At 40.4% G+C, this 144,179-nt stretch overlaps 3 protein-coding genes across 6 annotated transcripts; all 3 read left to right on the top strand.

The window, feature by feature from the left end:
• The first annotated feature begins 48,744 nt into the window (after positions 1-48,744).
• On the top strand, positions 48,745-80,288 carry LOC109698890 (T-cell-interacting, activating receptor on myeloid cells protein 1-like). 2 transcript variants are annotated; one of them, XM_020183319.2, is made up of 8 exons: positions 71,860-71,996; positions 72,310-72,606; positions 75,715-75,774; positions 76,070-76,159; positions 76,266-76,293; positions 76,701-76,738; positions 77,656-77,693; positions 79,642-80,288. In XM_020183319.2, the coding sequence occupies exons 2-8, from the start codon at positions 72,372-72,374 to the stop codon at positions 79,801-79,803; spliced, it is 651 nt and encodes a 216-aa protein (XP_020038908.2). In that variant the 5' UTR covers positions 71,860-71,996; positions 72,310-72,371; the 3' UTR covers positions 79,804-80,288. The 2 variants fall into 2 exon arrangements, with proteins under 2 accessions (XP_073913518.1, XP_020038908.2); XM_074057417.1 differs by lacking the exons at positions 75,715-75,774; positions 76,070-76,159; positions 76,266-76,293; ... (1 more) ...; positions 77,656-77,693; positions 79,642-80,288 and adding exons at positions 48,745-48,912; positions 58,346-58,381; positions 58,513-58,800 and having other exon boundaries at positions 71,706-71,996; positions 72,310-72,480.
• A 3,447-nt stretch (positions 80,289-83,735) lies between these two features.
• Positions 83,736-99,298, top strand: LOC109698889 (T-cell-interacting, activating receptor on myeloid cells protein 1). 3 transcript variants are annotated; one of them, XM_020183317.2, is made up of 6 exons: positions 83,736-83,867; positions 93,534-93,569; positions 93,695-93,994; positions 94,299-94,595; positions 96,116-96,254; positions 97,132-97,305. In XM_020183317.2, the coding sequence occupies exons 1-6, from the start codon at positions 83,834-83,836 to the stop codon at positions 97,157-97,159; spliced, it is 834 nt and encodes a 277-aa protein (XP_020038906.1). In that variant the 5' UTR covers positions 83,736-83,833; the 3' UTR covers positions 97,160-97,305. The 3 variants fall into 3 exon arrangements, with proteins under 3 accessions (XP_020038906.1, XP_020038907.1, XP_020038905.1); XM_020183318.2 differs by lacking the exon at positions 96,116-96,254 and having other exon boundaries at positions 94,326-94,595; positions 97,132-99,298; XM_020183316.2 differs by lacking the exon at positions 96,116-96,254 and having other exon boundaries at positions 97,132-99,298.
• A 27,635-nt stretch (positions 99,299-126,933) lies between these two features.
• On the top strand, positions 126,934-136,892 carry LOC109693146 (T-cell-interacting, activating receptor on myeloid cells protein 1). The gene is made up of 4 exons (XM_074057369.1): positions 126,934-126,967; positions 132,543-132,827; positions 133,444-133,737; positions 136,767-136,892. Exons 1-4 carry the CDS (start codon positions 126,934-126,936, stop codon positions 136,880-136,882), a joined length of 729 nt encoding a protein of 242 aa, XP_073913470.1. The 3' UTR covers positions 136,883-136,892.
• Positions 136,893-144,179: the final 7,287 nt, after the last annotated feature.

The raw sequence follows: 144,179 nt of genomic DNA, 5'->3' as shown, positions 1-144,179 counted from the left end.
TTCCCAGAAACAGTGTCACAGCCTAGCAATGTCCTTCTCCTATTGATCACAGGTGAGCAGGGGCTGTCTCAGAATGGCCTATGGTGATCCTCAAGCAGGGTATGAGAGAGGGACCAGAGGTATAAAGGGAGGGAGAAAAGGGGTCTCATCTCCCAAGCAGTTGTGGGGGTGGGGGTGGTGACAGGGACAGCACTTGTGAGAGGGAACATCTTTGTCCTTGAGTCAGAGTAGAAAGTAAGAGAAATCAGGCAGCATGAGACATTCCTGTCAGGGGAACGAGGGTGAGTGGGGGGCCCATAGATTCTCCACTTGTCCTCAGACTCTCCTTCTCTTATAGGTGCTTTATCTAAACCTTCCCTCCAAAGCCATCAACAGGGTAAGGTGGCCTCAAGAAGAAAGGTGACTCTGCAGTGCCAGATGCCAGTCAATAGGACTGAGTATAAAACACTTGCTCTACTGAAGGAGGGAGCTTCATTACCCACACAGCTTCAGAGTTCAGAAAATGACAGTGTGGAGTTCATCCTTCCTAATGTGACAGTCAGTGACACAGGGAGCTACAGCTGTGTGTACCACCAGGCAACAGCCCCTTTCTGGGCCTCACACCCCAGTGATCATCTTGATATCTTGGTGACAGGTATTCATTTGCATGATTTTGAGGATGCATGTTTGATTTTTCTCTTTCCCACATCATCTCTACTTTTATCTCTCTTGTAAGGATTCTATTTCATAATTTTCACCCCTTTGCCTCTACTGACTCTGATCCCTGAATAATTTCTGGTTTGTTCTTCAAATTTATGAATGAGTGTGTCCTTTTATTACTCTCTGCATCTCTGTTTTGTTGTTCTAGTTTTATACAAGTGTACTAAGTACATTGACCATATTCACCATCTTTTGCCCTCTCCATTCACCCCTCCTTCTCCCATTAGTACTCACCCCCAAAGGGATCTGTTTTACATTAAATGCTGTTCATTTTTTAAAGCATAATCTCATTGTTCAAATAGGTTTCACCATGGCATTTCACACAACTCTGCATCTCTTAATGCTTTCATTTTTCTTACCATTGGTGACTTTATTCTCAGCAACTCTTTCTGTTCCCAGGAGATATTTTTCTAGTCTCCTGTTTCTGTGTTGCGGATGTAGTCTCTACTCAGTTCTCACCATGCTTACCATTAGAATTCTGCTAAAATTATCTTATGCTTCCTGCCACAGTGCTACCTAATTAGATACTTTGCACTGTACTTGCAAATTCATATTTATGCTCATATAGAGCATGACTATGGGATAGTTAGAAACAAAGGTCTGTATGTTCAGTGTAAGCCCAGGAGAGAGCTGGGCTATCTCTATGTGGCCCATAGTCTTAGCCACAACATCACTGCTGATGAATTGAGATGAGCCTTTCTCACTCTGGGATGGACTGATGCCAGTGCTGGCTTCTCTCTGAACCAGAGCCAATTCCAAGCTACAGGTGTTCTTGAGTGAAGCTGAGATACACAGCAATTGAGGTTCTCAGCTGCTAGGCTCAAACTCTGCAAAGCTCACTGACTGTGTGTCATGTCATGCTGTTAGGAAGTGTGCCGACCTGCCACCGAAGTCTGTGCTCTGTGGGACTCCTTTTGTTTTATGTTTTCCCCTAAATGTGGAGAAAGGAGGGAAAAGGGAAGGATGAGAATTTGGTAATGTGATAAATAGCAAATAAATAAAAGTATGAAGGATAAAGAGCAAATAAATAATGATACAGTGATGAGGCAGAGTGGACACAATGAAAAGAAGATAGAGGAAAAATTCACCACAGCTCACATATTTTGGTCTTCGAAGGTTCAAACTTTACTGAAAGTACAGCTTGCCACTGTGAATAAAGGAGATTCAGATTTGGTAGATCCATTTGAAGAAGAGGGATAATATTTATGACCAGTGATGATCCTCCTCTCTATTTCAGTTTCCCCTAATACCACATCAGTTTTTACCAAGAGGAATCTCATCCGACTGGGAATGGCTTCTGTAATTATGCTTATTATGGGGGCCTTCCTGGTTGAAGCCTGGCATAGCCAGAGGGAGTCTCCAGGTGAACCTAGGTAAAATAACTGAGTCCTTCTCCTTTATATATGATGTGTGTAGATATGAGGGGTTTTTACCTGCCAGGTTCATTGAGGTATACTGACAAACAGCAATTGAGTATTTACTGTGCACAATGTGAGGATTTGATATACTTAGTGTTTGCTTGTTATACCTCAATCAACCTGGGAAAAAGAATTAAGTATTTGTCTACACAATAATTTCACTCCTTGTGAAATGGTTATCCCAAAGTAGCTAATGAAACTATTCAGTTAAGGTCATCATTGTAGAAAATTTCAATTTCCTTGTTACCTATAGTCACCTTGCTGTAAGTTAGACGAATATGGGGTTCTATAAACTGCAGATTCTATAGTGGGGACTTCTCATGTTTCCTCACATGGGCACAGATGTACATTAGGTGAGATATTCTCTCACCATGTGGTGTTGTTCTTGTTCATTTTAGATGCATCTATCAACTCGAAACTGCTAAAATTTCCTTTCCCAATAAAACACTATCTGTAGTCTCAGCCAGTGTGCAACAAGAAGAAAGAGTAATTACTATCAACCGAGTGTTTTGACCCTCCTGAGATGGGGAGGGAAGTGGATGGGGGTTCTTCCTGTGTAGGAAGATAATTAATATTCTTCTTCTAAATTCAGGTCTCTTTTTCTACCTATAGGTTCCACAGCACCTCAGGGCCACTGTGAATCCTTGGCCAAGTTGCCTTATCTGATCTTCAAGAGTTTACTCTGCAACCTCCACTCCCATTTCTTTGAAACCCACTCAGGGATAGGTTACTAGCTGCCTTTTCCTGGGCTCATACCTGGAATAGAGGACAGATTGGTCACATTGATCCAATACATTATCATTTTTATAGTTATTATAATATGAAGTATAATCCATCTCTTCTTTACTTTCTGGTATGGTATACCACCTTGAGCATAAACCAAAGTTTATGGTGTTCTTAATTCTACTGATTTGGTCAATGTTGCTTAATTTTGAATTTTCTTCAGAATGTATCTTATTGAGCATCTTGCTAGATACTGTTTAGCATATATAAAATTTCAATTATGTATGTATATATATGTATCTGTATATAATACATATGATATCTCATATACAGCATATACTGATGTGCCTGATAATTACTGATTGGATACTTAGTTCATTTTTAGATGGGTTGTTTAGCTTCTTAATTTTATGTTGTAAGCATGTACAATCTTGGTGCTGGTGGCTCATGCTTGTAATCCTAGATACTCAGAGGCAGAGATAAGGAGGATCAAGGTTCTAAGTCAGCCTGAGCAAATAGCTCACAAGACCCTACCTCAAAAAACCTTTCACAAAAAAAGGCTGGTGGAGCGGCTTAAGGTGTAGGCCCTGAGTCCACCCAGTACCACAAAAAAAGAATGTACAGTCTTGACACTGGTCCATTAGCAGACACATTATTGCAAATATTAATGTCACTCGATAACCAATCTTCATTTTTAAAAAAATGGTCTTAAAAACAAAAGGTCTGAATTTTTGTGAAACCAAGGAGTCAGAAGTACCAGAAGTGCTAATTCTTTTATGGTTAAAAATTTTGTATCCTACCTAAGAAATTATTACCTGAGAGGAGGCAAGATAGTAGGTGAGAGATACCCAGACTTCCCTAAATCTTCATGAATCTGAAATAAAAAATCAATGCATGAGTTCAGGGATAGGTTTGTGGTAAAACTGGTAGAGGACCAAAATAAAGAGACAGGGAAACTCAGAAATTTAGATTGTGTTTTTTGTGGGACTGGGGGGTTTGAACACAGGGTGCCAAACTCCATTACTCCAGTCCATTTTGTTCTGTTTATTTTGAAGATAGGGTCTCTCAAGCTATTTGCCTGGGCTGGCCTTGTACTGTGATCCTCCTGATCTCAGCCTCCCAAGTAGCCAGGATTAGAGGTGTGAGCTACCAGTGCTGGTCACTATTATTTCTTATACCTTCATTCCATATACTTACTTCCTTTCTCCTCTTCTTTTTCTTGTCCCAATCTCCCCTTCTTTTGTTACTTAATTATTAATTCCTTTACCTTTAATAATTTTTAAACTCCTAGTTTATCCCGTAAGTATCCTAATTCATTTCTTTTCTAATCTTATTGGAGGTCTAGTTGACTTTTCCAACTTTTTTTTATTACTTTAAATATCTGATTTAAAATAATTATTTTTCTTACTACTGTCTGTTGTCTCTTTTCTGAGTGGTAGTGGGGATCATAATCCAACAGAAAGTTGCCCACTAAGAAGATTTCATAAAATAAAAACTGAAGGAGATATCCATCCCAACACATGTGCAAGCCACAATGGAGAAACACAGAAATATGAAAAACAAAGCAATATAACTCCTCCAAATGATCATAACTCCTGAATAATTGAATCCAAAGACACTGAAATGGTTAAAATTCTGGACAAAAAAATCACAAATCTAGTTTTTAAAAATATCGGTGACCTCAAAGAGCATTCAAATAAGCAGATGAATGAAATAAAGAAGTCAATTCAAGAACTGGATGAGAGAGTAACGTGGATGAGAAATCCATCAAGAAAATAGGTTCTGAAAAAACTGAATGGACATGTGGGAAGTGAAAAAACTCAATAAATCAAATGAAAAAACACAGTGGGAAGCACTATTGATGGACCCCATCAAAGAGGAGAAAAAAATAGCAGGGATTGAAGACAAGGTCAAGGAAATATTATATTCAGACTATAAAAAAAATTAACCAATATGATTCCAACTTTCAAGAACTCTGGGATATGGACATGGACAGATCTGAAAACTGATGGGGAAGAAATTGAGCTGAGACCTAAACTAAAGTCATACAAAACTCACAATCCTCCTGTCTCAGCTTCTCTAGTGCTAGATCTACAGGTAGATACCACCACACTCAGCTCTCTCCTTCTGCAGGCCATAATAATCTTGGTTGGTAGTTATTTCAGTCTTTCTGCTGATAGTCTGCTGTTACTCTGATAGGTTTGCCTTTGTAAGGAATTTGAAGCTTTCTGTATTCTTTGTTTTCTACTCTTGGCATTTTAATTAAAAAATGATACAGAAAGGTTTTTTTTTCTGATCATAACCATTTGTGTTCTAAATGGCTTCTATACTTGGATGTCAATGCCTTTCCCTGGATTTTTGAAATTTCTTTTTTTTATTATTTATTTATTCACATATGCATACATTGTTTGGGTCATTTCTCCCCTCTGCCCCCACCCTCTCCCCCTCTCCTCCTCCCCCCTCGCTTTCAGGCAGAATCTGTTCTGCCCTTGTCTCTAATTTTGTTACAGAGAAAACAAAAGCAATAATAAGAGAGACAAAGCATTTTTGCTAGTTGAGATAAGGACAGCTATACAGAGAGATTCCTAGCATTGCTTTCATGTACAAATGTGTTACAACCCAGGTTGGTTCATCTCTAACTGATCTTTACACTGGTTCCTTATCCCCTTCTCATGTTGACCTCTGTCACTTTAAGGTTTCTGTATTAGCTCCTCTGGAGTGGGGACATCAAATGCTTTCATGTTTTGGCTTTTCTACCTATCCCCATACCTCCCGTATGTGTTCTCCCCTTGTCATGTAACCCAAGCCCAACAACATTGCTGTATTTGCCCTCCATCTAAAGACCACGTATGAGGGAGAACATATGATTTTTGGTCTTCTGAGTCTGGCTAACCTCGCTCAGAATGATGTTCTCCAGTTCCATCCATTTACTTGCAAATGATAAGATTTCATTCTTCTTCATGGCTGAGTAAAATTCCATTGTGAATAAATACTACATTTTCTTGATTCATTTGTCAGTAGTGGGGCATCTTGGTTGTTTACATAACTTGGCTATTGTGAATAGTGTTGTAATAAACATGGGTGTGCAGATGCCGTTGGAGTAACCTGTGTCGCATTCCTTTGGGTATATCCCCAAGAGAGGGATTGCTGAATCATATGGCAGATCTATGTTTAAATTTTTAAGAAGCCTCCAAATTTTTTTTCCAGAGTGGTTGCACCAGCTTGTATTCCCACCAGCAGTGTACGAGGGTTCCTTTTCCCCCACATCCTTGCCAATTTTCTATGCCTTTATTCTATATCTTGATTCCTCTTCTATACCAATGATTTGGTCTCTTAATTGTGTACCAGAGGTCTCCAATATTCTGGTCAAGATTTCTTTTCTCTCTATAGCTATGAATTTAACAATTCCTCAACCTTGTCTTCAATCACCAACATTCTTTCTTCTGCCTTGTCTAGTCTACTAGCGATACCCTCCACTGAATTTTTTATTTAATTTATTGAGCTTTTTCTTTCCAAGTTTTCCATTTTTTCAGATTCTCTATCTCTTTGCTAAACTTCTCATCCCACTTTTTAAATTCTTTACTTCATTCATCTACTTTGAAAACTAGACCTTTGAATTCCTTGTCCAGCATTTCAGCCATTTCAGTATCTTTGGATTCCGTTAATATAGTTATAAACTTTTGGAGGAGTCATCCTGCATTGTTTTTTCATATATCTTGTGTTCTTACATTGTGATTCACACATACGTTGGGATGGATGTCTCCTTTGTTTTTATATGGTGGTCTCCTCACTGAACAGCCTTCTTTTGAGAGCTCAATCCTCACTATGACTGAGAGAGGAGAAAACAAACTACTGTGACATTCATAACACCAAAACAAACCAGATACAGAAATACAAAAACAATCAATTAAAGACAACTGCTGCAATGCCAATAACTATAGTAAAGAAAGTGGCAGCCATGCCAGGTGGCTCATACCTATAATCCTAGCTACCTAGGAGGAAGAGATCAGGAGGATTGGGGTTTGAAGGCAACCCTAGGCAAATAGTTTGTGAGATCCTATCTCACAAGAAACCGATCACAAAAAAGGGCTGGTGGAGTGGCTCATGGTGTAGGTCCTGAGTTTAAACCCCAGTACTGCAAAAAGAAAAAAGGAAGGAAAGTGGCAAAGTCATGTAGAATAAGCTACAAGGCTACACAGAAGGGTAAAATAATAATGAAAGAATTAAGTAAACTAGGGCTAAGGGAAGCAAAAAAAAGAAGATGCAAGGTTTAACAGAAGAAAAGGAGAAAAGGGAAAAGAATGCTAGGATTAGGAAGGGGAAAGAAGAAAAGATTAAAAGTCTGGTTACAAAATAAAGGAAAAATACAGAAATAAAATCAGATATAGGTAAGAAGGGGAATAAGAACATTTTTAAAAAATTTAAACAGTAAACGATAGTAAGAGCAGTACTAAAAATGTAGTTAAATTAATACAAAAAATGGAGAAGTTTCTTTCCAGCTTCTTTAATATTAAATCTGTCAGCTCAAGGGTGGGGTGATGAGTTGTTGCTGGAGTTTATTGTAGTTCCTTCCTTTTATCACTGTACCTGTCAGGGCTGATGCAGGCGAGGGCATGGTCAGTCAAGGGTACATTGTCAATATCATGGTTGCATTCACATTAGAAGTTTCACATCTTTGTGTACCAGGAGCTGCTGTTGGCTCAAGGAGCTTTGCAGCCTGTGACCTGGGAAGGTTTCCACTACTCCTGAGGCCCCCCAGTTATGTCACCAGGGAAAGCAAACAGTCAAGTCAAGAGGTGTCCCTCTGAGTCCATCAGTGAGGGAGGGAAAATAACAGCACTGAGTTCTGCCCTGGATGAAGAAAGCTGAGGGCACTGGGAACCGTGCCTGCCGGCAACAGTACTTTCAGACCCTACCCAACAGTTAACCACCCTGTGCAAGGGAGGAGGCTGTAAAGATCAAGCAATCTGTCAGACTGGGCTCAGAGCTGTCAGTACTCCACAGTGGGAAACTACTCAGGCCAGTGAGGCAGCTCTGGAGGCCAAGCAAACCACTGGTTATGGGATTGGAGATCTCATTCACCATAGTTATCTTCCACAGTAGGGGACAGGGCTCAATCCTCACCACAAGGGTGGGGCCACTGATCTCCATGCTCTGTACAACCCAAGCGCCCTGATACTTAAACTTCTCAGCAGACCCAGTGTTACCTTCTCTCTCTCCACATCTGCCTCTTGTGGGCCATCTCCCACACAGACTCTGTGGCAGTTTATCCCCAGTCTCTTAAACTTATGGTTGTTCCCTCTTTACAGGTCTCCAGAGTAGCTCAGTCTCAGATAATAGGCCCCTTCTCAAGACAGAAGCTGGCTGTAGCTCTCTGAGATATGGAGAGAAATGCAATGTATTTCTCTTTGCCAATGCTAGCCTACCATGTAGGCCAACCACTGTCACAACAAATCCCATTATTGCTAGTGAGAATTGTGGGGTCTTCTGCAGTCTCCACTACCAGTCATTGTCACCAGGGATACCTTTCTTACCTTGTGGTTGTGGCTTCAGATTCCCCTGTCCCCCTGGGGAGCAAGTGTTAGAGCTTCAAACTGCTCACTACTTTTCACTGCATCATCTTTCTGTTTCTCTGTGCTTTTTAGCTGTCCTGTTACATCTTTCCTGGTTCCTGATACTCTTCTCCTCTTTCTCTCTTTGGAATATAGTCTCTTCTTTGTTACCTTGACTTTTCTTATTCATGCCTGCTAATCCTCCATCTTACCCTAGAACACTCACCTTAGCAAGACTTATTTTTCTTTTTTGTTCATTTGTCATTTGGATACAGGGTCTCACTGTGTAGCCTAGGCTGGCTGCGAACTTGTGATCCCCCTGCCTCAGGTTCCCGTGATAAATTACAGTCATGTATACCATGTCTTACTCCAGCTTAGCAATTCTAAGTACAATTCAAAGTCAATAAGCATACTCACATTGTCATTTAACCATCACCACCATGCAACACAAGAAAATTTTTATCAAACCACACTGAAAGTCTGCACTTATTAAAGAAAAGATCCTCCATTCTTCCCCTCTACAGTTCCCCAAAACCACCACTATGCACTTACTTGAGAGAACTTAAAAGTTTTTATCTTTGTTATCAGTTATGTCCCAAGATGAGACAGAAGTTGTACATATCAGTTCCATTTACATCTCATCAACCAGAGCAGCTAGCAGTGAAGACAGGGTGCATCAACATCATTCTGGATTCCTATTGGTCCAGCTATATTTTGCCACCACATGGAAGGGGACATTGTTTATTGTCATTTGATAAGACATTTCTTGCAATCTCTGTGAGGATTCATGAATATGCCTGAGAAATGGGTGGTCTTAATCCTTTCTGTGTGATAGAAGGGCTCTGTAAGTCAAGCCCATGTGAAGTGGCTGAGAGTGTTGAAATAAGTAGGTATCATTTCTTGATTGTGATTATGAAACAGAAGCTATGGGTAAATTCAGAGAATTAAAAATCTGAAGCAAAGCTGTTACTGCTAATCCTGGAGTTCAGCGAACACTGACTTAACAACAACAACAACAACAACAAAAACCCAGCAGAACTGAAAAATTTTTGGAAGAGACATAAGAGGTCACCATGAGCCCCACATTCCTATTTTTGTTCTGCTTTGGTAAATGTTGGGGGAGAGCAGGCCATTTTGGGTGAGTGTGTGAGCTGAAGTTCCCGAGACCTGTCAGGTAGGTAATGGGGTCAAAAGAATAAGTGAACAAGTTTCCATCTTATGAGTACCTATTCTGTGTGAGAAATGCTTTGGTTGGTTTACAAATATTTCCCCCTTTCCCCAAATTCAGTCATTTATGAATTTCCCAATGATTTTGTGCCATATGTATGTGACTCTCATGTTCTCCCCTACCTGATATATTTCTTAAACTTGGCCCAGGTTTTTATGACTTAACTCTATTTAAAAATGGATCTGGACAAACAAGTAGATTTAAATTTGTTGGTAAGATAAGAGTAAAATTGTCTTTAAAATTTTTAACATATGAGGACTGATAGAATAGCTCAAGAGGTAGAGTGCCTGCCTAGTAAGCATGAGTTCAACCTGCTTCAAACCCCAGAACCACCAAAAAAAATTAACATGTTTCTGCCTAGCCTAGACCGCCAGCCAATCAGAATCATATTTGTCTCTGATAAATGTTCACTGATTTCTATGTTTCAAATGTATCAAACTTTTGGGAGTTTTATTTAGCAAAGAAATAATATAATGCTAATAATATTCTCTATTCCATACATACTTGTCACAAATGGCAAGTTTTCTTTCTTTTTAAATGGTGAAAAGTATTCCATTGTGTAAATATACCACATCTTCTTTACTCATTCGTTTGTTGATAGGCACTTAGTTTGTACCCATTATTGCTGATTTTGATTATTGCTGTAATAAATGTAGGAATCCAGCTATCTCTTCAATATACTGATTTGAAATTGGATGGCTTGTCATAACTTAATTGTGTCTCTAAAGACCCTCATGGGGGAAGGGGTTAATTTGATAAAAGTACAATATATACAAACCTGGAGTACCAATACAAAATTCCATTGGATTATCAATATACCCTTAATTTTTAAAAATGAAGGGCAGGAGGGAAAAATAAATCTTTTCCCTGGGTGAGTACCAGTGGAAGAGGAGTGGGCACAAGGAAAAGGGGAATGAGGGTATATATGGTGGATGTATTTTGTATCCATATATGAAAATAGAAGAATGAAACCTGTTGAAATTGTTCTAAGAAGGGAGGAAAGGGGGAAGAGGGAGAATGATGGAGGGGGTAAATCTAACTAAGATATGTCATAAGCTCATATGTAAATATTGCAATGTATCACCCTGTGCAACTATTATATGCTAATAAAATCATTTTTAAAAAGGAAAAAGAAAAGAACCCCATGTATTTGCTTTTAAAAATACAGCAGCATTTTGAGGAACAGAAGATCAGGACACAGTATATGAGCTTGAGGGACACTGTTCAGCCCACAACAACACCCGCAATTTTTCTTCTTTTTTGAATAGAATGAATCTGGGATAGATAGCCAAACCAACTCTCCAAGACCACTCTGTTAGTAAAAGGGGAAGTTAAATTCTAATTTGAAGACTCAAAGACCATCCTTCTTCCATTAAGCCACACTATTCTCAAACTTTGGTGGCTTTTGGGGGGTGCGTGGAGAGTTTATTGCTTCTGGACTTTGTTACTATAGCAAAATAGCCAAGGAAAAGACACTTATTTGGCACAGAGTTTTGAAGACAGAAAGTCCAAGATTGGTGGCCCCATTGTTTCAGATTCTGGTAAAGGCCTTATGGAAGATGGCGTCAGAGTGGAAGCTGTGTGAGGAGAGATTATATCACAACACAGGAAACCCAAGAGCTGGGTTCCTACAATATGTTTCTAGGGCATGCCCTCCACTGACATAAGGGCCTCCACTAGGCCCCATTCTTCCAGACCCCATCACCTCCAAGTCACTAAATGAGGACCAAGCCTCCAACACATGAACCCTTGAGGAGAAAATGCAAATCAAGCCTAAACCATAGCAGAGGGTAGATGAAGGGATTCACAGGTGGGAAGATAAGTGAACTGTGACTCTGAAGATCTTAGTATGTTGTCAAAACTTACATAAACTGCCAGATAGTTAAACAGGCTCCTCAGGTCACATGTTCCCTAAGCAATGACTCAATTCTGCCATTACAGCACCAAAGCAGCCACAGATTGTGTGTAAATGAAAGAATGTGACTGTATTCCAATAAAAGTTTATAAGCAAAACAAATGGAAGGCCAAGTTTGGCTGACAGGGTGTTATCTGAAGATCCCTTATGTTAAGTACTGGGTTGTGATATGACAGGGGGTTTCTGCTGCTGCAAAATATTCCAGAAATTGCTATTTCCAGAGTGACAGCAACATCTCTTCTCAGGTGTGAAACTCTTTTCATGTAGAATGGAGAACAGTAGGGTGCTTTGGAACCAAAGCAAAAGTCTGGAATCTGCATCCTCCCTTGTGTAGCTGTGCGACCTTGGGAAAAACAACTTTGATTGTCATGGCTCAATCTTTAGCATTGTCACTAGAATTAGAGATTATGGATGTGGTGTTGGCTTTGTTTAAAATGAACTCTTAGGAAAAGATATATCTATTGATCAGGTTTTTCTATCCCCAAAGGCCACATAGAAAATGGTTAAGAACTCAGATTTCTGGAGCCAGTTGTGCCTGTTTTGAATCCTTCTTCTACAACTGAGAGCCCATTTCTGTATCTGTAAAAGAGGAACAGCAATGATGTCTACATCATTAAGTTGTTGTGGAGATTAAATCCTTTAACTACATAGTGCACTTAAGGTCCTGACTGTGTGAAAAAGGCATTCTTTGTGTTTCTGGTATTTGTTTCTAGTATGGGGATTACAACAGTATTTCCCAGGGTTGCAGTAAGAGTAAGTAAACAATTTCTTATCGTGTACTTGGTATTATAGTGCCTGACACTATAAAGTACATGGACTTCTTGTGAAACTCAGTAGTCAGGGCCAGGCATACAATAAGTGGTATAAAATTGCCAGATATTATTATTACTCCACTTTGTTGAAGTTCTTGAAATTCCTTCTGGTGGTAATCCATCATGTACCCAATGGTCACATCAGTCTTTCCATCTCACTTGACTTCAGAAAAGTGTGATGCAACAGATATCTGTAGATTGGTATCCTGTAATGTGTGCAGATGTGACTCAGAGTAGAGATAAGGTCCAGAGATGAGATGAGATCTGAGAACTGGAGGTGCCTGATAGTCACAGGGTTTGCCTGCTGCTAACCAATTGTTTTATCTGTCTCACTTTCTGATGGACAGACTCTGTCAAATAGTGGTTCTGACTGGGGGTGCTTGTGTCTTCAGGAGTCACTGTGTTCATTAATAGTTAATTTAGTTTCTGTACCTGGGGGAGGTGTGCTAGAAGCATCTGGTCAGTAGAAGCCAGGGAAGCTGCTGCCTGCTCCACAATACACAGGCCAGTTCCACAGTGAAGTCTTCTGAGCCAAATATCTGTAGTGCTGAGTTTGAGACACTGAAGTATAGATAATTAAAGGTGTTAGATTGGACTCTGCATATCTCAAATGGCACTCTGTTAGTTTCTCTGGCTTGCTGTAAGTTTTCTATGACTACTGTAAGAAAGTACTAACAACTGAGTGGCTCAAACAAGAGAAATTTATTGTCTCAGGGTTCTGGAAGCAGCAAGTCCAATATCAGGAGGTTGGTGCAGGCCTGAACTCTCTGAAAGGACTGGTGAAAGATATTTCTCAGGTCTCTCTCTTAAAAGAGCCCATGTGAGCCAATCACCTCTTAAAGATCCCACCTATTCCCCCCTTTTATTCACCAGGAGGATTAAACTTCAACATGAGTTTTGCTCATCACTTAACAAAACTTGACTTTAAAAAAAATTCTGGCAACTATATTATCAACCCAAGAACACCAGGAATAACAGGTGTTAATAAACTCTCATCTAATGGTCTTTGTCATCACTGATTGCCCCCCAACACACTCTAAGAGGCAGGACAGTGGGAAAGGGAGAGCCCTTCTCTCTAACAGATCTAACAGCTTCAGGAATCACCTGGGTGCACTCAAGATGACAGAGACATCAGAGGTGAACCACTGTGTCCTCCAATACACCATAGGATGGGATTTCAGAATAATGTATCAAGGATGGATGATGGAGAAATGAGTAGGTGCTGGAAAAAATGGTGGGACCATCAAAAATCCTGAGGGCACCTTGAGGGGAGAGGAATCTGAATGGTGAAGTGGGGTACTGTGAGAAATGAGAGTCTTTGTGGTAAGAAAAATAATGCCCCTTACTCAAATGTCCACTTTTCAATCTCCAGAAGCTGTAACAAATGTGTAGAGTTTTCCCCAATACCAACCAGTTGAGTGTCCTGGAACCCAATTCTGACACCATCTCTGTAGGGTTAGTGCAGATTCTCTATGTTAAAGACTCAGTCCCACAAAATTGTACCCACAGGGATTAAACTTCAGTATAAATTTTGCTCATACCAAATGCAAGTCCAGGTTACCAACCTGTGCTTTTGACAAGCCACCTATAAATTGGAGGGCCCTGTGACCTCTTTATACAGGTTCAACAATTTGCTAGACTACCTCAAAAAATTCAAGAAAACACATTACTTGCTGGATTCCTGGTTTACTATAGAAACACAACTCAAGAACAGTCATATGGAAGTGGTGCATAGGATAAGGTGTAAAGAAGGGTCATGGAAAATCCATGCTGTCTCTAGGAATTCCAGTTCCCCACAACTACAGATGTTCACCAATCTGGAAGCTCTCCAGACCCATTCCTTTGGAGATTTATGGTGGATGTAGGTCGACATGACTGATTACATCATTGACCATTGATGGTTGAACTCAATTTCCAGTTCAGCTCTTCTCCCAGAGTTCAGAATTTGAGGGTGAAAGTTCCAATCCTATAATCATGGAATTGGTTCCTCTGGCTTCTAATCCCCTATTTCAGGATCTCCAGGAGTCTCTGGAGATCATTCAACTCTTTATCATACAAAAGACACCACTTTGGGGATTTCAAGGGTTTGGGGAATTTGGGACAGGATAAGAAGGAAAACTAACTGCATATTTTTTATTATATGATAGTCTCTTATGACAAAGGGGAATTATATTTACAAGCAGAATTAAGGTTGTGAATCACCTAACCATAAAATAGGAACATTATCTTGGATTATCTGAATGGCTCAATGTTGTCACAAGTGGCCTAAAAAGAGAAAAGAAGAGGCCAGGTACTGTGGTTCATGCCTATAATCCTAGCTACTTAGGAGGCTGAGATCTGGAAAATCTTGGCTTGAGATCACACTAGGCAAATAGTTTCCAAGACCCCATCTCCAAAATAACCAGAACAAAATGGATTGGAGGTGTGGCTTAAGCAGTAGAGTGCCTGATTTGCAAGTGCAAAGCCCTGAGTACAAACCATGGCTCCACAGAGAGAGAGAGAGAGAGAGAGAGAGAGAGAGAGAGAGAGAGAGAGAGAGAGAAGGGGAAGAGAGGGGAGGAGAGGGGATGGAGGAAAGGAAAGAGAGAGGGAGAAGAGAGGAGACAGTTGCTGAGACTGGACTAGCTGTTACTGCCTCCAAATACTGAGGAAGGGGCCAGAGCTAAGCAAGGCAGGTGACCACTAGGAGCTGGGAAGGAGGAAAGAAACAGATCCTTCCCTGAAGCCTCCAGAAAAGGACCAGCAATGTAGACACCTTGATTTTAGCCAGTGAAAGTGAGTTGCTGGAGTTCTCTGACCTGTTGAGTGGCAAGATAGTAAATGTGTGCTGCTTGAAACTCTCAGGTTAGTGGTAATCTGTTACTGCAATTCTATAAAACTATATGAGTGACAAACAGCTCCTAATAGGTTCAGAGGAGGAGGCTGGGGCTTCTAGTGGGCAGGAAACAAGGTCTGATCTCAGCAGAAGGTCCTAGGAAGCCTGTTAGGACCAGGGAGGTTGACAAGGTGACTCCAGGCAGGCACTTGTATCTAATAACTGATTCTTTTACAGAGCTGTGTGTTGGCCAGCCAGACATAAGCAGAGATGGTGAATGACTCTCTTGCCAAACCTCCTTGATCCTTCATCCCAGTTGTCTCTTTATCCTTCCCCTTTCTTTAAATGGTGTTACTGAGATCAGGTGAGTATGTCAGATCCATCCATGTGCTCTGCATTCTTCCAGAGTCCCTTCAAAAACCTGGCCTTGGAGATTCCAAGATAGCAACTAGAGGGAGGAAGCAGAAAGTGTGCTTCCTAAAGTAAAATCTTGGAGAGACGCTGGAGGACACTTTTTTTTTTATTTTTTATTTTTTTTATTTTTTTTTCTTTTATTATTCATATGTGCATACAAGGCTTGGTTCATTTCTCCCCCCTGCCCCCACCCCCTCCCTTACCACCCACTCCACCCCGTCCCGCTCCCCCCCCCTCAATACCCAGCAGAAACTATTTTCCCCTTATCTCTAATTTTGTTGTAGAGACAGTATAAGCATTAATAGGAAGGAACAAGGGGTTTTGCTGGTTGAGATAAGGATAGCTATACAGGGCATTGACTCACATTGATTTCCTGTGCGTGGGTGTTACCTTCTAGGTTAATTCTTTTTAATCTAACCTTTTCTCTAGTACCTGTTCCCCTTTTCCTATTGGCCTCAGTTACTTTTAAGGTATCTGCTTTAGTTTCTCTGCATTAAGGGCAACAAATGCTAGCTAGTTTTTTAGGTGTCTTACCTATCCTCACCCCTCCCTTGTGTGCTCTCGCGTTTATCATGTGCTCATAGTCCAATCCACTTGTTGTGTTTGCCCTTGATCTAATGTCCACATATGAGGGAGAACATACGATTTTTGGTCTTTTGGGCCAGGCTAACCTCACTCAGAATGATGTTCTCCAGTTCCATCCATTTACCAGCGAATAATAACATTTTGTTCTTCTTCATGGCTGCATAGAATTTCATTGTGTATAGATACCACATTTTCTTAATCCATTCGTCTGTGCTGGGGCATCTTGGCTGTTTCCATAACTTGGCTATTGTGAATAGTGCCGCAATAAACATGGATGTGCAGGTGCCTCTGGAGTAACAGTCTTTTGGGTATATCCCCAAGAGTGGTATTGCTGGATCAAATGGTAGATCGATGTCCAGCTTTTTAAGTAGCCTCCAAATTTTTTTCCAGAGTGGTTGTACTAGTTTACATTCCCACCAACAGTGTAAGAGGGTTCCTTTTTCCCCGCAGCTGGAGGACACTTTGCAGGAAAAACCACCAAGAAGAGGCAAAACTCCGACTCCTCCACACCACCATCCCCACTCCACATTAAATGGAGAAACCAGGAGGGATCCCACACTGCCAGACACCAGCTCCTACCAGCTCAAGAGAAGTAGACCACCAGCTAAGCTAAGCAGCATGCAGTACTCCTACAAACAAACCTGGGCCAGATCAGCATAGCCCCCTGGAAAGACTGACCCCCACACAGGGAAAAAAGAGAAAAAAAACAAACTGAATAAACAACAGCAACAACAAAAGACACGTAGCAAGAGGGTGGTGCACCCTGGGCATCGAAGAAGGGGGGAGGGGCAAGCCCTCACAGAACTGTAAATAAACAAGCCTGCTGGAGAAGCAGGAGTGGCAGCCCCTGCCCAGCAACCTTGGAGTGGGAAAGTTTATAACAGTGGCTGTGTGAGGAAAGCTCCACTGGAAAGTGGGGAAGGGACACTTCCTATGTGAACTATAAATAAACAAGCTGACCAGAGAAGGTGGGTGAAGCACCACCTCCCCCAGTGTGCTTGGGAGGGGAAAGCTTGTAATAGTGGCTGTTGTGCCCAGGAGAACTCTAAATAAGCAAGGCCTGCGGGGCTAGGTGAGTGTTAAGCTCATTCCTGAGATCTGCAATCAATAAAGCCTCCAGCAACAGCTGGCTGACAGTAGTGGGCAGGTGAGCCTCAGCCTCAGATAGACATTCACAGAACTGTCTCCAAGCCTTTTTTCTTTTTTTTTTCTTCCTTTGATGAGACAACAACTGAACTAGAACTGCATGCTGAACATCTAACTGAAACTGTATTGCATTTGAACGTGGGATTTTTGTTTTCTTTTTGTTTTTTGTAGGTTTTGCTTTTTGTTTGTTTTCCCCTTTGATGAGACAACAACAGAACTACATCTGAGACACAGTCTCCAGGATTGGAGGCCGAGGGACTAACACCAAAACTATTAAGACTGAAACTTTATTGAATTTGAACTTGGGGATTTTTTTTAATCCTCTCTCTGTCTCTCTAATGCCTGTTTAGCTTACTGTTGATTAGTACACTATCTCTCCCTGTTTATTTCTTTGGCACTGTTTTTTTTTTTGTTGTTGTTGTTTGTTTGTTTCTTTGTTTAGTTGTTTGTTTTTCCTTTTTCTTTACCTTCTTCGCTTTCCCTCTCCACTCACCCTGCCATTCTAGATATCACTATTGTTATTATTACAAGTTAGACAATACTTAATTGCACACAGTACAGGGACAGTAACAATAGCAAGGGCAATGATGAGAAGATGGAAAAAAGAGGGAAACAAGTTTCCCCCCAGTAATAAATTAGTACAGGAACCAAAGGGAAATGAAGAGAACAGATACTCAGATCCAGACTCCAACAAAATGAAGAGAAACTATGCCAAAGAACCCAATGAAGACCACAAGAACAACCAGAAAGAAGAAATACTGCAAGTAATCAATGAGAATTTTATAGAGATGATACTGGATATAATCAACCAAAATGTACAGGAGACACTCAAGAATTTCCAAGACAATAAAGATAGAGAATTTGAGAAAGCACAAGAACAAATAAAAGAAACTATAGTAGCGCTGTATAATCACCAAAGTGAAACAAAGAGCAAAATAAATAAGAGATAAATGAACTCAGGATGAAAATAGACAATACTAAAGAGGAAGGGACAGAGGATATGGAAAACCTCAGAAAAAAGAAGGAAACAGAAATGCAAAACAAAATGGAATGCCAATACAGCAGAATAGAAAAACAGAAGACAGAATCCCAGAACTTGAAGATGAAATGGTAATTAATGGAAAAACCAAAGAACTATTAGTTCAACAAATCTAGACCTGTGAAAATAAAATGTAAGAACTTACTAACTCCATCAATAGACCAAACCTGAGAATCATGGTCATTGAAGCAGGAGAAGAGGTGCAAGCAAAGGGAATGCACAATATATTCAACAAAATCATTACAGAAAATTTCACAAATCTAGAAAAATCTATGCCCATACAGGTGCAGAAAGTCTACAGAACACCAAAAAGAACTGACCAAAATAGAACTACCCCACAGCATATTATCATTGAGACAATAAGTACAGAGACTAGAGAAAGAATATTGAAGGCTGTAAGAGAGGAAAAAAATAACATACAAAGGTAAACCCATCAAATCACAGCAGACTTCTCAACAGAAACATTAAAGGCAAGAAGAACCTGGGGTGAGATCTTCCAGGCACTGAATGAAAATAACTTCAACCCTAGGATACACTACCCAGAAAAACTATCAATCAAAATAGATGGAGCAATAAAAGTCTTCCATGATAAGAAGAAACTACAACAATATATGAACACAAAGCCACCACTACAAAAGATTCTTCAAGGGATTCTGCACACAGAAAGTGAAATCCAACAAACCATGAAACGGCAGGCAGTACCAAACTACAGGTAAAGAAAAAGCAAGAAAGTAGAGAGTAGCATTGATTTAGGTACACACAATCAAACCTTCAAACAACTAAGAAAACTAAATGACAGGGATCACCACATACCTATCAGTACTAACACTTAATGGACTTAATTCCCCCATCAAAGGCACCATTTGAGGAACTGGATTAAAAAGGAAGATCCAACAATTTGTTGCTTACAGGAGACCCATCTCACTGATGGAAATAAGCATAGGCTTAGGATGAAAGGCTGGAAGAAGATTTACCAAGTCAATGGCTCCCGAAAACAAGCAGGAGTAGAAATACTTATCTCTGACAAAGTAGACTTCAAACCTACATTGATCAAATGAGATAAAGAAGGACATTCCATACTAATAAAAGGGGAAATAGATCAAAAGGAAATAACAATTATCAACCTATATGCACCCAATGTCAACACACCCAATTTCACCAAACATACCCTGAAGGACCTAAAAGTATATATTAACTCCAAAGTGTAGTCGTGGGAGACTTAAACACCCCATTATCATCAATAGATAGGTCATCCAAACAAAAAAGTAGACAAAAAGCATGCAAACAGCTGGAAACTGAATAATTCATTGCTTAATGAAATAAAAGAGGAAATTAAAAAGTTCCTGGAAGTCAATGAAAATGAAAACACAACCTACTGGAACCTATGGGACACAGCAAAGGCAGTCCTGAGAGGAAAGTTTATAGCCATGAGTGCATATATTAAAAAGACTGAAAGATCTCAAATCAAAGACCTAATGATACATCTCAAACTCCTAGAAAAACAAGAACAAGAAAATCCCAAAACAAATAGAAGGAGAGAAATAATAAAAATAAGAGCTGAAATCAATGAAATAGAAACCAAAAAAATGATACAAACAATTAATGAAACAAAAAGTTGGTTCTATGAAAAAATAAACAAGATTAACAGACCCCTGGCAAACCTGACTAAAATGAGGAGAGAAAAAACCCAAATTAGTAGAATCAGGATTGCAAAGGGGAGATAAAAACAAACACCATGGAAGTCCAAGAAATCATTAGAGACTACTTTGAGAAACTGTATTCAACTAAATTCGAAAATCTTAAAGAAATGGACAGATTTCTAGATACATATGATCATCCAAAACTGAACCAAGAGGAAATTAATCACCTGAATAGATCTATAACACAAAATGAAATTGAAGCAGAAATCAAGAGTCTCATCAAAAAGAAAAGTCCAGGACCTGATGGATTCTCTGCTGACTTCCATCAGACCTTTAAAGAAGAACTAATATGAACCCTCCTTAAACTGTTCCACAAAATAGAAAGGGAAGGAAAACTGCCTAACACATTTTATGAAGACAGTATTACACTTATCCCAAAACCAGGCAAAGAAACCTCCAAAGGAGAACTGTAGGCCAATCTCCTTAATGAACATTGACGCAAAAATCCTCAACAAAATAATGGCAAACCGAATTCAACAACACATCAAAAAGATCATTCACCACGACCAAGCAGGCTTCATCCCAGGAATGCAGGGGTGGTTCAACATACGAAAATCAACAAATGTAATAAACCACATTAACAGACGCAAAGACAAAAACCACTTGATCATCTCAATAGATGCAGAAAAAGCCTTTGATAAGATCCAACACTATTTCATGATAAAAGCTCTAAGAAAACTAGGAATAGAAGGAACGTACCTCAACATTGTAAAAGCTATATATGACAAATCTATAGCCAGCATTATACTTAATGGTGAAAAAAATGAAACCGTTCCCTCTAAAATCAGGAATGAGACAAGGATGCCCATTATCTCCACTTCTATTCAACACAGTACTTGAATTCCTAGCCAAAGCAGTTAGGCAAGAAGAAGGAATAAAAGGAATACAAATAGTTAAAGAAACTGTCAAAATATCCCTATTTCCAGATGATATGATCCTATACCTTAAAGACCCAAAAAACTCTACTCAAAAACTCCTAGACACCATCAATAGCTATAGCAAGGTAGAAGGATATAAAATGAACATAGAAAAATCATTAGCATTTATATACACTAATAATGAACAAACTGAGAAAGAGTATATGAAAACAATTCCATTTACAATAGCCTCAAAAAAATCAAATGCTGAGGTGTAAACCTAACAAAGGATGTGAGCAACCTCTACAGGGAAAACTATGAACTTGTGAAGAAAGAGATTGAGGAAGGCTATAGAGAGTGGAGAGATTTCCCATGCTCATGGATTGGTAGAATCAACATAGTAAAAATGTCTATACTCCCAAAAGTAATCTACATGTTTAATGCAATTCCCACCAAAATTCCAATGACATTCATCAAAGAGATTGAAAAATCTACCATTAAATTTATATAGAAATACAAGAGGCCACAAATAGCCAAGACAATGCTCAGTCAAAAGAACAATGCTGGAGGCATCACAATACCTGACCTCAAACTATATTACAAAGCAATAACAATAAAAACAGCATGGTACTGGCACAAAAACAGACATGAAGACCAGTGGAACAGAATAGAGGGCCCGGCTATAAAGTCACACAACTATAACCAACTTGTCTTTGACAAAGGTGCTAAAAATATATGATGGAGAAAAGATAGCCTCTTCAACAAAAACTGCTGGGAAAACTGGTTAACAATCTGCAAAAAAACTGAAACTAGATCCATGTATATCACCCTATACCAATATTAACTCAAAATGGATCAAGGATCCTAATATTTGACCCCAAACTCTAGTTGGTACAGGAAAGAGTAGGAAATACTCTGGAACTAATAGGTATAGGCAAGAACTTTCTCAACGAAACCCCAGCAGCACAGCAACTAAGAGATAGCATAGATAAATGGGACCTCATAAAACTAAAAAGCTTCTGCTCAACAAAAGAAATGGTCTCTAAACTGAAGAAAACACTCACAGAGTGGGAGAAAATATTTGCCAGCTACACATCAGACAAAGGACTGATAACCAGAATATACAGGGAACTGAAAAAACTAAATTCTCCCAAAATTAATGTACCAATAAAGAAATGGGCAAGTGAACTAAACAGAGCTTTCTCAAAAGAAGAAATTCAAATGGCAAAAAAACCAGATGAAAAAATGCTCACCATCACTAGCAATAAAGGAAATGCAAATTAAGCCACACTAAGATTCCACCTCACCCCTGTTAGAATAGCCATCATTAGCAACACCACTAACAATAGGTGTTGGCGAGGATGCGGGGAGAAAGGAACCCTCTTACACTGCTGATGGGAATGTAAACTAGTACAACCACTCTGGAAAAAATTTGGAGGCTACTTAAAAATCTAAACATTGACCTACCATTTGATCCAGCAATACTACTCTTGGGGATATACCCTAAAGAATGTAACACAGGTTATTCCAGAGGCACCTGCACACCCATGTTTATTGCAGCACTATTCACAATAGCCAAGTTATGGAAACAGCCAAGATGCCCCACTACTGACAAATGGATTAAGAAAATGTGGTATTTATACACAATGGAATTTTATGCAGCCATGAAGAAGAACAAAATATTATCATTCCCTGGTAAATCGATGGAATTGGAGAACAACATTTTGATGTTAGCCTGGCCCAAAAGACCAAAAATCTCATGTTCTCCCTCATATGCAGACATTAGATCAAAGGCGAACACAACAAGGGGATTGGACTTTGATCACATGATAAAGCGAGAGCACACAAGGGAGGTGTGAGGATAGGTAAGATACCTAAAAAGCTAGATAGCATTTGTTGCCCTCAATGCAGAGAAACTAAAGCAGATACTTTAAAGCAACTGAGGCCAATAGGGGAAGGGAACCAGGAATTAGAGAAAAGGTTAGTTCAAGAAGAATTAATTTAGAAGGTAACACACATGCACAGGAAATCAATGCAAGTCAACTCCCTGTATAGCTATCCTTATCTCAACTAGCAAAAACCCTTGTTCCTTCCTATTATTGCTTATACACTCTCTTCAACAAAATTAGAGATAAGGGCAAAATAGTTTCTGCCCGGTAGCGCGTGGGTTTAGGGTGAGAGGGAGGTGGCGGGGGAAGGGAAGGAGGGAGAAATGACCCAAACATTGTATGCACATAGGAATAAAATAAAATTTGTTTTAAAAAATAAAATAAAACTAGATTTTTAAATATTTTGTTTGGCATATCAACCTTTTCATTATTTTTAAATTGGTTCTTTAGGCATGACAAACTTTCAAATGAATTCTAATGTCTTTTTTCATATTTCTTGTGTTTTCTTTTTGTGATTTTTATATCTATTGGAGTGGGTATCTGTTTTAGTTTTTTTATAGTGGCCTTCTTAGTGAGTAGTTTTCCCATCTATCACACAAAGGAGAGAAAACAGAGCAAAATGACAAAAATAATTAAAAAATGAATCAGATGTACAACCCAGTCTTTTAGAAAAGAAAGGAACTACAATACTTATTTGATAAACTAAGAGTTTAAAATTATAAAAGCTGAAGCTTAATAGTTAAGTATTAATAAGAAGGGTGGATGAGGAAGGGAAAAATAGAGACAAAACCATATAGCAAAGAGAGGAAAAGTAAATGGTACAAAGGCATAATGAGTAATAGAGAGAACACAAGTATAGAGACGGAAGGGAGACTGGGGGGGGTAGACTTGAGATGGGACTCATACTTCAGATATTTCAATGTGCTCCAGGTGTCATGAGTATGCAGCCAAAGTAGAAAGTAACAACTCTAAATGACCCTGACAAACCCTTCTCAAGACTGCAACATAGGTATTCAACACCAATGCATGTGGAAAGAGCCTTCCAAGTGGAAGAGATTTTGGTGATGGTAGGAGATGGCAGATTAGTGACATTTAGCACTTTCCTGTGTTTCCATGAATCTGAAACAATGAGACATGTGGCTGAAGAGAGTGGTGGGTGGAGTGCAAAAGCAAGGAAGGACAACAATCAACAGTAGACAGAGACTGAGTGAAATCCAGAAATATTGAAGTTCATACTTATAAAAGAAACAACAGACCCAACTATAGAGTGATAAGCAAAATGGTAGGGAAGGGGTAACTCCCCCCACCCCACTCCAGTAGGGATGCAATCAAAGAAAAATGGAAATCTTGGGAAAGTTGATAAGCACAAAAGCTGGAAAAATAAGATCTGGGTCTAGTATAGCAAACAGATGCCATAGAAGGGGCCTCTTGTACTTCCTGGCTTGCTCACTGGTTTCATGAAGGGGAATCTTCTTAGGTGAGAGCTTATAGCCATACCTTTCAGATAAGAAGAGAAGAGTCTGCACTTTTATATCTTCAAATCCCAAAAGCCTCTCCCCTCCACTGGCTAAGTGAGGGACCACCCAAGAATTGTTGTGGACCACCTCAAGAATCTGGTTATGACTTGTACTCAGATTTATGGACACAGATCTACTTGAGTGGGAGGAGGCCAAGAGTGAATACATCAAGGAAGATGCAGCCCAAACTCTGGTAAGAGGAGAAAGACAGCTGTGTGAAGATATGAGCAGGCGTACTAGGACAGAGAATGGTAAGGCCAGGGCACACAGGGTCCATCAGAGCCCTTTCCCTTGCCCAGCTGACTGCTTTGGTTGACTGCTTTTTACACTTTCATATGGCTGGAAAGATTTGGGGGATAGCAGTCATGGTAGGAATTATCTATTCCAAACCCACATAGGCAGAACAACTCTGGTGTGAGGCAGCATCCCAAGGGGGCAGAGCATGGATCCTCAGGCTCAGCTGTAGGGATCAATGTGAGGGCAGCTTCTGCCCAGGAATTTCCAGCAGGGAAGATAAGAAGAAAAGATGGGGCTTAGCTTCCAAAAAAGCTCTTTCTCATCTTACATGTTTGGATTTCAGAGAGAAAAATAGCTGCCCCTCAAACAAAGTAAACTTGCAAAACATAAACTTAGGGGGAGAAAATCTGTCCTCTCCTCAGAAAGGAAGAAATATTGAGTGGTGTTTTCTTTTCTTTTTTTCCTGGTGGGACTGGGGTTTGAACTTAGGGCTTTACATTTGTAAAGCAGGCACTCTACTGCTTGAGGCACACCTCTGGCAACTTCTTTTCTTTGTAAAGGCACAGTCCCAGATATCTTGTCATAGCACCACAAAATTGACTAAGACACTCAAAGAGATTTTACAAGGATGTCAAAAGTTACTTACAACCTTACCTTAACTCCCCATACTCCTTACACCAGTGCAACTTGGCTTCCGATACCTCCTGATAATCACCAACATCCATTTACTGTGGATAGGATTGGGTTTAAGGATGTAACAAGACCTTACCATGGGGGACAGCTAGATAAGCTAATTTTAACTTTTAACCTGAAAGGTTTGTGATACAATCTTTGCTATTATCTTTTCATACCTTAGGCCTGGTCATATCATCACCCAGTCCATATGCATTTGTTGATGACTTACTCTATGCCAGGGCAGGGGTAGACAGAAGAGTCATCCCAGAGTACCTGGTTTACAGATGCTTACAGTGATGACATCCTGTGTCTCTCACGGCATGAATTACAGGCACTTTTATAAACTCTCTTTTTTTTTTTTCTCATTTTATTTTATTTTATTTTATTTTCATTTTTCTTTTATTATTCATATGTGCATACAAGGCTTGGTTTATTTCTCCCCCCTGCCCCCACCCCCTCCCTTACCACCCACTCCACTCCCTCCCGCTCCCCCCCTCAATACCCAGCAGAAACTATTTTGCCCTTATCTCTAATTTTGTTGTAGAGAGAGTATAAGCAATAATAGGAAGGAACAAGGGGTTTTGCTGGTTGAGATAAGGATAGCTATACAGAGCATTGACTCACATTGATTTCCTGTGCGTGGGTGTTACCTTCTAGGTTAATTCTTTTTAATCTAACCTTTTCTCTAGTTCCTGGTCCCCTTTTCCTATTGGCCTCAGTTGCTTTAAGGTATCTGCTTTAGTTTCTCTGCATTAAGGGCAACAAATGCTAGCTAGTTTTTTAGGTGTCTTACCTATCCTCACCCCTCCCTTGTGTGCTCTCGCTTTTATCATGTGCTCATAGTCCAATCCACTTGTTCTGTTTGCCCTTGATCTAATGTCCACATATGAGGGAGAACATACGATTTTTGGTCTTTTGAGCCAGGCTAACCTCACTCAGAATGATGTTCTCCAATTCCATCCATTTACCAGCGAATGATAACATTTCGTTCTTCTTCATGGCTGCATAAAATTCCATTGTGTATAGATACCACATTTTCTTAATCCATTCGTCAGTGCTGGGGCATCTTGGCTGTTTCCATAACTTGGCTACTGTGAATAGTGCCGCAATAAACATGGATGTGCAGGTGCCTCTGGAGTAACAGTCTTTTGGGTATATTCCCAAGAGTGGTATTGCTGGATCAAATGGTAGATCGATGTCCAGCTTTTTAAGTAGCCTCCAAATTTTTTTCCAGAGTGGTTGTACTAGTCTACATTCCCACCAACAGTGTAAGAGGGTTCCTTTTTCCCGCATCCTCACCAACACCTGTTGTTGGTGGTGTTGCTGATGATGGCTATTCTAACAGGGGTGAGGTGGAATCTTAGTGTGGTTTTAATTTGCATTTCCTTTATTGCTAGAGATGGTGAGCATTTTTTCATGTGTTTTCTGGCCATTTGAATTTCTTCTTTTGAGAAAGTTCTGTTTAGTTCACCTGCCCATTTCTTTATTGGTTCATTAGTTTTGGGAGAATTTAGTTTTTTAAGTTCCCTGTATATTCTGGTTATCAGTCCTTTGTCTGATGTATAGTTGGCAAATATTTTCTCCCACTCTGTGGGTGTTCTCTTCAGTTTAGAGACCATTTCTTTTGATGAACAGAAGCTTTTTAGTTTTATGAGGTCCCATTTATCTATGCTATCTCTTAGTTGCTGTGCTGCTGGGGTTTCATTGAGAAAGTTCTTACCTATACCTACTAACTCCAGAGTATTTCCTACTCTTTCTTGTATCAACTTAAGAGTTTGGGGTCTGATATTAAGATCCTTGATCCATTTTGAGTTAATCTTGGTATAGGGTGATATACATGGATCTAGTTTCAGTTTTTTGCAGACTGCTAACCAGTTTTCCCAGCAGTTTTTGTTGAAGAGGCTGCTATTTCTCCATCGTATATTTTTAGCTCCTTTGTCAAAGATAAGTTGCTTATAGTTGTGTGGCTTTATATCTGGATCCTCTATTCTGTTCCACTGGTCTTCATGTCTGTTTTTGTGCCAGTACCATGCTGTTTTTATTATTATTGCTTTGTAATATAGTTTGACGTCAGGTATTGTGATACCTCCTGCATTGTTCTTTTGACTGAGTATTGCCTTGGCTATTCGTGGCCTCTTGTGTTTCCATATAAATTTAACAGTAGATTTTTCAATCTCTTTGATGAATGTCATTGGAATTTTGATGGGAATTGCATTAAACATGTAGATTACTTTTGGGAGTATAGACATTTTTACTATGTTGATTCTACCAATCCATGAGCATGGGAGATCTCTCCACTTTCTATAGTCTTCCTCAATCTCTTTCTTCAGAAGTGTATAGTTTTCCTTGTAGAGGTCTTTCACATCTTTTGTTAGGTTTACACCTAGGTATTTGATTTTTTTTGAGGCTATTGTAAATGGAATTGTTTTCATACATTCTTTTTCCGTTTGCTCATTGTTAGTGTATAGAAATGCTAATGATTTTTCTATGTTGATTTTATATCCTGCTACCTTGCTATAGCTATTGATGATGTCTAGAAGCTTCTGAGTAGAGTTTTTTGGGTCTTTAAGGTATAGGATCATGTCGTCTGCAAATAGGGATATTTTGACAGTTTCTTTACCTATTTGTATTCCTTTTATTCCTTCTTCTTGCCTAATTGCTCTGGCTAGGAATTCCAGTACTATGTTGAATAGGAGTGGAGATAGTGGGCATCCTTGTCTGGTTCCTGATTTTAGAGGGAATGGTTTTAATTTTTCTCCGTTAAGTATAATGCTGGCTGTAGGTTTGTCATATATAGCTTTTATAATGTTGAGGAACTTTCCTTCTATTCCTAGTTTTCTTAGAGCTTTTATCATGAAATGATGTTGGATCTTATCAAAGGCTTTTTCTGCATCTATTGAGATGATCAAGTGGTTTTTGTCTTTGCTTCTCTTAATGTGGTTTATTACGTTTATTGATTTTCGTATGTTGAACCACCCCTGCATCCCTGGGATGAAGCCTACCTGGTCGTGGTGAATAATCTTTTTGATGTGTTGCTGAATTCGATTTGCCATTATTTTGTTGAGGATTTTTGCATCAATGTTCATTAAGGAGATTGGCCTATAGTTCTCCTTTTTGGAGGTGTCTTTGCCTGGTTTTGGGATAAGTGTAATACTGGCTTCATAAAATGTGTTTGGCAGTTTTCCTTCCCTTTCTATTTCATGGAACAGTTTAAGGAGGGTTGGTATCAGTTCTTCTTTAAAGGTCTGATAGAATTCAGCAGAGAATCCATCAGGTCCTGGACTTTTCTTTTTGGGGAGACTCTTGATTGCTGCTTCAATTTCATTTTGTGTTATAGGTCTATTCAGGTGATTAATTTCCTCTTGGTTTAGTTTTGGATGATCATATGTATCTAGAAATCTGTCCATTTCTTTTAGATTTTCAAATTTATTTGAATATAGGTTCTCAAAGTAGTCTCTGGTGATTTCCTGGACTTCCATGGTGTTTGTTGTTATCTCCCCTTTTGCATTCCTGATTCTACTAATTTGGGTTTTTTCTCTCCTCATTTTAGTCGGGTTTCCCAGGGGTCTATCGATCTTGTTTATTTTTTCAAAGAACCAACTTTTTGTTTCATTAATTCTTTGTATGGTTTTTTTGGTTTCTATTTCATTGATTTCAGCTCTTATTTTTATTATTTCTCTCCTTCTATTTGTTTTGGGATTTGCTTGTTCTTGTTTTTCTAGGAGTTTGAGATGTATCATTAGGTCATTGATTTGGGATCTTTCAATCTTTTTAATATATGCACTCATGGCTATAAACTTTCCTCTCAAGACTGCCTTAGCTGTGTCCCATAGGTTCTGGTAGGTTGTGTTTTCATTTTCATTGACTTCTAGGAACTTTTTAATTTCCTCTTTTATTGCATCGATGATCCATTCTTCATTAAGTAATGAGTTATTTAGTTTCCAGCTGTTTGCATGTTTTTTGTCTTTACTTTTGTTGTTGAGTTCTACTTTTACTGCATTGTGGTCAGATAGTATGCATGGTATTATTTCTATTTTCTTCTATTTGCTGAGGCTTGCTTTGTGCCCTAGGATATGATCTATTTTGGAGAAGGTTCCATGGGCTGCTGAGAAGAATGTATATTGTGTAGAGGTTGGATGAAATGTTCTGTAGACATCTACTAGGTCCACTTGATCTATTGCATATTTTAGATCTTGGATTTCTTTATTGAGTTTTTGTTTGGATGACCTATCTATTGATGATAATGGAGTGTTAAAGTCTCCCACAACCACTGTGTTGGCGTTTATATATGCTTTTAGGTCTTTCAGGGTATGTTTGATGAAATTGGGTGCGTTGACATTGGGTGCGTACAGATTGATGATTATTATTTCCTTTTGGTCTATTTCCCCTTTTATTAGTATGGAATGTCCTTCTTTATCTCGTTTGATCAATGTAGGTTTGAAGTCTACTTTGTCAGAGATAAGTATTGCTACTCCTGCTTGTTTTCGGGGGCCATTGGCTTGGTAAATCTTCTTCCAGCCTTTCATCCTAAGCATATGCTTATTTCTGTCGGTGAGATGAGTCTCCTGTAAGCAACAAATTGTTGGATCTTCTTTTTTAATCCATTTTGTCAAACGGTGTCTTTTGATGGGTGAATTAAGTCCATTAACATTAAGTGTTAGTACTGATAGGTATGTGGTGATTCCTGCCATTTAGTTATCTTAGTTGTTTGAAGGTTTGATTGTGTGTACCTAACTTGATGTTACTCTCTACTGTCTTGCTTTTTCTTATCCTGTGGTTTGGTGCTGCCTGCCTTTTCATGGTTAAGTTGGGTGTCACTTTCTGTGTGCAGGATCCCTTGCAGAATCTTTTGTAATGGTGGCTTTGTGGTCACATATTGTTTTAGTTTCTGCTTATCATGGAAGACTTTTATTGCTCCATCTATTTTGAATGATAGCTTTGCTGGGTAGAGTATCCTGGGGTTGAAGTTATTTTCATTCAGTGCCCGGAAGATCTCACCCCACGCTCTTCTTGCTTTTAATGTTTCTGTTGAGAAGTCTGCTGTGATTTTGATGGGTTTACCTTTGTATGTTACTTGTTTTTTCTCTCTTGCAGCCTTCAATATTCTTTCCTTAGTTTCTGAACTTGTTGTTTTAATGATGATATGTCGTGGAGTAGTTCTATTTTGATCTGGTCTGTTTGGTGTCCTGGAGGCCTCTTGCATTTGTATGGGAATATCTTTCTCTAGATTTGGGAAATTTTCTGTTATTATTTTGTTGAATATATTACGCATTCCCTTCGCTTGCACCTCTTCTCCTTCTTCGATGCCCATGATTCTCAAGTTTGGTCTTTTGATGGAGTCGGTGAGTTCTTGCATTTTCTTTTCACAGGTCTTGAGTTGTTTAATTAGTAGTTCTTCAGTTTTTCCTTTAATTACCATTTCATCTTCATGTTCTGAGATTCTGTATTCTGTTTGTTCTATTCTGCTGGATTGGCCTTCCGTTTTGTTTTGCAATTCTGTTTCGTTCTTTTTTCTGAGGTTTTCCATATCCTGGCTGTTTTCTTCTTTATTGTTGTCTATTTTTGTCCTGAGTTCATTTATCCATTTATTCATTGTGTTCTCTCTTTCACTTTGGTGTTTATACAGTGCTTCTATGGTTTCCTTTATTTCGTCTTTTGCTTTTTCAAATTCTCTATTTTTATTGTCTTGGAATTTCTTGAGTGTCTCCTGTACATTTTGGTTGACCCTATCCAGTATCATCTCTATAAAATTCTCATTGAGTACTTGTAGTATGTCTTCTTTTAAATTATTCTTGTAGGCTTCATTGGGTCCTTTGGCATAGTTTATCTTCATTTTGTTGGAGTCTGGCTCTGAGTTTCTGTTCTCTTCATTCCCCTCTGGTTCCTGTACTAATTTTTTGCTGTGGGGAAACTGGTTTCCTTGTTTTTTCTGTCTTCCTGTCATTGTCCTTGGTGTTGTTACTGTCCCTGTACTGTGTGTAATTAAGTATTTTCTAGCTTGTAATAATAACAATGGTAATATTGAGAATGGAAGAGTGAGCTGAGATGGAAAGCAAGAAGTTAAAGAAAAGGGGAAAACAAATATACAGACAAGAGGGAGAAAGCAGAACGAGGTATCAGACAAGAGAGTTTCAAAGATATAAACAGGGAGTGTTAGTGTACTAATCGACAGTAAGCTGAACAGACAATAGAGTGACAGAGAGAGGATTGAAAATCAAAGATAAAAAAAATAAAAAATAAGTATTTGAAAGTAATATCTATTTATAAAAATGAATTAAAATAAAATGGAAAATAGAAAATTAAAAAAAACAAAAAAAAAACAAAACAACCAAAAAACTTCCAAGTTTATATGCAATGCAATTTCAGTCTTAATAATTTGGATGTCCATCTCAATCTCCAGTCCTGGAGTTGGTGCCTCAGATGTTGTTCTGTAGTTGTCTCATCAAAGGGGATGCATAAAGTAGAACAAAACTACACTCACACACACACAGAAGAAAAAAAAAAAGCTCCACCAAGTGTCCCCAGTTCAAATGCAATACAGTTTCAGTAAGTTTTTCGGCTTGCAGGTGTAATTCGGTTGTTCTCTCATCAAAGGTAGGGAGAAAAAGAAAAAAAAAGCGTCTGGAGGCAGTTCTGAGAGTGGTATCTGCAACTGTGGCTTGCCTGCCTGCTGCTCTCAGCCTGTAGCTGGCGGCGTTATTTATGCAGATCTCTGGGGTGAGCTAGCACTCACCTGATCCCACAGGCTTTGTTTGCTCAGAGTTCTCCTGTGCGGGGGAGGGGGGCCTCTGCTACAGGCTTTTCCCTTTCCAAGCACTGGGAAAGGCGACACTGCCCCGCGTTGTCAGGCCTGCGTGTTCATTTACAGTTCACGTGGGAAGTGGGTCTTCCCTCCTCTCACAAGCGTCCCCGCTCCTGGTTGCTGGCGCACCCCGCTCCCACCAGAGCCTCTCCGGCCCGCCCGGCTCGTTTATTTACAGTCCCGGGAAGGATTCCCTTCCCCCAATCTTCAGCGCTCAGGGCGCCCCACCCTCTTTCCAGCGTGTCTTAACTGTTCTTATTGCTTAGTACTCAGTTTCTCTTTTTTTCCCGGGTGGAGGTCAGTCTGTCCAGGGGGCTATGCTGCTCTGGCCCAGGCTTGTCTGTGGGGGAACCGCGGTACCACGAAGCTCACCTGGTCCGCGTCTTCCCAAGCCGTATGGGCGCCTGCCACTGGCGGCCCGGGGGCCTCCTCGGTTCTCCGTTTAACGTGAAGTGGAGATTCTCTGCGCCGGCTGGAGATGTGGAGGAGTCAAAGTTATGCCTTTTCTCAGTGATTATGCCTGCAAAGTGTGTCTCCAGCGTCTCTCCAAGATTTCACTATAGGAGGGTCGCTTTCTGCTTCCTACCTCTAGCCGCCATCTTGGAATTCCCATCTTATAAACTCTCTTAAGATGTCATCGGTGATACCAAGCAGCCATTACTATGAGTGTAACTCTGTTCCACGAGGCTTTCAAGGGGAATTTCAGGTCTACATAAGGTCATAATGTCATCAGGAGATAGCTCGGGTCACACCCAGTGCTAGAGCTACCCCAGTGTCCTTCATGGCTGGTGCCTCCTTCCTGATGTGGAGATGGGGGACCAGACACTGTAACCCAGTCTTTAATAGAAATAAATAAGTGCAGCTTGGGGATAGAAGGCAAGAATAGAAAGTTTTGATGAATTTTATGGAACTAACCAGGGAACATTGGGAGTGAAATCAGTGAGATGGTAGAGTCTCTGAAAAGGGTGAAGTAGCTGAATAGAGCTGGAGTCACAAATCCTGCATGGGGCATATGTGAACTCCTGATGTGTGAACCCACAGCAGTCTCTGTGACCTCCTTAAGGTTCAAGAAGGGTGACAAGGTGGTTCCACGCAAGCATTTGTATCTCATGGGTTATTTTTCTGAAGAGACACACGCTCAGTGAAGGTGGTGACTCTTCAGAAAATCCTCCTCGATCCTTCATCTCAAATGCCACCTTTCCCTGCATTTTCTTTAAATGGGATTCCTATAAGCAGTTGAGTATTTCAGACCCAGCTTAAAGCTTTGCTTCCTTCTAATTCTCATTCCCAAGCCCAGACTCAGGACCTGGTCCAGCTGGTTCGTTTCTGCCAGGAGAAACTTGACACTGCAATGCACAAGTCCCATCCCAGGTGTAGCCATTGTCCTCAGAAAGGAAGGAATTGTTTTGAGTTCCAAATGAACAACTCATATGACAAAGAGAACAGCTGATTTTCACCTCACTGAGCGGCAGCACAGTGATGCTGCATGCTACACCCATGAATACTACAAACAACTGTTCCCTGACACAGTGTCACAGCCCAGTAATGTCTTTCTTCTTTTGGTTAACAGATGAGGAGGGGCTGCTGCAGAATGACCTGTGGTGATCCTCAGACAGGGGATGAAGGAGGGAGGAAGAAAAGGAGTCTCATCCCCATTCCCTTGGTGAAGAGATGGCATAATGGGGACAGAACTGAGTATCATGGTTTTATCCAGGACTTGTAGAGGGAAATCCTCTATCGTGGAGTCCTAGTAGAAAATGGGAGGGAGCAGGCATCCATGAAACTTCCTGCCACAAAAGCAAGGGTGAGTGGGGAACCCAAGGCTTACCTGTTGACCTCAGAGCCTTGTTCTCTTACAGGTGTTTTACCCCAACCTTCTCCCCAAGTCAACCAAATAAGTAACCTTGTCACAGGGGGAAATGTGAAGAAGGAACGGCATTACCTACCCAGCTTCAGAGTTCGGAAAATGACAGTGTGGAGTTCCCTCTTCACAGTCTGACAGTCAGTGACATGGGGAACTACAGCTGTGTGTACTATCAAGCAGAAGCCCCTTTCTGGGCCTCAGACCCCAGTGATCATCTTGAGATTTTGGTGACAGGTAATGGTTTGCATGATTTCGAAGACATGTTGCTTTCTTTATTATTATTTTTTTAAGATAGAGTCTTGTTATGTAGCCTGGGCTAACTTCAAATTCATGATCTTCCCGCCTCAGCTTCCCAAGTGCTACCTATGTTTCTTCTTTTTATTGGATATTTTTGTTATTATTCTGTGATTCTCATTCTTTTATCACTTGCACTATTATCCCTTCTAAACATTTTCCCTTTCATTATTCTCACTCCTTTGCCTCTATTGGTTTGTATACTGAGTAATTTCTGTTGTTCTTCAAAATTATGAATCCCACCCCAGAAAGAATTCCACTGACCATTGTATGCATTGCCAAATGGTTTGATTTTGTGGGGGGATTGGTGATTTTATTGTCAACAACTCTTTCTGTTTGGGGACATGGTTTGCCACAGCCTCTTGTTTCTGTGTTGTGAATGAAATACCTTCTCATGTGTCATCAAGGTTATAGTTAGAATTCTCTGATAATTACCTTTTGTTTCCTGCCCAAATGCTGCCTCATTAGTGCATAGAAATACACTGTACTTTGTAAATTCTCTTTTATGCTGCTAGGACGTTCTATCAAGGGTGATGGTTTTTAATGGTCAGAAAAGTGAGGTGGTGGTTTTCCTCGTGTGGTAGTAATATGCCCTATTTCCCTGTATGGACTTTGCCTGCAGGGAGCTTTGTGGAGTTAGAGATATTCTTTGCACTGTTTGGAATAGGCTGATTGAAATGCAAGCCTCTCTTAGGAAAAAGGCCAATGTCAAGCTGCAACTTTATTTATTTATTTATTTATATTTTTTTATTATTCATATGTGCATACAATGCTTGGGTTATTTCTCCCCCCTGCCCCACCCCATCCCTTACCACCCACCCTGCCCCCTCCCTCCCCCCCCACCTCCTTGATACTCTGCAGAAACTATTTTGCCCTTATCTCTAATTTTGTTGAAGAGAGAGTATAAGCAATAATAGGAAGGAACAAGGGTTTTTGCTAGTTGAGATAAGGATAGCTATACAGGGAGTTGACTCACATTAATTTCCTGTGTATGTGTGTTACCTACTAGGTTAATTCTTCTTGATCTAACCTTTTCTCTAGTTCCTGGTCCCCTTCTCCTGTTGGCCTCAGTTGCTTTTAAGGTATATGCTTTAGTTTCTCTGCTTTGAGGGCAACAAATGCTAACTAATTTTTTAGGTGTCTTACCTATCTTCATATCTCCCTTGTGTGCTCTTGCTTTTATCATGTGATCAAAGTCCAATCCCCTTGTTGTGTTTGCCCTTGATCTAATGTCTGCATATGAGGGAGAACATACGATTTTTGGTCTTTTGGGCCAGGCTAACCTCACTCAGAATGATGTTCTCCAATTCCATCCATTTACCAGCGAATGATAACATTTTGTTCTTCTTCATGGCTGCATAAAATTCCATTGTGTATAGATAACCACATTTTCTTGATCCATTCTTCAGTGTGGGGCATCTTGGCTATTTCCATAACTTGGCTATTGTGAATAGTGCCTGCAGCTTTTCTTAAGGGAAGCTGAGATACACAATGATTCAAGTGTTCACATACTTCTAAGCTCACTCCTGCATGATATTTTATGCTATGGGCAGGCACTCTAATAGAAACTGTAAGTTAATACCATTAATAAAAACAGGTGTTAGAAAGAAGATAACTGTATAACGGAATTGCATTGTGATGATTTTGTAGATGTGTGCAGTGTCCTTTAAACAAGTTCACTCCCTCCATTGTATTTCCCGAACCTACTTCCTCCCTGTTTTTGATGGAACTGAGGTTTGAACTCAGGGCTTCAAGTTTGCAAAACAGGCTCTGTACCATAAGCCACACCTTCAGTCCATTTTGCTCTGTTATTTTGGAGATGGGATCTCGTGAACTATTTGTCTGGCCTGGCTTTGAACTTAGTTCTCCCAATCTCAGCTTCCCATGTAGCTAGGATTACAGGGGTGAGCCACCAGTGCCCAGCTTCTTCCCCCTTTTTAAACAGTATTTGGTGAGTTTCATAATGCTATCTTCATAAATATGCATGCAATATACTTCAGACCTCTCATTATCTCACTGATAATGCTTGACTTCTCATCCAGGTCTTGAATTGAATTCTTCACTTGATTTATCTGTTTGTTTGAATCCTCTTTGTAGTCGCTGATCATTTTCAAAACTGATATTGTGTCTGACATTTCAATCATTTCTGTACCATTAGATTCACTTATTTATGTGTTACAAGCTGACAGAAGAGTCATACTTCTTGGATTTCTACATTATGTTTACACATCTGTTGTGAACAATATCACTTTATTATTTTTATTTTATGAAGGTCTTCTTAGTAGGCAGCCTGATCCCACAGTCATCCAGAGGAGCAAAAGCAGATGCCAGTAGTAAAAACAAAGCAAGTTGAAATGTAGTTTTAAGAAGTGGTACAGATATTTCTATACACTTTGTTAAAATATTATGACCAAGTGGTATCTGTCTTAATTTATGTCACCTAAAGCAGTCTTTACTACAAGGGTTACTCTGTTACATGAGACTTTCAGGGGACTCCCAGGTTTATGTGGGGTCTTGATGCTATCAGGAGCTAGCTAGGGTCATAGCTGGTGCTAGAGTATCCTGCAAGTCAGGTGCCCCCTACCTGGTGTGGAGATGGGGGGTCCACACACTGTAACCCAAGTTCCCACAGAAATTATGAGATAAGTGCATCTTGGAGATATCATGTGAGAATGGAAGAATGTGAAAGATTTTATGGAACAAAGAAGGGAGCACTGAGGGTGAATGCAGGAAGGTGTTAGAGTTTCTGAGAAAGGATGGGGTAGCTGAGTAGAGCTGAAGTCACATTGCAGAATGGGAAACATGTGAACTCATGATGTGTGAACCTAGTGTCTGAGCTCAGTAGGAGCCTCTGGACACTACTCTGAGTGATGAGGCGACTCCAGGCCAGCACTTATATCTTAAAGATGATTCTTTTGGAGATTATGACCAAACAGACAAAAGTAAAGATGGTAAGTAACTGCAGTCAAAGTCTCCTTTCTGTTAGCATATTATAGTTGTACAGGGGAATACATTGTGACATTACATAAGTGCTTGCAATATATCTTAATTAGATTCACCTCATCCATCTTTCTCCTTTATCTCCCCTCCCCCCTTCTTGGAACAATTTCAACAGGTTTCATTGTTAGACTCTCCTTCTTCCTTCATCCCAAATGTCCCTCACTCCCTCTACTTTCTTAAATTGGCTTCCTGGGAGCAGGTGTGTGTGTGTACCAGCCCTGAACCCTGCTTTCTTCTAGGGCCTCTTCCCAAGCCCATCCTTAGTGCCAGGCCTAGCTCAGTGGTTCCTGCTAGGAGCAGCATGACCCTGCAATGCATGAGTCCTACCCCAGGTGTATACCTTCTTCTCAGAAAGGGAGCAGTAATTTTTTATTCCAGGCTGCCAAATCATTTGACTGAGGGGACAGCTGTGTTTCATCTCACTGAACATCGCTACAGTCTAGCGATGCTGGACACTACACCTGTGAATACTACCAAGAAGCATTCCCAGACATAATGTCAGTCTAGCGATGTCCTTCTGCTATTGGTCACAGGTGAGGAGGGGCTGCCTCAGAGTGATCCTCAGACAGAGCATGAGGGAGGGACCAGAGAAAGAGAGTAAGGAAGAAAATGAAGTCTCATTCTCTGAGCATTTGAAGACAGGATGGGAGTGACAGATACAGAATAGAATAACTAGGTTTTTCCAGGACTTCTCAGAGGGGAAATTGCTGTCTAAGAGTCAGAATAGAAAGTGGGAGAGGTGAGTAGGGGACCCATGTCTTCCCCCCTTGTAAGAGAAGGAGCCTCCTTCTCTTACAGGCATTTTACCTAAACCTTCTCTTCAAAACCCCCAATTGGGGTAAGGTGGCCACAGGACAGAAAGTGACTCTGCAGTTCCAGAAGCTTGACAATATGCTTAATTATAAAATGTTTGCTTTACTGAAAGAGGGAACTTCATTAACCATACAGCATCAGAGTTCAGAAAATGATATGGTGGTGTTCACCCTTCACAATGTGACAGTCGGTGACACAGGGAAGAAGACCCTTTCTTGGCCTCAGACCTCTGTGATCATCTTCAGATCTTGGTGACAAGTGAAGTTTGCATGATCTTAAGGATGCATTGTTTTAATTGAGTATATTTTGTTGTAATTCTCTGACTCTCATTCCTTCATAACTTACTTTTTCATCTCTCTTAAAACTCTTCCCTGTCATAATTTCCATTCCTTTGCCTCTATGGATTCTTCACCCTAGATAATTTCTGCATTGTTCTTCAAAATTATGAATTCTATCATGGTAAGAATTACCCTTACAAGTCTCTGCTTCTCTTAATGTTTTCATTTTTACTGCAGTTAGTGATTTTATTCCCAACAATGCTCAGTTCTCAAGATGAGTTTTTCCAGTCTCCTGTTTCTATGTCATGGATGTTCCATCTTTTTTGGATCACTGTTGAAATTTTCCTAAAGTTATGTTTAACCCCATTCTCTTTTCTCTTTCAGTTCCCCCTAGTGCAAGAGTCACAAAGTGTAACCTCATCCAGCTGGGAATGGCTGCTGTGATTCTGGTGTTTTGGGGGTCTTCCTTGTTGAATCCTGACACAGTCAGAGGAAGTCCCCAAATGGACCCAGGTAAAATAACTCAGCTCTTCTCTTTTTCGTGGGCTGTAGTGAAGTTACAAGGTATAACTGACAAAAATTGAATACACCTTAGATCCCTTCTTACGGTGATTTTAACAGGTTTTAAAATTCCATATTAATTCTTGTATAGAAAATACACCAACCATATCCACCTTCTTAATTTCCTTCTCTTACCCTATCCTCTCAAATGTGACCTCCCCTTAGCATAACCTGTTTTTCATAATATTGCTGTATTTTTTTAGGTCTAAAATCTGCATATGAGAGAAAACATGTGGCTTTTGGCCATCTGAGGCTGGGTAACTTTACATAGATTATGGTCTCCAGTTCCATCCATTACTTGCAAAAGAAAAAATTTCGAGGATTCCAAGATGGCAGCTAGAGGGAGGAAGCAGAAACTTTGATTCCTCCACACCTCCAGCCTGCGCATAGCATCTCCACTTCACGTTAAATGGAGAAACCAGGAGGGCTCCCATGCCGTTGCCAGATGGCTGTGCCCAGACAGCTTGGGAAGACGTGAACCACAAGGTGAGCTAAGCAGCACTCAGTACTCCTACAGACATCCTGGGCCAGATCAGCTTAGCCCCCTGAACAGACAGACCCCCACCCAGGACAAAAAAGAAAAAAAACCTGAATAATAAGCAATAACAACAAAAAAGACACATAGCAAAGAGGGCAGGGTGCCCTGAGCACTGAAGGGTGGGGAGGGGAAATCCCTCACAACAAGCCAGCTAGAGAAGGCAGGAGCAGCAGCACATGCCAGGCAATCAGGAGCAGGAAAGCTTGTAAAAGTGGCAGTGGGAGGAAAACTCACAGGAGAAGGGGGAAGGCCCACTTCCCATGAGAACTGTAAATAAACACACAGGCCTGAGAAAGCAGGTGCACTGTCACCTCCCCCAGTGTGCTTGGAAAGGGGAAAGCTTGCAGCAATGGCGGTCATGCCCAGGAGAACTCTAAGTAAACAAAGCCTGAGGGGCTAGGTGAGTGTTAAGCTCACTCCTGAGATCTGCATAAATAAAGCCCCCAGCAACAGCAGGCTGACAGCAGTGGGCAGGTGAGCCACAGCCTCAGATAGCCATTCACAGAACTGTCTCCAGACTCTTTTTTTTTCTCCCTACCTTTGATGAGACAACAACCAAACTACACCTGCATGCTGAAAAACTTACTGAAACTGTATTGCATTTGAACTTGGGAGACTGTGGGGGTTTTTTTGTTTTGTGTTGTTTTGTTTTGTTTTGTTTTAGTTTTTTTCCCCTTTGATGAGGCAACAACAGAACTACTTCTGAGACACCACCTCCAGGATTGGAGGCTGAGGAACTAAAACAAAATTATTAAGACTGAAACTTTATTGCATTTGAACTTGGAGATTTTTTTTCATTATCTATTTTTCAGTTTTTATTTTCAATCCTCTCTCTGTCTGTCTAATGCCTGTTCAGCTTACTGTTGATTAGTACACTATCATTCCCTGTTTATATCTTTGAAACTTTTGTTTATTTGTTTTGTTTTTTCTACTTGTTTGTTTATTTGTTTTTCCCTCTTTCTTTAACTTCTTTGCTTTCCATCTCCTCTCACCATTCCATTCTAAATATCACCATTGTTATTATTACAAGCTAGAAAATACTTAATTGCAAACAGTACAGGGACAATAACAACACCAAGGGCAATGATGGGAAGACAGAAAAAACAGGGAAACCAATTTCCCCACAGAAAAAATTAGTACAGGAACCAGAGGGAAATGAAGAAAACAGATACTCAGATCCATACTCCAAAAAAATGAAGATACACTCTGCCAAAGAACCCAGTGAAGCCCACAAGAACAATCTAAAAGAAGAACTACTACAGGTAATCAATGAGAATTTTATAGAGATGATACTGGATATGGTCAACCAAAATGTACAGGAGACACTCAAGAAATTCCAAGACAACAAAAATGGAGAATTTGAAAAAGCACAAGGAGAAATAAAAGAAACCATAGAAGCACTGTATAAACACCAAAGTGAAACAAAGAACACAATTAATAAAGAGATAAATGAACTCAGGATGAAAATAGACAACATTAAAGAGGAAACAACTCAGGATATGGAAAACCTCAGAAAAAAGAATGAAACAGAATTGCAAAACAAAATGGAAGGCCAATACAGCAGAAGAGAACAAACAGAAGACAGAAGATGAAATGGTAATTAAAGGAAAAAACAAAGAACTATTAGTTAAACAACTCAAGACCTGTGAAAAGAAAATGCAAGAACTCACTGACTAAATCAAAAGACCAAACCTGAGAATCATGGGCATCGAAGAAGGAGCAGAGGTGCAAGCAAAGGGAATGCATAATATATTCAACAAAATAATAACAGAAAATTTTCCAAATCTAAAGAAATCTATTCCCGTACAGATGCAAGAGGCCTCCAGAACACCAAACAGACCAGATCAAAATAGAACTGCCTGGAGGATTCCAAGATGGCGGCTAGAGGTAGGAAGCAGAAAGCGACCCTCCTATAGTGAAATCTTGGAGAGACGCTGGAGACACACTTTGCAGGCATAATCACTGAGAAAAGGCATAACTTTGACCCCTCCACATCTCCAGCCGGGGCAGAGAATCTCCACTTCACGTTAAACGGAGAAACGAGGAGGGCCCCCGGGGCCGCCAGTGGCCAGCGCCCACACGGCTTGGGAAGACGCGGACCAGGTGAGCTTCGCAGTACCACGGTAGCCCCACAGACAAGCCTGGGCCAGAGCAGCATAGCCCCCTGGACAGATTGACCTCCACCCAGGAAAAAAAGAAGAGAAACTGAGTAATAAGCAATAAGAACAGTTAAGACACGCTGGAAAGAAGGTGGGGCGCCCTGAGTGCTGAAGATTGGGGGAAGGGAACCCTTCCGGGGACTGTAAATAAACAAGCCGGGCGGGCCGGAGAGGCTCTGGCGGGAGCGGGGCGTGTGCCCAGCAACCAGGAGCCGGAAAGCTTGTGAGAGGAGGGAAGACCCACTTCCCACGTGAACTGTAAACAAACATGGCGGCCGGCAGGAGCAGCAGCACCGCCCAGTAAGCAGGAGCAGGAAAGCTTGTGAAAGTGGCAGTGGGAGGAAAACTTCAGAGGAGAGGGGGGAAGACCCACCTCCCACATGAACTGTAAATAAACACACAGGCCTGACAACACGGGGGCAGTGTCACTTTTCCCAGTGCTTGGAAAGGGGAAAGCCTGTAGCAGAGGCTCCTGCACAGGAGAACTCTGAGCAAACAAAGCCTGTGGGACCAGATGAGTGCTAGCTCACCCCAGAGATCTGCATAAATAATGTCGCCAGCTACAGGCTGAGAGCAGCAGGCAGACAAGCCACAGTTGCAGATACCACTCTCAGAACTGTCTCCAGACGCTTTTTTTTTCTTTTTCTCCCTACCTTTGATGAGAGAACAACCGAATTACACCTGCAAGCCGAAAAACTTACTGAAACTGTATTGCATTTGAACTGGGGACACTTGGTGGGGCTTTTGTGTGTGTGTGTGTGTGTGAGAGTGTGTGTGTGAGTGTGTAGTTTTGTTCTACTTTATGCATCCCCTTTGATGAGACAACTACAGAACAACATCTGAGGCACCAACTCCAGGACTGGAGATTGAGACGGACACCCAAATTATTAAGACTGAAACTGCATTGCATATAAACTTGGAAGTTTTTTGGTTTTTTTTTTTTTTAATTTTCTATTTTCCATTTTATTTTAATTCATTTTTATATATAGATATTACTTTCATTTACTTATTTTTTATTTTTTTATCTTTGATTTTCAATCCTCTCTCTGTCTCTCTAATGTCTCTTCAGCTTACTGTCGATTAGTACACTAACACTCCCTGTTTATACCTTTGAAACTCTCTTGTCTGATACCTTGTTCTGCTTTCTCCCTCTTGTCTGTATATTTGTTTTCCCCTTTTCTTTAACTTCTTGCTTTCCATCTCAGCTCACTCTTCCATTCTCAATATTACCATTGTTATTATTACAAGCTAGAAAATACTTAATTACACACAGTACAGGGACAGTAACAACACCAAGGACAATGATGGGAAGACAGAAAAAACAGGGAAACCAGTTTCCCCACAGCAAGAAATTAGTACAGGAACCAGAGGGGAATGAAGAGAACAGAAACTCAGAGCCAGACTCCACAAAATGAAGATAAACTATGCCAAAGGACCCAATGAAGCCCACAAGAATAATTTAAAAGAAGACATACTACAAGTACTCAATGAGAATTTTATAGAGATGATACTGGATAGGGTCAACCAAAATGTACAGGAGACATTCAAGAAATTCCAAGACAATAAAAATAGAGAATTTGAAAAAGCAAAAGAAGAAATAAAGGAAACCATAGAAGCACTGTATAAACACCAAAGTGAAAGAGAGAACACAATGAATAAATGGATAAATGAACTCAGGACAAAAATAGACAACAATAAAGAAGAAAACTGCCAGGATATGGAAAACCTCAGAAAAAAGAACGCAACAGAACTGCAAAACAAAACAGAAAGCCAATCCAGCAGAATAGAACAAACAGAAGACAGAATCTCAGAACTTGAAGATGAAATGGTAATTAAAGGAAAAACCGAAGAACTATTAATTAAACAACTCAAGACCTGTGAAAAGAAAATGCAAGAACTCACTGACTCCATCAAACGACCAAACTTGAGAATCATGGGCATCGAAGAAGGAGAAGAGGTGCAAGCAAAGGGAATGCGTAATATATTCAACAAAATAATAACAGAAAATTTCCCAAATCTAGAGAAAGATATTCCCATACAAATGCAAGAGGCCTCCAGGACACCAAACAGACCAGATCAAAATAGAACTACTCCACGACATATCATCATTAAAACAACAAGTTCAGAAACTAAGGAAAGAATATTGAAGGCTGCAAGAGAGAAAAAACAAGTAACATACAAAGGTAAACCCATCAAAATCACAGCAGACTTCTCAACAGAAACATTAAAAGCAAGAAGAGCGTGGGGTGAGATCTTCTGGGCACTGAATGAAAATAACTTCAACCCCAGGATACTCTACTCAGCAAAGCTATCATTCAAAATAGATGGAGCAATAAAAGTCTTCCATGATAAGCAGAAACTAAAACAATATGTGACCACAAAGCCACCATTACAAAAGATTCTGCAAGGGATCCTGCACACAGAAAGTGACACCCAACTTAACCATGAAAAGGCAGGCAGCACCAAACCACAGGATAAGAAAAAGCAAGACAGTAGAGAGTAACATCAAGTTGGGTACACACAATCAAACCTTCAAACAACTAAGACAACTAAATGGCAGGAATCACCACATACCTATCAGTACTAACGCTTAATGTTAATGGACTTAATTCACCCATCAAAAGACACCGTTTGACAAAATGGATTAAAAAAGCAGATCCAACAATTTGTTGCTTACAGGAGACTCATCTCACTGACAGAAATAAGCATAGGCTTAGGATGAAAGGCTGGAAGAAGATTTACCAAGCCAATGGCCCCCGAAAACAAGCAGGACTACTACTACTCTGACAAAGTAGACTTCAAACCTACATTGATCAAATGAGATAAAGAAGGACATTCCATACTAATAAAAGGGGAAATAGACCAAAAGGAAATAATAATCATCAATCTGTACGCAACCAATGTCAACGCACCCAATTTCATCAAACATACCCTGAAAGACATAAAAGCATATATAAATGCCAACACAGTGGTTGTGGGAGACTTTAACACTCCATTATCATCAATAGATAGGTCATCCAAACAAAAACTCAATAAAGAAATCCAAGATCTAAAATATGCAATAGATCAAGTGGACCTAGTAGATGTCTACAGAACATTTCATCCAACTTCTACGCAATATACATTCTTCTCAGCATCCCATGGAACCTTCTCCAAAATAGATCATATCCTAGGGCACAAAGCAAGCCTCAGCAAATAGAAGAAAATAGAAATAATACCGTGCATACTATCTGACCACAATGCAGTAAAAGTAGAACTCAACAACAAAAGTAAACACAAAAATCATGCTAACAGCTGGAAACTAAATAACTCATTACTTAATGAAGAGTGGATCATCGATGCAATAAAAGAGGAAATTAAAAAGTTCCTGGAAGTCAATGAAAATGAAAACACAACCTACCAGAACCTATGGGACACAGCAAAGGCAGTCCTGAGAGGAAAGTTTATAGCCATGAGTGCATATATTAAAAAGACTGAAAGATCCCAAATCAATGACCTAATGATACATCTCAAACTCCTAGAAAAACAAGAACAAGCAAATCCCAAAACAGAAGGACAGAAATAATAAAAATAAGAGCTGAAATCAATGAAATAGAAACCAAAAAAAAAAACCATACAAAGAATTAATGAAACAAAAAATTGGTTCTTTGAAAAAATAAACAAGATCGACAGACCCCTGGCAAACCTGACTAATATGAGGAGAGAAAAAATCCAAATTAGTAAAATCAGGAATGCAAAAGGGAAGATAACAACAAACACCATGAAAGTCCAGGAAATCTTCAGAGATTACTTCGAGAAAATATATTCAACTAAATTCAAAAATCTTAAAGAAATGGACAGATTTCTAGATACATATGATCATCCAAAACTGAACCAAGAGGAAATTAATCACCTGAATAAATCTATAACACAAAATGAAATTGAAGCAGAAATCAAGAGTCTCACCAAAAAGAAAAGTCCAGGACCTGATGGATTCTCTGCTGACTTCCATCAGACCTTTAAAGAAGAACTGATACAAACCCTCCTTAAACTGTTCCATGAAATGGAACGGGAAGGAAAACTGCCTGACACATTTTATGAAGCCAGTATTACACTTATCCCAAAACCAGGCAAAGACACCACCAAAAAGGAGAACTATAGGCCAATCTCCTTAATGAACATTGATGCAAAAATCCTCAATAAAATAATTGCAAACTGAATTCAACAACACATCAAAAAGACCATTAACCACAACCAAGTATGCTTCATCCCAGGAATGCAGGGGTGGTTCAACATACTAAAATCAATAAATGTGATAAACCATATTAACAAAAGCAAAGACAAAAACCATTTGATCATCTCAATAGATGTTTGATAAGATCCAACACCATTTCATGATAAAAGCTCTAAGCAAACTAGAAATAGAAGGAAAGTACCTCAACATTATAAAAGCTATATAAGACAAACCTACAGCCAGCATTATACTTAATGGAGAAAAACTGAAACCATTCCCTCTAAAATCAGGAACCAGACAAGGATGCCCACTATCTCCACTCCTATTCAACATAGTACTGGAATTCCTAGCCACAGCAATTTGGCAAGAAGAAGGAATAAAAGGAATACAAATAGGTAAAGAAACTGTCAAAATATCCCTATTTGCAGATGATATGATGCTATACCTTAAAGACCCAAAAAACTCTACTCAAAAGCTCCTAGACACCATCAATAGCTACAGCAAGGTAGCAGGATATAAAATCAACATAGAAAAATCATTAGCCTTTCTATACACTAATATAAGAACAAACTGAGAAAGAATATATGAAAACAATTCCATTTACAATAGCCTCAAAAAAATCAAATACCTAGGTGTAAACTTAACAAAGGATGTGAATGACCTCTACAAGGAAAACTATAAACTTCTGAAGACAGAGATTGAGGAACACTATAGAAAGTGGAGAGATCTCCCATGCTTATGGATTGGTAGAATCAACATAGTAAAAATGTCTATACTCCCTAAAGTAATCTGCATGTTTAATGTAATTCCCATCAAAATTCCAATGACATTCATTAAAGAGATTGAAAAATCTACCATTAAATTTATATGGAAACACAAGAGGCCACAAATAGCCAAGGCAATATTCAGTCAAAAGAACAATGCTGGAGGTATCACAATACCCGACTTCAAACTATATTACAAAGCAATAGCAATAAAAACAGCATGGACTGGCACAAAAACAGACATGAAGACCAGTGGAACAGAATAGAGGACCCAGATAGGAAGCCACACAACTATAACCAACTTGTCTTTGACAAAGGCACTGAAAATATATGATGGAGAGAAGACAGCCTCTTCAACAAAAACTGGTGAGAAAACTGGTTAACAGTCTGCAAAAAACTGAAACTAGATCTATGTATATCACCCTATATCAATATTAACTCAAAATGGATCAAGGATCTTCGTATCTGACCCCAAACTCTATAGTTGGTATGGGAAAGAATAGGAAATACCCTGAATTAATAGGTATAGGCAAGGACTCTCTCAATGGAACCCCAGCAGCACAGCAACTAAGAGGTAGCATAGGTAAATGGGACTTCATAAAACTAAAAAGCTTCAGCTCAACAAAAGAAATTGTCTCTAAACTGAAGAAAACACTCACAGAGTGGGAGAAAATATTTGCCAGCTACACATCAGACAAAGGACTGATAACCAGAATATAGAGGGAACTTAAAAAACTAAATTCTCCCAAAATTAATGAACCAATAAAGAAATGGACAAGTGAACTGAATAGAACTTTCTCAAAAGAAGAAATTCTTTTTCACATGAAAAAATGCTCACCATCTCTAGCAATAAAGGAAATGCAAATTAAAACCACACTAAGATTCCACCTCACCCCTGTTAGAATAGCCATCATTAGCAACACCACTAACAACAGGTGTTGGCGAGGATGTGTGGAAAAAGGAACCCTCTTACACTGCTGGTGGGAATGTAAACTAGTACAATCACTCTGGAAAAAATTTGGAGGCTACTTTAAAGTCTAAACATTGATCTACCATATGATCCAACAATACCACTCTTGGGGATATACCCAAGAGAATATGACACAGGTTACTCCAGAGGCACCTGCACCATGTTTATTGTAGCACTATTCACAATAGCCAAGTTATGGAAACAGCTAAGATGCCCCACCACTGACGAATGGACTAAGAAAATGTGGTATTTATACACAATGGAATTTTATGCAGCCATGAAGAAGAACGAAATATTATCATTCACTGGTAAATGGATAGAATTGGAGAACATCATTCTGAGTGAGGTTAGTCTGGCCCAAAAGACCAAAAATCATATGTTCTCCCTCATTTGCAGACATTAGATCAAGGGCAAACACAACAAGGGGATTGGACTTTGATCACATGATAAAAGCGAGAGCACACAAGGGAGATATGAGGATAGGTAAGACAGCTAAAAAACTAGAGAGCATTTCTTGCCCTCAATGCAGAGAAACTAAGGCAGATACTTCAAAGCAACTGAGGCCAACAGGAGAGGTGGACCCAAAACTAGAGAAAAGGTTAGTTCAAGAAGAATTAACTTAGAAGATATCACACATGTAAAGGAAATCAATGAGAGTCAACTCCCTGTATAGCTATCCTTATCTCAACTAGCAAAAACCCTTGGTCCCTCCTGTTATTGCTTATACTCTCTCTTCAACTTATTAGAGATAAGGGCAAAATAGTTTCTGCCTGGTAGGGAGGGGTAGGGAGGAAGAGGGTAGGGGTGGGGGAAGGGGGGGAGAAATGACCCAAACATTGTATGCACATATGAATAAAATAAAAATTGAAAAAAAAACCCTGATAACTGTGAGAACAGGGTGACTAATTGTTATTCTAGATTTCCACCAGTCCATCTCTTTTCTCTCACTGCATGATAGGAGACAAGGGTTATTGACATTTGATAAGAAATTTGTTACGATATTAATGAATCCTCACACTTTCTCCGTGGCGTCATTAATAGCCTTAGAAGTTAGTGACCTAGCTGCTGGAGTGACTCAAGTGGTAGAGTGCCTAGCTAGCAAAGCACAAGGGCCTGAGTTCAAACCCCAGGACCACAATTAAAAACAGGAAGTGAGTGGTTTGAATTTTTTCCGTGCAATACAAGGTCTCTGTGAGTCAAGCTCATGGGAACATAAACATGTTGAAAAAAGTAGATATCATCTCTTGATTGGGACTATGAAACAGAAGTTGTGGGTAATTTCAGAGGCTTAAAAGCCTGAAGCAAAGCCATTTCTGGCAATTTTGGGGTTAAGAGAACATTGACCTAACAAAGAAGGCAAAACTGAAGGGACATCCTTGGAAGAGGCATAAGGGGGCCACCATGATCCCCCAATTTCTGTTCTTATTCTGCTTCGGTAAGTATTGAGGGATATAGTGCCATCCTTGATGAATGGGTGGGTTGTGGAAGCAGATGGAGTTGGTAAGGTCCATGGAATTGGCAATGGGTTGAGAAGGATAAGCAAATATGTTTCCATTTAATGAAGACATATGTGTGAGGAATGCACTTGTGCTTATACATTTTTTCCTGCTATCAAAATTCAGTCATTTCTGAACTTCCCAATGGCTTTATGCCATATGCATCTGACACTAGTATTTTCTCCTGTGTGGTATTTTTCTTAAGATTAACCCAGGTTGTCATTATTTTTTACACAACTCTATTTTAAATTTTCATCTGGACAAACAAGCTAATTTAAATTTGTCAGTAAGATAAAAATAAAATTTTTTCACACGTTTTTGTCTAGATTGTTAACCAATCAGGGTTATATTTGTCTCTATTAGATATTCAAGATACGATATTCCCCAATTTCAATGTTTCAAGTACAGCAGTTTTCAGGGTTCTATTTGGCAAAGGAATAATGAAAAGCATTCCCTATGCTTGTTTCATATATTGGTTTTCATGGGTATAAATAATGAAACTGCTAAAAAATAAATGAGCTGGTAAATATAAAGACATAGGTGTTTATAAATATATGTAGAGATAAAACTTTAATTTTAAGAAAGTTAAAGTGCTTAAACATGTGTTGCTATAATTTAAAAGTTATTTAAAAGGGTTCATAGGGTAAAATTTTCATAACAAACATGAACATGTAATGTGGAATGTTACATAAGAATAGCATGCTCGTGGATGTCACGGCTCACATAAAACTCTCCAGGGAAATGATACACGTGAAGTTACTGATATGTTTACCCCTGAGAAGATTAAAATTTAATGTAGTGATATAAAACATAAATTGAATTCCCTATTCTTAAAGCAATGAAGTTTTATTACAACATTGAAATGTTATAAGTAAACTTTACAAAGAACTGGCTTAATGAACACAGATTTTGTGTTTTATCAAGATGTCTTTTGAGGGTTTTTTTGAGGCAGGGTTTCACTCTATAACCCAAGGCTGGCCTTAAACTTGCTCTGAGGTGAGGTTGGTTTTAAACTCACAGTCCTACTACCTTAGCCTCCTTGATGAGACATGTACCACCACACTCAGCTATCAAGATAATTTTTGTGTTTCTGTTATCTGTTAAGGTTTTCTTTACTTAGGGAAAATAAGTCTTAAAAGAAGGTTTCTTTCTCTATTTTAAAGCCTTTGGGGGGGGTGAGACTTGAGTTTGAATTCAGGATTTCCTCTTGCAAAACAGGCACTCTGCTGCTTGAGCCACACCTCTGGTTCACTTTGCTCTGGTTATTTTTGGAGATGGGGTCTCACGAACTATTTACCTAGGCTGGCCTAAAATTGTGATCCTCCCCATCTCAGCTTCCCAAATTTAATTATGAAAACCATAGCTATAATTATAAGTGTGCACCACTAGCCTACAACTGTTTTAAAGCATTTTAAATAACTACTTTATAATACTAGTTAAATAAACAACTGTCATTTTATTTTCTTTTATTCATATGTGCATACAATGTTTGGGTCATTTCTCCCTCCTTCCCTCCACCCCCTCCCTCTCCCTTGCCCACTCCCTCTCCCCCCTCCTCCCTTGCTACCAGGCAGAAACTATTTTGCCCTTATCTCTAATTTTGTTGAAGAGAGAGTATAAGCAATAATAGGAAGGACCAAGGGTTTTTGCTAGTTGAGATAAGGATAGCTATTCAGGGAGTTGACTCGCATTGCTTTCCTGTACATATGTGTTACATTCTAAATTAATTCTTCTCAAACTAACCTTTTCTCTAGTTCCTGGTCTCTAGAGAAATAGTTCCTATTGGCCTCTGTCACTTTAAAGTTTCTGCATTAGTTCCTTTGCACTGAGGACATCAAATGCTATCTTATTTTTGGGGGGTTTCTTGCCTATCCTCATACCTCCCTTGTGTGCTCTCACCTCATCATGTGATCAAAGTCCAATCCCCTTGTTGTGTTTGCCCTTGATCTAATGTCCGCATATGAGAGAAAACATACGATTTTTGGTCTTCTGGGCCTGGCTAACCTCGCTCAGGATGATGTTCTCCAGTTCCATCCATTTACCTGCAAATGATAAGATTTCATTCTTCTTCATGGCTGAGTAGTATTCCATTGTGTATAAATAGCACATTTTCTTAACCCATTCATCAATAGTGGGGCATCTTGGCTGTTTCCATTACATGGCTATTGTGCATAGTGCTGCAATAAACATGGTGTGCAGGTGCCTCTGGAGTAACCTGTGTCACAGTCTTTTGGGTATATCCCCAAGAGTGGTATGCTGGATCATATGGCAGATCTATGTTTAGATTTTTAAGAAGCCTTCAAATTTTTTATCCAGAGTGGTTGTACTAGTTTGCATTCCCACCAACAGTGTAAGAGGGTTCCTTTTTCCCCACATCCTCACCGACACCTGTTGGTTGTGGTGTTTTTGATGATGGCTATTCTAACAGGGGTGAGGTGGAATCTTAGTGTGGTTTTAATTTGCATTTCCTTAATGGCTAGAGATGATGAACATTTTTTCATGTGTTTTTTGGCCATCTGAATTTCTTCTTTTGAGAAAGTTCTGTTTAGTTTACTTGCCCATTTCTTTACTGGTTCATTAGTTTTGGGAGAATTTAGTTTTTTGAGTTCCCTATATATTCTGGTTATCAGTCCTTTGTCTGATGTGTAGCTGGCAAATATTTTCTCCCACTCTGTGGGTGATCTCTTCAGTTTAGAGACCATTTCTTTTGTTGAACAGAAGCTTTTTAACAACTGTCATTTTAGATGCCTCCTTATCTAAGGGCCAAAAATCCGTGTGTCTGTGCTTTGTCTAAATGTCAGGTAAAATTTGGGAATTAAAGGCATGTAGGTTTAATACATACAAGATAATTGATAATTGCTCCTTTTTATGCAATATACATTACTTCTGGACCTTAAAAGATATGGAATGGTTAATAAAAAACAGATCTGTAGGATAGTTCTGTAAAGAGAAAATCAATATTCTTCATCAAGCATAGAAGATAAGCACATGTCAGTTGGGAAATGAAGCAGCACTGTTAATCTCTAACTTGGTATTGATATTGGTCCCCAAACATTCCGTTTCTCTTTTCTCTTAGTCTGAGACCAAGGTGTCCTCAGGCTGGTTACTCCTGGGGCCTCTCTCCTTGGCCTGTGGGTGGCTGTCTTCTCCCTGGGTCTTCACAGGGTCTTCCTTCCACACTTGTCTGTGTCCTAACCCCTTTTAAGGACTCCATTCAGATTGGATTAGGAACTTCCTTGCCTAAAATACTTATTAAAGATTTTTGTATTTTTTAAATTGTGCATGACAAATTATAGTTGTGTATTTTATGGGTACACAGGAATATTATCATTTACGAATAAAATGATTAAGCCAAGGAAATCAATACATCCATCACCTTAAATATTTATACTTTTGTGATGAGAACATTTGCAAATTACTCATTAGTGATTTTGAAATCTACAGCATGCGTAATAGATCTCAAGGAAAACTTAGCCTCCTGTCTAACTGAGGCTTGAACCATTGGCCACCTTCTCTCTCCGTTCCATGCCCCCATCTTCTGCTAGCCACCACTCCAATCCCTGTTTCTTTGAATTCAATTATTTTACATTCCACATGTAAGGGATAGCATGTGGTACCTGTCTTTTGAGTCTGGCTTAATTCACTTAGCCCATGAATTAATAATGTTCTTTGATTCCATCTATGTTGTCATTCTTTTGTTAAAGACTGAATAGTATACCATTTTGTAAATGTCCTACATTTTCTTTATCCATTCATTGGTGATGAACACTTAGATTGTTTCCACTACTGGCCATTTTGAATACTGATGCAATAAACATAGGAATGGAGATATCTCTTCAATGTGTTGATTTCAAAACTTCGGGGCAAATACCTTGAAATGGGATTACTGGATCTACCATAATTATGGTATCAAAGGCTCTCCACAGATACAGTGACATTCTGAGGAATAGGGAATTATGACTCCAGTATATGAGTATGAGGGACACATTTCAGACCATGACAACACTTGTAGTTTTTTTTTGCATGTGAGGATATCTGAAGTGACCTTTCAAGACCACTCAAGTTGTAAAGTAAGAGAATAAATTCAAATTCTGTACTGTGAAGGCTCAAATACCATACATTTTCCATTGAGCTACACTACACTCAAAACTTGGCAGCTTTTTGGTGATGATTAAAATGTGTATTAGTTTGCTTTTTGGTTACTACAGAAAAATACATGAATGAAGAAAACTTTATAAGTAAAGGAGGTTGAAAGCCCAAGATCCATTGTTCCTTTCTTTTGGCTGATGGTCAGAACTGTTAGGGTAAATAGTAAGGGCAGCTACATTAGGACCAGACTCCCTCCGCCTAGCAGGTGGTTTACTGGAAACTCCCTACTTGACCCCAAAGACTGACAAAGGGACAGTTGTTAACCTTTATCTCCTGGTTGGTGCCAAGGACAGTTGAGCAGATGAGTTACATAACCACAACTTATCTTCCTTGGTTGCCCAGCAACAGCATTCCTTGGTGACCCACAAGAAAATTTTCCCACCCAGCAACCTTCCTGATACTTTTCCACCAGTTCCCCCTTTGCCTACCCCACGCCTGTAGGCAGCAGTGGGATCTAGCTCTCTTGTGGAGACCCCTCTGCAGGTTTTCTTTTCTAAATAAAGCCTGTGCTGATTTTAAGCCACCTTCCAACTATTCTTTCGTGCCTCTCTTCAGTCTAACAAGGACCTTAGGTTTATGCCATTGGGGTGGGAAGTGTGTAAGAGGGAGAGATTATATGTAGCACAGGAAGCCAGCCAGTGGGATTCCGCAGTCTCTTCCTAGGGCATGCCTTCAACTGACAAGGATCCTATACTAGGCTCCATCTCGTAAAGGATAACCCCCTTCATATTGCTAAATGAGGACCAAGTGGTGAACACAAGAACCTTTGAAGGACAAACTCAAATCATGCCTAAACCATAGCAGAGGGTAAATGCAGGGAGTCATGGGTAGGAAGACGAGTGAACTGTGGCTCTGAAGATCTTAGTTGTGTTGCTAAAACTTACATAAAGTGCCAGATAGTCAAGCAGGTACCTCAGGCCACCTGGTCCCTAAACAGCTACTCAATTCTGCTCTCATATCAGCAAAGCAGCCATAAGCCACATGTGTAAACTGTGTTCAAATAAAACTTTATTACCTAAAGAGTGAAGGGTCAGATTCAGTCCATGGGCTGTCTCTAGATAACCCCTGATCTTAGGGATAGGGTGTGATATTTTGGGGGATTTCTGCTGCACATATAAATAAAACCAAAAAGTTCAAGAAATGGCAGGTGTGGAAATCCTCACCTGATATTTACAGAGTGGTGGGAACTACTCGGGCATGTCACTCTTTCCATATGGAATACAGAAGAGTAGGGTGCTTTGAGGCCAAGGCAAAGGCCTGGAATCTGTATCCTTCCTTGTGTAGCTATGTGGCCTTGGGAAAGGTAACTTCAATTGTTAGGGCTCAATTTTGACAAATCTAATACATCTGACATTTGTCAATGTATTAGAGCTTATGGGTGTGGTGTTGGCTGTTTGTTTTATTTTAATTGGCCCTCAGAAAGGGATAAACCCTTTTCATTTAAGCTTTTCTATCCCTAGAGGACATGTAGACAATAGTTAAGACCATAGATACCTTGAGGCACACTGCCTGTTCTGTACCTTGTTCTACCACTAGGAACCTATTTCCACATCTGTAAAATGGGGACATCAGTGATGTCTACATCATCAAGTTACTGTGGAGATTACGTCACTTCACTACATTCTGCACTTAGGATCCTGGCTGTGTGAGCAAGGAATGGTCCTTGTCTCTGGTTTTTATTTCTAATATGGGGATCAGAACAGTATTTCCTTCCTTGTGTTGTGGCAAGAGTAAGTGAGCTTCTTCTTACCCTGTACTTGGGACAGCGGCTGGAACACAGTACATGTTAGGCTTATTGAGATCAGTAGTCAAATCCTGACATACTGTAAGTTGTGTGCAATTGCCACATATTATTATCTTAATGACGATCTTAAAATTCTTCTGGAGATCACCCATCATGCCCCAAACATCACATTAGTCTTTCCATCACATTCAGTTGCAGAATAGCCTGTGATGTAGCACATCTCTGTTGATTCACATCCTGTAATGTATGCAGATGAGACTCAGAGATGAGATCAGATCAAGAGATGAGATGAAGCTGGGTACCAGTGCCTCACACCTATAACCCTAGCTCTGTGGAAGGCTGAGATCAGGAGTAGTGCAGGTTTAGGCAGATCTCTAGCAGGGAGTTCTGGAGACCCCATCTCAAATGAAAAAAAGATGGGTGTGTTGTGCACACCTGTCATCTTAGCAGGATGATTGCAGGATAAGGTGAGACCCTATCTCCAAAATAACAAGAGAAAAAAGGGTTCGAGGTAGAGTTCTTGCCTCACAAGTGTAAGTTTACCACCCCCCCACTACTGTGCAGGGGGGAGGAGAGAGAAAATATGAGGTCTTATATCTAGGGTCAAAAGACAGAGACAAGGAGGTGCATCTGCTGCTCACTGAATGTCTACAACATCTGGCTCATTGTTTCCTTCCTTGCTGGAGAGAATTCTTTCAACCACTGGTTCTCAAGTGTTGGTGATTGTGTTTCCTGGAGACTCTGGGCAGTGTCTGGAGATAATCTGGTTGGCCATGCCTGGGGGAAGTGTCTAGTGACATCTAGTGGGTAGAGACCAGGAAAGCCACTGACTGTCCTATCACTGTACCAGATGCCACTATGAAGACTGGAAGCTGAGGGTATGTTCCTAAAAAGAAAAAGAATTTTCTCCATTCTCCACCAGTCCTTACCAAATGTATAAAATCCCCCCCCAATACCAGCTAATTCTCTGACACCAGCTTGGTGTCCTACAATTCAGTTCAGTTCTGTCACCATCTGTCTGCTGTCAGTGCAGATTTCCCAGTTCAGGGGCTCAATCCCACAAGATATTCCCTATTTAGATGCCAAATTCAAATCCAGGTTTCTTATCTTTGCTTCTGACCAACCAGATATAGATTGGAGGTCCCCAGGACTCCCTTCCACAAGTTCAAGAATTTTTTATACTAGCTCACAGACCTCAAGGAAATAGGTTTATTTGCTGGGTTACTGGTTTACTGCAGAAGAATACAACTCAGCAAGTCAGAAAGAGGTGGTGCATAGGCCAAGGTATAGGGAAGGGACAAGGAAAGTCCATGCACTTTCTGGAATTTCCACCTCTCAGCACATCCATGTGTTCACCAACACACAGCTCTCCAGACTCGGTCCTTTGGGGTTTTATGGAACCTCTATTAGGTAGACTTAGTTGATTACATCTTTGGTCATTGGTGATTGAACTTAATCTCCAGTCTTTTTTCCTCTCACAAAGATCAGGGGTGTGGGGGTTAGGGCTCCAAGCCTGTAATCACAGGGTTGGTTCCTATATAGACATCCAGCAGTTTCTGATCAGCAGCCATTCTCATTAACCTACAAAGAGACTGCTTTATATATATAAATATATATTAGCATAAATTAATTGTAAAATGGTTTCATTGTGATATTTGCACACACGCATAAGATGTACTTTGATCAAATTCACCCAACTATATTACTCTTTCTTCACCCATCCTCCTCCCTCCTTTTAATGGCCTTTATTATGCTATTTTCATACACACATATAAGTGTACTTCTATGATATTTACCCCTCTTTCCTTAATCCCTCTCCCTTCCCACTGGTTCTACATCTTTTGTTTTGGTGGTATTGGAGGTTGAACTCAGGGTGTCATGCTTGCTAGGCAGGTGTTCTACCATTTGAACCACTCCACCAGCCCTTTTTGCCTTGGTTATTTTGGAGACAGGGTCTCACTTTATGCTACGGCCAGCCTGGACTATAATCCTTCTATTTCTGCTTCCCCACGTACCTGGTATGACAGATGTGTGCTACCATGCCTAGGAATTGTTTGAGATTGGGTCTATGAATTTTTTCCTGGGCTGTCCCAGAATCATGTTGGTCTTGATTTCTGCCTCTCAAGTAGCTAGAATTATAGGCACGAGCCTCTATGCCCAGCCTTTAAACTGTGCTTCTTTTACAATCATGTCACTATTTTTTTAAGGTCTAGATTCTGTATGAGGAAAAATGTGGTATTTGTCTTTCTCAGTCTGTCTTATTTTGCTTAATATGATGATCTTCAGTTCCATCCAATTAGGAAATTTCATTTTTCTTTATTGTTAAATAATACCCCACTGCACATATGTATCAGATTTTCTTTATCCAATCATTGATTGTTGGTCACCTAGGCTGATTACACAGCTTGTCTACTGTAGTAGTGTTGCTACAAGCATGGGTGTGCAGATGTCTCTATTGTATGAACATTCCTTTAGCTATATGCCTAAGAGTGATAGAGAAGAATCATAAGATAGTTCTATTTTACTTTCTTGAGGAACTTCCATACTGATTTCCACACTGGCTGGACTAATTTCTATTCCCCCCAAAAGTGTATGACACTTCTTTTTTCTCTGCATCTTAGCCAGAATTTATTGTTAATTGTTTTCTTGATGATAGATAGCCATTTTGACTTGGGTGAAATGTAATCTCAGTATAGTTTTGATTTGCATTGCATTTAAAGGTAAGGATGTTGAACATTTTTTCATGTGTTTATTAGCCATCCAAGCATATATTTTTTATTAGATGGCAGTATCACAGTTCCCTTACAGGATAAGGGAGAATTAATTTTACAGATAAAGGGATGGGGATGTGGCTCAAGTGGGAGAGCATTTACCTAGCAAGCAAGAGGTTCTGAGTTCAAACCCCTGTATCATAAAAAAAGAATTAGCAAAGTTTACAGATAAAATTAAGGTTGTTAATCAGAAGGCCATAAATAGGGAGATTATCATGGGTTATCTGGGTGCCCAATGTTGTCACAAGTGTCCTTAAAAGTAGAAGAGAGAAGGAGAATAAGAATTGCTATCCCCAAAGATTGAGGAAGAGACCAGAGCCAAGGAAGTCAAGTGACTGCTAGGAGATGGGGCAGTGGGAAAGCAATGGATCCTCCCCTGTTGCCTCCAGAAAAGAACCCAATCACACAGATGCCTTGATTTTAGTTGAGCAAGAGCCAAGGTGCAGGACTTCTCTGACCTCAAGAGTGGAAAGATATGTAAAGGTGTGCTGTTATAAACCCTTAGGCTAGTGGTGTTACATAAAACCAATATGAATTGCATGCAGACACTGACACCAAGTGGGTTCTTGGACAGGAGGCTGGCACCACTGGTGAGCAGGAAACAAGGTTTGATCTCAGCAGGAGACTCTGGGATGCCCCTCAGGATCAGGGAGGGTGACAAGGTGACTCCAGTCTGGCACTTGTGTCTCATGGGTGTTTCTTTTGCAGGACTATGTGTTGGTCAAACAGACATAAGTGGAGATGGTGAGTGACTCTTCAGTCAAACTGTCCTTGAACCTACACTCCACATGTCTCCTTTCCCTCCCCTTTCCCCAAATGGGCTTCCTGGGAGCAGGTGAGTGTCAGATCCAGCCCTGATCTCTGCTTCTTTCCAGGACCTCTTCCCAAGCCCAGCCTCAGTGCCTGGCCCAGCTCAGTGGTTCCTGCTGGGAGCAATGTGACATTGAAATGCAAGAGTCCTATTCCAGGTGTATCCATTGTTCTCAGAAAGAAAGGGTTTGTTTTATGTTCCATTCTGCTAAATATGACAGAGATGACAGTTGACTTTCATCTCACTGAAATACAACACGGTGATTCTGGACCCTACGCCTGTGAATACTCCAATAAAGCGTCCCCTGATGCAACATCACAGCCCAGCGATGACCTTCTCCTGCTGGTCACAGGTGAGGAGGGGCTGCCCTAAAATGACTTATGGTGATCCACATACAGGATATGAGGGAAGGACCAGAGGAAGAGAGGGAGGATAAAAAGGGGTCTCATCTCCTGCACAGCTGGGAAAGAGATGGGTTGTGTTCCTGTGGACCATTAGTTTAGTCTTTATTTTTGGAGGGGTTCTGAAGAAGTTTTAGCACTATTCTGAGGGAGACTCTGATGTTCCCTTCCCTTGGGAAAGTTACCTCCATTCTCCTTGAATGTGTTTATGATGTCTAGGGGTTTTTCTTTGGAGTTTTTAGGGTCTTTTAGGTATATAGGAATAATTTGACTTGTTTCTTTCCTACTTGATTTCCTTTATTTCTTCTTCATGTCTTATTACCCTGGCTAGGAATTCCAAAACTGTGTAGAATAAGAATGAAGAGAGTGGAAACCCCTGTCTCATTCCTGAGTTTAGAGGAAATGGTTCCAGGAGTTCCCATTTAGGGTGACATTGGCTATAGGTTTGTCATTTATAGCCTTTATTATGTTGAGATACATTCCTTCTATTCCTAGTTTCATCAAAGGTTTTATCATGAAAAGATGTTGAATTCTGTCAAATGCTTTTTTTGGTGTCTATTTAGATAATCATGTGGTTTTTGTCCTCATTGCTGTTTATAGGCTGTATTATATTTATTGATTTGCATATGTTGAACCATCCATGTATCCCTGGAATGAAACCAACTTGATCATGTTATTTGCCAGTATATTATTGTCTGGTTTGGGGATGAGTGTAATAGTGGCTTCATAGAATGAGTTTGGCAGTGTTCCTTCCTTTTCTATTTCATTAAATAGTTTGAGGAGTGTTGATGTTAGTTCTTCTTTAAAGGTCTGGTAGAATGCAGCAGTAAATCCATCAGGTCCAGGGTTTTTCTTTTTTGGGATACTTTTTATTGCTGCTTCAACTTCATTGCTTGTGATAGATCTTTTTATGTGTTTTGTATCCTCTTGGTCCAATTTTGGTTAGTTATGTGCATCTGGAAATTTATCCATTTCTTCTAGATTTTCCAACTTATTTGATAAGAGGTTTTTGAAGTATTCCTTATGGATCCTCTGGGTTTCATTGGCATTTGTTGTGACATTCCCCTTTTCATCTCTAATATTATTTTACTTATTTATTGTCAGTACTGTATTTTATTTTATTTATTTGTTTGTCGGTGGTACTGGAGTTTGAGCTCGAGACCTTGTGCTTGTTAGGCAGGTGCTCTACCATTTGAATCACTCTGTTAGCTCTCTAATTTTATAATTTGGGTCTTTCCCTCCTCCATTTAGCTAGGTTGACTAAGGGGGTGAGGCAATTAGCAATGTTATTTACCTTTTCAAAGAACTAAATTTTCGTTTCATTGATTCTTTGTACAGTTTTTTTTTTGGTCTCTGTTTGATTGGTTTCAGACCCTCTTTCTTTCTTTTTTAAATTATTCTTGTACTGGGGAGTACATTGTGATATTTATCAAAGTTTTCACAATATATCAGAGTTGCATTCACCCCCTCCATCATTCTCCTTTATCGTCCCTCCCCCCATTCCTGGAATAGTTTCCACAGGTCTCATTTTTCCATTTTCATACATGAGTACATATTATTTCCACCATATTCACCCCCCTACACCCTTTCTTTATTTTCTTCCTACCCTGCCCCACTGGTACTAATCCCCAGATAGGACCTGTTTTACCTTCTTATTCTCCATTTTTGAAAAAAGACATTTTTGTTTGTTGAAGATAGCTATACAGGAAGTTTCATTGTGACATTTCCATGTATACTCTCTATTTTCTCCTTTATACATTAGTCTCCTTCTTATGGTGATTTCAACAGGTTTTAAAATTCCATATTCATTCTTGTATAGGAAATACATCAGCCATATTCACCTTCCTAACTTCCTTTTTTAACCCTCCCTTTCTCGTATGTGACCTCCCCTTAGTGTGACTTGTTTCTCATAATATTGTTTGTGTTTGTGTTGAGTCTACATTCCACATATGAGAGAAAACATGCAACCTTTGGCTTTCTGAACCTGGTTAACTTCACTTTACATTATGTACTCCAGTTCTATCCATATACTTGTGAATGACAAAATTTCATTTTTCTTTATGACTGAATAAAATTCCATTGTATATAAATACTGCATTTTCTTAATCCATTCATTGGTAGTAGGGCATCTTGGTTGTTTCTGTTGCCTAGCTGTTGTGAATAATGCTGCAATACATATGGGTGTGCAGGTAGGTGTCTTTATTGTAACCTGACTTACATTCCTTCAAGTATATTCCCAGGAGTGGTATTGCTGGATCATACAGTAGTTCTAGTTTTAGTTTTTTGGGGGGAGCCTTCGTACTATTTTCCATAGTGGTAGTGCTAATTTGCATTCCCACTGACAAGTATGAGGGTTCTATTTTCCCCACCAACATTTGCTGTTGTTTATGTTCTTGATGGTAGCCATTCTGACAGGAGTGAGGTGGAATCTTAATGTGATTTTGATTTGCATTTCCTTCATGTTGGCCCTTGTTTTTATGATCTCTCTCCTGCTGGTTTTGAGTTCAGCCTGTTCTTATTTCTCTAGAAGTTTGAGATGCAGCAGTAAGTCATTTATTTGATATCATTCTGTGCTTTTAATGTAGGTATCTATAGCTATAAACTTTCCCATTAGCAGTGTCTTTGCTGTGTCCCATAGGTTCTGGCAGGTTGTGTTTTCATATTCATTAGATTCCAAGAACTTTTTTATTCCCTCTCTTAACTTCTTCAGTGACCCACTGGTCATGCAGCAATGTGTTGTTCAGTCTCCAGGTGTTTGAATATTTTCTGCTATTTCTTTTGTTGTTGAGTTCTATCTTTATTCTGTTGTGGTCAGACAGTGTGAAGGGAGTCATTTCATTTTTCTTATATTTGTTAAGACTTGTTTTGTGTCCTAAAATATGATTTATTTTGTAGACATTTCCATAGACTGCCTGTTCTGAATCCTTGCTCTATCACTTAGAGCCTAGTTCCACATCTGTAAAGTGTGGACAGTAGTGATGTCCACATCATCAAGTTGTGGAGATTAAATCCTTTGACTACATCCTGCACTTAGAGTCCTGGCTGTGTGAGCAAGGAATGCTCTATATCTCTGGCTTTTGTTTCTAGTATAAGGATCAGAACAGTACTTCCTTCCCTGTGTTGTGGTAAGAGTAAGTGAGTTACTTCTTATTCTGTACTTGGGACAGTGGCTAGAACACAGTACATGTTAAGCTTGTTGAGATCAGTAGTCAAAGCCTGGCATGCAGTAAGTAGTATGCAATTGCCACATATTATTATTACCCCTTCTTGATGATAATCTTAAAATTCTTCCTGAAGATCATCCATCATGGCCTAAACATCATGTCAGTCTTTCCATCACATTTGGGTGCAGAAAGTCTATGACACAACAGATCTGTGTTGATTCATATCCTGTAATGTACACAGATGAGACTCAGAGATGAGAGGAGATCAAGAGAAGAGATGAAGCTGGGCACCAGAGGCTAATGCCTGTAATCTTAGCTATGCAGAAGGCAGATCAAGAGGATTACAGGTTTGGGGTAAAAGCGAGGCAGGGAGTTCTGGAAACCCCATCTCAAATGGAAAAAAATCTGAGAGTGCTGGTGCACACCTTTCATACCAGCAGTAGAAGGAAGCTTAAAATAGTTGGATTGAGGAGAAGAGAGAAACCCTGTCCACAAACTAACCATAGCAAAAAGGGCTAGAGGTATGGCTCAACCAATAAAGCTCCTGCCTCACAAGCTTGAGTTCAACCTGAGAGAGAGAAACAGAGAGAGAGAGAAAGAGAGAGAGAGAGAGAGAGAGAGAGAGAGAGAGAGAGAGAGAGAGAGAGATCTTAGATCCTATCTACTAGCACCTGACAGAGCCAGAGAGTAGCTATTGTTCACTGAATGTCCACATCTAGTTCATTGTTTCTTTCCTTGCCGTTCAGAATTCTGTCAACCAGTGGTTCTCAGTGGTGGTGATTGTGTCTCCTGGAGACACTGGGTAGTGTCTGGAGATAATCTGGTTGGCCATGCCTGGGGGGAAGTGTGCTAGTGACATCTAGTGGGTGGAGGCCAGGAAAGCCACTGACTATCCTACCCTGTGGCAGATGCCATGATGAAGTCTTCTGACCATGAGTATTCACAGTCCTGAGTTTAAGACACTGAAGTGTAGATATTTAGAAGTGTCCAGCTGGAATCTGCATACCCCCCATGTCTTTCTCTGGCTGTGTTTGTTTGCTATAGCTTCTGCAACAAAGTAGCCAACTGAGTGTCTCATAGAGTGTATAATGTTTCCTTTTGCTCAGCATCTTAACCAGCATTTTTATACCATCTTAACTTTTTTTATATCTTTTATTCATATGTGCATACAATGTTTGGGTCATTTCTCCCCTCTTCCCCCTGCCCCCTCTCTTTCCCCTGTCCCTTCCTTCTCCCCCCCCTACCCCCTTGCTACCCAGGAGAAACTATTTTGCCCTTATCTCTAATTTTGTTGAAGAGAGAGCATAAGCAGTAATAGGAAGGAACAAGGGTTTTTGCTGGTTGAGATGAGGATAGCTATACAGGGAGTTTACTCGCATTGCTTTCCTGTACATATGTGTTACATTCTAAATTAATTCTTCTCAAACTAACCTTTTCTCTAGCTCCTGGTCCCCTTCTCCTATTGGCCTCTGTCACTTTAAAGTTTCTGCATTAGTTCATTTGCACTGAGGACATCAAATGCTATCTTATATTGGGGGGGGTTTCTTGCCTATCCTCATACCTCCCTTGTGTGCTCTCGCCTCATCATGTGATCAAAGTCCAATTCCCTTGTTGTGTTTGCCCTTGATCTAAAGTCTGCATATGAGGGAGAACATACGATTTTTGGTCTTCTGGGCCTGGCTAACCTCACTCAGGATGATGTTCTCCAGTTCTATCCATTTACCTGCAAATGATAAGATTTCATTCTTCTTCATGGCTGAGTAGTATTCCATTGTGTATAAATAGCACATTTTCTTAATCCATTTGTCAGTAGTGGGGCATCTTGGTTGTTTCCATAACTTGGCTATTGTGAATAGAGCTGCAATAAACATGGGTGTGCAAGGACCTCTGGAGTAACTTGTGTTCCATTCCTTTGGTATATCCCCAAGAGTGGTATTGCTGGATCATATGGCAGATCTAAGTTTAGATTTTTAAGAAGTCTCCAAATTTTTTTCCAGAGTGGTTGTACTAGTTTGCATTCCCACCAGCAGTGTATAAGGTTAACCAGCACTTTTATTTGTTTTTGTTGTTGTTGTTTGCAATACTGAGGATCAAACCCAGGGCCTTGTGTGTGCTAGGCAAACACTCAACCACTGAGTTACATCCCCAGCCTTGTGTTCTTGATGACAGCCATTCTGACTGGAGTGAGGTGGAATCTCAGTGTAGTTTTTATTTACATTACCTTTAAGGATAAAGATGTAGAATCTTTTTTCATGTGTTTGTTAGCCATCCAAATATGTATTTTTATTATATTAGAGTAACGCAGTTTTCTTACAAGGTAAGGAGGAATTAAGGTTAAAGATAGCAGGCTAGAGGTGTGGTTCACATCCCTACTGGTAGAGCACTTACTTACCAAGCAAGAGGTCCTGAGTTCAAACCCAAGTACCACAAAAAAAGAATTAGCAAAGTGTACAGATGGAATTAAGACCACTAATCATCTGGCCATAAATAGGGAGATTATTCTGGATTATCTGGGTGCTCAATGTTGCCACAAATGTCTTTAAAAGTATGAGAGAATGAGAAGAGGAGCTGAAAATTGACCAACTATTACTGCCTTCAAAGATTGAGGAAGAGCCAAGGAAGGAAGGTGACTGCCAGGGGATGGGGCAGTGGGAAAGCAACAAATCCTCCCCTGGAGTCTCCAGAAAAAAACTCAACCCCACAGATGCCTAGATTTGAGCCAGGAAGATCCAAGGTGCTTGACTTCTCTGACCTCAAGAGTGGAAGATAGAAGATGGCGACTAAGGTACGGAAGCAGATAGTGTGAGCTCTGTGACTCCAAAACCTTCCTGAGATGTTGGAGCCACACTTGGCTGAAACAAAGCACCAACCAGAATCAAACCTTTGACACCCTGAGCCCCTAGCCTGTGGAGAGCTTCCCCACAACATGTTACACTGAGAAAACTTGAGGGCTGCCACCACCTCAGCTGCCACCGCTGTCTCCAAATCTGGCTCTGAGACATTTGACAGACCAAACAGGTGAATGCCATGCAGCACACAGAATTCCCCCAGCCACGCATAGCCCCCCAGAAGAAACTGAGTAACAAACAGTGAACTTAATCTATCACAACGGTGGAGGGGAGGACACTGAAAATGCACCAGAGAAAGGGGCAGGGGCAAGGAGTTAATTTCAGTACAAACTATCAGTAAACAAATGCTGGAAAGGTGGGAAGGCTGAGAGAGGGAGGGCAATAAGCCACTTCCCAAAGCAGGCAGGTAGTGGATCACAGACCTCATCTCCTGAGTCAGTGAGCAGCACCCAAAGTCAAACTGCTCTGCAAAACTGAAAAACAAACAGCAAACTGTCATAACACACTGACAGCTGAGTGGGCTGATGGAACACTGAAACTGCCCCCAGAGAAAGGGAGCAGAGCAAAGGAATAAGCCCCCAACATGGAAATCCCAGTAAACAAGCACAGTGAAAAGCATCTTCCAAAGCAGGGCCACTAGTGGATTACAGAACTGATTTCCTGAACCTGAGGGCAGCATTCAAACTTGAACTGCCCCACCTCACTGGGGGAGGAGCTGACCAAGCAGCTGCTGCTGAAGGGTAATACAGCTATCAGCTGAGGAAATCAATATCTCTGACCACCCTGCATGATCTGGCAAAGCTACCTCACCTCACAATTTCAATTTAACTGTTAGACAGAAGAACAAAACACTACCCTCAAGCCAATCACCTGGTGAGAGCATGTCAGAGCTTCTGTTTATATGCCAATGCCAGGACTGGATGCCAGAGAAGTAACTCCAAAACTTAAACTAAGACTGAAATTCTATTGTTCCTGAACCTGGTGTCTCTTTTTCTTTTTGTTTGTTTGTTTTTGTTTTTGTTTGTTTGTTTGTTCATTTTTCCCATTGATTTCTTTGAGGTTTTTTTTGTTTGGTTGGTTGGTTTGGTTTTCTATTTTTACTTCATTCCTACTATCTTTTTTTCTTTCTATACTATCAACTTTTCCATCATCATCTTCTCGTCCCTACTCTCATCCCTTCCACTCTCCCTCCTTCTGTGCTAAAATCATTTGCCCCCCTCCACCAAACAACTCATTTTGCCCCTTCTTACCCACTCTCTCGCTTGCCCTCACCTTCCCCTCCCATTCTTCCCCAACCTGTCACCAGACTACCCCTCCCTCCTACACACTCATCACCCACTGACCAACCTACTATACCAACTTTATACAACCCCAACCCCCTGCAGTCCCTGACAAAGCACTCTCTACTACAATAACAGAAACACACCCAAACACACACAGGACCACAAAAACAGCAGCCACCACACTGCTTTCCCCACTCACCCACCCTACTTCCCACCTCCCCCTTTAGTGCTACCCCATCCAACTCCCCAAATTTCTATAGCTATCCTTACAAATATTAGCCCCCCAACTCCCACTGCATATAGATATTACCAGCAAGGGGTCTTCTATATAACATATAAAGTACTGCTCAGGTATTAAACATGTGATTTAGTTATTACTAAATAAATAGTAATAACTAAACAAATAGTTATTACTAAATTACAACCAGACCAAGGATTGAAATAGCACGCCAACCTTGCTAAAAACCCAAGACAGCCACAAAACAAAAATTAAATCAAGGGAAAGAAAATAGGTGACTAAAACCACCAACTAACCTATCAAGAACATAGTTGCATAGTAAAAAGTGGAGCACTGGGAAAACCAAAAAGGAATGGAAACCACTCTCACCCCAAAAACAATTTAATATGGGATTCAGAGGGCAATGAATAAAATGGATACCCAGTTCCAGACTCCAAAAATACGAAGATAAATGACACTAAGGAACCTAGAGATGCCTACAAAAACATTCTCAAAGAAGAAATCCTGCAAGTAATCACTGAGAATTTCATGGAGAAGATACTAGACATGGTTAACCAAAATGTACAAGATACACTCAACAAATTTCAAAACACCAAAAATAAAGAATATGAAAAGACACAGAAACAAATAAGTGAACTCATAGGAGCCCTAAATGAACACCAAAGTGAAACAGAGAACACTATAAATAGAGAAATAAATTAATTAAATTTTAAAATGAAAATAGAAAATATTAAAGAGAAAGTGACCCATGATATGGAAAATGTCAGAAAAAAGAATGAAACAGAAACACAAAACACAGTGGAAGGCCACTAGAGCATACTAGAACAAATGGTAGGTAGAATCTCAGAACTCGAAGATAAAATAAAAATTAAAGGAAAAACTGAAGAACTGTTAGTCCAACAACTTAACACCTGCAAAAGGAAAATGCAAGAACTCACTGACTCTATCAAAAGACCAAACCTGAGAATCATGGGCATTGAAGAAGGAGAGGAGGTCCAAGCAAAAGGGATTTGTAATATATTCAATAAAATAATAACAGAAAAATTTTCCAAATCTAGAAAAAGTTATGCCCATTCAGGTACAGGAAGCCTCCAGGATGCCAAACAGACTTGACCAAAATAAAATTTCTCCACCACATATTATCATTAAAAAGACAAGCACAGAGAATAGAGAAAGAATATTGAAGGCTGTAAGAGAGAAAAAACAAATAACATATAAATGTAAGCCCATCAAAATCACAGCACACTTCTCAGCAGAAACATTAAAAGCAAGAAGGGCATGGAGTGAGGTATTCTGGGCTCTGAATGAAAATAACTTCAACCCTAGGATACTCTACCCAGCAAAACTATCATACAAAATAGATGGGTCAATAAAAGTCTTCCATGATAAGCAGAAACTAAAACAATATATGACTACCAAACCACCTTTACAAAAGATTCTCCAAGGAATTCTGCACACAGAAAATGAAAGCAAACAAAACCATGAGAGGACAGGCAGTACCAAACAACAGGAGAAAAAAGACAAGGAATAAGACAGTAACATTAATTCAGCTGCACACAATCAAACCTTTAAACAACAAAAACAACTAAATGACAGGAATCACCATATACTTATCAATATTAACACTGAATGCCAACGGATTCAACTCCCCCATCAAAAGACACCATTTGGCAAACTGGATTAAAAAGGAAGATCCAACAATCTGTCATTTACAGGAGACCCATCTCATTGACAGAAACAAACAGTGGCTGAGGGTGAAAGGCTGGAAGATTTACCAAGCCAATAGCCCCCCCAAAACAGGCAGGAGTAGCAATAGTTATCTCAGACAAAGTAGACTTCAAACTTTCATTGATCAATCAAGATAAAGAAGGACACTACATACTAATAAAAGGGAAAATACACCAAAAGGAAATAACAATTATGCACCCAATCTCAGTGCACCCAATTTCATCAAACATACTTTAAAGGACTTAAAAGCATATAGAGACTCCAACACAGTGGTAGGGGGAGACTTTAATGCCCCCCATCACCAATATATAGGTCATCCAAACAAAAAATCAATAAACAAATTCCAGAACTAAATCACATCATAGATCAAATGGACCTAGCTGATTTCTAAAGAATATTTCATTCAACTTCTGCACAATACACATTCTTCTCAGCAGCCCATGGAACTTTCTCCAAAATTGATCATATCTTAGGGCACAAAGCAAGCCTCAGCAAAAATAAGAGAAATAATCCCCTGAATTCTACCTAATCACAATGCATTAAAACTAGAACTCAACAACAAAAACAACAGCAGAAAATATGCAAACAGTTGGAAGCTGAACAACACATTGCTCAATGATCAGTGGGTCATAGATGAAATAAAAGAGGAAATTAAAAGGTTCCTGGAAGTTAATGAAAACAAAAACATGACCTACCAGAACCTATGGTACACAGCAAAGGCAGTCCTAAGAGGAAAGTTTATAGCCATGAGTGCATATATTAAAAGGACAGAAAGATCTCAAATCAATGACCTAATTGACCTACATCTCAAACTCCTAGAAAAATAAGAACAAGCAAAACCCAAAACAAGCGGGAGAGAAATAATAATAAAAAAATGGACTGGAATTAATGAAATAGAGATCAAAAAACCATACAAAGAATCAACAAAAAAACCCAAAAAGCTGGTTCTTTAAAAAAACTAAACAAAATTGACAGACCTCTGGCAAATCTGACTAAAATGAGAGAAAAACCTAAATTAGTAAAATAAGAAACACAAAAGGGGAGGTAACGAACAAACACCACAGAAATTCAGGGACTCCTCAGAGACTACTCTGAGAACCTATATTCCAATAAATTTGAAAATTTTGAAGAAATGGACAAATTTCTAGATACTTATGACCATCCAAAACTGAACCAAGAGGATATTAACCACCTAAATAGATCTATAACATGAAATGAAATTGAAGCAGGAATAAAGAGTCTCCCAAAAAAGAAAAGTCCAGAACCTGATGGATTCTCTGCTGAATTCCATCAGACCTTTAAAGGAGAACTAATACCAACTCTCCTTAAACTTTTCCACAAAATAGAAAGGGAAGGAACACTGCCTAACTCATTCTATGAAGCCAGTATTACACTCATCCCAAAACCAGACAAAGACACATCGAAAAAGGAGAACTACAGGCCAATCTCCTTAATGAACATCAATGCAGAAATCCTCAATAAAACAATGGCAAACCAAATCCAACCACATATCAGAAAGATCATTCACCATGACAAAGTTGGCTTCATCCCAGGGATTCAGGGGTGGTCAACATACAGAAATCCATAAATGTAATACAGCACAGTAATAGAAGCAAAGACAAAAACCACTTGATCATCTCAATAGATGCAGACAAAGCCTTCGACAAGATCCAACACCACTTTATGATAAAAGCTCTAAAAAGACTAGGAATAGCTGTAATCCTAGCTACTCAGAAGGCAGAAATCAGGAGGATCACAGTTCAAAGCCAGCCTGGGCAAATAGTTCATGAGATTCTATTCAAAAATATCCAAAACACACACACAAGAAGTTCTGACCAGGTGGTTCAAGTGGCAGAGCAAGTTGCTTAACAAATGTATGTACCTGAGTTCAAATCCCAGTAACACACACACAAAAAAAAGATCATCCAGGCAGAAAAAACAACAAAGAAACTTTAGAGATAGACTCCACTAAAGATAAAATGAATTTAACAGCATCTACAGAATATTCCAACAAAGAACTGAGAGACAGCATGATAAAATAAGTACAGTGAAACACAAATCAATAATTTAAAAAAAGATACAGAAAGGAAAAAAAACCTCAACAGTCAATATTATTTCCTTGCTGAGGAGAACAGAATGGGTTTTTGCCCCCAAGGATGCTTATTAGTATATGGGACAGCTATTTTTCTCTATGAAGTTTAAGGAAGTTATATGGTACTATGAGCCACATCAAGCCCTGCCTTACCTACTGGGCTGGATTCCTGTTATTGTCTTTTCCTATACAGACTTGCTGATGTGGGGAGTTCAAGAGCCACCCTCATGGGAATGCAAGCTAGTACAACCACTCTGGAAAACAATATGGAGGCTTCTTTAAAAACTAAACATATATCTGCCATATGATCCAGCAATCCCACTCCTGGGGATATACCCAAAGGAATGCAACTCAGGTTACTCCATAGGCACCTGCACACCCATGTTTATTGCAGCGCTATTCACAATAGCCAAGTTATGGAAACAGCCAAGATGCCCCACTACTGACGAATGGACTAAGAGAATGTAGTATTTATACACAATGGAATTTTACTCAGCCATGAAGAAGAATGAAATCTTGTCATTTGTAAGTAAATGGATGGAACTGGAGAACATCATCTTAAGGGAAGTTAGCCAGGCTCAGAAAGCCAAAAATCGTATGTTCTCCCCCATATGCAGACTTTAGATCTAAAACAAATACAGTAATATTAGACATGGGTCACATGCTAAGGGGAGGACACATACAGGAGGAATAGGGAAAGGTAGGAAACCCAAAACTTGAAAGTGTTTGATGTCCCCACTGCAGAGGAGCTAGTACAGTAACCTTAAAGCGACAGAGGTCAATATGGGAAGGTGACTGGGAAGTAGTGAAGAGGTCTGGTAGAGAAGAAACAATTCATGTAATACACATGTCATGGAAGCAATGTTAGGAATCTCTCTGTATAGCTATCCTTATATCTCAACTAGCAAAAATGCTTTGTCTTTCTTGTTATTGCTTATGTCTTCTCTTCAACAAAATTGGAGAAGAGGGCAGAACAGGTTCTGCCTGGAAGTGAAGGGGAGGTGGGGCGGAGAGGGAGGGGTTGAGGGGGAAATGGCACAATGTATGTACATGTGAATAAATGAATAAATAAAAAAATAAGAAGAAAAAAAGAGTGGAAAGATAGTAAAGGTGTTCTTTTGTAAACTCTCAGGCTAGTGGTGTTCTACAAAGCCAATATGAGTTACAAACAGATACTGATGCCAATCGGGTTCTTGGACAGGAGGCTGGAACCACTGGTGAGCAGCAAACAAAGTTTGAGCTCAGCAGGAGACTCTGGGATTCCCCTCAGAATCAGAGAGAGTGACAAGGTGACTCCAAGCAGACACTTGTGTCTTATGGGTGTTTCCTTTGCAGGGCTATGTGTTGGTCAAACAGACATAAGTGGAGATGGTGTGTGACTCTTCAGTCAAACTGTCCTTGAACCTACACTCCACATGTCTCCTTTCCCTCCCCTTTCCTCAAATGGGTTTCCTGGGAGCAGGTGAGTGTCAGATCCAGCCCTGATCTCTGCTTACTTCCAGGACCTCTTCCCAAGCCCAGCCTCAGTGCCTGGCCGAGCTCAGTGGTTCCTCCTGGGAGCAATGTGACATTGAAATGCAAGAGTCCTATTCCAGGTGTATCCTTTGTTCTCAGAAAGAAAGGGTGTGTTTTGGATCCCATGCTGCCATATTATGTGGTGGAAAGAAAAGCTGTGTTTTATCTCACTGACATACAACACAGTAATAGTGGACACTACACCTGTGAATACTCCAATAAAGCGTCCCCTAATGTGACATCACAGCCCAGCGACGACCTTCTTCTGTTGGTCACAGGTGAGGAGAGGCTGTCTCACTTCAGAATGACTTATGGTGATCCTCAGACAGGGGTGAGGGAGGGACCTGAGGAACAGAAAGAGGAAAAAATAGGGTCTCATCTCCAGAGCAGTTGATGAGGGGATGGGGTGATAGGGACAGAAATGGGTACCTTGGTTTATCCACACTTGTAGGAGAGAAAAATCTCCATCCTGGAGTTAGAATATAAAGAGGGAAATATCAGGCATGATGGGACCTCCTTGTCAGGGGAACAAGGGAGAGCAGGGGGATTTATGCATACCCTCCCTTGACCTCAGAGCCTCCTCTCTTACAGGTGCTTTATCCCAACCTTCCCTCTAAGCCTACCAATGGGGTAAGGTGGCCCCAGGAGGGAATATGACTCTTCAGTGCCAGACAGAAGATATTTTGACTAAGCATAAAGTGTTCCTTCTACTGAAGGAGGGAACATTGTCACCCACACAGCCTAAGATTTTAGAAAATGACCGTGCAGAGTTCACCCTTCACAATGTGACAGTCAGTGACTCAGGGTACTACAGCTGTGTATACCACCAGGCAGAAGCCCCTTTCTGGGCATCATACCCCAGTAATGATCTTCAAATCTTGGTGACAGGTAAGTTTTTATCTTTAGGAGGACTAAAACTGGTTATTTGTTGGTTCTGCACCCTGGGAGAGTGTTTTATAAGGAAGATGTGCTCCCACAAGACACTGCAGCCAGCAAAGATCGTTTGAGAGGATGGAACTTGGCCAGATCCTGTGGAGTAGTGAAGAGGATCTTTTCAGAGATGGAGGGAGTGTGGGTGATAGAGCATCATTTTTAAGAAGGCTGGGAAAGGGCTTCCCTTTTTTTCTTTTATGTTTTTTTGTTGTTCTTCTTCTCTTTTTTCTTTTCTCTTTTATTTTAATTCCCAGAAATAATAATAAAAAAAGGAGATCCATGATTCCAGGGCACCTGTAAAAAGTCCGTGCTCTTTTAGGGCTTGTAGAATGTGCCTTAAAGTTAAAATTATACCTCTGGGGGCTGGCAGAGTGGCCCAAGTGGTAGAGTACTATCTAACTCACATGAGGACCTGAGTTCAAACTCTAGTACCACCAAAAAAAAAAAACCTACATCATGAAATTTCTTATGTGTGATATATGAGTCATTCTTCCATATCCCGTTTTTGCATTTGTAAAGTGGGAATAACAATGTATACATATAAAGGACAAGATTCCTATGACTACCAAATATAAAGTAAGGAATCAGTTATGACTAGCAGTTTTGATAATAGTGTCTGTAGGAGCCAAGATACTTGATTGTAAATGGCAAAAAAAAACTACTTTCAAGTAGTCTAGGAAAAAAATAGGAGGGGACTGAGCAAGGTTGTGGTAATCTCAGCTACTCCGGAGGCAAAGGCAGGAAGATCTCAAGTTCAAGGCACGCCAGGCAATGGTAGTTGTGACACCCTATCTCAGAAACAAAATTTTAAAAACCAAAAGGGCTGGGTTTGTGGTTCAAGTGGTAGAGTTCTTGCCCAGCAAGGGTGAGGATCTGAGTTCAAACTTCAGCACCCTGAAAATAATGAAGAAAGTATACTACTTTGTGAGTTTAAAGGAATAATCAGTTTCCCAGAGTGGAACTGTTGGCATTTTGAGGTGGATCATTCTCTTTGGGGGATGTAAACAATGTCCTGTGCATTGTAGAATGATCAGCAGTGTCCCTGGCTTCTACTGTGTGTCTCCCCTTCCAGCTGTGACAACCCCAAAACATCTACAGACATTATCAAATGCCTGTCTGGGAAGCAAAATCAGGACTGGTTGAGAACCACTAGGAAATGGAGTAGCAAACTTGGACATGCATGTGTGCCATTTAGCTTCCAAACCTAGAACTAGAGAGTGGCACCCTGGCTGAGTTCTGACTTATTGCCAGCCTCAGTCTATCTCAGTCTGTATCTGCTGCCTCTTTCAAACAGGGATCACTGGCCTCAAGATCTGATTTAGAGCTGGGCACAGGGGCTCACGCCTATAATCCCAGCTACTCCAGAGGTGGAGGATTGTGGTTCAAGGCCAAAAAGTTAGTGAGACCACCATTTCAATCAATAAGTGAGGCATGGTGGTATACACCTGTCATCCCAGCTACTCAGGAGGCGTAGGTAGGAGGGTCACACTCTAAGGCCAGCCTGGGCAAATACCTGAAAAATAACCCAAAGAAAAAAACATAAATAAAGGCTGGGGCATGGCTCAAGTGATAGATCATCTGCCTACAAGGCCTTGAGTTCAAACTCTAGTACTGCAAAAAACAAAACAACAACAACAAAAAGATCTGAGTTAACTGACTCATAAATTCTACTGCTGAGTTGGGATTGACCCTCTTCCCAGACACGGTTAACAAACAAACAAGTGCTGGAGGAGACTGAGTTGTGCTGCTTGGTTCCACCTCTGGATCAGTTGTGGGGGTGCTTGCTGCAGGGTTATGCAAGAATAACCAGCTCCATGCAATGTCATAGGGATGCAGCGGCAGGTGGGCACTTCTAAGAGGAGCCAGGGTGCTCTTGCCTGGTGAGGGAAGGTATTTCCTGCCAAGGTGCTGACTAGAGAGTTACAACAGTTTTCACAGTCTCTTGTCTTTTTTTCCTTTGTGTCCCATTTTATTTCAGATAGAACTGACACTCAGGAAACTTTCCTTCCATAAATCAATAAGAGAAATTTGATAAATATCTCTCAAATAGAAATCATAGAGAAATATCAGTCAGGTCTCCACCATCCAGAGCTATCATTGTTTACATTTAGTCATGCTTTTTGTCCACAAATGGAGATAAAATTATACTTTTTCTCCCAACACTATTTCCATTCTTGTAGAGCACCTGCCTAGCAAGTTCAAAGCCATGAGTTTAAATCCCATTACTTATCAAAAAAAAGATTATTTCCATTCCCTCTCCAGCAGGACCTTCTAAAGTAGTCCTATCATGTCTCTGTGTATATTATACCTTTCCTACAGAGATATATCATTGTAACATATACAGAGAATTTTAAAAGAAATTCAGCAGCAGCAGACAATAGAGATGTCACACATTTACAATAGCCACATCTAAGAATGTGGCTATTCAACCAGTGAATGGATAAAGAAAATGTGGTATCTATACACAATAGTTTTATTCAGCCATAAAGAAGAGTGAAATTATGCTATGATGGAACTGGGTCAAACTGGAGATCATTGTGTTCAGTGAAATAAGCCAGACTCAGAAAAATATTGCCTATTTTTTCTCATACATGGAACCTAGATTTAAGGGAGAAAAACAAGACATGAAAGTAGAAAGGGGCTGGGCATGGTGGTGGACACCTGTAATCCCAACCGCTCAAGGGGTGGAGAAAGGAAGATCAAGGTCTGAGGCTAGCCCAGAAAAAAGCACAAGACCCTACCTGAAAAGCAAACTAAAACCAGAAGGACTAAAGTGTGGCTTAAAGTGGGTTGAGTGCTTGCCTAGCAAGTGTGAGGCCCTGAGGTCAATCTCCAGTGTTAGTCTTAAAAAGAAGAAAGTAGAAGGGGGACTTCCTGCTGTGGGAGGCACCAGCAGGAAGAAGGGGAAATGAAAAGGTGACGGGGTGAATATGATCCAAGTATATAGTAGGTAAGTATGAAAATCTCATAATGGAACTCATTGTTTTGTACAATTAAATTTTTACAAAGCATCCATCAATGTATAACAATGTGATTGTTATTCTGATTTTTTTTAACTTCAAGAACTCTGGCTTCTAGATGAAGTGGAAATAACGAAGCCTCCTCAGATAAAAGAAGGATCAGGTAAGAGATTAGGAACTTCCTAGGACATGGGGTCCTCCAAGCCTGGGAGGCAGGAGGGGTGAAAGTCACAGTTCTGCCTTCTTCTTGGTGGGGTGTCTTCACTTCCACTCTGAATCTCAACTTCCTCATCTGTAAAATGGGCATGATCAGATAGAAATAAGTAGGAAAAGATGTAGAGAGATTGCCAACATGTGATAAGAAGTCAACCAGTGATAAGAAGTCTGTCAGTGGTGGGATACTCAGGCACAGAACACGCTCCAGTACCACTCACTGCTCTCACTTTGTCTCCTCCCAGGGTCCTCAGGAATCGTCATTGTTGTTGTCTCCATTGTAATCTTCCTCCTCCTCCTCTCAGCCATTCTCATCTACAAATACTCCCAGAGGGGTAAATTGGAGGAAGAGAAGGCTAAACCTTTGGGGAACTAGAGAAATGGAACAAGGAAGCTAACATCACAGTGGTAATACTTTCTTGTCCTTTTTTTAAACCCCAGGATCTGCTCCTGACAACAGATTCAAAAGGTAGAGCTACTTACAGAGCCTTGCCAGCCAATGCTTAACTCCTCCTCCACCACCTCGGATGCCTAAGACCTTCTCTCTTACCTCAACCTCTCATCTACTCCAGACCAGCTGTGACAGCCATCGGGTTCCTCTCTTCCACTTTCCTATTGTCACACTTATATTCCCGCCCAGGATTCCTTCATCACGAATCACATTGCCTCCAACAAGCTCTCCTCCTCAGCAACCAGGGCTATGTACCCGGAGATCCTGGGTTGGGCATGGGAATTGGGGAAAGGTAGAGACATTTTGGTGCAGAGACCTGTGCTGTGACCTAGCTTTACACCCTAGCACACCCTGCCTACTCACAGGGACCTTGACTTCCATCTCCAATCTCCTTCATCTCCAGTGTTTCACTCTTTTTCCCTCAGCTGCTGCTTTTCCAAAGACCCTGAAGAAGTGGTGACAGGTAACCAATGATGGGGATATGCATGTGCATGTTTTGTGTGTATATGTGTTGTGTGTGCACGTGTGTGGTGTTTGTATGTATGTATGCATTGTGTTTTTGAGAGTGTCTAGGTGAGCATGCATGTGTATTATTAGGGCATGTGTGCATGGAGGCATGCACTCATAGCACAAGAATGCATTGTACATGTATGTGGATGAACATTACGAAGGTGTGTATATTGTGTGCGTCTGTGTGCACATGTATGCATGTGTATATCTGTGTTTGTGCATGTTTGTGTGAGTATGCATGTGTGCCCATATATCTAAGTGTTCGTGTATTTCTGCATACACATGTACATCTGTGTATGTGTGTATTTGTGTGTGTGTATACATGTAGCTGTGCATGTGTTCATCTGGGTGTGTGTTTGCACATGCATATGTGAACATCTGTGTGCTTGTACAAGCATGTGTGCATGTTTGATTTTATATGTGTACCTTATGAGCATGCATGTGTCCACACACATACATGTGTGCACATATGAGTATGCTTGTGTATATATTGTGTAGACGGTTGTCCATGTGTACCTATGTGTATGTCTAGACATGTGCATGTGTGTGTGCGTATGCATGTGTCTCTGTGTGCATGTGAGCATGAAGTGTGCATTTGTGCACATGTACATTTGTAAGTATGTGTGTATATACATGTGTGTAAGAATGTAAGAGTTAGTGATGCGTGTCTAAGTATGGCGTGAGTGTGCATGTGAGCTGATACATTCATGTGTGTATGTAGGTGTGAGTATTCCCATGGATAGGTGTGCATATGCATGTGTGCAGGTGTATAGTGTGTGTGTGTGTATGTGTGTGTGTGTGTGTGTGTGTGTGTGTGTAGACCTGGCCTCTAGCCTGGGGATGAAACAATGGCAGAGTCTCTCCCTCCAGGTGCATCCACAGATGGGAAGAGTTGCACTCCTACCTTGGTGAGTCCCACTTGGACAGCTCCCCTCAGCCTCTTCTCTCTCCAGCTTTCCTCCTCTAGTTATGCCAGTGGTTTGTGCTTCTGCTGCCATCCACTACAGCCTTCCTTCACTCTTTGGGAGAGCTTAGCTTGAAATCTTCTGTACCCTTTCTGGCCAGGGAACCTCAGCCCACAACTCTTTCCTGAGGACATGTCTCCATCTGTAGCTTGGAAAAAAACACCACCTTCTTCCCATTTTTGGGAAGAGTGAGTGGATCAATAGGAACTGGCTAAGTCAGCCATACAGAGTGATCAGCAGGATTCCAGGCATGGCATAGGCTGTCAGGAACTTGTGCTATGAGTCTTATAACTATCTGCGTGACCTCAGGCATGTGGCTTTCCCACTTGAACTTCAACTTCTTCATCTATACGATGGGGATAGTACGCCCCACCTCTTGCTGCTATTGAGAGAATAATGTACGACCCTTTTGGAAGTACCTGCCAGCATGTACACTACACATTCTTCTGCAGTCACCCTGCATTGCCTCTCTCTCTGCCGCTCTCAGTCCTGGCAATCGTGAATCTGCTTCCTGTCACTCTGGGTGTGTCTGTTCTAGACATTTCATATTCACAATACCTATGTTGACAGATGTTTTATGAATTATCTACCACTGTGTAACAAATGATCCCAAAATGTAGTGTTTGAAAGCAATTGCATGTATTATCTCTAAGTGTCTGTGAGTCAGGGATTGGGGTGTGGCACAGCTGGGTTTTCTTGCACTGGGCCTCCTCATGAAACTGCCTAGGATGCTGGCCAGGGATACAGTCCTATTAAGTCTTCACTTGGGAGGGTCACTCTCTGGTTGTTGCCCAAACTCAGTTCTCCAAGGACTGCTGGGTAGAGATGAGCCTCAGTGCCTGGCCACATGGGCCTCCTTGCTGGGCAGCCCAAAACATGGCAGCTGGCTTCATCACAGTCAGTGAGAGAGAGGGAAATTTTAAAATCCGGGAAAGACAGAAGTTTGTCCTTTATCACCTGCTGTTGGTCATGGTGCCCCATCTTTTTTCTATGTTCTGATCATCAGATGAAAGTCCCCAGGTCCAGGTGACACTCAAGAGAAGGACACACAGGGACTTGGATATCAGGAGGCTATTTCAAATGAAATACTTTTGGGACTAAAGGTGGTGGTACACACCTGTAATCCCAGCTACTTAGGAGGTGAAGATGGAAGGATCTCAGTTTGAGACCAGTCCAGGCAAAAAAGTTAGTAAGAACCTATCTCAAAAATCAAGCTGGATGTGGTGATGCAGGCCAGCTCAGACAAAATTACAAGATCCTATCCAAAAAATTAAACCATACATTAGATCAAGGGCAAACACAACAAGGGGATTGGACTTTGAGCACATGATAAAAGTGAGAGCACACAAGGGAGGGGTGAGGATAAGTAAGACACCTAAAAAATTAGCTAGCATTTGTTGCCCTTAATGCAGAGAAGCTAAAGCAGATACCTTAAAAGTAACCAAGGCCAATAGGAAAAGGGGACCAGGAACTAGAGAAAAAGTTAGCTCAAAAAGAATTAACCTAGAAGGTAACACACATGCACAGGAAATTAATGAGTCAAGTCCCTGTATAGCTATCCTTATCTCAACCAGCAAAAACCCTTGTTCCTTCCTATTATTGCTTATACTCTCTCTACAACAAAATTAGAAATAAGGGCAAAATAGTTTCTGCTGGGTATTGAGGGGGTGGGGGGCAGAGGGAGGGGACAGAGTGGGGGGTAAAGGAAGGGGTTGGGTCAGGGGGGAGAAATGACCCAAGCCTTGTATGCACATATGAATAATAAAACAATAAAAAAAATTAAACCATGAAGGGCTGGGGGCGTGGTATGCATCTCAAATGGTAGCTCTGAGTTTTTTAAAAAATCAAATACTCTTGCCTGGATTTAATCCTGTTCTTTGCTTATCTCCAGAATGAAGGGCCCCAGACCTCAGGAACTGAAAATGCCCACAGAATGACTTATTCTGAGTTGAATGCCAGAGCCATAGAAAAGGGAGAGGCCTCTCCCAGTCAGAGCACTCAGCTTCAGGACAGCTGTGTGTACTCAGAGGTAAAGAAGAAACAGAAGAGCTGAAGCAAGACATCCCACAAGGGAGCAGAGTCTGGGACAGGACCTCTTGGGGTGGGGGCTAAGCAATGATTGTGCTTTTATTCAGATGTCTAGTGAAGACTTATTCCCTTCTTTTAAAAATTATTTTTAGTGAGTTATCATTTGAATAGGCTTAAATGCACAAATCTTGGTGCAAATGTCAAACTGTCATCTATTTGTCTGTGCTAGTCAGCTTTTTATTATTATAATGAATACCTGAGATGAGTCAACTTATAAAGACAAAAGGTTTGGGGGGCTACTAGGAGGATGGAAGAGAAGGGAAAATGAAGATGGGTGAGGGGGAATATGAATGAGTAGTAGAGATAGTGGATATTATCAAAGTATATCATGTATAGAAATGTTACTATGTGCAATTTAATATAAGTCAATAAAAAAGAGAGAAAAGGTTTATTTTGGCTCATGGTTTCAGAAGTCAGTCCATGACCAACTGGCCCCATTGTTTTGGCTGTATGGTGAGGCAGTACATTGTAGTAGAAGCTCCTGATGAAGCGAAGTTGCTCACCCCACAGCTGGGAGGAAAGAGGGAGAAAGGGGCTAGGGTCACACCATCCTCTTCAAGGGCAGTGCTATCAGGGACTGGAAGACCTCCCACTAGGTCTCACCTCTTAAAGGTGCTACTACCTCTCAATATCACCAAGCTGGGGACCACACTTTCAGCACATGGGCATTTGGGAGACATTCTAGATCCAAACTATAGTTCTCTCTCTCTCTTTCTCTCTCTCTCTCTCTGTAGATAATATCTATCTCTCTATCTTATATTTATCTATCTCTATCTTATATCTATCTTATACCTATGTATCTCTCTATATCTATCTATCTATCTATCTATCTTATATCTATCAATCTCTATCTTATATCTATCTAGCTCTCTATCTTTATCTATCTCTATCCATCCATCTTTCTCTATCTCTTTCTCCCCTATCTATTGTTCTCTCTTCCCTCTAGAATATTTCCAGTGCCCCCAAAAGTTCCCTTGGGACCCTCTCTAGTTCTCCAGTCAATTTCCACTTCCTTTGAGATAACCTTTTCTGCTCTTTACAGAGGATAAGTTTCGCCTGTTCTTCAACTTTGTGTAAGTGTAATAACATACCATATGCTCTTTTGTGTCTAGTTTCTTTCACCCTCCATTGTGTTTTTGAGTTTACCCATGGTGTTGCATGTATTTTGTTCTTGGTACAGCTGGGTATTATTCAATAATATGATTATACATTTGCTTATCATTCTCCCATTGATGACATTTGGGCCGTTTCCATTTTGAATTTTTTATTAATGTATATTAACTGTACAGTCAGGTTTCATTGTGATATTTCCATTCATGCATGTAATGTACTTCTATCATATTGACCCCCCATAACTCTTTCTTATCCCCTCCTTTTTACAGTTTTAAAGGGTTTCATTATGCTACTTTCCTACATGCATACTTTGACCATGTCCACCCCATCACCATCTTTTTACCTCCACTGGTTCACCCACCAACAGTCCCCTTTTACATTCATGTCACATTTTCCAGGTCTAGAGGACTGCCATGAGCATTCATGTGTATGCACACACACCATCCTTTCTCTTGATTTGTACCTGAGAGCGGAATGGCTGGGTCCAAGGACAGGTGGATCCTTAATTTTATTAGTAACATTCAGCTTTCCAAAGGGGTTAGGAAGGAATTTGTGTGCAGTGCCTGCCTTAATTGTCAATCTTATGTTTTCAGCTCCTTTCTCCTATGATTTTTCATAACCTCACACAATCTTGTGTGCTGGAGGGAGGGGCTTTAGTGAGCAATCATTGAGGCAAACAGACCCTGAAATGACCCCAAGTGACCTTCAGTTCCAGTATCCATGCCCCTTGGGAACCTCCCCTGCTTGACTGTGGTGATTTTCTTCTAACCTATGGGATGTCGTGAAAGAGATGGACTGCCACCTCAGCAATTTCTTCCTGAAAGCAGACTCTCTTTACTGCCTTTTTGGACTGTGTGCTTAGGTGAAGTGAGGCCCTGTACTGGAGAAGTCACATGGCAAGGACTTGGAGCCACCTCAGCCAGCAAGGAGCTGAGGCCTCAGTTCAAGCCTCAAAGAATCAAACCCCACAGGCAATCACATGAGCTTGCGCTGTACAATACAGAGCTTGTGTTGTGGGAGACAAGAAGCCAAAAGAAAAAGAGGTTAAGTGATATTCTTAGTGAATTACCAATCACAGCTTTACCCTGACTTCAGAAATAATCTTTCCATGGTTTCAAATTAACTTTTCAAGTGCAATTTCAAGTTAATATATTTTTATGAAACACAAAACAAGCCAGATATGGCAGCACACACCTGTAATTCTAGCACTGGGAAGGCAGGGGCAGGAGAATCATGAATTTAAGGCTAGCCTGAGCTACATAGAGAAACATATATATGTATATATATATGAGTCAGGTGCAGTGGCTCAAGCCTATAATCCTAGCTACTTGGGATTTGGAGATCAGGAGGATCTGGGTTTGAAGCCAGCTGGGGAAAAAGTTAGCGTGACCCTACGTCAACCAATAAGCCAGGTGTTGTGGTTCCTAGCTAGGCAGAAGGCTAGGCTGGGAGGATACCAGCTAGGAAGATAGGAGTCTGAGACTAGCTTGAGACAAAAATGTGAGACTCCCCCACACACACCTAAAAAATAACTAAAGCAAAAAGAAAGGACTGGGGGTATGGCTCAAGTGGTAGAGCACCTGCCTGTCTAACATGAGGCCCTGAGTTCAAAGTCCAGTACCACCCCCAAAAAAATGACATGAATGTAAAAATGGGACAGTTTTGGGGGAAAACCAGAAAGAGGGACGGAGGGAGATGGTGAATGAGGGGTGAATATGATCAAAGTATACTTCATATGCATGTATGAAAATAGTTTAATGAAACCCATCAAAATTGCTTTTTAAAAAGGGGGATAAGAAAGCAGTAGAGAGAGTGAATTTGGTCGAAGTACATTATATGCATGTATGGAAATATTGCAATGGAACTCCTTTGTAGGGAGGGGTGAGGATAGGTAAGACACCTAAAAAATTAGCTAGCATTTGTTGCCCTTAACGCAGAGAAACTAAAGCAGATACCTTAAAAGCAACTGAGGCCAATAGGAAAAGGGGACCAGGAACTAGAGAAAAGGTTAGATCAAAAAGAATTAACCTAGAAGGTAACACCCAAGCACAGGAAATCAATGCGAGTCAATGCCCTGTATAGCTATCCTTATCTCAACCAGCAAAAACCCTTGTTCCTTCCTGTTATTGCTTATACTCTCTCTACAACAAAATTTGAAATAAGGGCAAAATAGTTTCTGCTGGATATTGGGGGGGAGAGGGAGGGGGCGGAGTGGGTGGTAAGGGAGGGGGTGGGGGCAGGGGGGAGAAATGACCCAAGCCTTGTATGCACATATGAATAATAAAAAAAAGTCCTTTGTACAATTAATATATGCTAATAAAAATAGAATTTAAAAAGAACAGAGACAAAATAAAACAAAAACCTCTACCCCAAAACCAAAACCTCCTATGTTCACTAATTTATCTTATGGTTAAGAAGCCATCTGGGTCCTGTGACTCTTCCTAAGTGATGAGAACCTGCCCATCTCCGTTCCTGCAAGGACCATTTGGCCAATGTCTAGTGACCTTTACGTTTGCCCAAGAATTCCCAAAATTCTCAACAGTGAAGTGCTGGCATCTCCTTAATATGAACACTGCAAGCCCAAATATTAAGCATTTGGTTATCTGCCTGGAAGCTGAAATCTGACTAAGACAGATAAGGGTTTATGTGAGTCAAGTCCCTTAAAATGGGGGTGTGTGTGGAGAGATAACGGAACATGTTGCAATAGGCAACATCAGTGTGTTTCCTGAAAGTTGATGTGATGTGGGAAGTAGGAACTAAAAAACCAGCACAGAGCGGTTCCTGCCCACTTCCTGGGGTGAAAGAGGCTGCAACCTGTCTGTCCTTTCTCCTCTGAAGACTGAACAGCTAAAGAAAAACCCTTGGACAGGCTGGCTGCCACTATGATCCCTAGACTACTTTCCCTGCTCTGTGTCCGTGAGTTAACCGTGCCCTGGGACTGTAGAAAAACCATACAATTGAAGAGATATTTAGATTGGGGATGGAATGAGAAATGACAACTTCACTTTACTGAGTGTATAGGAAGAATTAAAAGTCTTGTGTGGGCATGGCAGAATTAGCTCAAACCTAGGGCTTTACAAACTTTCACTTCCCTTGTCCTGACTTCAGAATTATTGCTGTCTGCCTCTTCCACTGGGATTTTCTGGACTGGTGTTTTTCTCACTATCACTCAGACATGTTGTTTAAGTAACAGTGTAGAAATAGAAACATTAAAAGGTGAAAAACATAAATGAAAATCTAGCTGCCAAAAGGGAGGTAACTCCAAGGCAGATGCAGTGAGAGAGGCAATGTTGGGACAGTCTGTGTACCATTGCTAGCCAAGGTTTTCAATCTGCAAACTGCTAACTCTGGGCAATTGTTTTTGACTGAGATGTATCAGACGCTGCTTCAAATAGACTTTTTTCTTGACATAATGAGAAGTACTATAAGAAATGATGATTGTACAGTAAGCCTGTCTTATGTGTGGATTTATTACATATGGTTTTCACCAGGTACAATCAAAAAATAACAAATGGAAAAATCAAAAGAAACTTCAAAAACAAAAATTTTAAATTCCTGTGAGTATTACACAGCTCAGAGGATGCAGAGAAGCCCTCAATCAGCCCCATGTTACATCAGTAGTATTGAAATTGTTGTGTGATCTGTTGAGTGTTTCTCTGCCCTTCATTTTGTGAAAAAAAATCTGCCTCCCAAAGAGCAAAATGGTGCCCTAAAAGGAAGGCAAAAGCGAATGCGTGTAGTTTAAGTGAGAAAGTGAAAATTTGAGAGTTATTGAAAAGCAGCTATCTTTAGAGGAAGTTGGGTGGTGTTATGGGAAAAACAAATCAAGCAGCCCCAGCACTGTACTGAAGTCTTGCACCCTGAGCATGTCTGGGTGGTCTCCTTGGAACTGGATACCAGCAAATACCAAGGGTCTACTATAGAAACTTTTCTTATGCTGTGATTCAAGACTTTATTCATTCTTTCTTCCACCTAAAATCACTGCATATGACAATAATGGTGAGTTTTCCACTCTTGGAGGATACCATTCTGATCCATTCCCTGCAAGAAAACAATTGCACAAGGAAATTAGATCCACTATTACAGGTTAGGATTTTGATGTGAGTTTGCAAAGTGAACTGACTTGCCTCACATTGCAACACATTTCAGGGAAAGCAAATTTCAACCCAGGACCTTTTAATTCCCAAATCACTATTGTTTCTATGCAGTTGTGATGATCAATTAAGAAGGCACTCATATAGGATCTTTGGTGTGGAAGCACCCTGGGGGTGTTAGAAGAGACTGAGGATTGGGAAAACCTGAGGAGGCAAAAGCAGTTCAGAATGTCCCCAGTAAAGGAGTCATAATGCAATTCAGCATGAATATTTTCAGAAATAAATAAAATTTAATATACACACACAAAAAAAATCATTGAGAAGGCTGAGTTGCCTTGGCATGGGGCTTCACACTTGGGTTTTTCCTATTATCATGATTGACCTCAAAACTTTAAGTTACTCCATCAAGTTTTCCTTGTATCAGGTGTCTATCTTGGGAAGAGACTTTTAACTGTGTTTTGCGGAAAACTGTAGGGATATAGCAAAAACTGCAAGTGTTCTAGGTCCTCCAGTCCTGCATGCATCAGTTTGAGGTCTTAATAAACACATGTCAGTATTTAGGACTCAATTTCTCCATCTTTCAGGGTTAGCTTCGGAGTTAGGTTCCTGTAGGCATGTTGCCATGCACACTTAGTGCTGAACGATGATGCTTTTAATGTTCATGCTTCCTTCTCTGACTTGGTTGGGGATATATTCCATCAGCCAGTACTTCTAAGATCTTCCCTAAATGTATGCATGGAACTTCATTCCTTTTTTATGACCAAATAGTATCCCATCACTTACGGAGTGGCACATAGCTGTATAGACACAGATGTAGATAGGATGAGGCTTACTCAAAGGAAATGGTTTATATATTATAGAGTTTGAGACATCCCATGATGTGACAGCTGCAAGCTGGAGACCCAGAAAAGTCTTTACAGTGATATAAATTCCAGTATAGGATCAGAAGACCATGGAGGTCTCAGCTCAGGCAGCCAGGCCGAGACGGAACCCAATCTTCCTCTACCTGTTGTTCTGGCCCTCAACAGAACACCCACCCACTTCCCTTAGGGGTGAGGGACAATCTGCTTTATTTGGCTCACAGTTCACATGCTCATCTGTAGAAACACCGCACAAACACACCCAGAATCAATGTTGAACAAGATATCTGGGCATCTTGTCGTCTAGTCAAGTTGACACTTAGTATTAACAGAGTCCCCAATAAGAACTCTGTTCTCATTAACCAGACTCCTTCCCTTTCCCTTTCTCTATTCTACTTTCTGTACTATAAACTTGCTTACTGTAGCACCTTGTATGAATGAAATCATATGCTATCTGGCCTTTTGTGTCCGGCTTACCCATCCATGGTGACACATGTGTCAGAATTTTTTGATATTTTTTTATGGCAGACTAACATCCCATTGTGTGGATGGATGTGCCACATTTTTACTTGATGAGCACTTGGGTCATTTCCACCTTTTTTTGCTAATGATTACTTCTCTTCCAAAATATTATATGCCATTTTTTTTGTCTCTTGTATGTAACTTTAGCACCAAACCTGGTAAATTCCTCCTTTTTTTAAACTAAGACACAAAACTGCTTACTGTGTACAGAGGAAGAAGAAGAAACCTCTTGGAAACACAGGTCTGATAGACCTAATTTGAATTAGAACAATCTCTTTGTTATGTTCATAAACAGGCTTGGTATTAATTCTCGAAAATTTTTATTACCATAAATTAATTCTCCAAAAGGGTTTCATTGTGATATTTATAACATGCATATAATGCACTTTGGTCAAATTCACCCCATCTATATTACTTTTTGTACACCCCTCTCCCCTTCTTTTTAATAGTGTTTAGTGGTTTCATTGTGCTATTTTCATACATATATGTAATGTACTTCTATCATATTAGCCCCATCACCTTCTTTCTCCCCCTCCCCCTGCCAACTGGTTTGCCCCCAAATAATCCACCTTTTGCAATCATGTCATTTTGGTTTTAGGTCTAGATTCTGCATATGGTATTTGTCTTTCTGAACTTGCCTTATCTTGTTCAACATGATGATCTCTAGTTCCATCCATTTTCCTGCAAATGACATAATTTTAAAGTAATCTCAGCACTCTAACAAAAGTGTATCAACCACATGTGGGTATTTATGACAAGACATCTGTAAGATATGGTCAGATGTGTCCAAAATTGTTTTCTCTTGGAGCCCTCTTTCTCCATCATTTGGGGATGAATTTCTATGTTGCAGTCATGAGGAGTGTTTGCCAGGGTCACCTAGACTCGTGGCTCTCCACCTTGAAAGCACATGCATGCCACCTGGGTCACATTGAAAAGTACTGATGCCTGAGCCCCAACCAAAAGGATTCAGACTCACCTTTGGGGGTCGGTTCTGTGCATTGGACCTTTTACCAGCTTCCTGGAGAATCCCAGTGTGTAGCAAAGAGTAAGAAACATTCTACAAAGGCAGCTATATGTGATGTTGTGGGAAATATACTTTTTCTCCTTCATGGAACATCAACTTGGACTTTTTGATGCTTGCTACAGGACACAAAGCAACAAACTTTGTCTTGATTAAAATATTAAAGCATGAAAAGATAATGGTAAATATTGGATCAGAAGCCTTTCAGATTAAAAGTTAAAGTTGAGGCAAGGTGTAGTGGTGTATACCTGTAATCCCAACACTGGGAAAGCTGAGGCAGGAGGGTTGCAAGTTTAAAGCCAGCCAGGACTACATAGCAAGACTCTGTCTCAAAAAAAAAATCAAAAGAAACAACCAAAAAAAGTTAAAGTTGAGTCAACTAGCCTGTCTCATAGTTTTTTCCAGCTATGAGCCAAATTCTCATCCCCAGACAATGAATACTGGTAATTTTTTCATATGTGGAAGCTAGACCTATAAGTTAAATGTATATAAATATAGATGCATATATTATCATATATATACACATATATATGCATATTCAGCTATATGTGCATATATATGAGAGAACAAAGTTGTATTAGTGAGCCTGCCTGAGGGGACTTCAGGAGATGGGAAAGGAAAAGAAAATGTTAGAGAATGAAAAATATTGAAATAACCCATCTACATATGAACATATTATACTCACCATAAGCTGTTGAATATTAGGTGAGCATGGTGATAGAGAAAAACATAAGTAACGGAGGGTTAATTTGATTAAAGCATGATGTATACAGGTTTGAAGTACCAAGGCAAAAACCCCTTGGATTATCAAGGGGTTAAAAAAATGAAGGGCAGGAGGGTAAAATAAACTTTTTCCAGGGATGGGTAACAGTGGGAGGGTGGAGGACACAGGAAAGGGAGAATGAAGGAGACTATGCTGGATGTACTTTGTACTCCTATGTGAAAATAGAAAAATGAAACCTGTTGAAATTGTTCTAAGAAGAGGGGAGTGAGGAAGAGGGAGATTATGGAGGACGTAAATCTAACTTAGATGTATTATAAAAACATATGTCAATATCACAATGTATCCTCCCTGTACAACTGTTATATGCTAATAAAAATTTTTAATGAATATTGGTGATTTTGTTGAGGTATTAGAAGTTGAGGTGCCCTGGTGGCAGAAAGATGAAGATTTATGATAAGGTTGCATTTTTCCACATCCTTGAAAAATCTGAGTGCCTTAGTCTGTTTTGTGGTATTGTAAACAAAATATCCTGAAACTTCATCCTTTATAAAGAAATGAAGTTTATTTGGCTTATGTCCTAGTCACCTTTCTATTATTGTGACCAAATAACTGAAATAATCTACTTAAGAGTTCCTTCAGTTTGTATATTTTGGAATAGTTTGAGGAGTGTTGGTCTTAGTTCTTCTTTCAAGATCTGGTAGAATTCAGCAGTGAATCCACCCTGGTTTGGGGCTTTTCTTCTTTGGAAGATTCTTTACTACTGTTTCAACTTCATTAACTCATTATAGGTTTATTTGAGTTATTAATATCATATTGGCTCAGTGTTGGTGGGTTGTACGTGTCAAGGAATTTATCCATTTCTTCTTGATTTTCCAGTTTGTTGGAGTGTAAGTTTTTAAAATATTTCCTAATGAACTTTTAATGTCATCAGTATCTGTTGTAAGATCCCCTTTTTCATCTCTGATTTTATTCGGTCTTCTCCCTTCTTCTTTTGGGTAGTTTGGCTAAAGGTTTTTCAATCTTGTTTATCTTTTCAAAGAACCAGCTCTTTGTTTCACTGATTTGTTGTATTGTTCTTTTGGTCTCCATTTCATTAATTTCTGCCCTAATTTTTATTATTTCTTTCCATCTACTGGATATTGAATTGATTTGCTATTGTTTTTCTAATTGCTTGAAGTGTATTAAGTTGTTCATTTGAAACCTCTTCTATTTTCTGATGTAGACATTCATGGCTACAAACTTTCTGCTTAGCATCCACAGCCTTTGCTGTGTCCCTCAGGTGCTGGCAGGTGATAGTTTCATTTGCATTTGAATACAGAAATTTTTTAAACTTTCCTAATTTCTTCAGTGACCCACTAATCATTCAAAAGTTTGTGATTTAATCTCCATGTGCTTGAATAGTTTTGTTAGTCTACGGCCATACTGCTCTACGCATGCCCGAGCTCATCTGAATAGTTTTGTTAGTTTTCCTTGCTACTGATTTCTAGATTTATTCCATTAGGATATAGGAAATTTTTTGGATTTTTTTTTTTTTTTTGGTATTTGTTGAGACTTTGCCTCAGGTCCATAGCAGCACAGCACATCCTGGCAAGCTGTGCTGTGCTTCAAGCTGTCCTATGCTTCTTGCCCCTGGCTAGCTCAGGGGCAAGAAGCATAGCTTGACAGGCGCCTGCCTGTCGAGCGCAAAACCCCACGTTCAATCCCTGGTACTGCCAAAAACCAAAAACAAAACAGAAAGAGAGAAGCTGGCTCAGCGTGGCCAGAAAACAGAGAGGCAGGAAGTAGCTGACTTCCTAATATCCTTTTCGAGGACACCCCTCCAATGCCCTAACTCCTTAAATGTTCCTCCACCTCCCAATAGCATGACAGGCTGGCAAGCAAGCTTTTATCACATGGATCTGTAGAGACTCTCCAGATCCAAATCAGAGCAAACGATTCTGATGGTGGGGAAGCCCAAACAGCATGGTGCTGAGTTTTTGAGGGTCTCCATGGCAGAGAAAAGGAAAGAGAAGCAGAAGGGGCATGTGTGCTCACAAGGAAGCCAGAGGGTGGAGTGGGGCCAGGCTCATTCTTTTCATTTACTTATTGTTGTGGTACTTTCTGTTTAGCCCATGGTGGCCCGGGACTAACAATTCTCCTGCCTTAGTCTCCTGAACAATGGGATTACAGGTGTGCTCCACCTCAGGCTCACAGTTTGATCACATTCTGCTCTTGTGGGACTAACCTGTCCTGTGGGAACTACATTAATCCCTTCAGAACTCAGTGCTCAGTGATCTGATCATGTTTCTAACAGTCCTCAACACAGCATATGAATCTTTAGGGAATACACTCAAATCATATCCAAACCACAGGCCTGGGCATGTCACCAGCCAGTCAACATGCGTATCTTTTAAAGACGATAGGTTTGGGGCTACAGGTGTGGCTCAAGTGGTAGCACACTTGCCTAGCAAGCTCAAGGCCCTGAGTTCAATCCCCAATATGGCCAAAAATGAAAGAAAGAAAGAAAAAAGAAGAATAAGATAGTTTTTTCTTTCTCCCTCTCTCTTTATTAGTGTACATTAATTGTACAAAGTGTTTTGTTGTGTTATTCCCATACAATTCATTTGTTAGTGATCTACTCTGCCAGGGCCAGAGAAGACACAAGAGTCATCACAGAGTCCCTGTCTTACAGGTGCTCACAGTCATGATATCCTTCTTCTCCTATGAAATGAGCTACAGATACTTCTATAAACTGCTTTCATTCCTTAAGCACAGCCTCCTGTTTCTGTATTATGGATGCAGGATCTACTCATCTTACCACATCCAGTGTTAGAATTCTCTTAGTATTTTCTTCTGTTGTCTGACATACTGAGGTCTGACCTCAGTAGGTGCTGTATGCTCTACTTTATAAGTTCTCTTTTATGCTATTGAGACTTTCCATAGAGTGTGACCACAGTACAGTTAAAATTAACGTGTGTTTGGTCAGTAAGGTGTCACAGAGCGACCTTTCTCCTGTGGAAGTATAGGAGGCTTTGCCTACAGGGAACACTACTGTTGATGAATTTAGTGATTATCTTTTATACTTTCTCTATTAAACATGGAGTTGTTTCCTATGTGATGTTTAGTATGTTGTATACTATTTTTTTAGTGGTACTGAGGGGTTGAAATCAGGGCCTCATGTTTGTTAGGCAGGAACTCTACCACTTGAATCATTCCACCAGCCCTTTTTGCATTGATTATTATTATTATATTTTTTGGGTGATACTTGGGTTTGAACTCAGGGTCTCATGCTTGCTAGGTAGGTGTTCTACCACTTGAACAGCTCCACCAGCCAAATCCTTTTTTTTTTTTTTCTTTTGCAGTACCTGAGTTTGAACTCAGGGAATCATGCTTACAAGACAGGAACGCTTGAAAGTGTTGGAGCCACTCCACCAGCCTTGCATTAGTTATTTTTGAGATGAGGTCTCACTTTCTGCCCAGGCCAGCCTGAACTATGACCCTCCATAGGGGAAGCATTTGTGCTTCCCCATGTAGCTGGGATAATAGGTGCATGCCACCATGCCTAGCTTTTTATTGGTTAAGATGAGCTCTTATGAACATTTTCCCCCAGGCTGGCCTTGAACCCAAATCCTCTTAATCTCTGACTTCCAAGTGGCTAGGATTACAGGCTGGAGCTGCTGCATCTGGTCCTTAATCTTTTAAAATAATAATTATTTATTTTTAATGGGCATATATGGTAATTGTACTTCTTTGTTGGGTACAATGTGATGTTTCAGTTAATGTATACATTGCATAATAATCAGATCAGGGTAATTTGCATAATAATCACCTTAAGCATTAATCATTTGTGGTGAGAAATCTGAAATCCTCTCTTCTAGCTACTTTGAAATGTCCAGTGCATCATGGCTAGCTTTGTTCACTCTCCTGTGCAATAGAACACCAGACTTATTACTCCAGTCAGCTATAATGTACCTGTGGGCAAACATCCCCTCTTCTAGACCTCCCCTACCCCTAACTTTTTCCAGCCTCTGGTAACCCCCAATTCTGTTATATTTGAAGGATTTAATCTATACTCCAGTCTCAAACCATATTAATAATGGTTGTTTCAAGTTTTATTTTGTTGTCTCTCGTGGCCTTATCGTTTGGTTAAGAATCCAAGCGCTATATTGAATAAAAGTAGAGAGATATCATCACTTGTCACAATCTTAAACTTCAGAAGAAATGCTCTCACTTTTTCCCATTCAGGACAACGTTGGCTACAGGCTTATCATATGTAACCTTTATTATGTTGTATATTCCTTCTAGTCCTGGTTTCTTCCATGCTTTTATCATGAAAGAATATTGAATTTTGTTGAAAGCTTTTTCAGCATCTGTTGAGAGGATCATGTGGTTTTTGTCCTTTATTCTGTTGATGTGCTGTAATACCTTTATTAATTTTCATACATTGAACAATCCTTGCATTCGTGGAATGAAACCAATTTGATCATGGTGTATGCTCTTTTTAATGTGTTGTTGAATTCTGTTTGCAATTATTTTATCAAGAATTTTTTTTTGCCAGGCACCAGTGGCTCATGTCTGTAATCTTAGCCACTTAGGAGGCAAAGATCAGGAGGACTGCAGTTCAAACCAGCCCTGGGCAAATAGTTCATGAGATACCCTATGTCAACAATACTCAACACAAAAAAAAAGGCTGGCAGAGTGACTCAAGGAGTAGAGCCTGCATAGCAAACATGAAGTACCAACAAAAAAATTTTTTTAAGAATCTTTGTGTCTATGTTCATGAAGGAAATTTCTTGTGTGTGTGTGTGTGTGTGTGTTATTTGGATTTGTCATCAGGGTGATACTGGCTTCATGGAATGAGTTTGGTAAAGTAACTTCCCATTCTTTTATGGAATCATCTAAGTAGTATTGGTGTTAGCTCTGCCTTCAGGGTCTGGTAGAATTCAGCAGTGGATCCATCCGGTCCTGAGCTCTTCTTTCTTGGGAGACTCTATTACTGCTTCAATTTCATTGCTTGCTATTTATCTGGTTAGGTGGTTTTTATCTTCCAGTTCAGTTTTGATAGGTCATATTCATCTACAAGCAGGAAGACGTTAGGGTTTCTAAGAAAGAATGGAGTAGCTGGGTAAAGCTGAAGTCACATTGCAGGATGGAGAACATGTGAACTTTTTTTTTTTGCTGTACTAGGGATAGAACCTAGGGCCTCCTGTATGCTAGTCAAACACTTAACCACTGAGCTACATCCCCAGCTCAAATGTGAACTCCTCATGTGTGAACCCAGGTCTAAGCTCAACAGAAGGCTCTAGGACACCCCTCCGTATCATGGAGGTGACAAGATGACTCCAGATAGGCATTTGTACCTCATGGGTGTTTCCTTTGCAGGGCTGTGTGTTGGCCAAGAAGACATAAGTGGAGATGGTGAGTGACTGTTCAGCCAAACTCTCTTTAATCCTTCATCCCAATTTCCCTTCCCTTTTTTCAAATAGGCTTCCTGGGAGCAGGTGAGTGTGTCTGACCCAGCCCTGATGCCTGCTTTCTTGCAGGGTCCCTTCCCAAGCCCAGCCTCAGTGCCTGGCCCAGCTCAGTGGTTCCTACCAGGAACAACGTGACCCTGCAATGTATGAGTTCAACCCCAGGTGCGTACTTTGTCCTTAGAAAGGAAGAGGCTATTTTGGAGTCCAGGCCTTCCAGGCTCTCAATTGAGTTGACAGAGGGAGCAGCCAAGTTTCATCTCATTGAGCTATGGCCCAGTGATGCTGGACACTACACCTGTGAATACTACAGAAAAGGGTTTCCAAACACAACGTCACAGCCCAGCAACGTCCTTCTACTGTTGGTCACAGGTGAGGAGAGACTGCCTCAGAGTGACCTATGGTGATCTTCAGATGGGGGTTGAGAGAGTGACGAGATGAGGAGTGGCAGGGAAAAAGGGGTCTCATCCACAGAGAGTTGGAGAGGGAATGGGTGACAGGGACAGAAATGGATACCTTGGTTTTATCCACACTTGTAGAAGGGAAAATCTCTGTCCTGGAGTCAGAATAGAAAGAGGGAGAGATCAAGCATGATGAGACTTCCCTACCTAGGGAACAAGGGAGAGTGGGGGGACCAAGGCTTTCCCATTGACCTCAGAGCCTTCTTCTCTGGCAGGATATTTATCTAAACCTTCCCTCCTAGCCCACCAAAGGGGTAAGGTAACCACAGGAGGGAATGTGACTCTGCAGTGCAAGAAGGAAGACAATGGGGTGATGCCTTTGATGTTCATTCTACTGAAGACAGGAGTTCCATCACCCATACAGTTTCGGAGTCCATCAGGGACAGTGTCAGACTTCACCTTTCATAATGTGACAGCCAAAGACTCAGGAAACTACAGCTGTGTGTACTACCGGTCAAAAGCTCCTTTCTGGGCCTCGGTCCCCAGTAATTCTCTTGAGATCTTGGTGACAGGTAAGGTTTTGCATACTTTTACAGATGCGTTTTGTTATTCTGAGTCTGGTTCTATACCATGGATAATAAATTATCTATTATTCTTCGAAATTAAGAATCTTACCATGGTGAGAACTCCTACCACTCCCTACATCTCTCTCTCTCTCTCTCTCTCTCTCTCTCTCTCTCTCTCTCTCTCTCTCTCTCTCTCTCTCTCTTCTCTCTCTCTCCCTCTCTTTCTCCCTGGCAGTACTGGGGTTTGAACTCAGGACCTTGCACTTTCTAAGCAGAAACACTACCACTTGAACCACACCCTCACCCCTTTTTTGCTTTAGTTATTTTTCAAGTAGGATCTCATTTTGCAGAGAGCTGGCCTCAGATAGAGATCCTCTTCCTACCTATGCCTTCCTCATAACTGGGATCACAGGTGTGAGCCATGATGCCAACTTTATTGATTGAGATTCAGATTTCACTAACTTTTTGCCTGGGCTGGCCTCAAACCACCATCCTCCCAATCTCTGTCTTCCAAGTAACTATGATTACAGGCATGAGCCATTGTACACAACCTCCCTGCATCTCTTAATGTCTTGATTTTTTTCTTGTGATAAGTGATCATTTTTTCCTTAACTCTTTCTGTTCTCAAGATGAGGTTTTCCACAGCCTCCTGTTTCTCTGCTGTTACTCTTCTAGAGGGTAATCTTGAGTATTTCCTCATGGCCACCATGGTTACTGTTAGAATTCTCCTAAAGTTATTTTCTGCTTCCTGCCACAATGCTACCTCACTAGGTGCCTCTACTTTGTAGAGTCTCTTTTATACTGCTGAGACTTTCCCCATGGAATAGTTAGAAACAAAGGTCTATATGGTCAGTGTGACTGATGGAGAGGGTTTCTCTGGCATGGTAGAGATATTACCTGTTTCTCGCCATGGACTTAGCCCACAAACATCACAGCTGCTGAGGAATTTAGAGATGAGCCTTTCATTCTCTGTAATAGACTGATGCCAATGCTGGCTTCTCTCTGAACCAGGGCCAATCCCAAGCTACAGTTCTTCTTGAGATATACAGTGATCCAGGTTCTCAGCTATTAGGCTCAAACTCTGCCAAACTCACTGCCTGTGTGGCATGTCATGGTGCAAGGAGTTGTGCTGACCTGTTACCGATGTCTGTGCTCTGTGGGACTACTTTTGTCTTATGTGTTCCACCTAAGTATGGAGGGAGGAGGGAGAAAGGAAGGGTAGGAAGTTGGAAATGAGATAGAGGGCAAATAAGTAAAGGGAGAGAACTGAGACGGAGTGTCTACAAAGGGAAGAAGACAAAACAACATTCAGTACAACGCTCATAAAATTCTACATTTTGTCTTCGAGAGTTAAAATTTTACTCACAATGACCCAAGCTTTGTATGCACATATGAATAATAAAAGAAAAAAAAAGACAAAAATTTTACTCAGAGTGTAGCTAGCCGCTGTCCAGGATCTGATTGAGTAGATCCATTTGAGAAGGGAGACTCTTTATGGCCAGTACTGACTCCCTCCTCTCTTTTAGGGTCTCCAAGTGCCATGGTGGAAGGTTACACCAAGTGTAACCTCATCCGGCTGGGAATGGCTGCTGTGATTATGGTCATTATAGGGGTCATCCTGGTTGAAGCCTGGCACAGCCAGAGGAAGTCTCCAGGTGAACCCAGGTAAAATAACTTAGTTCTTCATTTTCCATATGCTGTGGTGGAATTATGAGTTTCTTCCCGGGTGACTGAAGTATAGTGGACAAATAAAAACTGATTATGACCCAGGTTCTTGTTGTTCATGCCTGTAATCTTAGCTACTTGGGAGGCTGAGATTAGGAGGATTGCAGTTTGAAGGCAGCAAAGGCAAAAAAAATTTCATGAGACCCCCATCTCAATGGAGAAAGCTGGGTGTGGTGGCACACACTTGTCATCCCAGCTACTGCAGGAAGTGTAAATAGGAGGACTGCAGACCACGCCAGCCTGGGAAAAAGTGAGACCCTATCTTAAAAGTAACCAGAGCAAAAAGAGATGGAAGTGTAGCCTGCCTTGAAAGCATGAAGCACTGAGCTCAAACCCCAGAAACTGGATACATTTAGTATGTACAATGTGAGGTTTGTATACATTTAATTTTTGTCAATTATACCTCAACCTGGGGAAAAAAGTAATTAATTGTGAAATGATCACCACAATGCAGCCAATTAATGAAGTATTTAAGGCAAAAGTAAAGAACAATCAATATGAAACTCAATCTAGGGGGAAAAAAAGCAATAGAAACACAGTGAACACCTCTCTATCATAACCATAATGTAAACAGACTTAACCCTCCAAACAAAAGACACAGACACAGACCATGATTGGATCAAAAGTAAGGTGCAACAATCTGTTGTCTACAAGAAACACACCTCAAAACAGCAACTATTATCAATGGTGCCTTCCAAACCCTGAGATGGGGAGGATGGAAAGTGGGGAGGGGCTCCCTAGTTTAGAACCCATGTTTGTAGGCCAAGAGAACTAATATTCCTTCTCTAGACTCAAGTCCATCTCTTTCTCCCCATAGGCCTCACAGCGCCCCAGGAGAATGGTGAATCCTCAGTCATGTTGGACTTGCTCATCCACCCACAGCTCTTTGAGAACTATCCAGGCCTGGAATCCCTGCTCACTGGCTCCTCCCATAGGACAGAGGTCAGGGTTGGGCACAGACACACATTGAACACATCACTATTTTTATAATTATTATAATAAAATTATAATATTCCTCTTCCTCACTGTTAGGACATGCCACCTGGACCATAAACGAAAGCCCATGTATTTATGGAACTATTTCTGTGTTTTGTTTCGGTTTGGTTTTGGTGGCAGTAGGATTTGAATTTAGGGTCTCACACTTGCTAGGCAACTACTCTACCACTTCAGCCACATCTCCAGGTCTTCCTGCCTCTTTATGCTATTTTTCGGGTAGGGCCTAGCTTTTTTTGCCTGGGCCAACCTCAGACCACAATCCTTTCACCCATGTCTCCCACATATTTGGGATTACACCACCATACTCAGATTGTTTGTTGAGATGGCATCTCCAACTTTTTGCCTGAGCTAGCCTCAAACTGCAATCCTACTGATTCCACCTTCTAAGGGGCTGGGATTACATGCCTGTAACCCCAGCTACAAGTTCTTTATTATAAATTTCACCAGTGTGGCTTTATTTTTCATTTCCTTCTCCTCCTTCTCCTTCTCTTTCTCCTTCTCCTTCTCCTCTTCCTCCTCCTCCTCCTCCTCTTCCTCCTCCTCCTCCACATGCTAAACAAATGCTCTACCACTAAGCTATATTCTTGGCCTCTTATTTTGCATTTTCTTTTTACTTTTTCTTTCTTTTGGTGGTGGTACTATGCCTCATGTTTGCTAGGCGGGTACTCTACCACTTAAGACATACCCTCAGCCCTCATTTATTTTCTTAAGAATTTATGTCTCTGAATATCTTCTCAGGTACTGTTGACTATATATAATAAACAAATTATATATACATGCATTATTATATGTATCTCTACAATATAAATTTATATTCTTAAATTGGTGATTGAATACTTTGTTTATATTTTTGTTGTTGTTTTTTTTTCTTTTTGAGACAAGGTCTCACTATGTAGCCCAGGCTGACCTCCAACTTTCGATCTTCCTGCCTCAGCCTCCCAAGTCCTGGGATTACAGCTGTATGCCACAACACTTGGCCTTTTGTGTATTTTTTTAGTTGGTTGTTTATCTTCTTAATTTTGAGTTCTAAGATTATAAAGTCTGGATAAAAGTCCATTAGCAGACATGTGCCTTACAAATATTGATTGTTTTCTGTTTTTTTTTTTTTTTTGGTACTGGTGCTTGAACTCAGGGCCTACACCTTGAGCTACTCTACCAGCCCATTTTTGTGATGGGTTTTTTTGAGATATGGTCTCGTGGACTATTTGCCCAAGCTGGCTTCAAACCATGATCCTCCTGATCTCTGCCTCCTGAGTAGCTAGGATTACAGGCATAAGCCACTGGTGCTCAACTTTGTTGTCATTTCTTTAGCATCATTCTAAAAGTGAAATTTTTAAACTTTGGTGAAACCAACAAATCAGTAATGCTCTTACTTTTATGGTGAAAGCTTTTGTATTCTACCTAAGAAATTATTGTGCAAGCCATAATAGTGAGGATTTTCATCCTGGTTTTTGTCTTTAGTTTTTTAGTTTCATAGGCTCTACCTTGCGTATTTAGGTTATGTCATTGACATACAATGTCCAATTGTTCCAGGACCATTTCTTGAAAAAATTATTCCTTTCCCATGCAATTATCTTGGTATTATTGTTTGTAACTCAGTTTGATAGACCAAGCATAGTGATGGTCACCTGAGGTCCCCAGCTACTGAGAACCTGAGGCAGGAGGATTGTATTTCAAGGCCAGCTGGGGCAACAAGACCCTGCCTCAAAAAAGAGAAAGGAGCATCAATTTTTTACAAATAATAGGTCAGTTTCAGAATTTTCTAAGTTATTGCATTGATCTATGTCTACATTACATTGTATTGATTATTATAGTTTTAATAAGTCTTGATAACAAAGAGTATTGGTTTTTTGAGTGTTTAAAACTCATTCTAACAAGAGTAATAGGATTTGATCAAAGAACACTGTATGTATGCATGGAAATATCACAATGAAACCCTTTTATACAATCAATATATCTAATAAAATTATTCTGGTTCTTTAACTTCATTTAAATGTCCATATAAATTTCAGATTGTCTTTATAAGTTTCTACCAAAAGAGCTGTTATCACCTTTCTTAGAGCTCTGGATACAATCAAGTTCTGACTATAATATAAATAATTCACATAAATGTGAGTTTGTCACTTCTCCTGGTTTCCTTTCATGGTGAGGGCTTCAGCCCAATACCCCATGATCCTTTTTCTTCTTTCCTCATTACTGTTGACATTCCTACATGCCTGCTGCTGGTGCTGCTTCTGCTGAGAGTGAAGGTGGTCTGGGCAAATCCTGCTGCCTGATTTATCCTCTGTATGCTTTGGGGTGCTTGGGAGGATGAAGACTTTCCTGGGTTGTGCACCTTGTGACCTGTCTTCTCCAAAAAGATGTTCCTGTTGTTCTCAGGAAGGAGAAGAGTTTTCTTTTTTTTTTAATTTTTTAAAATCTTATTTATTTATTTATTTATTTTAATTTTTTACTCATATGTGCATACAACGTTTGGATCATTTCTCCCCCTACCCCACCCCCCTCCCTTACCCCCCCACCCCTTCCCTCTCCCCCCCACCCCCTTGCTACCCAGCAGAAATTATTTTGCCCTTATCTCTAATTATGTTGAAGAGAGAATATAAGCAATAATAGGAAGGACCAAGGGTTTTTGCTAGTTGAGATAAGGATAGCCATACAGGGAGGTGACTCAATTAATTTCCTGTGCATGTGTGTTACCTTCTAAGTTAATTCTTTTTGAACTAATCTTTTCTCTAGTTCTTGGTCCCCTTCTCCTATTGGCCTCAGTTGCTTTAAAGTATCTGCTTTAGTTTCTCTGCGTTGAGGGCAACAAATGCCATCTAGTTTTCTAGGTGTGTTACCTATCCTCATACCTCCCTTGTGTGCTCTCACTTTATCATGTGATCAAAGCCCAATCCCCTTGTTGTGTTTGCGCTTGATTTAATGTCCCCATATGAGGGAGAACATATGATTTTGGGTCTTTTGGACCAGGCTAACCTCACTCAAAATGATGTTCTCCAATTCTATCCATTTACCAGTGAATGATAACATTTCATTCTTCTTCATGGCTGCATAAAATTCCAATGGGTATAAATACCACATTTTCTTAATCCATTCATCAGTAGTGGGGCATCTTGGCTGTTTCCATAACTTGGCTATTGTGAATAGTGCTGCAATAAACATGGGTGTGCAGGTGCCTATGGAGTAACCTGTGTCACATTCTTTTGGGAATATCCCCAAGAGTGGTATTGCTGGATTATATGGTAGATCAGTGTTTAGCTTTTTAAGTAGCCTCCAAATTTTTTTCAAGAGTGGTTGTACTAGTCTACATTCCCACCAACAGTGTAAGAGGGTTCCTTTTTCCCCGCATTCTCGCCAACACCTGTTGTTAGTGGTGTTGCTAATGATGGCTATTCTAACAGGGCTGAAGTAGAATCTTAGTGTGGTTTTAATTTGCATTTCCTTTATTGCTAGAGATGGTGAGCATTTTTTATGAGTTTTTTGGCCATTTGAATTTCTTCTTTTGAGAAAGTTCTGTTTAGTTCACTTGACCACTTCTTTATTGGTTCATTAATTTTGGGAGAATTTAGTTTTTTAACTTCTCTACCTATTCTGGTTATCAGTCCTTTGTCTGATGTATAGCTGGCAAATATTTTCTCCCACTCTGTGGGTGTTCTTTTCAGTTTAGAGACCATTTCTTTTGTTGAGCAGAAATTTTTTAGTTTTATGAAGTCCCATTTATCTATGCTATCTCTCAGTTGGTGTGCTGCTAGGGTTCCATTGAGAAAGTTCTTACCTATACCTAATAATTCCAGAGTATTTCCTCCTCTTTCCTATAAGAACTTCAGAGTTTGGGGTCTGATATTAAGATCCTTGATCCATTTTGAGTTAGTATTGGTATAGTGTGATATACATGGATCTAGTTTCAGACTGCTACCAGTTTTCCCAGCAGTTTTTGTTGAAGAGGCTGTTTTTTCTCCATCGTATATTTTTAGTGCTTTTGTCAAAGACAAGTGGGTTATAGTTGTGTGGCTTCATATCTAGGTCCTCTATTCTGTTCCACTGATCTTCATGTCTGTTTTGGGGCCAGTACCATGCTATTTTTATTATTATTGCTTTGTAATATAGTTTGAAGACAGGTATCGTGATACCTCCAGCATTGTTCTTTTGACTGAGTATTGCCTTGGCTATTCGTGGCCTCTTGTGTTTCCATATAAATTTAATGGTAGATTTTTCAATCTCTTTAATGAATGTCATTGGAATTTTGATGGGAATTGCATTAAACATGCAGATGACTTTTGGAAGTATAGACATTTTTACTATGTTGATTCTACCAATCCATGAGCATGGGAGATCTCTCTGCTTTCTATAGTCTTCCTCAGTCTCTTTCTTCAGAAGTTTATAGATTCCCTTGTAGAGGTTGTTCACATCCTTTCTTAATTTACACCTAGGTATTTGATTTTTTTTTGAGGCTGTTGCAAATGGAATTGTTTTCATGTATTCTTTCTCAGTTTGTTCACTATTAGTGTATAGAAATGCTAATGATTTTTCTATGTTGATTTATATCCTTCTACCTTGCTATAGCTATTGATGATGTCTAGGAGCTTTTGAGTAGAGTTTTTGGGCCTTTAAGGCATAGGATCATATCTCTGTAAATAGGGATATGTTGACAGTTTCTTTACCTATTTGTATTCCTTTTATTCCTTCTTCTTGCCTAATTTCTCTGGCTGGGATTTCCAGTACTATGTTGAATAGGAGTGGAGATAGTGAGCATCCTTGTCTAGTTCCTGATTTTAGAGGGAATGGTTTCAGTTTTTCTCCATTAAGTATAATGCTGGCTGTAGGTCTGTCATATATAGCTTTTATAATGTTGAGGTACTTTCCTTCTATTCCTAGTTTTCTTAGAGCTTTTATCATGAAATGGTGTTGGATCTTATCAAAGGCTTTTTCTGCTTCTATTGAGATGATCAAGTGGTTTTTTTCTTTGCTTCTGTTAATGTGGTTTATTACATTTATTGATTTTCATATGTTGAACCACCCCTGCATCCTGGGATGAAGCCAACTTGGTCATGGTGAATAATCTTTTTTGATGTGTTGTTGAATTCAGTTTGCAATTATTTTATTGAGAATTTTTGCATCAATGTTCATTAAGAAGATTGGCCTATAGTTCTTTTTGGAGGTGTCTTTACCTGGTTTTGGGATAAGTGTAATACTGGCTTCATAAAATGTTTTAGGCAGTTTTCCTTCCCTTTCTATTTCATGGAACAGTTTAAGGAGGGTTGGTATCAGTTCTTCTTTAAAGGTCTGATAGAATTCAGCAGAGAATCATCAGGTCCTGGACTTTTCTTTTTGGGGAGACTTTTGATTGCTGCTTCAATTTCATTTTGTGTTACAGATCTGTTCAGGTGATTAATTTCCTCTTGGTTCAGTTTTGGATAATCATATGCATCCAGAAATCTGTCAATTTCTTTAAGATTTTCAAATTTATTTGAATATAAGTTCTCAAAGTAGTCTCTGATGATTTCCTGGATTTCCATGGTGTTTGTTGTTATCTCCCTTTTTGCATTCTTGATTCTACTAATTTGGGTTTTTTCTCTCCTCATTTTAGTGAGGTTTGGCAGGGGTTTCTCGATCTTGTTTATTTTTTCAAAGAACCAAGTTTTTGTTTCATTAATTCTTTGTATTTTTTTTTATTTCTATTTTGTTGATTTCAGCTCTTATTTTTATTATTTCTCTCCTTCTATTTGTTTTGGGATTTGCTTGTTCTTGTTTTTCTAGGAGTGTGAGATGTATCATTAGGTCATTGATTTGCGATCTTTCAGTCTTTTTAATATGTGCACTCATGGCTATAAACTTTGCACTCAGGACTGCCTTTGCTGTGTCCCATAGGTACTGGTAGGTTGTGTTTCCATTTTCATTGACTTCCAGGAACTTTTTAATTTCCTCTTTTATTTCATCAATGACCCATTGTTTTTTAAGTAATGAGTTATTCAGTTTCCAGCTGTTTGCATGTTTTTTCTCTTTACTTTTGTTGTTGAGTTCTAGTTTTATTGCATTGTGATCAGATAGAATGCATGGTATAATTTCTATTTTCTTATATTTTCTGAGGCTTGCTTTGTGCCCTAGGATATGATCTATTTTGGAGCAGGTTCCATGGGCTGCTGAGAAGAATGTATATTGTGTAGAAGTTGGATGAAATGTTCTGTAGACATCAAGTAGGTCCGTTTGATCTGTTGTATATTTTAGATGTAGGATTTACTGTTGATTTTTTGTTTAGATGACCTATATATTGATGATAATGGGGTGTTAGAGTCTCCCAAGACCACCGTGTTGGAATTAATATATGCTTTTAGTCCCTTCAGGATATGTTTGATGAAATTGGATGCATTGACATTAGGTGCATATAGGTTGATAAGTGTTATTTTCTTTTGGTCTATTTCCCCTTTTATTAGTATGGAATGTCCTTCTTTATCTTTTTTGATCAATGTAGACTTGAAGTCTATTTTGTCAGAGATAAGTATTGCTATTCCTGCCTGTTTTGGGGGGCCATTGGCTTGGTAAATCTTCCAGCCATTCATCTTAAGCCTATGATTATTTCTGTCAGTGAGATGGGTCTCCTGTAAACAACAAATTATTGTATCTTCCTTTTTAATCCAGTTCGTCAAATGGTGCCTTTTGATGGTAGATTAAGTCTATTAATGTTAAGTGTTAGTACTGATAGGTATGTGGTTATTCCTGTCATTTAGTTGTCTAAATTGTTTGAAGGTTTGATTGTGTGTACCTAAGTTGAGGTTACTCTACTTTCTTGCTTTTTCTTTTCCTGTAGTTTGGTGCTGCCTGTCCTTTCATGTTTATGTTGGATTTCACTTTCTGTGTGCAGAATCCCTTGAAGAATCTTTTGTAGTGGTGGCTTTGTGGTCACATATTGGTTTTATTTCTGCTTATCAAGGAAGACTTTTACTGCTCCATTTATTTTGAATGATAGTTTTGCTGGGTAGAATATCCTAGGGTTGAAGTTATTTTCATTCAGTGCCCGGAAGATCTCACCCCACATTCTTCTTGCTTTTAATGTTTCTGTTGAGAAGTCTGCTGTGATTTTGGTGGGTTTACCTTTGTATGTTATTTGTTTTTTCTCTCCTACAATCTTCAATATTCTCTCTTGGGTCTCTGTATTTGTTGTTTTAATGATAATATGCTGTGGGGTAGATCTATTTTGGTCTGGTCTGTTTGGTGTTCTGGAGGCCTCTTGCATCTGTATGGGAATAGATTTCTCTAGATTTGGGAAATTTTATGTTATTATTTTGTTGAATATATTACGCATTCCCTTTGCTTGCACCTCTTCCTTCTTCAATGCCCATGATTCTCAGGTTTGGTCTTTTGCTGGAGTCAATGAGTTCTTGCATTTTCTTTTCACAGGTCTTGAGTTGTTTAACTAATAGTTCTTCAGTTTTTCCTTTCATTACCATTTCATCTTCGAGTTCTGAGATTCTGTCTTCTGTTTGTTCTATTCTGCTGGATTGGCCTTCCATTTTGTTTTGCAATTCTGTTTCATTCTTTTTTCTGAGGTTTTCCATATCCTGGCTGGTTTCCTCTTTAATGTTGTCTATTTTCATCCTGAGTTCATTTATCTCTTTATTAATTGTGTTCTTTGTTTCACCTTGGTGTTTATACAGTGCTTTTATGGTTTCTTTTATTTCTTCTTGTGCTTTCTCAAATTCTCTATATTTGTTGTCTTGGAATTTCTTGAATGTCTCATGTACATTTTGGTTGACCATATCCAGTATCATCTCTATAAAATTCTCATTGATTACCTGTAGTATTTCTTCTTTTAGATTATTCTTGTGGGCTTCATTGGGTTCTTTGGCATAGTTTATCTTCATTTTGTTGGAGTCTGGATCTGAGTATCTGTTTTCTTCATTTCCCTCTGGTTCCTGTACTAATTTTTTGCTGTGGGAAAAGTGGTTTCCCTGTTTTTTCTGTCTGCCTGTCATTGCCCTTGGTGTTGTTATTGTCCCTGTACTGTGTGCAATTAAGTGTTTTCTAGATTGTAATAATAAAAATGGTGATATTTAGAATGGAAGGGTGAGAGGAGAGGAAAAGCAAAGAAGTTAAAGAAAGAAGGAAAAACAAATAAACAAACAAGTAAAAAAACAAAGCAAACAAACAAACAGAAAAAGTTTCAAAGATATAAACAGGGAGAGAATGTGTACTAATCAGCAGTAAGCTTGTGGTCCACGTCTTCCCAAGTGGTCTGTGTGCTGGCATCTGGTGGCGGTGTGGGAGCCCTCCTGATTTCTCCATTTGACGTTAAGTGGAAATGCTATGCATGGAGTGAGGGTGTGGAGGAGTCAAAGTTTTGCCTCTTCTTGGTGGTTTTTCCTGTAATGTGTATCTCCAGCGTCTCTCCAAGATTTTACTTTAGGAAGCACACTTTCTGCTTCCTCCCTCTAGCCACCATCTTGGAATATCCTCTATTTATTTTGAGAAGAGTTTTCTATTAGAAAAAAACTCATGACTCCTGATTAAAATGGTTTGTACTGCTATCTGATCAAGAGTAGCCAAAGAGGCAAGAACTCTGTCTTTATAGCCAGTCTGGGCAAAGAACATCAAGCAACCCATTTTTTGTTTGTTTCTTTGTTTGTTTAGATGAACAAACTATTTTAATAAACATTAGCAAATAAAATCCAGCATCAAAACAGTAATATGTTCCAAATAAGCAGGATTGATTCTACAAGGACAATTCCGCATCAAAATAGCCATCAACAGATCCACTAACACACCAAAATTCAGCAGCACTATGAATACACTGAACTCCAATGTATGTTAGACTTTCCCTTTTTTCCTTCATGTCTCCTAATTTCTTTCATTTTTTTAATTTTTATTTTATTCATATCTGCATACAATGTTTGGGTCATTTCTCCCCCCTTCCTCCCAACCCTCCCTTACCCCCTCTACCCCCTCCCTTACCCCCACTTACCCCTCACTACCTGGCAGAAACTATTTTGCCCTTATCTCTAATTTTGTTGAAGAGAGAATATAAGCAATAACAGGAAGGACCAAGAGTTTTTACTAGTTGAGATAAGGATAGCTATATAGGGAATTGACTCACATTGACTTCCTGTGCATGTGTGTTACCTTCTAGGTTAATTCTTCTTGAACTAATCTTTTCTCTAGTTCCTGGTCACCTTCTCCTATTGGCTTCAGTTGCTTTAAAGTATCTGCTTTAGTTTCTCTGTGTTGAGGGCAACAAATGCTATCTAGTTTTGTAGGTGTCTTACCTATCCTCATACCTCCCTTGTGTGCTCTCACTTCATCATATGATCAAAGCCTATTCCCCTTGTCATGTTTGCCCTTGATCCAATGTCCGCATATGAGGGAGAACATATGATGTTTGGTCTTTTGGGCCAGGCTAACCTCACTCAGAATGATGCTCTCCAATTCCATCCATTTACCAGTGAATGATAACATTTAGTTCTTCTTCATGGGTGCATAAAATTCCATTGTGTATAAATACCACATTATCTTAATTCATTCATCAGTAGTGGTACATCTTGACTGTTTCCATAACTTAGCTGTTGTGAATAGTGCCGCAATAAACATGGGTGTGCAGGTGCCTCTGGAGTAATCTGTGTCACATTCTTTTGGGAATATCCCCAAGAGTGGTAGTGCTGGATCATATGGTAGATCAATGTTTAAATTTTTGTAACCTCCAAATTTTTTTCCAGAGTGGTTGTACTAGTTTACATTCCCACCAGCAGTGTAAAAATGTTCCTTTTTCCCCACATCCACGCCAACACCTGTTATTAGTGGTGTTGCTAATGATGGCTATTTTAACAAGGGTGAGGTGGAATCTTAGTGTGGTTTTAATTTGAATTTCCTTTATAAGCAACCCCTTTTGATTGCACTACAACACAGGCAACGTCTTCAGTGAGGCATGACTGTCCCTGTGCATTTCAGGCCGTATTTTTCTGTTCAATCAGATATCATTTTGTAAACATTTGTTTTGAGACTAGTCCTCTTAATTCTAACCATAGTAATTTCACCTTATAGCAAGCCCCATTTAGCTCTCCTGCATAACATCCTTTCCATAGTCAGATAGTGTTTCTGTCACCAACAAAATCCTTAATAAGGACAAGGACAGAGAATGCATAAACAAAACTTTCTCAATGTCTCGTCTTGTTTGTGTCCTGTGATAGTTGAGCCTCAAGTTACCTCTGGTGTTCAGATACTAGGAGGTGCTCTAGGTCCAGGTTTCTGTTACTGACTTACAGCCATGAAAAATAGTATCTTGGTAAGTGGGGTATGGTGACTTTTGTGCCTTGGGTGACTTCAGGTGAATGCAGCCTTCTATAGTCAACCTCTACTCTGTAAGTAACTGTTATTAAACCAATTTATTCATCAAACTGGATTTGTATGTCATTTTGGAGACCACTGCCCCAGTTTTGAGGCACACAATTGTTCTGCACTTCCCTGAGAAAGACATCCAACCATTTTATTTTGACATTATGTAACAGCAAGTTGTGGCCATATTAGAAAGAAGTTCCTTGTACTCTTCACCCAGTTTCTCCCAAGGTTACACTAGAACATCCTATATTACACTACCAAAATCAAGGCATTGACGTTGTGCACTGTGTGCATAGGTGATGGTCTCACTTCTCTAATCATCCCTGCAGCCCAATACAATTGGAATCATAAGGCTTTCCTGGTAGAGTACATTGAAGATCCTCAAAACAATTTCTCTCACCCTCCCAGTTTTATTGAGAGATCACTGACCATTAAAAATCATCTTCCTTGAGAAAGTGAACATGACTGTCATAGTAAATCTGTCTGAGGGGAGGCAGAAGAGGAAAAGAGAATGATAGAGTGAATAATATTGAAAAAATTGCATCTGTGTATGAAGATGAAATGGGTTGAAAGCTGTTCATAATACCAATACTAATAATAGAGGAGCAGAATGATAAAGAGCAAGTGATAGAGGGGGTTAATCTGACTATTACATGTGTGAAATACCACGGCAAAAACCCATTGAAGAAATCAATACACACTTTTGAAATGAGGGACAGGAAGGTAAAACAGATTCTGCCTGGAGGTGGTACTAGTGGGAAGGGGAAGGGTGATCAGAGGGGGTGAAAGAGGGTGAATATGGTGGATGTACTTTGCATACATGTATGAATATAGAATAATAAAAGCTCCTGAAATTGTTCTAAGAAGGAGGAGAAAGGAGATGAAGAAGAATGATGGAGGGGTAAACATAATTAAGATACATTGTAAGCACATATGTAAATGTCACAATGTATTCCCTGCTATACAACTAATATATGGTAACAAAAATGTAAAAAGAAAATTACATGGAATTGACCACCCCAACTCAGCTCGTCCATAGGGATCATTTCTTATTTTTTTTGAATAATAATAGAGGGGAGAAAGTGCCTGATATTTTTTTAAAAAATAACACTCCTCCATGAATGAGAGGAAATTAGCTATTTTGAAATAACATTGCTATTTAACAATAGCAGTGCATTGCATTGTGTGCAGTAGAACAGAACTTATTCCTCCTCTAGGATTCTAACTTTGCGCCCACTGGCCAATCTCCCTTCTTTTCTCATGTTACCCTTTGGGATTGAAATTTGGCAGTATCTAACAAACTACCCACCTTATGACTCGATAGTCTTTTAGGAATCAAAGATACCCTCGACAATATAAAAATGCATATCTATGGGGTTATTTTATAGGGTTGCTTATTATTGTAAAATACTATCAACAATTTCGTTCAAATTCTCAACTCACAGCCTATTCCTAATCACAGAGTTTCCAGCAGATGCTATCCACTTTCAACTATGTGAAAATGACAGGGCTTACTCCCTTCCATGGACAATTCATGCCAACTCTGGGGAACTCTCTTCTTTCTTTGTACTTACCATTGGTAGGGAGGAACTCTACTACTTGAGCCACACTTCCAGCCCTCTTTACCCTGGTTATTTTGGAGATGGTCTGGCTTTTTACCCAGACTGGCCTAGACTGTGATTGTCCTACTGTACACTTCCCACCACACCTGGGATGACAGGTGTGCATCACCACATCCAGCATTTTTCTAAATGGCAAACATTTTTGCTCAGGCTGACCTGGAATTGTGATCCTCTTGATCTCAGCCCCACACACGGCTTGGATGGACAGGCATAAACCACCACATGCAGATATTTGTTGAGATGGGGTCTCACTAACTTTTTGTGTTAGCTGCCATTGAACCACAGTCCTCCCAATCTCAGCCTACCACATAGCTGGAATTACAAGTATCAGTCACCAGTGCTTAGGGAAGGAAGCACTTTCTTGTCCACAGATACTAATCCAGTTTGGGGATACAGTGCCATGTTTTCACCTCCATTGAGAAAATAAGACATATTGAAGAGACACAGGGAGATAGTGACTCTATCCTACAAAGAGTGTAAACACCTGTCCCATTCTGAAAAACATTGTATGAGATGACTCTTTTTAAAAAAAAATGTGGTGCTAAGGCTTGACCTCAGGGCTTCATGCTTACTAGGCAGGCACTCTACCACTTGAGCCACTCAACCAACCCTTTTTTATAGAAGGCTTTTTCAAGATAGGGTCTCTTGAAACTATTTGCCAGGGCTGGCTTCGAACCTCAATTCTCCTGATCTCTGCCTCCTGAGTAGCTAGAATTACAGGTGTGAGCCACTGGCCCCCTGCCTCTTTTTAGCTGCTTGGAGACTTTCCCCTTTTTATTTTTGGAGAATTTTGATGATGCTAAGACGTAATAATTATAAGAAAGAGATGTTAAATATTCTCACCATGGAGACATGATAAATGTTTGAGATGACTGATGTGCAAATTACTCTGACTTGATCATTTCACATACATACATGCAGTGGAACATCACATTGTATATTAGAAATATATAATTATTATTTCTCAATCAAAATAAAACTTAAAATTTTAAACTACTTTATTAAGGTATGATTGGCACATTAGAAACTGTAAATACTTAATGTTTACAACCCAATAAGTTTGGACATACAAATATACCCCATAAGATCATCACCTCCACCAAGGCCATTGACGTATCCATCACTTCCAACAATGTCTCCCACTCCCTTTTTTGTTATTTTCTGCAATAATAATAGACTCCAGAACTCATCATGTTGCATAACTGAAACTTTATACCCCTTTACGTCGCCTTCCCATTTCTCCCCACCTGTGGCTGTTCTACCCCCTGCTTCTGTGAGTTCTAATATTTTGGGGAAGAGGAGAGGGAGGGAAGGAAGGAGGAAAGGGAGGGAGGGAGGGAAGGAAGAAAGGAGGGAAGGAAGGAAGGAGGGAGGGAGGGAGGAAGGGAGAGAAGGAAGAAAAGAAGGAGGGAAGGAAAGAATGAAGGAAGGAAGGGAGGGAAGGAGGGAAGAAGGGAGGAAAGGAAGGAGGGAGGGAGGGAAAAAAGGAAGGAAGGAATGAACAAAGGAAGGAAGGAGGGAAGGAAGGAAGGAAAAGAGAAACATCTTACACAGACACTGGCAAAATCTGGGTGCTGTCTGTAATCTAGTTAATTGTGCCAAGGCTAACTCTCTGGTGTTGGTTACATACTATAAGATACCACCATTCAGTCTGGGCCATCTCCAGATGCCCATGCCCAGATGGCTTGGGAAGACACGGACCACAAGGTGAGCTAAGTGGTACATGGTACTCCCACAGACAACCTTGGGCCAGATCAGCATAGCCCCCTGGACAGCTGACCCCCACCCAGGGAAAAAAAAGAGAAACTGAATAATAAGCAATAAGAACAATAAAGACACATAGCAAAGAGGGTGAGGCACCCTGAGTGCCAAAGGGGGGGAGGGGAATCCCTCACAGAACTGTAAATAAACAAGATGGGCCTGGCCGGAGAGGGTGGGAGCAGTGGCGTGTGCCCAGCAACCAGGAGCAGGAAAGCTTGTGAGAGTGCTGGAGGGAGGAAAACTCCACAAGAGAGGGGGGAAGACCCACTTCCCATGTGAGCTGTAAATAAACACACAGGCCTGAGAAAGCGGGTGCAGTGTCACCTCCCCCAGTGTGCTTGGAAAGGGGAAAGTTTGTGGCAGCAGCTCACACACAGGAGAACTCTGAGAAAACAAAGTCTTCAGGGCTAGGTGAGTGTTAAGCTCATCCCTGAGATCTACATACATAACACCTCCAGCAACAGCAGGCTGACAGCAGCGGGCAGGCAAACCACAGTCACAGATAGTCATTCACAGACCTGTCTCCAGACTCTTTTTTTTTTCTCTCTCCCTACCTTTGATGAGAAAACAACCGAACTACACCTGCAAGCTGAAAAACTTTCTGAAACTGTATTGCATTTGAACTTGGGACACATTGTGGGGTTTTTTTGTTTGTTTGTTTTGTTTTGTGCAGTTTTGTTCTATTTTATTTTTCCCCTTTGATGAGACAACTACAGAACAACATCTGAGGCACCATATCCAGGACTGGAGGCTGAGAGATGAATACCAAAATTATTAAGACTGAAACTTCATTGCATTTGAACTTGGAGTTTTTTTTTTTAATTTTCATTTTATTTATTTTATTTTTATTTTTTATATATTTTTTCTTTCATTTACTAATTTTTTATTTTTATTCTTATTTTTATTCTTTTTATTTTTTATTTTCAATCCTCTCTCTGTCTCTCTAATGCCTTTTCACCTTACAGTTGATTAGTACACTGTCTCTTCCTGTTTATATCTTTGAATCTTTTTTTGTTTGTTTGTTTTGTTTTGTTTCTACTTGTTTATTTGTTTTTCCATCCCCTCTCACACTTCCATTCTAAATATCACTAATGCTATTATTACAAGCCAGAAAATACTTGATTGCACACAGTACAGGGACAATAACAACGCCAAGGGCAATGACAGGAAGACAGAAAAAACAGGGAAACTACTTTTTTCCCACAGCAAAAAATTAGTACAGGAACCAGAGGGAAATGAAGAAAACATACTCAGATCCAGACTCCAACAAAAAGAAGACAAACTATGCCAAAGAACCCAATGAAGCCCACAAGAATAATATAAAAGAAGAAATACTGCAGGTAATCAATGAGAATTTTATAGAGATGATACTGGATATGGTCAACCAAAATGTACAGGAGACATTCAAGAAATTCCAAGACAACAAATACGGAGAATTTGAAAAAGCACAAGAAGAAATAAAGGAAACCATAGAAGTACTGTATAAACACCAAAGTGAAACAAAGAACACAATTAATAAAGAGATAAATGAACTCAGGATGAAAATAGACAACAATAAAGAGGAAACCAGCCAGGATATGGAAAACCTCAGAAAAAAGAATGAAACAGAATTGCAAAACAAAATGGAAGGCCAATCCAGCAGAATAGAACAAACAGAAGACAGAATCTCAGAACTCGAAGATGAAATGGTAATTAAAGGAAAAACAAAAGAACTATTAATTAAATAACTCAAGACCTGTGAAAAGAAAATGCAAGAACTCACCAACTCCATCAAAAGACCAAACTTGAGAATCATGGACATTGAAGAAGGAGAAGAGGTGCAAGCAAAGGGAATGCATAATATATTCAACAAATAATAACAGAATATTTCCCAAATCTAGAGAAAGATATTCCCATACAGATGCAAGAGGCCTCCAGGACACCAAACAGACCAGATCAAAACAGAACTTCCCCACAACATATCATTAAAACAACAAGTTCAGACTAGGGAAAGAATATTGAAGGCTGTAAGAGAGAAAAAACAAATAACATACAAAGGTAAACCCACCAAAATCACAGCAGACTTCTCAACAGAAACATTAAAAGCAAGAAGAATGTGGGGTGAGAGCTTCTGGGCACTGAATGAAAATAACTTCAACCCCAGGATACTCTACCCAGCAAAACTATCATTCAAAATAGATGGAGCAATAAAAATCTTCCATGATAAGCAGAAACTAAAACAATATGTGAACACAAAGCCACCACTACAAAAGATTCTTCAAGGGATTCTGCACACAGAAAGTTAAACCAAACATAACCATGAAAGGACAGGCAGCACCAAACTACAGGAAAAGAAAAAAGCAAGAAAATAGACAGTAACCTCAACTTAGGTACACACAATCAAACCTTCAAACAACTAAGACAACTAAATGACAGGAATCACCACATACCTATCAGTACTAACACTTAATGTTAACTGACTTAATTCACCCATCAAAAGGCACCACTTGACGAAATGGATTAAAAAGAAAGGTCCAAGAATTTGGTGCTTACAAGAAACCCATCTCACCAACAGAAATAAGCATAGGCTTAGGAAAAAGGCTGGAAGAAGATTTACCAAGCCAATGGCCCCCGAAAACAGGCAGGAGTAGCAATACTTATCTCAGATAAATTAGACTTCAAACCTACATTGATCAAACGAGATAAAGAAGGACATTCTATACTAATAAAATGGGAAATAGACCAAAAGGAAATAACAATTATCAACCTATATGAACCCAATTTCATCAAACTTACCCTGAAAGACCTAACAGCATATATTAACTCCAACACGGTGGTCTTGGGAGACTCTAACACCCTATTATCATCAATAGATAGGTGATCCAAACAAACAATAAACAATAAATCCTACATCTAAAATACACAATAGATCAAATGGACCTACTTGATGTCTACAGAACATTTCATCCAACTTCTACACAATATACATTCTTCTCAGCAGCCCATGGAACCTTCTCCAAAATAGATCATATCCTAGGGCACAAAGCAAGCCTCAGCAAATACAAGAAAATAGAAAATATACCATGCATACTATCTGATCACAATGCAATAAAACTAGAACTCAACAACAAAAGTAAAGACAAAAAACATGCAAACAGCTGAAAACTGAATAACTCATTACTTAAAAAACAATGGGTCACTGATGAAATATATAGGAAATTTAAAAGATCCTGGAAGTCAATGAAAATGAAAACACAACCTACCAGAACCTATGGGACACAGCAAAGGCAGTTCTGAGAGGAAAGTTTATAGCCATGAGTGCACATATTAAAAAGACTGAAAGATCCCAAATCAATGACCTAATGATACATCTCAAACTCCTAGAAAAACAAGAACAAGCGAACCCCAAAACAAATAGAAGGAGAGAAATAATAAAAATAAGAGCTGAAATCAACGAAATAGAAACCAAAAAAACCATACAAAGAATTAATGAAACAAAAACTTGGTACTTTGAAAAAATAAACAAGATCGACAGACCCCTGGCAAACCTAACTAAAATGAGGAGAGAAAAAACCCAAATTAGTAGAATTAGGAATGCAAAAGGGGAGATAACAACGAACACCATGGAAATCCAGGAAATCATCAGAGACTAATTCGAGAACCTATATTCAAATAAATTTGAAAATCTTAAAGAAATGGACAGATTTCTGGATGCATATGATCATCCAAAACTGAACCAAGAGGAAAATAATCACCTGAATAGATCTATAACACAAAATGAAATTGAAGCAGCAATCAAAAGTCTCCCAAAGAAGAAAAGTCCAGGACTTGATGGATTCTCTGCTGAATTCTATCAAACCTTTATTTTTTTTTCATTTTTCTTTTATTATTCATATGTGCATACAAGGCTTGGTTTATTTCTCCCCCCTGCCCCCACCCCCTCCCTTACCACCCACTCCACCCCCTCCCGCTCCCCCCCTCAATACCCAGCAGAAACTATTTTGCCCTTATCTCTAATTTTGTTGTAGAGAGAGTATAAGCAATAATAGGAAGGAACAAGGGGTTTTGCTGGTTGAGATAAGGATAGCTATACAAGGCATTGACTCACATTGATTTCCTGTGCGTGGGTGTTACCTTCTAGGTTAATTCTTTTTAATCTAACCTTTTCTCTAGTTCCTGGTCTCCTTTTCCTATTGGCCTCAGTTGCTTTAAGGTATCTGCTTTAGTTTCTCTGCATTAAGGGCAACAAATGCTAGCTAGTTTTTTAGGTGTCTTACCTATCCTCACCCCTCCCTTGTGTGCTCTCGCTTTTATCATGTGCTCATAGTCCAATCCCCTTGTTGTGTTTGCCCTTGATCTAATGTCCACATATGAGGGAGAACATACGATTTTTGGTCTTTTGAGCCAGGCTAACCTCACTCAGAATGATGTTCTCCAATTCCATCCATTTACCAGCGAATGATAACATTTCGTTCTTCTTCATGGCTGCATAAAATTCCATTGTGTATAGATACCAAATTTTCTTAATCCATTCGTCAGTACTGGGGCATCTTGGCTGTTTCCATAACTTGGCTATTGTGAATAGTGCCGCAATAAACATGGATGTGCAGGTGCCTCTGGAGTAACAGTCTTTTGGGTATATCCCCAAGAGTGGTATTGCTGGATCAAATGGTAGATCGATGTCTAGCTTTTTAAGTAGCCTCCAAATTTTTTTCCAGAGTGGTTGTACTAGTCTACATTCCCACCAACAGTGTGAGAGGGTTCCTTTTTCCCCGCATCCTCGCCAACACCTGTTGTTGGTGGTGTTGCTGATGATGGCTATTCTAACAGGGGTGAGGTGGAATCTTAGCGTGGTTTTAATTTGCATTTCCTTTATTGCTAGAGATGGTGAGCATTTTTTCATGTGTTTTCTGGCCATTTGAATTTCTTCTTTTGAGAAAGTTCTGTTTAGTTCACCTGCCCATTTCTTTATTGGTTCATTAGTTTTGGGAGAATTTAGTTTTTTAAGTTCCCTGTATATTCTGGTTATCAGTCCTTTGTCTGATGTATACTTGGCAAATATTTTCTCCCACTCTGTGGGTGTTCTCTTCAGTTTAGAGACCATTTCTTTTGATGAACAGAAGCTTTTTAGTTTTATGAGGTCCCATTTATCTATGCTATCTCTTAGTTGCTGTGCTGCTGGGGTTTCATTGAGAAAGTTCTTCCCTATACCTACTAACTCCAGAGTATTTCCTACTCTTTCTTGTATCAACTTAAGAGTTTGGGGTCTGATATTAAGATCCTTGATCCATTTTGAGTTAATCTTGGTATAGGGTGATATACATGGATCTAGTTTCAGTTTTTTGCAGACTGCTAACCAGTTTTCCCAGCAGTTTTTGTTGAAGAGGCTGCTATTTCTCCATCGTATATTTTTAGCTCCTTTGTCAAAGATAAGTTGCTTATAGTTGTGTGGCTTCATATCTGGATCCTCTATTCTGTTCCACTGGTCTTCATGTCTGTTTTTGTGCCAGTACCATGCTGTTTTTATTATTATTGCTTTGTAATATAGTTTGAAGTCAGGTATTGTGATACCTCCTGCATTGTTCTTTTGACTGAGTATTGCCTTGGCTATTCGTGGCCTCTTGTGTTTCCATATAAATTTAACAGTAGATTTTTCAATCTCTTTGATGAATGTCATTGGAATTTTGATGGGAATTGCATTAAACATGTAGATTACTTTTGGGAGTATAGACATTTTTACTATGTTGATTCTACCAATCCATGAGCATGGGAGATCTCTCCACTTTCTATAGTCTTCCTCAATCTCTTTCTTCAGAAGTGTATAGTTTTCCTTGTAGAGGTCTTTCACATCTTTTGTTAGGTTTACACCTAGGTATTTGATTTTTTTTGAGGCTATTGTAAATGGAATTGTTTTCATACATTCTTTTTCCGTTTGCTCATTGTTAGTGTATAGAAATGCTAATGATTTTTCTATGTTGATTTTATATCCTGCTACCTTGCTATAGCTATTGATGATGTCTAGAAGCTTCTGAGTAGAGTTTTTTGGGTCTTTAAGGTATAGGATCATGTCGTCTGCAAATAGGGATATTTTGACAGTTTCTTTACCTATTTGTATTCCTTTTATTCCTTCTTCTTGCCTAATTGCTCTGGCTAGGAATTCCAGTACTATGTTGAATAGGAGTGGAGATAGTGGGCATCCTTGTCTGGTTCCTGATTTTAGAGGGAATGGTTTTAATTTTTCTCCATTAAGTATAATGCTGGCTGTAGGTTTGTCATATATAGCTTTTATAATGTTGAGGAACTTTCCTTCTATTCCTAGTTTTCTTAGAGCTTTTATCATGAAATGATGTTGGATCTTATCAAAGGCTTTTTCTGCATCTATTGAGATGATCAAGTGGTTTTTGTCTTTGCTTCTCTTAATGTGGTTTATTACGTTTATTGATTTTCGTATGTTGAACCACCCCTGCATCCCTGGGATGAAGCCTACCTGGTCGTGGTGAATAATCTTTTTGATGTGTTGCTGAATTCGATTTGCCATTATTTTGTTGAGGATTTTTGCATCAATGTTCATTAAGGAGATTGGCCTATAGTTCTCCTTTTTGGAGGTGTCTTTGCCTGGTTTTGGGATAAGTGTAATACTGGCTTCATAAAATGTGTTTGGCAGTTTTCCTTCCCTTTCTATTTCATGGAACAGTTTAAGGAGGGTTGGTATCAGTTCTTCTTTAAAGGTCTGATAGAATTCAGCAGAGAATCCATCAGGTCCTGGACTTTTCTTTTTGGGGAGACTCTTGAGTGCTGCTTCAATTTCATTTTGTGTTATAGGTCTATTCAGGTGATTAATTTCCTCTTGGTTTAGTTTTGGATGATCATATGTATCTAGAAATCTGTCCATTTCTTTTAGATTTTCAAATTTATTTGAATATAGGTTCTCAAAGTAGTCTCTGGTGATTTCCTGGACTTCCATGGTGTTTGTTGTTATCTCCCCTTTTGCATTCCTGATTCTACTAATTTGGGTTTTTTCTCTCCTCATTTTAGTCGGGTTTGCCAGGGGTCTATCGATCTTGTTTATTTTTTCAAAGAACCAACTTTTTGTTTCATTAATTCTTTGTATGGTTTTTTTGGTTTCTATTTCGTTGATTTCAGCTCTTATTTTTATTATTTCTCTCCTTCTATTTGTTTTGGGATTTGCTTGTTCTTGTTTTTCTAGGAGTTTGAGATGTATCATTAGGTCATTGATTTGGGATCTTTCAATCTTTTTAATATATGCACTCATGGCTATAAACTTTCCTCTCAAGACTGCCTTAGCTGTGTCCCATAGGTTCTGGTAGGTTGTGTTTTCATTTTCATTGACTTCTAGGAACTTTTTAATTTCCTCTTTTATTGCATCGATGATCCATTCTTCATTAAGTAATGAGTTATTTAGTTTCCAGCTGTTTGCATGTTTTTTGTCTTTACTTTTGTTGTTGAGTTCTACTTTTACTGCATTGTGGTCAGATAGTATGCATGGTATTATTTCTATTTTCTTCTATTTGCTGAGGCTTGCTTTGTGCCCTAGGATATGATCTATTTTGGAGAAGGTTCCATGGGATGCTGAGAAGAATGTATATTGTGTAGAGGTTGGATGAAATGTTCTGTAGACATCTACTAGGTCCACTTGATCTATTGCATATTTTAGATCTTGGATTTCTTTATTGAGTTTTTGTTTGGATGACCTATCTATTGATGATAATGGAGTGTTAAAGTCTCCCACAACCACTGTGTTGGCGTTTATATATGCTTTTAGGTCTTTCAGGGTATGTTTGATGAAATTGGGTGCGTTGACATTGGGTGCGTACAGATTGATGATTATTATTTCCTTTTGGTCTATTTCCCCTTTTATTAGTATGGAATGTCCTTCTTTATCTCGTTTGATCAATGTAGGTTTGAAGTCTACTTTGTCAGAGATAAGTATTGCTACTCCTGCTTGTTTTCGGGGGCCATTGGCTTGGTATATCTTCTTCCAGCCTTTCATCCTAAGCATATGCTTATTTCTGTCAGTGAGATGAGTCTCCTGTAAGCAACAAATTGTTGGATCTTCTTTTTTAATCCATTTTGTCAAACGGTGTCTTTTGATGGGTGAATTAAGTCCATTAACATTAAGTGTTAGTATTGATAGGTATGTGGTGATTCCTGCCATTTAGTTATCTTAGTTGTTTGAAGGTTTGATTGTGTGTACCTAACTTGATGTTACTCTCTTCTGTCTTGCTTTTTCTTATCCTGTGGTTTGGTGCTGCCTGCCTTTTCATGGTTAAGTTGGGTGTCACTTTCTGTGTGCAGGATCCCTTGCAGAATCTTTTGTAATGGTGGCTTTGTGGTCACATATTGTTTTAGTTTCTGCTTATCATGGAAGACTTTTATTGCTCCATCTATTTTGAATGATAGCTTTGCTGGGTAGAGTATCCTGGGGTTGAAGTTATTTTCATTCAGTGCCCAGAAGATCTCACCCCACGCTCTTCTTGCTTTTAATGTTTCTGTTGAGAAGTCTGCTGTGATTTTGATGGGTTTACCTTTGTATGTTACTTGTTTTTTCTCTCTTGCAGCCTTCAATATTCTTTCCTTAGTTTCTGAACTTGTTGTTTTAATGATGATATGTCGTGGAGTAGTTCTATTTTGATCTGGTCTGTTTGGTGTCCTGGAGGCCTCTTGCATTTGTATGGGAATATCTTTCTCTAGATTTGGGAAATTTTCCGTTATTATTTTGTTGAATATATTACGCATTCCCTTTGCTTGCACCTCTTCTCCTTCTTCGATGCCCATGATTCTCAAGTTTGGTCTTTTGATGGAGTCGGTGAGTTCTTGCATTTTCTTTTCACAGGTCTTGAGTTGTTTAATTAGTAGTTCTTCAGTTTTTCCTTTAATTACCATTTCATCTTCAAGTTCTGAGATTCTGTCTTCTGTTTGTTCTATTCTGCTGGATTGGCCTTCCGTTTTGTTTTGCAGTTCTGTTTCGTTCTTTTTTCTGAGGTTTTCCATATCCTGGCTGTTTTCTTCTTTATTGTTGTCTATTTTTGTCCTGAGTTCATTTATCCATTTATTCATTGTGTTCTCTCTTTCATTTTGGTGTTTATACAGTGCTTCTATGGTTTCCTTTATTTCTTCTTTTGCTTTTTCAAATTCTCTATTTTTATTGTCTTGGAATTTCTTGAGTGTCTCCTGTACATTTTGGTTGACCATATCCAGTATCATCTCTATAAAATTCTCATTGAGTACTTGTAGTATGTCTTCTTTTAAATTATTCTTGTAGGCTTCATTGGGTCCTTTGGCATAGTTTATCTTCATTTTGTTGGAGTCTGGCTCTGAGTTTCTGTTCTCTTCATTCCCCTCTGGTTCCTGTACTAATTTTTTGCTGTGGGGAAACTGGTTTCCTTGTTTTTTCTGTCTTCCTGTCATTGTCCTTGGTGTTGTTACTGTCCCTGTACTGTGTGTAATTAAGTATTTTCTAGCTTGTAATAATAACAATGGTAATATTGAGAATGGAAGAGTGAGCTGAGATGGAAAGCAAGAAGTTAAAGAAAAGGGGAAAACAAATATACAGACAAGAGGGAGAAAGCAGAACGAGGTATCAGACAAGAGAGTTTCAAAGGTATAAACAGGGAGTGTTAGTGTACTAATCGACAGTAAGCTGAACAGACAATAGAGTGACAGAGAGAGGATTGAAAATCAAAGATAAAAAAAATAAAAAATAAGTATATGAAAGTAATATCTATTTATAAAAATGAATTAAAATAAAATGGAAAATAGAAAATTAAAAAAAAACAAAAAAAACCAAAAAACCAAAAAACTTCCAAGTTTATATGCAATGCAATTTCAGTCTTAATAATTTGGATGTCCGTCTCAATCTCCAGTCCTGGAGTTGGTGCCTCAGATGTTGTTCTGTAGTTGTCTCATCAAAGGGGATGCATAAAGTAGAACAAAACTACACTCGCACACACACAGAAGAAGAAAAAAAAAAAAGCCCCACCAAGTGTCCCCAGTTCAAATGCAATACAGTTTCAGTAAGTTTTTCGGCTTGCAGGTGTAATTCAGTTGTTCTCTCATCAAAGGTAGGGAGAAAAAGAAAAAAAAAGCGTCTGGAGGCAGTTCTGAGAGTGGTATCTGCAACTGTGGCTTGCCTGCCTGCTGCTCTCAGCCTGTAGCTGGCGGCGTTATTTATGCAGATCTCTGGGGTGAGCTTAGCACTCACCTGGTCCCACAGGCTTTGTTTGCTCAGAGTTCTCCTGTGCGGGGGAGGGGGGCCTCTGCTACAGGCTTTTCCCTTTCCAAGCACTGGGAAAGGCGACACTGCCCCGCGTTGTCAGGCCTGCGTGTTTATTTACAGTTCACGTGGGAAGTGGGTCTTCCCTCCTCTCACAAGCGTCCCCGCTCCTGGTTGCTGGCGCGCCCCGCTCCCGCCAGAGCCTCTCCGGCCTGCCCTGCTTGTTTATTTACAGTCCCGGGAAGGATTCCCTTCCCCCAATCTTCAGCGCTCAGGGCGCCCCACCCTCTTTCCAGCGTCTTAACTGTTCTTAGTGCTTAGTACTCAGTTTCTCTTTTTTTCCCGGGTGGAGGTCAGTCTGTCCAGGGGGCTATGCTGCTCTGGCCCAGGCTTGTTTGTGGGGGAACCGCGGTACGGCGAAGCTCACCTGGTCCGCGTCTTCCCAAGCCGTATGGGCGCCGGCCACTGGCGGCCCGGGGGCCTCCTCGGTTCTCTGTTTAACGTGAAGTGGAGATTCTCTGCGCCGGCTGGAGATGTGGAGGGGTCAAAGTTATGCCTTTTCTCGGTGATTATGCCTGCAAAGTGTGTCTCCAGCGTCTCTCCAAGATTTCACTATAGGAGGCTCGCTTTCTGCTTCCTACCTCTAGCCGCCATCTTGGAATTCCTCTATCAAACCTTTAAAGAAGAACTGATACCAACCCTCCTTAAACTGTTCCATGAAATGGAAAGGGAAGGAAAACTGAATAAAACATTTTATGAAGCCAGTATTACACTTATCCCCAAACCAGGTAAAGACACCTCCAAAAAGGAGAACTATAGGCCAATCTTCTTAATGAACATTGATACAAAAAACCTCAATAAAATAATGGTAAACCGAATTTAACAACACATCAAAAAAGATTATTCACCATGACCAAGTAGGCTTCATCCCAGGAATGCAGGGGTGGTTCAACATATGAAATCAATAAACGTAATAAGCCACATTAACAGAAGCAAAGAAAAAAACCACTTGATCATCTCAGTAGATGCAGAAAAACCCTTTGATAAGATCCAACACCATTTCATGATAAAAGCTCTAAGAAAACTAGGAATAGAAGGAAAGTACCTCAACATTAAAAAAGCTATATATGACAAACCTATAGCCAGCATTATACTTAATGGAGAAAAACTTAAACCATTCCCTCTAAAATCAGGAACTAGTCAAGGATGCCCACTATTTCCACTCCTATTCAACATAGAACTGGAATTCCTAGCCAGAGAAATTAGGCAAGAACAAGAAATAAAAGGAATACAAATAGGTAAAGAAACTGTCAAAATATCCCTATTTCCAGACAATATGATCCTATACATTAAAGACCCAAAAAACTCTACTCAGACTCCTAGACACCATCAATAGCTACAGCAAGGTAGCAGGATATAAAATCAACATAGAAAAATCATTAGCATTTCTATACACTAGTAATGAACAAACTGAAAAAGAATAAATGAAAACAATCCATTTAAAATATCCTCAAAAAAATCAAATACCTAGGTGTAAACTTAACAAAGGATGTGAATGACCTCTACAAGGAAAACTATAAACTTCTGAAGACAGAGATTGAGGAACACTATAGAAAGTGGAGAGATCTCCCATGCTTACGGATTGGTAGAATCAACATAGTAAAAATGTCTATACTCCCAAAAGTAATCTGCATGTTTAATGCAATTCCCATCAAATTCCAATGATATTCTTTAAAGAGATTAAAAAATATATCATTAAATTTATATGGAAACACAAGAGGCCACAAATAGCCAAGGCAATGTTCAGTCAAAAGAACAAGCTGGAGCTATCATGATACCTGACTTCAAACTATATTACAAAGCAATAACAATAAAAACAGCATGGGCACAAAAACAGACAGGAAGACCAGTGGAACAGAATAGAGGACTCAGATATGAAGCCACACAACTATAACTGACTTGTCTTTGACAAAGGTGCTAAAAATATACGATGGAGAAAAAGCAGCCTCTTCAACAAAAACTGCTGGGAAAACCAGCTGGCAGTCTGCAAAACACTGAAACTAGATCCAAAATAAATCAAGGATCTTAATATCAGACCACAAACTCTAAAGTTCATACAGGAAACAGTAGGAAATACTCTGGAGTTAGTAGGTATAGGCAAGGACTTTCTCAATGGAACCCCAGCAGCACAGCAACTAAGAGATAGCATAGATAAATGGGACTTCATAAAACTAAAAAGCTTCTGCTCGTCAAAAGAAATGGTCTCTAAACTGAAGAGAACATCCACAGAGTAGGAGAAAATATTTGCCAGCTACACATCAGACAAAGGACTGATAACCAGAATATATAGGGAACTTAAAAAACTAAATTCTCCCAAACTAATGAACCAGTAAAGAAATGGGCAGGTGAACTAAACAGAACTTTCTCAAAAGAAGAAATTCAGATGGCCAAAAACACATGAAAAAATGTTCACCATCTCTAGTAATAAAGGAAATAAGGAAATGCAAATTAAAACCACACTAAGATTCCACCTCAACCCTGTTAGAATAGCCATCATTAGCAACACCACCAACAACAGGTGTTGGCGAGGATGCGGGGAAAAAGGAACCCTCTTGCACTGTTGGTGGGAATGTAAACTAGTACAACCACTCTGGAAAAAATTTTGGAGGCTACTTAAAAAGCTAAACACTGGTCTACCATCTGATCCAGCAATACCACTCTTGGGGATATACCCAAAAGACTGTGACACAGGTTACTCCAGAGACACCTACACATATGTTTATTGCAGCACTATTCACAATAGCCAAGTTATGGAAACAGCCAAGATGCCCCATTACTGATGAACTGATCAAGAAAATGTGGTATCTATGCACAATGGAATTTTATGCAGCCATGAAGAAGAACAAAATGTTATCATTCGCTGGTAAATGGATGGAATTGGAGAACATCATTCTGAGTGAGGTTAGCCTGGCCCAAAAGACCAAAAATCGTATGTTCTCCCTCATATGCGGACATTAGATCAAGGGCAAACACAACAAGGGAATTGGACTATGAGCACATGATAAAAGCGAGAGCACACAAGGGAGGGGTGAGGATAGGTAAGACACCTAAAATACTAGCTAGCATTTGTTGCCCTTAACGCAGAGAAACTAAAGCAGATACTTTAAAAGCAACTGAGGCCCATAGGAAAAGGGGAACAGGTACTAGAGAAAAGGTTAGTTCAAGAAGAATTAAACTAGAAGGTAACACCCATGCACAGGAAATCAATGTGAGTCAATGCCCTGTATAGCTATCCTTATCTCAACCAGCAAAAACCCTTGTCCCTTCCTGTTATTGCTTATACTCTCTCTACAACAAAATTAGAAATAAGGGCAAAATAGTTTCTGCTGGGTATTGAGGGGGTGGAGGGGAGAGGGAGGGAGCGGAGTGGGTGGTAAGAGAGGGGGTGGGGGCAGGGGGGAGAAATAAACCAAGCCTTGTATGCACATATGAATAATAAAAGAACAAGGAAAAAAATAGATAAGTAAAAAAATAAAAATAAAAACAACTTAGATATTCTATTCAGTGAGTATGTGTTGACAGTCCAATACTTAGCAGAAAAAATATGTGAGAGGTAGGATTTTTCTGACTATAGATAGGTAAAGAAATCCCATCATTCAGGTAGTCAATTTAGTGAGAGATGATAGGATTGTAAACAGTCTCTGAGGAAGAAATTGAAGAGGTAGGTGGGAGCCATATAAAATTTAACAACAAAGAATTACAAGAAATAATAAAAACTTACTGTAGGATTGAATGAACCCAAGCATATAACTGATATGTTACAGGTAAATAAAGGACTTATGGTGGTTTTTAAAAAAAAATAAGAAGAAGAAATTCAGATGGCCAAAAACACATGAAAAAATGTTCACCATCTCTAGTAATAAAGGAAATAAGGAAATGCAAATTAAAACCACACTAAGATTCCACTCAACCCTGTTAGAATAGCCATCATTAGCAACACCACCACCAACAGGTGTTGGGGAGGATGCGGGGAAAAAGGAACCCTCTTGCACTGTTGGTGGGAATGTAAACTAGTACAACCACTCTGGAAAAAATTTTGGAGACTACTTAAAAAGCTAAACACTGGTCTACCATCTGATCCAGCAATACCACTCTTGGGGATATACCCAAAAGACTGTGACACAGGTTACTCCAGAGACACCTGCACACCCATGTTTATTGCAGCACTATTCACAATAGCCAAGTTATGGAAACAGCCAAGATGCCCCATTACTGATGAACTGATCAAGAAAATGTGGTATCTATACACAATGGAATTTTATGCAGCCATGAAGAAGAACGAAATGTTATCATTCGCTGGTAAATGGATGGAATTGGAGAACATCATTCTGAGTGAGGTTAGCCTGGCCCAAAAGACCAAACATCATATGTTCTCCCTCATATGCAGGCAGTAGATCGAGGGCAAACACAACAAGGGGATTGAACTTTGATCACAAGATAAAAGCGAGAGCACACAAGGGAGGGGTGAGGATAGGTAAGACACTAAAAAATTAGCTAACATTTGTTGCCCTTAACGCAGAGAAACTAAAGCAGATACCTTAAAAGCAACTGAGGCCAATAGGAAAAGGGGACCAGGAACTAGAGAAAAGGTTAGTTCAAGAAGAATTAACCCAGAAGGTAACACACACGCACAGGAAATCAATGTGAGTCAACTCCCTGTATAGCTATCCTTATCTCAACTAGCAAAAACCCTTGTTCCTTCCGATTATTTCTTATACTCTCTCTTCAAGAAAATTAGAGATAAGGGCAAAATAGTTTCTGCCAGGTAGTGAGGGGTAAGTGGGGGTAAGGGAGGGGGTAGAGGGGGTAAGGGAGGGTTGGGAGGAAGGGGGGAGAAATGACTCAAACATTGTATGCAGATATGAATAATAAAAAATAAATTTAAAAAATGTTTCATCTGCACTGAATGTGTACAAAGCTTTTTCCTTGTCATTGTTCCCTAAACAACCCAGTTTAACAACTCATTACAGAGCATTTACTTTGTACTAGGTATTACGAGAGAGCTGGAGGTGATTCAAATATACAGAAAGGTGTGCATAGCTCACATGCAAGCACTACACCATTTTATATAAATCCTTGGATTTGGGGTTGGAAAGGGGTCCTAGAAAAAAATCACATTTGGATGTTGAAGGACAAGTGTCTTTCTCTGGAAGTGTTTCAAAGTAAAAATTATTTTAAATATGGGCCAGATTTAGTTGTGCACATCTGTAATCCAAGACTTTGGGGGGTGGAGGGAGAAGGACTGAAAGTTCCAGGCCAGCCTGGACTACATAGTGAGATGCTGTCTCATGAAACCAAGGGCTAGGGATGTAGCTGAGTGGTAGAGCAATTGTCTAGCTTATGCAAGGGTTTAGCACCACAAAAAATCAAGTCTTGGGCAGGACTTCAGATGGGCTAAGGCAGATCTGTGTGTAGGTGGAGTCGTGCATGCAGGATGTAGGGAAGATGTTGTCATAAATGACTTCCTTCTTCCTGAGTCATTTGCAAGAAGGAAACTTGGTGATGCTGAGAACCACAGTTGCAGAGTAAAACCTTGACCCGCAGGTCAAGGGGGGACAAAGTGAGCAAGGAGAGAGCTGTGGTCATCTGTCCTGCTTCTCCTGAGAACTGAAAACGGGATCTGGGCTCTGGCAGAAGAGAAGCTATGGGCACAGAATTCCTGTGCCTGCTTTACCTCGGTAAGTCTCAGGGGCTGGGACAAATTTTGCATGGGTGAGAAAAACTCAGGGAGGAGTCAACACGGAGAAATGCAAAATTGGAGATGTCCTTGCTTGGGTGCATTAGAGTCTGGGGACCTCACACACATCAGTGCCGGTGCCCACACCTAAGAGATGAGGAACCTGAGATATAAAGCAACATCCAATTTACTCCAAGAGGTGCAGAGCTCCATGGGGTCTCCCAGTCACCCTTGTGAATACTGTGGTTCTGTCTGGATATTCCACTGGACTCTCAGGGGGCAGGGCAAAGGATGTACTGAGTATGGAGCTGTGGGTAAGAAGTGGCTTTTCTGGCCAGTTCCATCCTTGAACTGAATTTACCATCTTCCATTTGAACCTATTCTCTTCAAAAAGATGTTGGAGTGTGAGGAGAAAGGCCAGGATTATAGACTTGGCTCCATCATGTAGCAGCTCTGGACTTAGAGCCAGTAGCTGCCCTCACCAAGCTCCCAGTTCCTCCCTGGGACAGGTGTACATGTGTGTGGTGGGGAGGTGTGGTAAACATCACTATGCTTCATGTACCTTCTTTTCTGGCCACAGCCTTCCCTCTGAGGCCATCAGGTTTGGTCACCAAACCCCAAACCTCCACCCACAGGGCAGGGTAAATGGGGCAGCCAAGAGACAATATGGTGTATTTCCTGTGGCTGCTATACCCAAGTCCTACTAGCCTGGTTATTGAGGAATCTCCATACTTAGTTTATTGACACATAACATAAAACTCAACTACTTTAAAGTAAACAATTCAGTGACATTTAGTCATTCCCAGTGTTGTGCAACCAACATTTCTATCTGGTTCCAAGACTTTGTCATAACCTCTACAGGGACACTGTGCCCCATGAAGTCCCTACACCTGCCTCTCCCAGCTCCTGACAACCATGACTCTTCTTTCTGTCTCTCTGTCTGGATTGCCTGTTCTGGATATGCTAAAAGTGGAATTATATGAAGTGTGGCCTTTGGTGCCTGACTTTTTTTTTTTTTTGCTTAGAATGATATTTTTGAAGTTCATCTGTATTGTAGCATATATCTGTACTTCCTCTCTCTCTCTTTCTCTCTCTCTCTCTCTCTCTCTCTCTCTCTCTCTCTCTCTCTCTGCCCCTCTCTCTCTCCCTGATTTTTGAGCTTATTATGGCTTTGTGCTTGCTAGGCAGGTGTTCTACCACTTGAGCCATGTCCCCATTCCCACTTCATTCACTACTGTGGCTGAAAGACACTCTACAGAAACATTTTAAGTTCTCCAGATCAGGAGCTTCAGGATATGTTAAACTGTAGATAGTTTTGGTAATTGGTAGCTTTTATTGCCATCTTTTTCTGGAGACTGTGGTTTCTAGCATCATCCTTCCCCACTGTGATTGAAGGAAAGAGAACCCAATTGGCATGGAGACTGTATATCAGGATGTCAGCACACATGTAAAGACTGCACCAAATGTTAAGTACACAGTAAGCACATGTGTTAAGTACACGTGCATGGGAAACAATAGCTGTGGGGTAAACGATAAGTATATGTAAAGGACCTGATAAATGACATATGTAGGTGAGTGACTGGTATGTGTGATGGCTCACAGAGATTGGGAGGATCATGGTTAAAGGCCAGACCAGGCAAAAAAAAGTTCATGAGGAAGCCAGGTGCTGGTGGCTCACGCCTGTAATCCCAGCTACTTGGGAGGCTGAGATCAGGAGGATTGAGGTTCAAGACCAGCCTAGAAAAATAGCTCAAGAGTCTCCATCTCCAAAACCATCAGAGAAACATGGGCCAGAGTGTGGCTCAAGAGGTAAAGCACCTGTTTTGCAAATATGAAGCCCTGAATTCAAACCCCAGTCCCACCAAAAGAGAAAAAGGAGGTCACAAGATTCCATCCCAACCACCAAGCCAGGTATGGTGGTGCACACCTGTGATCTGAGCTTTGCAGGAGGTCATAAGTAGGAGGATTGCATTCTGATTTTAGCCCCGGGCAAAACCACAAGATCCTACCTGAAAAATGACCAAAGCAAAACAGGGCTGCAGACATGGCTCAAGGGGCAGAGTGCCTGCCTAGCAAGCATGAGCCCCTGAGTTCAAACCCCAGTACCAACGAAAAGAAAAAAACAGGGTAAGTATAGATGTGTGTTGATGACAAGTTTCTATGAATGCAATAAATTAGAGTAAATGGTTGATGTGTGTGAAGAGGTTACTAGATGACAGACTCTTGTCAGCTAACTGGTCATTTCTGTTGTAATTATTCAGAGAAATATGACTCCCATGGACATTCCTCCCTGCTGGAATTCTTCCAGCACCCGAAGAATTAACCATGTGCTATTTTTGTTTTTCAAAACCCTCCCTCATGCTGGTAGGTCTCTGTCCCTGAAGAACAGGCTTTTCCATTTCAGCCAGTCATATTTGCCTAAGTTGATTGTGGTCCCACTAAGAGTCATGAGAGAGCTGGGTGTGATGGCTCAAGCCTATAGCCTGAGCTATTTGGGAAATAGAGATCAGGAGGACTGTGGTTTGAGGCCAGTCCAGGTAAAAAGTTCATGAGACCCTATCTCAACCAATGGCTGGGTGTGGTGGCACGTGCCTGTCCTCTCAGCTACATGGGGAAGCATAAATAGGACTGTGGTCCAGGCCTGCCAATATACAGCGAGACTCTGTCTCAAAAATAATCAATGCACAAAGGGCTAGCAGAGTGGCTCAAGTGATAGAGCTCCTGTCTAGCAAGTGCAAAGCCCTGAGTTTAACCTCTCATGACCCCATGAAGTCATAAGAGGGTTAAGCACAGTGGCTCACAACTGGAGAGGAGGAGATAGGAGGATCATAGTTTAAGGCCAGCCCAGGGAAAAAAGTGAGACCCTACTTCAAAGTACAAGCTGAGATAATGGTGCATGCCTGTCATTCCAGCTACATGGGAGTCATAGGTAAAAGGATCAAAGTCCAAGGCCAGCCCCAGACAAAAGTTCTTGACAGTCTGTCTGTCTGAAAAATAACTAAAGCAAAAAGGGCTGGGGGAATGGCTCAAGTGATAGAACACTTACCCAGCAAGTGTGAGACCTTGAGTTCAAACCTCAATACCACCCCCCCAAAAAAAGAAGTCATGAGAGAACCAGATGTGGTGAAGCACACCTATAATCCCAGCACTTGGAGAAGGTTCACAAGTTTGAGGCCAGCCTGGTCTTCCTAGACAGAGAATCCTGGTCAGAAGATGGGCTGAGAACAGAGCTGAAATGGTATGAGTCTAAAAGCAGTATTGGGGGAGAATTAAAAAGAGACCATAACACCTGAGACCCCTTGATCTAGGTTTTGAATGGATACCTAGGTCAAAACAAGAGACAGACACCCTGAGACATTTTTATGGCTCTAGTGAAATTCTACCTTTACCCAGAAACAAACCCCCAGACTAGTGTCTCATTTCTCCCACAGATTTATGGTGTTCTCTTCCCAGATGGGAATCTCAAAGATAGAGCACAGAAGAAGGAAAATTACAGTAGGTCAAGTTCACAAGCCACAGGCAAGTCTTGGCGGTACTGGGATTTGAACTCAGTGCTTCACTCTTACTAGGCAGGCGCTCTATCATTTGATCCATGGCCCCAACCAAGGACAGTATTTGAGACCAGAAAAAAATATTGGAGGGAAGCAAATTCAAATTGAATGAGTGAAGAAACCCTCTACACATACCCCACAGTAAAGTAAGCTTTCATCATGAGTAAGATTTTACTTACTTGTGATCATGGAAAATGTAGGTAAATGTCAAGGATTTCTGGTTGGTAAAAGAAGGAAAAGTCATGAAAGCATTGCAACAAATCAGAAAAGGTTGCTGGAATTTTCCAGGTACACATAACTTTTGAATGACAAACAATGGGACTGAAACTAGAGTTTTAGACCCCAGGCTCAAACTCCAGGGGTTCCAACATGCCAGGTCCAGCCAGTTGCCCCAATACATCAAAAAAAGGGATGAGTAGTAGAGAAGGGCAGAAAAAAGAGTTTTATCACACACAGAGACATATGCAGGAAGAGGCAAAGTAAGCCCTTCAGCCATCATCAGAACAGACATGAGCATTAGGTTTAAATAGAGAAAGAATTAGGGCAGGGAGTGAGAGGTAAGCATAGTTAATCAGTACCGTGAAGGTGTGGCCTTGTTGACCATTATCTCAGTCCTGGTTTGGGGAGAGGTTCTGGAGAAGCTTCTATTGCTGTCATCACTAGAGGGAAGCAATCTGGCTAAGACAAGCAAATCATAGTTGTCTGGCAGGTAATGTATCCTGAGGAAGCGCTGCTGTTCCTTTCCTTGGGGACAGTTTCATCCATTCCTTCTTTTTTTTTCATTTTTCTTTTATTATTTATATGTGCATACAAGGCTTGGTTCATTTCTCCCCCCTGCCCCCACCCCCTCCCTTACCACCCACTCCGCCCCCTCCCTCTCCCCCCCACTCAATACCCAGCAGAAACTATTTTGCCCTTATTTCTAATTTTGTTGTAGAGAGAGTATAAGCAATAATAGGAAGGAACAAGGGTTTTTGCTGGTTGAGATAAGGATAGCTATACAGGGCATTGACTCACATTGATTTCCTGTACTTGGGTGTTACCTTCTAGGTTAATTCTTTTTGATCTAACCTTTTCTCTAGTACCTGGTCCCCTTTTCCTATTGGCCTCAGTTGCTTTAAGGTATCTGCTTTAGTTTCTCTGCGTTAAGGGCAACAAATGCTAGCTAGTTTTTTAGGTGTCTTACCTATCCTCACCCCTCCCTTGTGTGCTCTCACTTTTATCATGTGCTCATAGTCCAATCCCCTTGATGTGTTTGCCCTTGATCTAATGTCCACATATGAGGGAGAACATACGATTTTTGGTCTTTTGGGCCAGGCTAACCTCACTCAGAATGATGTTCTCCAATTCCATCCATTTACCAGCGAATGATAACATTTCGTTCTTCTTCATGGCTGCATAAAATTCCATTGTGTATAGATACCACATTTTCTTAATCCATTCGTCAGTGCTGGGGCACCTTGGCTGTTTCCATAACTTGGCTATTGTGAATAGTGCTGCAATAAACATGTCATCCATTCCTTCTTATACAGATATTATTGATCTGTCCTGCCCTTCCTGGATTCCCAGGTGGCTACAAGCTGAATGGCTTAGAGCAAAGACAGTTACAAGATGGAGGCAGAGATGTCAAGCTTTTCTCCTGCCTTTAGTTAATTTATTGGCCCAAGTAAGGAGTCAGTGCTTTTTACCAAAGATAGTTTCTAAGTACTTGTTATAGGACTAAAAGTAAAAGGTTAAGATAAACTTGGGGAAAAAGCTGAAAGACTGTGACAGACCTTAACACACTGTCATGCTCCCTTACCTGATTTGTACTCAAAGACAAGCTCATGGTGCATCACTCACTGAGGTTTCTCTTCCAGGGTTCTGCCTCAGCTATGGAGAAGAAAGAAAGGATGGTGAGTTTCCCCCACACTGAACCTCTGTGTGCTCCTGTTCCCTGTTCAGTGAACTTTTCCTTTAATCCTTGGAAATCTAGGAGGGGTTTCATGGTATCATGATGAAGAGTCAATTCTGAGTTCTTTCCAGAGAAACTTCCCAAGCCCTCCCTCAGTGCCTTGCCCAGCTCTGTGATCCAACATGAAAGCAATGTGACCCTGCAGTGCCAGGCTCATTTCCAAAATGTCACATTCATGCTGGGAAAGTTGCATGACTCTGGGTACCAGCAAGAACACAGTTCAGCAGGAAATGAAGCTGAATTTTCCCTCACTGACCTGCAGCCTGAGGATGCTGGGGACTACTTTTGTGCATACAAGACAGCAGCCTCCCTCAAGTGGTCAGAACGGAGCCAGTACTTACAGCTGGTGATCATGGGTGAGCAGGGAGCTCAGCAGGGCTGAGTGTGGGGACAAGGATCTCATTGGGCATTCTGAGTGGGTGTCACAATGATGTGGAAGTGTTTTAGAATATAGTCAATTAATAGAAAATTTGAGGTACAGTAAGGCCAACAGATCAGGACATGATGGTCACTGAAAACATTGTTACTCATAGTACCCAAGAGAAAGAGGCACCTGGGAGTCACCAGGGTTGGTCAGGGGCAAGCAAGAGCCATTACTGTGAAAGAACAGGCTTAGGATTGACTCTGAGGAATATGAGTTGTCCTTGGTCTTCTGGTACCTGGTCCTGGGGGTGGTGAGGACAGGTGGATAATGTCCCATGTATGAGAGCCCAGTCAAATAGGTGTTGGGGTGTGGGTTCTGCATTGGGTGATTTGCATTTGAAAGGTATGATGGAGGGTGAGTTATTTACTATATCTGGGAATTAACTAACCCTGTCCTCCAAAGGTCAACCAGACCAAGATATCAAAACCTCAAACACAGAAAATGAAAGACATGGTTATCAAAGAGCAATGGATGAGCTAGTCTCCAGGTGTAGAGGGGAATGGGAATGCCAGCTCCTTCCCTTACTTCCCTTGCCTTGTCCTCTTCAGGGTCACTCCCAAAACCATCCCTCTCAACCAGTACAGATTCTGCCATGACTCCAGGTCACAGGACCCTCCAATGTCTGATTCCATACAATGAAACCAAATGTGTTGTGATTGCTCTGCTGAAAATGGGAATCGCAGAACCATTGCAACCCGAGAAAGTAGGAAGAAACCAAACTGATTTTGTGCTCTGGAATGTGACCAGCAAGGACAATGGGAACTACAGCTGTATATACTACCAGTGTACCTGGCCATACCTGGGATCAACCCCCAGTCGCAGCCTGAAGATCTGGGTAACAGGTGAGAATACAGAGTGATAGCACTAACATGAACTCTTTCAACCATCACTTCCTCTGAGGACGGCTTTTGCTTATAGAGATTAGGTGGCCACCCTGTGTCACAAAGATAATTAGCCTTACAATTGCTGTTCAAACATAAATACAAAATTACTTCTTGTTTGTGACAGAGAAGAGCCAGAGATAGTGACCAGTACTCTCAGAGATGTAGAGAAAGTGAATGATGGGATGTGAGGCTAAGAGAACTCACTGCATGGTAAAGTGTTGCAGGCATGGTGCAGGTAGCTGAGAAAAGAAAAATCAAGATAATGGAAGGGGGAAGAAAATGAAGCCAATCTGCCCAGCAAATACACGGCCCTGGGTTTGATCCCCAGTACCACACACACACACACACACACACACAAAATCCTAGCAAAAATGAAGACAAGCATATGCGATTTTGTTTCTTAAGTGATTTGAGACCACAGGACCATTTTGCACCACTTTGACCAATCTATCCTCCACCCACCCATCCATCCATCCATCCTCCATCCATCCTTCCTTCCACCTATCTTTCCATCCATCCATCCCCCATCCATCCTTCCTTCCACCTATCTTTCCATCCATCCATCCTTCCATCAATCTTTCCATTCATCCACCCACCCTTCTTTCCTTAAATCTGTCCATTCATCCTTTCTTCCTTCTACCTATCCTTCCTTGCTTCCATCCATCCATTCATTCTTTTTTCCTTCCTTCCTTCCTTCCTTCCTTCCTTCCTTCCTTCCTTCCTTCCTCCATTCCTTCTACCTATAATTCCATCCATCCACCCACCCATTCATATGTACCTACTTCATTCATGCAACAATATCTTTCAACTGACTATAATTGCTTCTAGTAGCTCAAACTGGCTGTGTCATGGAGAATCCCTGGATAAACCTCACAATCAAAAGTGTCTTGTAGAAGTGGCCATGTGTGCATATCAATAACTTAGCTGGGGCTTGAGACAAAATGAGAACTGGGCACTTGATAATATTTCATTTCTGACTACCCTCTTTCTAAGTCTTGTGATCATTGATGCTTATCACCCTGAAATTAATTTCACATTGTATCCCTGATCACTTTTTCTTTCTAAATTTGCCCTAATTCTTGCAGAATTTTTATTCACCATCAGTGATAAAATTCTGGTGAGAATTGACCACTTTTCAATTCTGTTCTCTGTCAGATCATCTATTCCCCCTTGATTTCCCTCTGTCTCACCTGTCTGTTATGTCAAAAAACAGGCTGTTGTACCAAATTTCAGTGGTTAATCTTTTCAGGTCAGCCTTTCCCACACAGTTTGTTGCTTTGCATGTCACTTTATTATAACACTCCTTCCTCATTACAAAAGGAGAACAGGAATGCCTCTGATCAGAAGAGAATTCAAGTACTTGGCACAAAATTGCCATCCATTCACCCTACAAACCAAATGCTTGATATGACCTGGGCATACAAGGTCTAACTGAGATAGATGCGTTCTCAGGCTAACAGTAGCTTACATGCTCATCTGGAAGAAACAAATAAACAGGAATAAGATATGAGATTAATTTTAAAGTCATTGATGGAGAAGGACTGTGATGGGTAGTCCATGGCTGCATAGGAAGTAACCACACTTAACATCTTAAAGCAGCCATTTATTACCTCACAGTTTGTGGGTGCCTGAAGGTCAGGACAGCTCAGTCGAGTTCTCTGCTTTGCATCTGACAAGGCTGCACTTGAGGTGTCAACCAGGGCTGGGTTCTCATCTGGAAGCTTGATTGGGGAAGGGTCTGCTTCTCTTTTCCATTGCTCCTCCAGAGCCTGCAAGGGGGGAGGGAGCAGAGGCAAGTCCCCTAGCAAAACAGAGTCTTCTATTTCATAATGTTATCATGGGAGGTGACATCCTGTTGCTTGTGCCATATCTGTTGGTTAGCAGTGAGTCATAGCTGTCCACACTCTGGAGAGGGGATTACACACAGGTGTGAACACCAGCAGGTAGGGCTGGTCAGGAAGCTGAGAATGACCCAACCACCATGGGAACTGGAGAGGAGCCTTCCAGGGAGAGAGGATGGCAAAAGCAAATTTCCAGAAGTGTGAGTGCTCCTGGAATGATTGAGAAGCAGAAAGGAGGATGGAGGGAGAGAGCATCCAATAAAAGGTTGGGATGGAAGAGAAGACCTGGAGCATGGGTGTTTGAACTGGTCATGGATTCTGCTCTGAGAACAGAAGCCCATCAGTGGCCTTGGAGCAGGAGAGTGGCATGGCTTTATTTATATGCTTTAAAGATCTCTCTACATTTTAGGAAATAGGGGCTTGGAGTGGGACAGGAGGATGTTAGTCACTGCATTTTAGACAATAGGACATACCAGGCATGGTGGTATATGCCTGTAATCCCACCACTTGGGAGGCTGAGGTACAAGGATTGCGAGTTCAAAGCTAGCCTGGACTACAGAATGAGTACATCGGATTCCCCAGAACTTCTTTATGGCTGCCTAATACTGTTTGAATGGAGTCTCAAAAAGTCAAACTCATAGAAACAGAGAGCAGAGTGATGGTTTCCAGGTGTTGAATGTGGCAAACATTCAGTTTGGATTAAACTGTGTCAATGAGGAGAGAGAACTATGGATTGAGTCTTACATATATTTTTGAGATGGATTTTGAGATAAAACCTGCTGCTCTTGGCAATGGGATGGATTCATTGTTAAAGGAGGGGGGAGAAATAAGTGTATCTATAGCTCCTAGAAACTTGACTTTAGAACTTGGGAGGATGACAGTGATTTCTGTGGAGGTAGGGAAGACAGATAAGAATAGGAGTGAAATTAGTTGTGCTATTCATAAATGTAATTGCTATTAAGAGTAATACCAAACTCTGGGAGTCCTAGGAAGAGCAAATGACAGCTCTGTTGTTTACAGAATGGAAGCATTCTTTTCTTTTCTCTTCCTAGAGGGACACAGACTCCATTAGGAGGTCATGAGAGCTTATGCCCCAATGTTCCCATATAACTATTGCAATTCCTTTTCTGGCATCTTGTTTTATAGATGAACACATTGAACCTGAAGCTCCCTCACCAAAGACAGGTGAGATCATTAGAAAGATGTTTTCCCAATTAGATCTGCTTCATGGGACAGGATGGTGGGGGGTCTCCTTTCATTAAAATTCAAGAGAAGAATCTCAGTGTCTGCTTTCTCAATGTTATTGGGGGAACTTCTGCCTTTTGGGGAGCAATGACCTTTCAGGAACTTTTAGAATCTGAAAATACTGGTACCTAAAAGAGCCCCAGGTTCATGATCCGCCATTTTACAGGATGAAAACTCAGTTTTGCAAGGCACGAGTGTGGGTTGGGGTGCCTGGCTTCAGGAGAGAGGCTAAGACCTGTGGAGTTCCCCACTTGGAGAAATGCATGAATACCAAATTCTGTTTTTCTACTTTTAAGTATCCATGAACAGTTGACTAAGACTCAGTTCCCCCAGAAGTTCTCATAAAAATTAGAGTTATTGACAACACTAGCTGAAACAGCTCAACCAGCCTATAACAGTCAAAATGTTTAACGTAAGCTGGCATCTTGATGCTTAAACATCCTTTTCTTCAGCAACCCATGACCTTCCTGTAATCTGCTCCAAGAGCAAATGTCGTTAACAATGACTGGTAGAGTCTATGCTGGTGTAATCTGTTTTTAAAAGGGGTCTTCCACAGTGAGCTTGAAGGGTATTAGTCTTTTTGCCTTAATGTCTCTTTTATGAGTGCATATTAATTGCACAAAAGATTTCATTGTGCTTTAGTGTGTATTAGTGTCTCTCTCTTTCTCTCTCTCTCTCTCTCTCTCTCTCTCTCTTTTTCTTTTTTGGTGGGACTGGAGTTTGTACTAGTGTTTGAAAATGGTTTCACACCATATTAGCAAACGTGGGAAATGTTTACCACTCCAGTTCATGGACACAAGGCATACCAGGAATGTTTTCCTGAAAATCTCTGAAATCTGACAGAGCAGAGAAGAAGCATGCAAGGGTCAGAAGTAAGGCAGGACGTCTGGTGAGACGTGAGAGGGGAGAGGGTGAGAAGCACTTCTATTTTGAGCTCTTGTATCATTTATTTCCCTTCTTTTTTATGGGCAGGTTATTCATATTCCATTAGCTCACCTTTGTAAAGTGTACATTTCGGTGGCATTTTGAGTACTCATTAGGATTATGGAATCATTATTACTATCTTATTCCAGAACAGTCTCATCACCCACAGTGAAATCCCATATCCATCAAGCAGTCACTCCCTGTCTACTCCTCTCCCACCAGGTCTTGGTGAGCATTGATCTGCTTCCTGTGTCTATGGTTTTTCCTATTCTGGACATTTTGTGTAAGTGGGCTCATACAGTATGTGATCTTTGTGTCTGGCTTCTATCCCCAAGTATCATGTATCCAGGTTCATCTATATTGTAGTAGGTACCAACGCTTCATTCCTTTTCACAACTGAATAATATTCCATTGTACAGATATGTCATATTTGGGTTATTTACTCATTTTATTGGTGTTTTGAGACAGGATCTCACTATGTAGCTCGGGCTGGCCTCAAACTCACATTCCACCTGCCTCCACTTCCTGAGTACTAGAACTGCAGGTGTGTGCCACACCACCCAGCTTAGGTTTACCCATTCATCTGTTGGTGAACGTTTGGGTTGTTTGACCTTTCAGCTAACATGAGTAGTGCCCTTTGAATGCTGGTGCACATGTATGTACAATTATCTTGTGTATATACCTCGGAGTAGGATGCTGGGACATATGGTAGCTCTATGTTTAATTTTTTTTGAGAGGGAGTCTCACTATGTTACCCAGGGTGACATAGTGAGATTCCCTTTCAAACTTGGATCCTCCTGTCTCAGCCTCCTGAATAGCTGGTATTATAGATGTGCACCACCATGCCCAGCATTCTGTTTAATTTTTTTTAAGAAATGCCAAATTGTTTTTGATGTGGCTATATCATTCTATATTCCCACCAGTAATATATGTAGGTTCCAATGTCTCTACTGCCTTCTCAATACTATATAGTTTCTTAAAATATAATTTTTGGGGTGAAACTGGGCTTCCAACTCAGTGTCTCATGTTTGCTAGGCAAGTCCTCTCCCACGTGAGCCATGCCCCCAGCCCTTTTTACCTTAGCCATTTCTCAGACAGGGTCTCATGTTTTTGCCCCCAACAGCTTTGGACTGTAGTCCTCCTGCCTACACCTCATGAGTAGCTGGAATGACAGACATACACCACCACACCCAGCTGGTTTGTTGAGATGGGATCATGTTAACTTTTTGCCCAGGCTGGTCTTGAACCATAATCCTCCTGATCTCTGCCTCTTGAGCTGAGATTACAGATGTGAACCACTGTGCCTGGCTTAAAATTTAATTTCTGCCAGGTACTCCTGGCTCACACCTGTAATCCTAACTACTTGTGAGGCTGAGATTGGGAGGACTGCAGTTCAAGGCCAGCCTGGGAAAATAATTCACAATACCCCATCTCCAAAATAACCAGAATAAATGGACTTGAGGGATGGCTCAAGCACCTCCAGAGAGCCTGCTTTGCAAGTGGTAAGCCCTGAGTTCAAACCTCAGTGCCACCAAAATATATATGTATATATGTACATGTATATAATTTCAAAGTTGAAATTTCTATCACTACAATTCTAAACAGAATAAAATACCCTTTAGCATAGGTTCAACACCCCAGACTGTATTTGTATGCCTCAAAGCCACCAGAAAGGAACCCTATAGTCAATTTCTATGCTGAGAATGATGATTTTAGCCACCTAAATTTGACTCAAGACCAGTGCCTGTGACTTCACCTGTGTCCCATCCCAGCTGTATTCTGCTGCTCAGTCTGATGCCAGTACCCCAGATACATGCCATGTATTTTTGCAACCTGTAAATAGAGATGTGAAATTTGACCAGGGTATGTGAACACCTCAGTGTGGAACCCAGCTCAGCTGCTTATGGTGCCACTGCACAGGGCAATTTTGCAACAACTTCCTTCTGATTTCTAATGAACTGTGGGTGAAGAAGTTACAGGCTGGAAAAAGGGGAGAGTTAGAAAAACCAGGCAAGGCTGCTGCTTCTCTGCTTCCATCTAAAAACCGTGAGAGCCTGGGAGCCATGCTCTCATCTTGTTTTCAAAACTCCTTGGAAGCCGGGCGCAGGTGACTCACGCTTGTAATCCAGCTACTTGGGAGGCTGAGATGGGGAGGATCAAAGTTCAACGCCAGCTGGGGCAAATATTTCATGAGACCCTATCTCCAAAAATAACCAGAGCAACATGGACTGGAGATGTGGCTCAAACAGTAGAGCACCTGTTTTGCAACCACAAAGCCCAGAGTTCAAACCCCAGTCCCACCAAAAAAAAAAAAAAAAGAAATCCACGGAGATTCACTGATAACTGATAGAATTACTGTTTTGGAGGGTGCCTTGAGTTTGATTCCATGAAAGGCAGACTCTTAGATATTATTAGATGTTATTTTCCTGACTTTCTAATCAGGGTATTATTCATATTCTTTTAATTAACCCTTGTAACGTGTACAACTGAGTGCCACTTTGTATATTCAGAAGATTGTGGAACCATTACCACCATCTAGTTCTCATCACCCCAAAATGAATTCCAATAGGCAGTGTTAGTATTCCATAGGTGGCATTAGTGTGAACATGACATTTTGGGGAAGTCAGTAAGATGTCAGCGAGGGAAAAGAGATAGATGAGGATGGCAAATTCACGTTCTTCACATAGCATCCTTTTCTCCAGCCTTCAGAAAATACTTGAGACAAAAAAGGTCACAAGTACAGAGCAGGTCAGGAAGTAGGGCACGCACACTCTCACAAACAGCAGTCACTGGCAGAGGGGAGCCCCTGGGGTGTGCAAATGCCAAGGCTTTCTGGACTCTTCCAGGCAGTTGCCCAGTGAAGACATGCCAGTGTGTTCACCATGGAAAGTGCAAGATGCTATGATGTGGACTGCACAGACCTGGTGAGGGATGTGGGGAAGGAGGGTAGAGAGAGCTGTCAGCATCACAGAGGGAGATGGGGGCAGGTACTGGGTGAGCAAACAGTCACACAGCCATGATCTCATTGTCCCACACAATGTGTTCTACACAACGTGCTTCCAGGCTGAAAGCAGGATATTGTTTTCTTTTTTTGGTGGTGGGGGGTTTAATACTAGGATTTGAACTCAAGGCCCCTGTCTCAATAAACAAAAAATAAATAAATTTAATTTTTTTCAAATTAAAAAATATATATCATTTTGTTAGTCTTTATCTCCAATGAATTTTTTTCAGTTTCAAATAATCCTTTTTTTTTGGTGGCACTGGGGTTTGAATTCAGACCCTAATATTTGTGAGGCAGGTTCTCTACCACTTGAACCACTCCTGCAGCCCACAACTAACTTACTTTCTTTCTTTCTTTTTCTTTCTTTCTTTCTTTCTCTCTCTCATTCTCTCTCTCTCTCTCTCTCTCATTCTCTCTCTCTCTCTCTCTCTCTCTCTCTCTCTCTCTCTCTCTCTCTCTCTCTCTCTCTCTTTTGGAGTACTGCTACCTACACCTTGAGCCAATCCACCAGCCCTTTTTTGTGATGGTTTTTTTTTTCGAGATAGGGTCTCGTGGAACTATTTGCCCAGGCTGGCTTCGAACCAAAATTCCCTGATCCTGCCTCCTGAATAGCTAGGATTAAGGCGTAAGCCACTGGCACCCAGCTCAATACTCCTTTCTTACAATCAAATTGTGTTCTTCTTGCTCTATCTCCTTTGAATCTGGGCTCCAACCCCATGTGAGGGTGGGCTTCCAACTCCTCAGAGGCACTTTTTACCTTTCTTCATTCTGCTACAAGATTTGAGGGAGTCTGTTCCTCACCAGTCACTGTGCTATTTCTGGTCTGTCATTAACACCAGGATGTGGTCTGCGTAAAGCTCACCCACAGGGATCTCCTTCCTTGGATGGACCTGTATGCACCTTCCTTCCCCTATCCTGCACAAGGTCAAAAACTCCAAAGTAATGGAAAATTTCCTCAAGGACACAGTCAATCCCAGATCTTGGCTTTCCAAGATCTGGTTTCTTATTTTCAATTAATTTTTTTGTCCTCCAGGAACTTTTTCTTTTTTTTGAGTAAGGTGAGAGAATTTATTGAGATAGAAAAGTAGCAAAGAGTAGAGCTCCCAGAGCTGGATGGGTCCCAGGAGAAGTGAGGTGGTCTGACTTTTTTTATCCATTTTCTCTGGGGCTTTGCTCAAACTCTGTGCTAATTAGCTGTGCTCCTCCAGCAACTTCTAACTTCATTTTCAGCTCAGTGATGCACATAAGAAAATCCAGGGCCCAGTGCTGGTGGCTCATGCCCATAATCCTCACTACTCAGGAGGCAGAGAACAGCAGGATCATGGTTTGAAGCCAGCCTGGACAAATAATTCAGGAGATCCTATCTTGAAGAAATCCATCACAAAAGAGCTGGCGGTGTGGCTCAAGCTATATGAGCACTTACCTAGCAAGTGTGAGGCCCTGAGTTCAAACCCCAGTACTGCCAAAAAAAAATCTGAGTTATCTCAGAAGTTTTATTTAGTCCACATATTACCAGAAATGATAGCAGCAAATCCTTTTGTAATATCAGGAGGCTGTGGTTGGAGAGAGATCAATGAAAGAGTTAACATGCCATTTTGATAGCAGAAGAATAGAAAATAATTCTTGAGCCAGATGAATGTTTGAACTTATCATTCTCTGTAGTATTTCAGTAAGTTTGTCACTTGATCATGAGTTTCCTGAATGCATTCAGAATGTCCTGCACCTCATCTCCAGTGCCCAGCACAGAGTTGCCTTGACCTTGCAAGAGACTGACCCAGGGGTCATCATCTTTGGATTCTAAACCCATTTTGGGCAATTCATTTTATTTCCTGGTACTTCATTTAATTATGAAGTTTCAAAATAAACCCATCTTATGTGTTTGTTGTCAAGACAACAGAGAACAGAGCTGAAGCATCTAGCACAACAAGTGATCAAATGTATCACTTTGGGATGAGACGTTTATTTGGAATTTCCCATGCGTTAGGCACTGCTCAGCCTTCTACACACATTCTGACCCATGTATTCTCCCAGCCAGATGATGAAGTAGCCCCTGTTGCTATCACCATTTTACAGATGGAGAAACAGGGTGGGAGGACATGGAAGAAATTCCTGAAAGCAATTGGGAGTTCCAACCTTGGAGTGGCAGATCCAAGTTTGGAAGCCAGGGTGTCTATCTAGCTCCTCTTAATTATTCTGCTAAACTCTGCTGTCATGTTTTAGGAGCCAAACTGACTCTCTGACCTGCCCTTCTTCCTCCAGGTGACAAAGCTATCTTTCTGGCCATCTTTAGCTGCCTCTTCTCGTCTCTCCTATTCCTTTCCATCTTCCTCATCTGCAGATACTTTCAGCATGGTGAGTTTGGAGAACAGCTAGTGAGAGTGGGGAAGGAGAAAAGGGTTTCTCAGGAGGTCAGTTCCTCCTTGCATCTTTTTATAGGTTCATCATCACATGAAGAATCCTCCAAGAGGTAGGTGGACATCCAGTACTTGGCCAGCCTGATGCCACACTTACTTCCCACCCCATTCTTCAGAGACCTTCTGTGACCATCTTCCTCACCTCTTCATAGCCCCTTCCCTCTCCCTCAAATCTTCAGACCACATACTTCCATATGTTTTTCTCTCTCTTTCTCTCCTAAGCATGAGGCTACAGGTAAGTGATAAAAAGAGATAAGAAAATCACAGGATAGAAAATACTGTAGCTTGCTTGCAACTTCTCTCTCTCTCTCTCTCTCTCTCTCTCTCTCTCTCTCTCTCTCTGTCTCTCTGCAGATTTATGCGAGCTGGAAGGATCCTCTATCTCAGTAAGTCCCCATTAAGAATTCCCAAGAGCTCATTTACCACCAGGACATAGCATATCTGCCTTCTGGTCTAGCCCATTTTCTGGTGTGTATCCTGTGGGGGTGGTGTGGGGGGTGTAACTGGTAATTTTAACTTTCTTCCTTATGATCTTTTATAATTAAAATATATACATATATTATTTTTATCATCATAAAACTTGACAGACTTCCATTCTGAAATATGCACACATAGAGAATCATGATTGTTGTATGTACTAAAATACTCTTGTTAACATTGCTATCAGCACACATTAGTTGTACAGAAGAGTTTCATTTTCACATTTCCTTACACGCTCACAATGTACCCTGACCAAACCCACCCTCCAGTACTCCCTCTCACCCCCTCCTCTTAAAATAATTTCAACAGGCTTCATCATTCTATTTTCATACATGTATATGAAATACTTTGACCATATTTACTCCACCTTCATTCTCTCCTTTCACAGTCCTGTCATTCTTTTTGTTTGTTTTTGTGTTTTGGTGGGACTGGGGTTGAACTCAGGGCTTCTTGCTTGCTAGCAGGCTCTCTACAGCTTGAGCCACACCTCTAGTC

This window comes from Castor canadensis, chromosome 16, assembly GCF_047511655.1.
Source record: "Castor canadensis chromosome 16, mCasCan1.hap1v2, whole genome shotgun sequence".
NCBI lineage: Eukaryota > Metazoa > Chordata > Mammalia > Rodentia > Castoridae > Castor > Castor canadensis.
This window is presented reverse-complemented; position numbering and strand designations above follow the sequence as displayed.

Bases quoted from the DNA above. Each gene is read 5' to 3' on its own strand.
- LOC109698889 (XM_020183316.2), top strand. From the start codon at position 83,834: ATGATCCCTAGACTACTTTCCCTGCTCTGTGTCC. The intron at 83,868-93,533 runs GTGAGTTAACCG...TTTCCTTTGCAG, and splicing joins ACTTTCCCTGCTCTGTGTCC to GGCTGTGTGTTGGCCAAGAA. The intron at 93,570-93,694 runs GTGAGTGACTGT...GCTTTCTTGCAG, and splicing joins AGAAGACATAAGTGGAGATG to GGTCCCTTCCCAAGCCCAGC.
- LOC109693146 (XM_074057369.1), top strand. From the start codon at position 126,934: ATGGGCACAGAATTCCTGTGCCTGCTTTACCTCG. The intron at 126,968-132,542 runs GTAAGTCTCAGG...AGTTCTTTCCAG, and splicing joins CCTGTGCCTGCTTTACCTCG to AGAAACTTCCCAAGCCCTCC. The intron at 132,828-133,443 runs GTGAGCAGGGAG...TGTCCTCTTCAG, and splicing joins CTTACAGCTGGTGATCATGG to GGTCACTCCCAAAACCATCC.
- LOC109698890 (XM_074057417.1), top strand. From the start codon at position 48,879: ATGATCCCCCAATTTCTGTTCTTATTCTGCTTCG. The intron at 58,382-58,512 runs GTGAGTGACTCT...GCTTCTTTCCAG, and splicing joins AACAGACATAAGTGGAGATG to GACCTCTTCCCAAGCCCAGC. The intron at 71,997-72,309 runs GTGAGGAGAGGC...CCTCTCTTACAG, and splicing joins CCTTCTTCTGTTGGTCACAG to GTGCTTTATCCCAACCTTCC.